The 142006-nt window shown below is 46.5% G+C and overlaps 4 protein-coding genes and 3 pseudogenes across 9 annotated transcripts in view; 5 read left to right on the top strand and 2 right to left on the bottom strand.

Moving 5' to 3' along the window:
- RPA1 (replication protein A1) overlaps positions 1-35937 on the top strand; it is a 52906-nt gene extending 16969 nt beyond the window's left edge. For both annotated transcript variants that reach the window (XM_011359867.2, XM_011359868.2), the window contains 13 exons: positions 10939-11027; positions 17147-17239; positions 20447-20579; positions 21871-21973; positions 23272-23340; positions 23486-23678; positions 23838-23977; positions 24367-24515; positions 26712-26844; positions 28850-29026; positions 31198-31305; positions 33310-33396; positions 34934-35937. In XM_011359867.2, the coding sequence (XP_011358169.1) occupies positions 10939-11027; positions 17147-17239; positions 20447-20579; positions 21871-21973; positions 23272-23340; positions 23486-23678; positions 23838-23977; positions 24367-24515; positions 26712-26844; positions 28850-29026; positions 31198-31305; positions 33310-33396; positions 34934-35038 (1579 nt within the window). In that variant the 3' untranslated portion in view covers positions 35039-35937. The remainder of the gene's footprint in view (positions 1-10938; positions 11028-17146; positions 17240-20446; positions 20580-21870; positions 21974-23271; positions 23341-23485; positions 23679-23837; positions 23978-24366; positions 24516-26711; positions 26845-28849; positions 29027-31197; positions 31306-33309; positions 33397-34933) is intronic.
- LOC111739493 lies at positions 6957-7078 on the bottom strand (annotated as a pseudogene).
- LOC111739559 lies at positions 9735-9853 on the top strand (annotated as a pseudogene).
- A 17169-nt stretch (positions 35938-53106) lies between the features above and the next one.
- LOC111739530 lies at positions 53107-53225 on the top strand (annotated as a pseudogene).
- Positions 53226-60495: 7270 nt separating this feature from the next.
- On the bottom strand, positions 60496-126660 carry RTN4RL1 (reticulon 4 receptor like 1). Its single transcript, XM_011359865.2, has 2 exons — positions 126161-126660; positions 60496-63588 (listed from the first exon to the last, which is right to left on the bottom strand). The coding sequence occupies exons 1-2, from the start codon at positions 126171-126173 to the stop codon at positions 62264-62266; spliced, it is 1338 nt and encodes a 445-aa protein (XP_011358167.1). The 5' UTR covers positions 126174-126660; the 3' UTR covers positions 60496-62263.
- A 3613-nt stretch (positions 126661-130273) lies between these two features.
- On the top strand, positions 130274-139472 carry DPH1 (diphthamide biosynthesis 1). 5 transcript variants are annotated; one of them, XM_011359862.2, is made up of 13 exons: positions 130274-130412; positions 132124-132276; positions 132398-132461; positions 133966-134087; positions 134452-134609; positions 134739-134860; positions 136374-136442; positions 136845-137001; positions 137119-137219; positions 137732-137810; positions 138093-138224; positions 138397-138504; positions 139199-139472. In XM_011359862.2, exons 1-12 carry the CDS (start codon positions 130337-130339, stop codon positions 138484-138486), a joined length of 1323 nt encoding a protein of 440 aa, XP_011358164.1. In that variant the 5' UTR covers positions 130274-130336; the 3' UTR covers positions 138487-138504; positions 139199-139472. The 5 variants fall into 5 exon arrangements, with proteins under 5 accessions (XP_011358164.1, XP_011358165.1, XP_023386267.1 ...); XM_023530499.1 differs by lacking the exon at positions 130274-130412 and adding an exon at positions 130426-131161; XM_023530501.1 differs by lacking the exon at positions 130274-130412 and adding an exon at positions 130583-130762.
- On the top strand, positions 138656-140051 carry OVCA2 (OVCA2, serine hydrolase domain containing). Its single transcript, XM_011359864.2, has 2 exons — positions 138656-138860; positions 139199-140051. Exons 1-2 carry the CDS (start codon positions 138677-138679, stop codon positions 139696-139698), a joined length of 684 nt encoding a protein of 227 aa, XP_011358166.1. The 5' UTR covers positions 138656-138676; the 3' UTR covers positions 139699-140051.
- The last annotated feature ends 1955 nt before the right edge of the window (positions 140052-142006 follow it).

Here is a 142006-nt window from a genome sequence, read left to right as displayed (position 1 = left end):
ATCTATATTTGAGTTAACAAATAATCCAAAATACATCAGTATTTTTACCATCCTCCCAAATAAAGTGAAGATCTTAAAATGATCTAGCTAATGTTCAGTGTTTTAGTTCAATTTTATTTTTAGTCTCTCCGATTGGTATATTCTCTTACATTATCAGTGCTTATTTATATTCACCCATAGTTTATTAGCTCACCTTTACCTCTTTTATCACACTCCTTCCTTTTTAGTTCAGTTTTCATTTTTCTGAAGAACATCTTTGAGCAGCTCATCTATGAAGAGCTTGCGAATGGTGAAAATTTCTATCACCCAAAAATATCTATACTTGACTCAGTTAAAGTAGTTTAACTGGGTATAGAAGTTAGGTTAACAGTTATTTATTTCTCTATATCATGTACTAGTATTTTCATCCTGATAGAATTTTGTGTTTTTGTTATTACATTTTGTAAAACAATTTTTATTATATAAGTAATATATACATAAGTTACAAAACTCACAAAACAGAGAAATAACTGTAATCTCACTGCCTAGAAACAACTATTATTAACATTTTGTTTTCTGTACTTCCAGGTTTTTCTGTGAATATAAATAATTACGAATATATAATAAATGGCTATGTTAGTGGTTTATCATACTAATTATTATTTTAGAGTGTACTCTTTCTACTTAGTAAAAAAAAAGTAGAACAGTATGCCGTGTTACACCAGGAGCAGCCTCATACATCTTGTGTGTACTGCATCTCTTGATTGCATCATTTTCTCTTATGCTTGACATTGTATCTCGTGTTGTTTTATTCATCATGACCCTTGAATGTACAAAATCCACTGCTCATGTTGCCAGGTAGAGGCTACATGGAATGATTGACCTGGAAATGAAATTAAAAGTGATTAAGGACTACGAAGGTAGAAAATCAGTGATGTTTAATGCTCACCGGTCATGCAAGTCCCATTCCACCATAGCTACAATCTTGAGGAACAAGAACAAAGCAATGGAAGCTGTTAAAGGATCTGCGTTATTAAAGGCAATGAAACTACTACAAATTTGAGAAGGGCCTATATGGAGAAACTTCTAATGACCTGGATTGAAGAACAGACACAGAAGTGTATACCTCTCAGCACCATGACAATCAGCCAAAGCAAAAAGTTTGTGATGTTGAAAGAAAAGGCTAGGCCTGACTACAGTATTGAATTTACTGTTACCACTGGGTGGTTTAAGTAATTCAAGAATCATTATTCATTACATAATGTGAATGTGAGTAATAAGTCTACAAGTGCTGATGTGAAGGCAGCCGAAGGATTTTTGGAAACTCAAGCTGATTATGGAGGAAAATTACTTAACAGAGCAAATATTCAGTACAGATAAAACCTTATTCTGGAAACATGCCTGAAAGGACACTCGGCCATAAGGAGGCCAAGTCAATACCAGCTAGATTTCAAGGTTTTTAAGGATAGGGTAACAATCTTGCTTATAGGCAGTATTGCAGGCTACAAATTGAAACCCTTTGTCATCTGGGGCAGTGAGAACCCCAGGGCTTTTGAGCATGTCAATAAGCACACCTGCCAGTATACTACAGAAGCAAGAAGCCATGGATGACCCAGCCTCTCTTCTAAGATGTCCTCATGAATTACTTCCCAGCAAAATCAAGAATTGTTTGGAGAATAATGTACCTTTCAAGATTTTGCTTTTTGTTGACAGTGCTTCCAAGTATGCTCCTTTTATTGGTGGTCTTTATCCCAATATCAAAGTGGTGTTTTTACCTCCAAATTCTACCTTTTTAATCCATCCAGTGGCTCAAGGAGTTATAGCAGCTTTTAAGGCCTACTACCTGATGTCCTTTGCCCAGGAAATCCCTGAGAAAACACTAATGCAGTTCTGGAAGGAAAGATTACAACATCTTATGACTGCATCAAAAATCTTGCTTGGACTTAGGATGATATCACCAAGGAGTGTACGAATGACATCTGGAAGAAGACACTGAAGAGGTTCGTCCATGACTTCAAAGAATTTGCCAAGGATGAAGAGGTTGCAAGAATTAACAAGACCGTGGTTAAGATGGCAAACAACTTTAACCTGGGTATGGGTGAGAATGACATTGAGGAGCTCCTAGAGGTGGTTCCTGAGGAATCGACTAATGAAGAGTTGTCGGAACTAGAATAGGAACACTTAGCTGAAGAAGAGGCAAGGGAAAGGAAACTTTAGGAGAAGAGAAAAAAAAAGAAGACCCTCCAAGAAAATTCACAGTGAAGGGTTAGCAGAAGCTTTTGCAGACTTCGAAAAGCTCTTTAAAAAGTTAGAAAACATGGATTCCAACACGAAAGGTTTTCATTAATAGAGCTGAATGTTCATGGTGCATTATCTGCTTATAGGCAAATAATCTGTGATGAAAAAAGAAGCAAACTGAGCAAACCACCGTGGGCATATTTCTGAAAAGAGTGACACCTCCTCTAGAAGAGCCTCAGGCAGGTCCTTCAGGAGGTATTCCAGAAGAAGGCATTGTTTTCCTAGGAGATGACAGCACCATACATGTCATTGCCCCTGAAGACCTCCCAGTGGGACAAGATTTGGAGGTGGAATACAGTGATACTGATGACCCTGACCCTGTGTAGGCCTAGGCTAATGTATGTGTTTGTGTCTTAGTTTTTTAACAAAAAGTTTAAAAGTAAAAAAATAAATAATTTTTAAAATAGAAAAAAGCTTATGGAATAAGGGTATAAAGAAAGAAGATATTTTTATACAGCTATTTATATGCAGAGTGTTACTACAAAATTGAGTTGAAAAGTTAAAAAAATTAAAATGTTTATAAACTAAAAAAGTTCCAGTAAGCTAAGGTTAATTTATGCATGAAGAAAATAAAAATTTTTTAATACATTTAGTGTAGCCTAAGTGTATAGTAGTTATAGTCTGCAGTAGTGCACAGTAATGTCCTGAGCTTTCACATTCACTCACCACTTGCTTACTAACTCAATAAGCACCCTCCTTTCCCCGACTCTCCTCAACAGAGCAACTTCCAGACCTGCAAGCTCCATTCATGTAAGTGCCCTATATAAGTGTGCCGTTTTTATTTTTTAAACTGTATTTTTACTGTACCTTTTCTGTGTTCAAATAAACAAATACTATTGTGTTAAAATTGCCTACTGTATTCAGTACAGTAAGTAACATGCTGTATAGATTCGTAGCCTAGGAGCAATAGGCTATGCCATATAGCCTAAGTGCATAGTAGGCTATATACTATCTAGGTTTGTGTAAGCGCACTTTGATGTTTGCACAACAATGAAATCACCTAACAACGCATTTCTCAAAATGTACCCTATAGATAAGTGACATATGACTGTACTATTCTTGCTCTCTTCCTTCCTGAATAATTCAATGCAAAAGCCATTAGGTAGGGCCAAGCAAAGTCGATATCTACAGGGGAGGGGTGGCGACCAGGTGTCAGAGCCTAAACAAGATGAGGAGGGTATCTTTGTGGGCTGGCACAGGGTGTTGGAGCATAAGTAGGCAAGGAGAACATGCATGGAGAGAAGATGGCTGCAGCCCAGTATGGGTTGTCAGAGTCTGAGTACGGTGAAGCAAGAGTCTGAATGGCTGTTGGATCTTGAGCAAGTGAAGAGGGCATCTGTGGGTGTGGGAGTGGAGAGACAGCAACAGATTGATGGAGACTGAATTGGGCGAGGCGGGAGTCCAAGCAGGATAAAGAAGATGTCTGTGCAGGGAGTGGCAACAGCCCAGCATAAGATGTTAACTGAAGTCGAGGAGAGGAGGGTGCTTATTTGTAATTGGGTGCTTGTTTGTATTCCAATATAGCTAGGTATTGGAACATGAGCATTGTGAGGAAGGTGTCCATGGGTACAGCATTGGGGGTAGCAACAGGAGATTGCTAACATATAGGGGGAATAGATAGGTAGGTAGGTAGAAAGAGATAAAAATGTATATGTGTATACATATATTATATGTATGCATGTTCCCTAGATCTGTCTTTGGAGGGCTTTGGAGCAGCAGTACTCCCATAGCTAAGAGCCCACTTAGCACCGAGATCATGGTTTCCGAATGCTGTTTTATACTGAAAGGGACCAAGGCTTCTCGGAAGGTGGTTTATTACAGGGTTGGAAATTACAGGATGAACTTGGGATATAGAATATATTATTGTGCCAGAAAATAATGAGGTATTCAAGGGGAAATGGGACCATGACAGAAGGACAGAGAAGCTGGCTCACGGGGACTTAGACTGTGCATGTCCCTGTGCAAATCTAGGACAATTTAAAAATCAAAATAAGTATTAACAGATTACAGCCTGTTGAATCAAATAGGAATTCATAAGTCCACATTGAATAAATGAATGGGGGAAACAGAAAGCTTTTCTAACAATAAAATACCATCTAACAAATATAGAAGGAATAATAGAATTAGAATATCACCATTTGGCAAACATAGGAAGAATTCATGCAAGAAACAGTAAGCTTCCTGTGGCTGCTGTGACAAATTACCACCAACTTGACAGCTTAAAAAACAGAAATTTATTCTCAAGGTCAGAAGTTGAAATCAGTCTCACTGGGTTGAAATCAGTGTTGGGGGGGCTGCGCACCCTCTGGAAGCTCTGTCAGAGAATCCATTTTTCCAGCTTCTGGTGGTTGCTGGCATTCCTTGGTTTATGGCTGCTGCATCACCCCAATCTCAGCTTCTGTGGTCATATTACCTCCTCTTTTTTTGTCTGTCAAGTCTGCTTCTGCCTCCCTCATAAGGATACATGTGATTGCTTTTAGTGTCCATTGGATAATCCAGGATCATCTCGCCATGCCAATCATTAACTTAATCATATCTGTAAAGTTCCTTTTTGCCATATAAGTAACATCACAAGTTCCAGAGATTAGGAGATGACTATCTTTTAGGTGGTCATTCAGCCTACCACAGATGCTGAAACAATGGGTGAAAGTTTAATGAGGAACAAGTTATATACAAGGTCACAGTACCTCTCCACAGCATAATTATGAATTGTAAAAGGAAAAGAGGCAACTTTACAATGGAGAAACCTGGCAAGATGGCACTTTATTCCAATGATTAACATTACCAGTAATAGGGCATATAGGAATTGCATATTACCTGATAGGATGCAATGAGAAAAACACAGCATCACTATTATATTCTTGCCAAAGATGCATAATCTGTATCAAATCGAGGAAGCCACAGGTAAATCAAGGGACATGGTACAGAATAACTGGCCTCTTGATCTTCAAAATTCAAGCATGAAAATAAAAGATGGAGGAACTTCCATGTTGAAGGAGTCTAAAGAGATGTTAATTAAATATAACAAGTGACTCTGGACTTGATCCTTTTGCTTTTAAGGACATCATCGAGACAATTGATGAAACTTGAATAGATGGAAGAATTCTTTGAAGTTCGATAAATTAATCAGTGTGTGCCTCGATGTCAGTTGCTTTTTTTCTTCTGGTACGTGATAATGCCCTTTCAGTCTGCAGATTCGTTTCTTTCTTTTTGATGAAATTTGTGTTATTCCTTAATGCTGTTTTCTGTTTCATTTGCATTCTAGTTTTTATTTATGTCATGGATAACTTTGTCCTCCATGAATGTTTTAAGTTCACTTTAGTTTTTTTCCCTACAGCATGCATTGGATAACCTCAAGATTTTCCAACATAATAGTAATTCATTTTTAGCTTTCTCTATTCAGTTCCTTGATATTTATAATTTAAATATTAGGCATGTAATGATATTACTTTTGTTCTGCGTTTTTTCCTTAACTTTTCAAGCTCCCCTTTTCCCCCAATCTCTTATCTCAACTTTTGACTTTTATTGATCTTATTTTATAAACTTCTCTTGGGAATTATTATTCCCTTTCTTGGCATTCTAGACTGAATTTTTTAATTGTCTCTGCCTCCTCTGTTCTTTTCGTTTTTATACATCGTAATGTGTTGCATTGTTGCTGTGTCATTTTTTTTTTTTATGCTATTCATGGTTAATGTGGACACTTCTGTCCGGACTTCATACTTGCTCTGACATGGTCTAGGCTAGGTACATCTTGCCAACCTTCCCACTTGGGACCTGTTATCTCCCACTCCAGGCTACCTTTGAGTGCTTGAGTATGCTTTCTGTTTACTTTTCTGGTCCTCTAGGGCACGATTGTGTGAAAAGTTGGAGAACTTTTCTGGGGTTGAATATAAAAACTCAGGCTTCATTCTCCAGTCAGGGATAGAATTCCACTCCCATGGGCATATCTTATTCTACCACTTCAGCATGTATTCTTTCCTACCTCTCCTGGGAACCTGTGTGCATACATCCAAGTTTATTTACTCCTTACCTTTGATAGTCATTTAGGTTTATTCTAGGTGGGGCTTTAGCAGTCATCCTTGTACATTACATGCTAATGCTATTATTTCTGAGTACATTACTAGAATTAGTATTGTGGGGCCAAAGAACATCTATTGTAGAAAGTATACCAATTAATATACTCATGAATATTGTGTAAGAGTACCGATTTCTTAATAGGCAAATTCGTAGACACAGAAGTTACATTAGTGTTTCCCAGGGGCAGGGAATGGAGAGTAACTGCCATTGAGCACAGAGTTTCTTTTCAGGATGATAAAAATGTTCCAAAGTTAAGTAGTGGTGATGCTTCTACAATCGAATATACTAAAAACCACTGAATTAGACTTTTAAAAGGTGAATTTTATCATGTGCAAATATCTTAAAAACTTATTAAAAATACCTATTTCTCCGTAACCTTCTACATAATGTGTATTACTAATTTAAAAAAATAATTGCTAATCTTTTTTTAAATTTAAATTTCCCTATTAATGAGATCAAGTATCTTTTCATATATTTATTGCCTATTTGTAGCTCCTCTCTGGATAGCTTTTTTTTTTTTTTTAGGCAAGGCTACCCATGGTTGACCTCACAGATTGCAAGGACCTTGTCAGCTAACAATCCCTTATTTTTTTTATTTATTACGCCTACAGCACCTGGTCTTCCCAGGTGGTCTCCCATCCAAGTACTAATAACCATGCCCGACCCTGCTTAGCTTCCGAGATCAGACGGGATTGGGCTTTTTTAGGGTAGCATGGTCGTACACTGGATAGCTTTTTATTATATACTTTGTCTATATTTTTTGTTTTTGTTTTGTGGGGTGGGGGGAAGAGCTCTTTTTAAACCTGGGATACTGATAAACTCTTTGTTAGCTGTTTCAGATATTTTGTCCCACTTTATGATTGTCTGTTTATGGTGTCTTGTGATGGAATTAAATAATTTTTTTTAATTTCATCAAAATTTTCAATTTTTTTCTTTCTTTATGGCTTCTGAATTTTGTATCTTAGGGAAAGTTCCTGACCAGGTTATAAAAATATCTTTTAGTTCTTCAGACACTTCTGCTGGTTTTTAAAGTAGACTTTAGCTCATCTGAGACTTATTTTTTTATGTAGGATATGATGGAAGAATTTAGCTCAATTTATTCCAAATGGATAACCCATATCATGGAGGGTTATTCTGAGTGTGATAGGAAGCCATGGGGTTTCAAGCAACAGAGTAGTGGTATGATCTGATTTAAGTTTTCAAAAGTTTCCAAAAGATTTTTCTGATAGCTTTGTGGAGAATTTATGGTTGGTGGCTAAACTAGATACAGAGCGCTTGGCTTTTCATTTACCTACTTTATTCTGAGTTTGTCATCTTTTCCATTGATCTCTTTGTGTATTCTGTTGTCAGTGCCATAGAGGTCCTCCTCCCTCCCTTTGGTAACAGCTTTATTGAGATATCATTCACAAAGCATACAGTTTGTCCATTTAAAGTGTAAATTGGTTTTTAGTATATTCATTTGTTCAGTCATTACCACAATTAACTTTAGACTCTGTTATCACCGCCCCCCCCAAATAAACCCTGAACCCTTTAGTTATCATCATCAAACTCCCCATCTTCCCCAGCCCTCAACATCAACTGATCTTCTTTCTGTCTCTATAGATTTGTTTATTCTGGATATTTCATGTAAATGAAATCATATAATATGTGGTCCCTTGTGACTGGCTTCTGCTTACGTAGTATAATGTTTTCAAGGTTCATCCATGTTGTATGTATCAGTACTTCATTCCAAGTAATCTTCCATTTTATGGGTATACCACATTTTCTTTATACATTTGTTTGGAGATTGGGTTGTTTCCACCTTTTTTCTCTCATAAATATAATGTCATAGACATTTGCATGCAAGTTTTTGTGTGGCCCTGTTTTCATTTTTTTATATACATTTTACTTAGGAGTAGAATTGTTCATCAAGTGGTAACTTTATGACTAAATTTTTGAGGAACTACTAGACTGTTTTCCAAAGTGGCTATACCAGTTTACATTCCCACTAGCAATGTACGAGGCTTCTAGTTTCTCAACATCCTCACCAACAGATAATTTCATCTGCCCTAGTATTTTCAGTTAAAGTGTCATCTGTAGAATATTTTATTAATATCTTCCTTTACTCTTCCCACCCCAGATTTTCTTGGCAATTCTATGTTTATTCTTCCATATGAATTTTAGAATTACATAGTCAAGTTCAAAAAGGACAAAAATCTTGGTGGAATGCAAATAATTGTATTAAATTTATATAGTATTTGATAGCAAATCTTTTTATTCAAGAATATGATATGTGACTACCCATCTAATATCTTGTTTTATCTATATCCCTATAATCCTCTGTAATCTTGAAACAAATCTCAGACATCATTTTTCATTCATAAATATCTTAGTATATATCTTCAAAAGATAAGAACTCTTTTTAAAATTTCCTTTTACAACTAAAATATCAAATATCAGTATTTGGTTTCCAACTACTCATGTGTGTGTGTTTGTGTGTGTAAACAATTTATTTAAATCAGGATCCAAAGTAAAGTTCACACTACAGTAGGTTAATAGGTTTTTTTAGTCTTTTTGAATCTGTGGGTTCCTTCTTTACAACTTTTTTTCTCCCTTACTGTTTATTTGTTGAAGAAGCCAGGTTATTTATTCTTTTCCTCATGCAATTTCCCACTGTCTGGATGTTGCTGAGTGTATCTCTATAAAATCATAGTGTGTTCTTGTCACCTTTGTTTTCTGTAAGTTGGGATTGATGTATTCTTTTGATATGCTGTTGGACTCATCTTGCTGATGTTTTATTTAGGCTGTATGTATATTATTTTTTTGAGTGTGTTTTCTCTTAGGTTTTGGTATTAGGATACTAAATGATTGATAAGCCTTCAATTTTTCTAGGTTCTGCAGTAGTTTGGATAATTTTGGAAGGTAGTTAAAATCTACCACTAAATATCAATTGGATAGTTTTTATAGGGAATGTCTATCTAATTTTCAGGAACAGATAGTTTCAAACTTGTTATATTGAAATAATATAACCTTGATATGAAAACCTGATAAAAGTAGCACAAACTGATCAGTTATATGTAAAAATCCAATGTACAGCCACTAGATCATTTAAAGAATGCACCATGATGAAGTTGGGTTTATTATTCCTTAAATATTGCTCCCACTCACTTTTTAAAAAATCTCTATTGACATTACTCTAATTCAGGCCACCATCAGTTCTCTTCTTTTGGTCTCCCTGCCTCTAATTGTGTTCCCCTAAAATTCCTCTTCGTGTCTTAGTTCTCTTTAAAGACAGACATGATCATGACATTCTTAATTCAAGTTTATATTGAGCAACAACTGTGGACCAGTTGTTGCATTAAGCACTGAAGGATACTTGCCCTCATTGAAAGTACAGTCTAGTCTACAGCCATGTCACCCTGAACAAGCCTGATCTTGTCTGATCTCAGAAGCTAAGCAGGGTCAGGCCTGGTTAGTACTTGGATAGGAGACCACCTAGGAAGACCAGGTGCTGTAGGCATAAGAAAATAAAAAAAAAACCAAGGGATTGTTAGCTGACAAGGTCCTTGCAAAGGGTTGCCTCACCTTAAAAAAAAAAAAAGAAAAAGAAAAAAAAGTACAGTCTAATAGGAGAAGTAGATAATCAAATAATAATGACTGTATGATTAAAATATATATGAATGGATAAATAGTGAACATAAACTATATAAATACGTATATGTTAATATATATTAATTAAACCTGAGAGAAGTGATCTGAAGGAAAGAAGTCATGGCGATAGAAAAGAGTATAACAAAAATCTCACCTAAGCTAAAGATTAGAGAAGTGTCTCAAAGAAGTGACATTTGAGATGAGAGCCAAAAAATGAGTATTAGATGAGGCAGAACCAGAGAAGGCAATCCCAGTCAAGGAGCAGCTTACACAGAGGCCTTCTGGCAGGAGAGAATGTAACATACCCCAGGAACAGAAAGAAAACAGTGTGGCCAGAGTGCAGAGAGCCTTGGGGAACTGGTGTGAGGTGAATTAGAGAGAGATTAGCAAAACCAGACTACAGAGCCTTGTGGGCCAAGTGAAAGGTTTTCATTTTTAGCCTAAGGTCCTTGGGAAGTTATTGCAAGGTTTTAATCAGTGTTTAAAATGGGTCAAAGAACTAAATTCTTAGATAATATGTTTTAAACATCTATAGTCATACTGGTTTTCACCTGGAAAAGGTAATTGTTTAGATAAGTGCTACATTTTTGAAACGATATCACCTTTTGTGCCATGTATTCTTGTGTTTAATAATCTAAATTCTTATCATGTATGTCATTTGCTCCTTGAAGATATGGTATGTAGTCAGGACACTGCATTTTAATTAAATGACTAGATGGGAAATGAAAACCCTGCGATTATAAAAAGCCTTAATAATGATGCAGTGAAAGATTAAGGGAAATATTTATGTAGGAATTGCTATCATATATTTCTCAAGTTATTCAGTATTGAAAACTGACAAAAGGAAATAGTTTTATCAAAATGATTACTGGGGAAAAGCTTTTTAAGTAGCTTATCATTTGAAGGGCTTCTGAGTTTATTTTTTCTAACTTATTTATTTCTTTTCTGTTGTAGGAGAGTAATTATTTTAATGGAGTTAAGCATTTTGAAATCAGCTGAAGCAGTTGGATTAAAGATTGGCAATCCAGTGCCCTATAATGAAGGTAAAATGCTTTTTATAGGTTGTAGCACTCAAATGAATACCTCTTTATAGAGCTGGAATTCTACCTTTTGGATTCAGTTTGATTGTTAGTCTTAATGAAACTAGTGATTTGGGAGTCTAGGAACCAGGTTCTTCTTTCAGTTTTTTTCAATACTGGAGAAATGATTGTACAAGTCCATAAAGGCAAAACCTCTCCTGTGTTTTTACTCAACACTCACACTTCTGGCACTTCTGTGACTAAATGTATAGGTTTTTTTTTTTCCCGATGCTAAGCAGTTCTTGAATTCTCTGTGGACACCAGCTGGGAGTCCTACAATTCAGTTCAGTTCTGATACTACCTACCTAGAGTTAACATCAGATCTCACAGGATAATGGCTCAGTCCCACAGGACTGCCTCCCCCCAAAATAGTTACAGCAGACAGATTCTGCCTGTGCAGTTCTAATCTACATTGGGAGATAGATTCCTGGTGCTTTCTATTCTGCCATTTTCCCCAAAATTCTCTCTAGAGTGATTATCTCTTGATAATGATTTGGATTTTCTTGTGAAAATATATAGAAAAGCACAATGAAATTAGAAAAAATCAATTACTTTAAACAAGAGACTAATAATTCTAGAAAAAGGCAAAGTGTCTTCAGTCACAGGCCCCATAAAAGGAAAAGGCTTGTCTTCTCCAAGTCAAATAAAATAGAGCCTCACTGGTCACCAAAATAAATTCCAGATTTATTTAAAAAGTTAGAAAATGAAACCATCAAAAATAATTTTTAAAAAGAGGGTGGGGCTGCATAAATTGATTGGAATAATTCACAATGAATATTTGATTATATTGAAAAAAATTTATGTTAAATAAAAATAGGAAGTATGTAAACTTTATTATCTAGGATAAAATAGTTTAAAAGGTAGGGCTGACAAAGGGTTAATACAGGCATACCTCGAAAGTATTGCAGGCTTGGTTCTGGACCACTTGGTTCTGGACAAAGGGTTAATACAGGCATACCTCGAAAGTATTGCAGGCTTGGTTCTGGACCATTACTTTATTACAATAAAGTAATGACTGCAGTAAAATGAGTCACGAATTTGGTTTCCTAGTACATATAAAAGTTATATTTACACTCTAATGTAGTCTATTAAATGTGCGGTAGCATTATGTCTAAAAAAATGTACGTACCTTAATTAAAAAATATTTTTTGCTAAAAAATGCTAACCTCATCTGAACCCTCAGCAAGTCATAATCTTCTTGCTGGTGGAGCATCTTGCCTTATTTTGATGATAACGCTGTATCTGTGAAGTACAATAAAGTGAAGTGCAATAAAATGAGGTATGCCTGTATCTTTACTCAATTTTTTACAAGAAAAAGTTATTAAATATATAGCTTATATTGGCTATTTTAATTATAAATGTGACATTTAAAAAATTAAAAATGACTTTCATCTGGTCAGTGTAAAGATGCCCAGAGTTTTATATGTGACTTAACTTATTTGAAGTCTTCCACTATGTATTTTCTTCTCTTAAATTATTTCCCAGTAGGAAATTAAGTAGGTTTTGTTTTTTAAACTCAAAGAAAATTAAATTCTCACTGTTGCTCCTAATAGAAAAAGGTGCTTAGGTGGTTTCCACTGAAGTACACTAAACACAGCCTTAAACTTATCAAATGTAGTTCTTCAATTTATTGTTAATTTTTGGTGTTAGTTGGGCTTTTGCGTAAGGATAACTTAAGTTAATCCCAATAATTCTTGTGCCGGAGGTAAACTACATTCTGTCTATTTTCCTATCTGGAGTTCAGTTCTAGCCTTTGCCTAAGTGGAGTAATGGAAAGGAAAATTTGAGAGGCTCAGGCCTGAACCCTAGGAGAGTATTCAGCACAATAACAGAATATTAGAAATACAAGGAGCTGTTTTAGAAATCAGTTGTTTTAACCATGAAGAAAAATGAAGGTGAATAAGATGATGAAGTAACTTGCCCAAGGTCTCACAGCAGATGAGCTGATTCAAGAAATGAGACTTATTTCTGATTTCCAGTCATTATCCCACTTTCTACTGTACCCAGACCTTCAGAGATTAGCCTTCATATAAAGTTCTTGCCTGTTATGAAAATTGTATTTACGCTAATAGATGTGTGAGTGAATCTATTGCAGGAATGTTATATATGTACATTTGTAGTTATGTGCCAATTAATGACAGGGATACATTCTGAGAAATATGTCGTGCGGTGATTTCGTCGTTGTGTGAACATCATAGTTACACAAACCTAGATGGTACAACCTAATACACACCTAGGCTATATGGTACAGCCTATTGCTCTAGGCTCTAAGCCTGGACAGCATGTCACTACAAAACAACCAAGATTAAATCAGACACATAGAAAATGATGCAATCAAGAGACGCAGTAAACAAGATGTATGGGCTGCTGCCAGTGTAACACAGCATACTGTTTTACAGCAAACTTTTTTCATAAGTAGAAGGAATATACTCTAAAATAACAATAAAAAGTATAGTATAGTAAATATATAAACTAGTAACATAGTCATTTATTAGCATTATGAAGTGTTACATACTGTATATAATGGTAAGTGCTCTACTTTTATATGACTGGCAGCACAGTAGATTTCTTTATACCAGCATCACCACAGACACATGAGTAATGCTGTTCTCTATGATATGACGTCACTAGGAGATAGGAATTTTTCAACTCCATTGTAATCTTATGGAACCATTGTTATATATGTGGATGTTGAGTGAAATGTTATGCAGTCCATAATGGTAAATAGAAATTATTTCTGTTTCATAGTATATTTGTCCTTTAAAACTTGTATAATTTTTTTTTCTTGTGAAAAAAAGTTTATTCTCGTCTCTCCTTTCCTTTTAACACACATGGACTTTCAAACTTTGTCATCACATTCAACAAACTATCAAATATAAATCCAGACCAGAATAGTGTTTTATTCTACTACTTGCGTGATTTTATATTTTACATTTAAATCATACATGCTGCTTTTGTCTTAACATTGTGGTTTCTTGATTTATGGTATTTGGGGCTTCACTTTCACATAATTTGGAATTTGTGGATTTTATCTGTCCTTTAGTTTCACTAAAGATATGTCTATATGTGGAATGTTTGTGTGTGGTATGGGTACTCTCTTTGTTGCTCTTCCAAAAATAGAACCTCCTAGATTCTAATTTGTACCTACACAAAACAGGAATTTGGTGCTTTAAATTAGAGAGAGAATGCTGGAACTTATTCAGGTAAAGTTCTAAAATATTAAATTGGAACATCACATTGTATTATAATAGTGAAGTTTTGTTAAAATGAGCTCATCGGTTTATCTTAATTAGCTTTTAGGAAGGAGAGAGCTAAGAAAGCAATACTTAGCATCTCTGTGAGATCTTTGGATATCTTAGAGGTGAGGGAGACATGATAGTGCCCAACTTTCTCACTTTTAGCTAGATTCTTAATGTTTTTATATGTGTTTAATGGGGTTGTTTGGGCATTTTGTGTTTCGGGGGCAAAGTATTTCAGATAAAGGTAGAGATAAAAAGGTTAAAAGGTAATTACCACTTGGGGTCAGATTACAGAACTATGGGAAAAACTCCTTTGTCTCACTATCCAGTTCCATTGGCTCTTCCCTTCAGCGTATGTTAAAGTGCAGGGGGATGAGAGAAGATTTTACTGTTCAAGGTTATTTGCTATTGAATTTCATTGTAACCAGATCAATAACATGTTGTTACTTGGACCACCATGGTAATAACTTTGTTACAATGACTAGTACTTTACAGGTGTATTTCACAGAAATGATTTCTAATTGTCCATTGTGATAGCAAGGAAACTGTTATTAGTGGGTAGAGAAATAAAGTTAGGTTTGTATCCTCCCAGCACCTAACCCAGAACCTGTTACATATCAGGTGACCAGTAAGATTAATTGACTAAATCTAGCCCAGAAATAGGCAGAGGAATTCTAAAATGTGCATTGAAATTGTCTTATGGTACTAGTACTACCTTAAATAAAGATACCTAAAGAATTTTCAAAATGTGAGAAATAAAACTTCAAACACAATTCATGTTTCATAAAATACTGGATTGGATGATTTTAAGCCTCCTATATTAACCACTATATATTTTTGTTAATATGTGTGCGTGTTCTATGTACCTACACTATTTCTAACCATAAATTTCATACATAATACCTAGTAGTAGTTCTCATTATTAGTTAGAATTTTTTTCTGCCTTACTCTGTTTATTTTCCACTAACAGGAAATTGTAACTATTCGATTGACTCATCTTTATATTATTTGTAGTTGTTAAGAAAGCATTTGCTAGTAGAAATTGAGTTTTTGTCATTTTGTGTACTCCGTCGTCTGCTAGCTAACTCCCCATTCCCCACTCCCCACAGCCCCTTGGTAACCACTAGTTTCTGTCTCTGTGAATTTGACTACTCTAGGTACCTCATAAAGGTACCTAGATGGAAATTAAATGTAAGAAATCAGCATGATACCATCACCATGTCCTGTCCAGCAAGATACTTAAAGAAGCAGGCATGGTAATGAGGAAGGGACTTGAGAATTCAGACATGTTTAAGACAGCGGCAGAGACCAAGAAACGAGAGTGGAGTATAGCAGGGAGTTGTGTATTTTTATGGTAACATCTTTGATGTTTAAATCTTTTCATTCTTTTGAATGTTTCATGAAGCAGGTAAAAATATATTTTTCTCAACCACTTAGCCCCTAATATTGTTTACTGAGCAATTCCTCTTTTCCCTTTTTTTTAAAAAAAGGTTCACTGTAGAATTTCAAAATGTTCCTTCACAAGACACATTATCAGAGCAAAAGCAGTTCTCTCAGTTTAAGATACTTTGTAAGTTTCAGCGATAGTAGAAAAGCTATAAAAAGTAAACAGATTCATTGTCAAGAATCTAGACTCTCTTTTTCTATATAAATAGGTCTCTCAATTTTTCTCTCCACAGGAAGAACTAAAGAATAAATAGTTCTGTTTAACCTTTTGAATTTTATACTAAATTAATTTTACTCTAATGGCATAGTTAACTCTCATTTAGTTGTACCAGTTAAGAGTAAGACATTGGTGTGTAATATGCCCATTTGAGTTATGGCCTTGGAAAACCCAGCAGGAATAAATCCAGTGATTGGAGAAGACAGAGACAGGATGGTAGAAGGCAAGCTTTTTCAGTAGTGCTCACTATTTGTGTTCTTAGGGCACTCTAGGAAATGTTTTTGAGCTGCACTTGTGTGCTGCACATACTCTTGGTGAGCAGCCCAGAATAGGTTGACTTCTACTCTTAGTGCCATTACAAAGGCAAAATCAAATTCTGTAACTCTTTTTTTCAATTAGATGTATTTTGCTATCTTAACATTTTTCAACTTCATAAACGTTTGTAGAAAGGATGAGGGGCAAATAAATACTCTAATGGTGTGACATTTCTTATTTTCTGCTTGAGAGACATGTTCATTTCCCCTCTTTTCCTTTTAATCTTCCTGTTTCCTTGACACACCTGCCTCTGAACTCCATTCTCATCTCTTCCTGCTGTGACAGTTCACTAGCACTTCAGGGTATCTAAGGCTCTTTCAACTCTTATTTTCCACCAACTGTCAGTTGCAAAATAAGGTTGCTTTGTTTGGGAAGGAAAGGGTAGAATCCTTTCTGAATGTCTCCTTTCCTTTGAAGCAGGGGCACTTCAGAGACAATTGAACTTCTTTTTAGGTTTTTCTTACCACCCAGCTTTTTCTTCTAATAGATCCTGCCGTGAACACACAGTTCTGTTGATGACATCGATTTGTTGCTATGGAAAAAGTGGTATTGTCACAGATTTAGCCCAGTGACTTTACTTCAGGTTCATGCAGGAGAAATGGGCAAGGCTTTAGGGGAGAACCTCATTAAAACTGAAAGGTGTCAATTATAAGCAGGTGAAAGGTAAATGGAGCCAACCTTTTATGTAATGAAAACAAAAGTGAACCCCTAGCAAATTCACTGCATGCCGTTGACTGCCCCAGCAAGACTTCTGACCCACGCGAGTCTTTGAGAAAATAAAAAATTCATACTTTCTCATGTATTTCTTCTACTTAAGTTTAAATCTTTTAACCCATATTATTCGTACCTTTCTCTTTGATTCTCAGGACATGGACAACAGCAGGTAGTTCCTTCTCCAGTCTCAGCAGCCAGTCCACCAACCAGCAGGCCCCAGCAACAGAATGGGAGCTCAGGAGTGGGTAAGACTGTCACATGAGGACTTGTGCTGATTATATGTGTCAAGCTTTGGAATAATATTTTGAAATTTAATCAGACTAAATGGAGTTTTCAGAATGCCATTCATGACAGTTGCTTCTTGCAAAGAATAACACCAATTCTTACTGCAAAGTATGTGATTGAAAAAAATAGATTAAAGATAGTCTTTTAAAGGTGCTTAATATGCCTCTTTTTTTTTTTTTATCAGAATGATATACTGTTCTCTGTCAATAGTCTTTCTGGTAGTTTCTTGCATCTTAGGTATTACACCCTCTTGAGTTTGCGAATTTATATACCTTTTTAATTCTAGCCTTTTACCTAAGATCTACTTATTAAATTCGGCTTGCCTCTCCAGATTTCCCATTTGGGGCTCTCATGGCTATTCATCTTAGCTTAAAGACGGTATCATTTATATCAGTCATTTATATCGGTTTGCTTCTCAGTCTCATGGATGAGAAATAGTTTCTTTTTTTAACTTTTATCTGCAGCAGGTCCTGAGAAACTGTCATGGAATAATTTTGTTTTTTTCCTGGCTTTTACTTTAGAACTACCATTGAAAATTATGATATGTAGAATTTGGTTGGATTTATCTTTAGAGGTTCTTTTTTTTCTGTTACAGCTTCACATATACCACCTCCTCTCCTCCCCTCAGCTATTAGTTCTATTTCTCAATGCTAAGATTCTCCAAAAAAAGCAAGGTTAAGGCATCACTAATGTTTCTGTGAAACTTTCAAGGCATATGACTTTTCTCCATTGGTCTTTGATGCTTTTATTTACCTTGCAAAATCTAACTACCTTCTATCTCTCTCCCTTTATAAGTGTAACATATTCATATATGTTGTTGAAGGGAGGTAGTGGAATAGAGTATCTAAAATGGTAAATAGATTACCTAAAATGGTAAGTCACTTCTTTAGACTAAAATACAAATAGTCTAACAAGTAGTGTGTTGTTCCTCTCCCTCCTCGCAACAGATTTGTTTTCTCAGTTTTCTGTCTTTGGCTTATATTAATATTTAATTTTAAAAATTAAAATTAGTTAATGATCAGTTAATGCTGATTATTAATTGATCAGTTAATTGATAGAGCAGCTATGGCAAACAGTATGGAGGTTCCTCAGAAACCTAAGAATAGAATGACTATATGACACGGCAATCCCTCTTCTTGGTTTTTACCTAGAAAACTTGAAAATATTTATCTGCAGAGGTATATGTACCCATTGTTCATAGCAGCATTGTTCAGAGGCCAAGGCATAGAAACAACTAAAGTGTCCATCGATAGATGATTGGATAAAGAAGATGTGGTACATATATACAATGGAATATTACTCAGCCTTAAGAGGAAATACTCCTATTTGCAACAACATGGATAAAACTTGAGATTATTATGCTAAATGAAATAAGTCAGACAAAAAGTTGAGAACCATATGATTTCACTCATATATGGGATATAAAATTGAAAGCAACTAACGAACAAGACAAACAGAGACCCATGGCCACAGAAAACAGTTTAGTGGTTACCAGAGGAAGAAGGGTGGGGAGGTAGTTAGAGGTAAAGGGAGTCAAATATTTGGTGACGGGAGGAAATTTAACTGTGGGTGGCGAACACACAGTGCATTATACATATGACATATTCTTGAATTGTACACTTGAAACCTATTTGATTTTATTAACCAATGTTACCCCAATAATTTTAATAAAAATAATAATCGACTTAGATAATATATACTATAACGAAGAGAAAGAAGATTTATCTTAATGAGCAGAATTTAAGGGGATTATTGGGCAGAGGTGGAATTTGAGGATAGGACTTAACAAGTTGGTAAGACTGTAATAGGTAGAGAAGACATTAGAATAGGTCAGGACAAAAGGGAGCATGGTGTGTGATAAGGACATTGAGGGATGGGCCTGGCTAGAGCAGGAGAGAACAAGATAAAAGAGTTGCAGCTGTAAATCAAGAGGAGATATCCATGATCTTGAGTTTGCTATATGTTAACTTTGTTATTATCAGCAGTGGAAACTGTAAAAAAAAAAAAGAGTCAATGTTCCTTAAACATGCGTCAGTTGAGTAGTGAAAAAAAGGCTGGGTATGTGTTGAGGGGAAGCTACCCGGCATGAAAACTGGCTGTGTGTGTTTTATATATTAAGTATGTATACACACACATCTTCTATACATTACATGTGCTTCTTTGCATAATCTTGAGGTAATTATTACTGTTGTGTGTGTAGATGTCTCTCTTGACTCCCCATTTTGAATAGGAAATTTTAAGATCTGGGACGGTCTATGTATTTTTTTACTAAGTGCCATAAATACCTAGAATAGTGTAGTAAATGCTGTGGAAACTCAATAAATAAATGCTGAATGGTAGATTTACATTTCTAGCCAAATTCCATTCTGAAGAAATGTTTTGATATAGAAGATATGAATTCATTGGACTAAATTATATTTTCTTAATTAGGAGGTTGAAGCTTTACAGAAACAAAGTGCATACAGAGGAATTCATGTGCTTATAGGCTTTAATTTTCTATTCTTTCCAAGTGCAAGGCAGCTGCTTAGGCTGGATCGAGGAAGTGGAAGGAATCCTGGTGGCCAGCCATCTATTTGTCTTGCCCTTTGCTCCCAATTAAACCCAGTTCCATAGACCTCATTCTGGACTTTTCAGTCCTGTTAGACCAGTCGAGGACTGGAAGTTCTCTGGGGATGTTTTGAGGTGACATATTTGTAACGAGTATCTTTGACCTTGGATGGTTCATCCACTATGTCCCTTACTTAGCCTTTCTTTTTGCTTTTTTTCTTATGCAACTAGTGACTTGCCATCAGTTTTACCAGTCAGGGAGGTTGATTTTCTTTCTCTGACTCATTATCTTGCCCATTGATAGAAGAGAAAAATTTAAGAAGGGTGGATCTTCGAAGAAGCAGTGTCTGGTTTCATTACCATTATTTTCTTGACCTCGGGGCTTAAGTCAGCAAATAGTGAACTTCTTTGTGCCCAGCCTTCATTCTAGATCACTTTTCTAGCCTCCTGTTTCAGTCTCTATTTGATCTCCATATCTCTTACGTACTAAAAAGGAAAAACTTTGCCTCTCGTTTCGTATGATTTCACCAGTGACACCTCAGTAATGGAGAGTTATTTCAAAACTTACTATAAAATTTAAATAGAATGGTGATTGTCTGTCTTTGTGTTTGTTGTTAAAGGTTCCACTGTATCTAAGGCTTATGGAGCCTCAAAGACATTTGGAAGAGCTGGAGGTACCAGCCTAGTGAACAGTTCTGGAGGAACACAAGCCAAAGTAGTACCTATTGCCAGCCTCACCCCTTACCAATCCAAGTGAGTTATTCCATAGAATAAGTTTAGAACGTTCTCACAAAATAGTATAATGAGTTATTATGGGCTCTTGTCTTAATTATGTTTGAACCGTTACCACACATAAAATAGGTTTCCTCTTTTTTTTCCCAAGAGAGGAGGGAACAAATTGTGGCAACCTTGAACTCTCTTATCAGAAGAGAATGACAAAGAGAGCAATCTGCCCTAGCCTTTGGTGTTTCATTCATTTTGAAATCTAAAATATGTAATGCCTAAAGAATGAGTTGATAGTCTTATGAGTAAAACTAAATATTTATTCTAATTCAGAAGGTATTTCATCGTCTTGTCATGTAAATAGGTGATCTTTAGTCTAAAAAACTGTTACTCTGATTTAATTGGCTAAAAGAACCAGTGCTATTTGTATTATACCACATTAATATACTTGAACAGATATTTCTTTTATGACTTTTTTCTATTAAAAATTAATTTTAGCAGTTGCAAATGAATAAGTTCTCATCTCAGAATTCTTTCAGATATGCTTTTATTTATTCTTCAGTTCTTCGCTATTTAGGGAAGGTACGTTCCCCTGTGAAATTATAAGTAAAGTAACTAACATAACAATGCCTATGTTCAGTATGGGCACCAAGACTGGATGTCAGGTCTTGTGCCTATTAATTTATTCTTCAGTTCTTCGCAATGTAGGGAAGGTATGTTCACCTGTGAAATTATAAGTAAAGTAACTAACATAACAATGCCTACGTTCAGTATGGGCACCAGGACTGGATGTCGGGTCTTGTGCCTCTTTTTTTTTAGTGGCTTCTGTCTGAGATCATACCACTTGAGTGTGTTTTCCTTTGGAGGCTCACCAACGCCATGTTCCATAACCTTGTGTTTCTATTCAATATGTGTTAGGAATGAGACGGAAGTTTGACCCCAGTTACATTAGTTCCCATAATGAAAATAGTAGGCAAATCATAATTGCTGGTATTACCACATTTTCTATCTTCAAACCTTTCATTAAGGGGATGTTGTTGCCTTGGTGATGCTGTTTCGGAAAAGGAAAATAGTTTATAAATTTACTTATTTGACAGAAGAATGAGTGTTAAATTACCTTGTATGTTTTACTATTTGCTTATTCTATAAACTGTCAAAATTGTATGTCATCTTGGGGTTTTAATTAGGTGGATTAAAATATAGCTTACCTTGAAAAATGAAGTATGCAGAAGGTAAGAAAGGCTATAGGAAGATGTTATGTAACCTTTTAAATCTTTCCCGAGTAAGACTCTGAACTGTAATGTGTCAATTTGGTTTTTAGGTGGACTATTTGTGCTCGTGTTACCAACAAAAGTCAGATCCGTACCTGGAGCAATTCTCGAGGGGAAGGGAAGCTTTTCTCTATAGAACTAGTTGATGAAAGTGTGAGTATTTGTCAAGTGGGGAAATAGGGGTAGTCAACTCTGAGAAACAGAAGGCTCATCTCTGTATAGGCCAATGAGATGGAAAACAATAATAAACCTAAAGGAAACATAATTGTCTTTGTTGTTTTTCCACTACTGCAGTGTTTTTATTATGTCTGGAGGCAAAGGGTTAAAATAAAGGTCATAAATAAAACCCTTAACCTTAAACAAAAGCATTTGTAGCAGCAGAAATTAGTTTTCTAAGTGTATAAGTAGCCTCATGGTCATAAGAAACCAGAGATGCTCTGTCTGACTTGCTGGCAGACTTAGTTAGTTGAAGCTATAGGAGGTGATGTCTGCTTATGAGCAAACTGGAGCTTTGAGCCACAGCAGAAGGCACATAGCATCCACCTTCATAAGTGAATGGTTTTGTGGGAGATGGAGTCTGACTGGGCAGACTCTCTACCTGCTTTACTTAAAACAAAATTGTGAGGAGACACAAAATCCAAGTTGTGCAATCTCTAGTCTTGTTAGCTGTTTCTCTTCTGTCCATTAGTTTTATTTATAATTCCTAACATGTACTTCTAGCATCCTTTTCAAATTGCCGCGTATTTCCTATTTGTTCAAACCTTGAAGAGGGCAGAAAAAGATAGGTGGTTTGTTTTTGGAAGGTGGAATAACACCCCAAATGTATTCACTATGTAATACTGAATCAATGTCAGACCTAATTTTTTTTTTTTTTTTTTTTTTTTACCAAATTATTGGCCTATTCTGTAAGTTGGCTAAATTTTAAGCCATTTATTTAAGTTTCTTATCCATCTGTAGCATTTTGACTGACAAAAAGTAGAAGCGAAAATCAGATCACAAGTGACTTGGAAACATGACTTGTTATAACATTTTTTGGCAATGACTCCTGAATATGAAGTAATTCCTTGCTTAATGCAAATGCGAGGGAAGCTGGTGAATCACTATGCTTCAGCACATTTCCCTGTGGGCTTTATTCGTGTCACTCAGTGTTCAAAGTTGTTTTATTTTTGTTGTCAGAATATTAAACTCACTGTTGGGTTTGTTTTGTTTTTTTTAGGTTGCTAAAGGTTGAAAAATCATGATTATACTTAGGTTGTTTCATGGGATTAATAATTTGAATATGTGACTATAAAATGTATGTTTCTGGGGTGTCTGTAGCCCTTTCACAGATCTCATTTGTGCTATGCTACTACTGCTTTAAAGATGTCATTTGACACTAAAATGTCCTGTTTTTCACTTGCAAAACTTGATGAACACTACAATTCTAACCTGCTCTTGCAATGCTTCCGCAGGGTGAAATCAGAGCTACTGCTTTCAATGAGCAAGTGGACAAGTTCTTTCCCCTTATTGATGTGAACAAGGTATGGGAGTGTCGAGTCTAGAACTGAAACAGTTGAATGGTGGTATGAGGATGAAGGGACTCTCCACCGGAGAGCGGTGTGGAGGTAAAGGATATGTCCACTTTAATGGACTACCCCATAGTCCATGGTTTGGCCTCTTTTGCAGGTCTATTATTTCTCTAAAGGTACTCTGAAGATTGCTAACAAACAATTCACAGCTGTTAAAAATGACTATGAGATGACCTTCAATAATGAGACTTCTGTCATACCCTGTGAAGATGGTCATCATTTACCCACAGTTCAGTTTGATTTCACGGGGATTGGTGACCTAGAGAGCAAATCTAAGGATTCACTTGTAGGTAAGTCTGCATCTGAGAGCAAAGAGAGTGGCGATTATCAGTTTTGTTGGCAACACATAAGGGAAGTATAAGACTTAACCTGCTTACTCTACAACCCTTGGTCATGCTATAATGGGAGCCTTAACCATCTCCTGCTAAAACATTGTACCTGTGTTTTAGACATAATTGGGATCTGCAAGAGCTATGAAGATGCCACTAAAATCACGGTGAAGTCTAACAACAGAGAAGTTTCTAAGAGAAATATCTATTTGATGGACATGTCAGGGAAAGTGGTATCTGCAACTCTGTGGGGAGAAGATGTAAGTACTTGTACTAACATAACAGCATGTGCAGAAAGGTGGTGACTTGTCCTGTGAGTTGTGGACCTTTGGCCATGGAAGCCATGTAGATCTTTCCTAACAAAGGATTGGGCTGTCCGGGGAATATATGAAATCCTTTATTTGATTTACTTCTGTGAGATTTGTTTTAAGTTTCACATAATGAAATGCTATTTCTTCTAATTCTATATTAGTTTTGATATATCTCTGAGCAAATTCTTGTGTATGAGGTTATCTTGTATAGATTCCATATACCATTTATTGCATTCACTCTAGTCACTATTTTCTTTGTTTTCTGTAAAAATGTTCCATGTATTCTTCCTGCCAGTGACACTTGTTTGTATTTGTTTGGTATTTTTGTTGTTATGCAGGCTGATAAATTTGATGGTTCTAGACAACCTGTGATGGCTATCAAAGGAGCCAGGGTTTCTGATTTTGGTGGACGGAGCCTGTCTATACTGTCTTCAAGCACAATCATTGTGAATCCTGACATCCCAGAGGCCTATAAGCTTCGTGGATGGTAGGTGTTATGGGGCTAAACAAAGGAGCTATTTCAGCCGTGGAAGAGCTGGTTCTTTCGGTTCTTAAGATCAGTGTGTGAGCTGTCTACCAAGCGGAGGGCTTCGTTACTGAATGGATCAGTTCCTCTATTTCTTGGCGGCATTATCCCTTCTGAGAGGATGTCTTTAAAGCCCTTAAACTGACAAACCTGTAATCCCATGACAAACCTGGAGAGTTGGAGGAGGAGGCAATTAGAATGGAAGTGCTGCATGCTGACCTCAATCCTACCAAAGCAGGATGAGGCCAGGCTTTAGCGGCTGTGTGCTGAAGGCATTTCTCTTTCCTAGATTTAAAGCTGTGGGCTACTATAACATGGGGGGAGAAAGTGCTTTCTTGTTCTGTCCAGTCTTTGGTGCCGATTGCATCTTCTAGTATGTGTTCACAGGACTCTGATAAAGTGCGGCGAGAACAATGGGCTTTTGTTGGCACTTTATTGTTATTCCCAAAGCACTCGGGGTGAGGAGAGCCTATTAAAATCTCGCTATATCTAGCTTTTTAGGGTGTGAAAACTCTGCCTCAGAAGAGCACTTTAAACTGAAACATGGTATGCAAGAATTGATGTGGTCAGGGAGAACACTTCAGCTTAAATAATTTGTATAGCTGTAGTCACACGAGGGGAGTGCGTTGGTTTCCGGCTATGTCTTAGGGTTTAAGCGACTAGAAAATTAGTTCACATTACATACTCCCCACATTTGTTTAGAGTCTGATGTGAACCAATACCACTAGTATTTGAATAGTTTCATGAAACATCTACTGGAGTGTTCAATGTCACTTAAGCCAGCCTCATGTATCTATATTTAACTATCTGGTAGTTGGCTTTGCATTATAAGGCAGGGGGGCCTGTTAGTAGTCTGACCAGAAATAACCACAGCTTTGGGTCCTTATTGCTTGATTTTCTTTCAGGCTCTGGGGCTTGATCCCAGATTAATTGCATGCCTGCCTTAAGGTCTTTATATTTTACTTGTCAATAACCATGATCCTGGTCAACATAAAAAGACACAGCTGTCTCCAAAATAAAATAACTGGGTATTGATCAAAGAGTGGTTCAGTGCACATACTCCACCTAGGCAAGAATTGGAGATGTTTAGATCTTGGTTATAACAATGCAGAATTTTTATTGTAAGAAGGGCTCCCTCTCTTCTTGCTCTGTTGACTCCTGATGAGCTCTCTTGGTGACAAATGTCTCCTTGAAGTTTTTGAAACCGTAAACTTGTGTAGCAAGTATTGGCGAAATAGATTTATGGACCTTGCCGTGCCTCTGTGACGGATTTAGCTGCTTCCCTGACAGAATGAGAAGGCAGCTGTCTGCAGTATAGAACAGCATTCATTCCATTAGATGGTCTCTTTTTAAGGAGCCTGTTCTGTGTGTGGTTAGCTTTTAGTTACCTTCCTTATGGATGACATTGGCATGTTTTTAATCTCAGACTTGCTCTTTCCTGCCACAAATGCATCTGAGCCACTTTTTCCCTGGTTTTCTTTCCTTTATATTGGCTGATATTCGATCAAGAGAGTATACTCAATTTTAATAATAATTTAATACAAATTAATTTTAGTATTGGCATAAGTAAAACTCCCACTAAGAAGGTAAATCTGCAAGAAAACAGATAGTACCTTCTAATAAATTACTTTGGGTTATATAATCTTTTAGATTCTATATCAGGTTTAAAAGATCTTTTTCACCGTGGGAACATTTTCTTGCCACCCTGTTATAATATGATGACTGTCACTTTCTGTACTGACACATTTCAGTGATGATAAAAATGCAGCTGCTGATGGAGAAGGAGCATTAGTAGCCTCAAGAACTAAACGGAAGCTCTACATTACTGCTTTTTTGTTGTTGACTTTCAAGGTTACTCTTTTTAGGCCTTAGGCCCTCAGGCCCGTGTTGATACGCAGGGCTAATTTAAGAAAAGGTTCAGTGGTACTTCAGCATTGTCTTTCTTAACCACTGGGGGGCATCAAAGCAATTGAGATAGAAAGAGGTCATTCAGTTTCTTCAGCAGGCTTAAGATACAATGAGGAAGACACTAACTGCAGCCCATGTGACCATGACCTGTGAAAATTGGGTGGGAGGTAAGTAGCCTATATCTGGCATAAATAAATAAGTAGCATGTTCAGTAAGTATATAAAGTACCTGTCATACTTTATTTCTCAGGTTTGACTCAGAAGGACAAGCCTTAGATGGTGTTTCCATCTCGGATCTAAAGAGTGGAGGAATAGCAGGGAGCAACACCAACTGGAAAACTTTGTATGAGGCTAAATCAGAGAACCTGGGCCAAGGCGACAAGGTATCCTACATTCCTAACTTTCTTTAGAAAAGCATGTAAAGTTTGCAAAAGGATGTGTTTTCAAGCCTCATTTCTGGTACCAGCTGCCAGAAAGCTGATCCTTAACTGGGGCTCTGACCAGAGCTTGGCTTGATGGTTGGGAATCACTGCCAGGATGAAGGAGCCATGCTTCCTAATAGGAGTATGTTGTATCCCTTCGCTATGTGGGGCAGAAAAATGTTAAGAACTCTGACTTAGAGAATTGTTTTAATTCTCAGAGGGATCTTAATGAAGTGGTCATAACCAAGTTGTGTATTATAATGTAAACTGCCTTTGGGTCCATATTCAATTGTTCCTGCAGATTGAAATGCCCACATTCCAAGAAGACAGTTTTTGAGGTTATATATATAGCTCACACAGCATTAGTCAGGCCCAGTATCAGACATCAGGTGGTTCACGTGTACTTTCACTGGCTGTAGAATATTAACCCCTCCTGCGCTGAGAGTTGTCAGTACTCTCTGACAAGAATTGGCTCTGGTATTTGAGTTTAGTCTCAGCTTCTCTTTCCATGTTTGTATGTAGTGACTCTGCTCTCATCTTGATCTAAACCTGTACTCTGCCAGCAGTTTAATATTTAAATTATTTATTTATACTTTATGCTGTCCTAGAATAACAATTCCTGCTTTATTTTCATATTGTACAATATGGTTTTTATTCCTTACTGCCTCATTTTGCTGTACTCCCTTATCCATCATTGTCATCAGCTGCAACTTACAATGCTGTTATATAGCACTTTCAGAGCTAAGCATTGGACAGATCTTTGTTGTCCTGTCATAGGAACAGCCACTCTTCGGATCCTCTTATCATTCAGTTTCTCTCTTAGATCTAAAGGTAGACAGTATATAATAAGAAATCGGGCCTAGAAAGTACCTATTTGTACGCAAACTTTCAAGTCGTGCTTTGAATCTGGACCTTACCTGGAAATACAGAAAAACTCTTTAGGCATTCTAGGAGACTTACTTTCTGTAGTGCCCTTTGGATTAAGGGCTCATCCAAGCTCTTTAAACATCCACATGATTGTTTTGCCTCTTTTGGTCTGAGACACTGGAAATTCCCAGAAGTTGCTGACCTGGCTCTGAATTCAGAGTATACACAGAGGAAATTGTTCACCCCCAAAAAGGATCCAGCTCATTTCCTTTCAGTGAGAATTGAAAATCAAAACAAAGAGCAACAGCATAAAGCCCCAGCACGTGAACTAGCCTTTGCTGCATTTACTTATCAGTGATTTCTTTACTTTGAATGCCCTTTGTTCAGTTACTTTTCCTTTCTACTGAATTTGATGGCTTAGACAAGGGCTTGACAAGGCCACAGGCCAGATCCAGCCTGCTGCCTGTTGTAACTAACGTTTCGTTGGAACACAGCCACATGTTTTTATTTACGTATTGTCTGTGAATGCTTTGCTCACACGGCAGAGTTGAGTAGCTCCAACAGAGGCTACTCAAATGACCGAATGGCTTGTAAAGCCTGAAATATTTACTGTTTGGCTTCTTACAGAAAAAAGTCCGCTGACCCCTGGCCTAGACGAAGATAAAGGTGAATCTAGGCCCTAGAAATCACTGCTGTTGTTTTCAGTGTGGGAGGATGTTTGAACATAGCTGCATTAGATTTTACTGCATTCGTCTGTACTTCCTAGATCTGTTATCTTTGGAGGGTCAGAGGAATAAGAATAAGTCTTTGTCTCTTGAAGTCTTTGTCTTTACACTATTCAGTTTTAATTAATTAATTAAGTCTAATTTAGAATTAACTTTTATTGTTAAGGACTTATATGCTGTAGAACTTACCTTCATGAGTTTTATGGTTAGCACAAGTGATTTCTAAAACTATAGAATGATTTGCTCCCTGTAATCACGTTGTGATTAGAATATATAAATATTTATGTGTAAGGGCATGCTTTGGGCTGCCTCTAAGTCCAGTTCTGAAGGTAGGCCTGGTGCTCAGTGTCTCATATCACTGTTTTCTCCTGAAGGCAGACTATTTTAGCTCTGTGGCAACAGTGGTGTATCTTCGCAAAGAGAACTCTATGTATCAGGCCTGCCCAACTCAGGACTGCAATAAGAAAGTGATTGATCAACAGAATGGATTGTACCGCTGTGAGAAGTGTGACCGTGAATTTCCAAATTTCAAGTACCGCATGATCCTGTCAGTAAGTAGAATGGGTAGATGCAAACTGCTGTGGTGTTTGAGTCCCTAGCAAGTGCCAAGCACTATAGAAACAGTAAAAACAAGACCACTTGTGGCAGGAAGCCTGCAGAGGAGTAAGTGCTAAAGAGCTTGTTATTGTTTTATAAATACAAAAGTAAGGAGCCTTTCAATTGAATAGCAGTCTTTTTGTTCCTGCTAAAAGCTTTTTTTCATACCAGAAAGTTGCATTTAGATACCCAGCTGATGTCAGTCTGCTGCGCATGTAGTACAGTTATAGCATTGGTGGCACTTGCCTGCTAACTGTTATGAAGATTAATTAATTTGAAATAGCATTTCTGGAGAGTAGTAATTATATAGCTGATGCCTATATTTAGTTATTTTTCTTGTGGATAATCTGTTCCTCTAGCCTTAGTAAAGCTGGCTTCAGAGGTACGTGACTGCATGCTGATGTGGGATTGTAGCTTGTTTGCATTGTAAGAATTGCTTCTTTAAAGGTTTTACAAACCTTTAAGATGAAGGGTGTATGTTTTTAAAAAGTTATAATACCGAATGATAATAAAGGTACAAGGAAATAGGCACTCATATTTTTCTAGAAGATGATTTGGCAGTAGTATTTCGGAAGCCTTAACAATATTTATATTTTCTTACACAGTAAACACGTGGAAGGAATTTCATCTAAAAAAGTAGAGATGTTACATCTCTATAAAATTGTCTTTTACCTTGTTTATTTTGAAAACTTGGATACAACTTAAACATCCTTAATAGTCTACTGGTTAATTCTTTTATTAAATATCTGTAGAGTCGAATACCATGAAGGCATTAGAATTTGCTGTTTGATAGTTTCCACAGTTAAAATATTTGGAAACCATTGTTAATGAAGACTATTAAATGACATAAACAAATGTTCAGTCATTATTAATTGAAAATAGCAGATTTAAAATGGTATGTTTTATATAGTCTTGTGGTATGTATACAGACCAAAAAAAAAAACTAGAGGGATAAATACTAAACTATGGATAATGGTTATTTCTGGTTGATTTTTCTTCTTTATATTTTCCTGCAGTGAATACTTTTGTAATAGGAAATTTTTAAGAAATCTTTTCAGATAAAAAAGTAAGATAAGAAAGTACTCTTTCTACATTCTGATTGCCCCCTTAAAATGTTAGTTCAGCAGGAAAGTTATATATTTGAGCTTCTTCTTTTCTGTGAACTATAAACTCGATTGAACTAAAATGAAGAAAATGGTTTCAGGTAGTTTTATTTCATCAGCCTTTCTGTTAAACTTCTAAGTGGAATCTCCGGCACACCGGTTCCATGTAACGCTTACCCGCGTGTCTATCGTTGCTGTTTTCACCCTGGAAAGTGGGTGCCCTTTGCCTCTAGGAGGATACCATGGGCTGAACTGTTGGTATAAGCCCCAGTATGCGATATGCTCCCTTTTTTTGTGAGTGTTTTAACTTCTCTTGTCCCCTTATTTTTTATCATAGCTTTGTATAAAAAAGCCCTATGTATATGCAAAGTGAATATGTGAAATCATCAAAATGATACATTAAAAAAAAACAAATCTCTGCACTCTTATTTCTACTAAACATTTTACTTTTCCCTTTTAGTAACTGGATTCTTTGTGATCCACTTTTTTCCTTGACTTCCCTATTTTACACCACAGCCCTATTGGAGATACTATTGATCATTGCTAGGTAAATTTAGTGTCCAGCTCAGGCTTTTAAATCATCTGGGATGTAGCAGTGACTGAGGGCTATTCCATGGAGCTCCTCTTAGTGACTGAAGTATGTACAATTTAAAATGAGAGACCCTGCTGTGACTCATTGAAGGCACACATTCAAACCTTTAGTCCAAAGGCCATTGGAGGAACACTAATCTGGTGTACCTGGATTCTTCATCTGAAGGAGAGTTTAGTTGGGCTGTATCTCCATTGAGATCTGAATTCATAATTCCACAGTATATTGTTTTCCTGCTGTGATCCAGACTTACCTTAAAATTTTTTTTCTGTACTTTTTTCACATTCTTTGGAAAGAATATAGTATATATGGTGGTAATGGTTTTTTCCCTGGTGAATATTTTAATGAGTGGAAAAGTTACTCTCCCCATCTCCTGAGTGTATCTTCCTTTTATTATTTCTTTGCTGAAATAACGTAGAGTTATGTTTTTTAGGTAAATATTGCCGATTTTCAAGAAAATCAGTGGGTGACTTGTTTCCAGGAATCTGCAGAGGCTATCCTCGGACAAAGCACTGCTTATGTTGGGGAGTTAAAAGAGAAGGTCGGCCACATCTTCCATTATTACTGTAATAGTTCTCGTGCTATAACACTGCTCTTTAATATTTTTTGGTTTGTTTCTTTTAGACGTTGTGTATAGTTTCTCAATCTCATGATTATTCGAGGTACTTATCTGATTTTGTCTAATTTTGTCTGCCTTGTGCTAACAATGAGATATGAAGTAATTAGATCCAAGTGCCTTAAAAACAGCACTATTTCTCTTATTACCATTAGCATAGCAAAGTTGGTCTGCCTACGATGACTTGAGATATGGAAGGTATCTTCTGAAATAACCTGAAGTACAAGTGTGCCTTTTTAACATCGTAAATACCTTCTTTAATAGTTGAGTCAAATCCTTATTTAAATTCACATATTAAGTACATGCTATTTCAGGTGGTCAGAGGCAATTCTTATGATGTAACTTTCTTTCATGAATTAACTTTATTTCATTTTTATAAATTTATATTTTTACATTTTAGATTTATCTAATGTGGAGAATGGATGACTAATTGTGCTAAATTTAGGAAAGATAGTTGCTCAAAATGTATAAAGACCAATAAAAGCTGTATTTTCTGGGCTGCACAAATTGGCATTTGTCTATAGATTTTTTCCCCCCATTTCCTCCAAATTGGTTAGAATACTTATAAAACCATTAGAAAAAGGGAACTGACATTTGTTTTGGTATATTTTTCTTACTTTTTTTGTCTTTAGTTCTGGCCCATTCCTCCACCTCTTTTCTAAATTGTGTGATCTCTGGAAATGATCCCAACAGGTGCTTTTATAAAAATAACTGGAATTGACTTTAAAGTATGATGATATCTTCTATCTGTTTTGCGTGGTCCTCTATTTTCATATCAGATTTTAAGGCTCAAGGCAGCCTTTCAGGGTTTTTTATGAGCTTATTACATTTGACTGTTTTTACTGCTAGTGAATGAGGACATATAGAAACTCTTCCCTCAGGAACCATGATATTCTTGGAGTATGTGTTCCATGTTTTCCCTAATCTTGGAAGAATAATGGCAGCTGGTATAATTTTCTGAAGGTTTAACAAATTGTTTTATTTACATATCTGAAAGCCCAGAAGACTTGTTTTGTGTATGTGTGAAATAACCTTTACACAAAAGAGTTTTCTGTAATAAAGCCATTTTCATGTTCCATGTGGCTTGCAAAGATAACACTTAGCTGATATGAACTATTAATTTTACATAGTTATTGTAAATTTACTTTATGCTTATTTATATAAAATGTTTTCTCTAATCCTGCTGTTTACCAGACTTCGTTTTAACAAAGAAGCTTAATCAAATAGTATTTGAGACGTGAGAGAAAGAGAGAACTATGTTTTTTAAACTCTCTAATCTTGCCCACTTTACCTGCTGTGTTCACGTGCTCACCAAATTAGTAGTCGTAAATACTGAGGCCAAAATAATGTATATGACAACTTGAACTTTTTTCTGAGTGGTTTTCGTAATTTTTAATTTATAATGAAGATGCCGGGCCTCAGATTTTGTCCATCACAAACTTTTAAAGTTTAGAAATGTTGTTTCCTAGAAGTGTTTTCAGTTTTTTTATTGTGATAGAATATTCATAACATAAAATTTATCATTTTAACCATTTTTAAGTATAAGTTCAGTGACAATAAGTATATTCATATTACTGTACAACCATCACCACCATCCATCTCCGGAACTTTTTCATCCCTTCAAACTGAAACTCTGTACCCGTTAAATACAAACTCCCCTCTCCCAAGCCCCACCCTCGCCCATGTCAATCACCATTCTTTCTATCTCTCTGAATTTGACTACTCCACGTAGAGTGTTTTCATTTTTAATAAAATTCTACTTAAACAGTTTTATGTGATGAAATGTCACCTGTAGATTAGTCATTCTTGAGTAACTTCAAACCACTTGGGTGATCATTTTCTCAGAGAGATTTTTCTCAAAATCTTTTTAAAAGGCTAATAGATGTTTTCAGTATTATTTAACCTAAAGTTTTATATTTCTTTTTGCAGAATGAACAGGCATTTGAAGAAATTTTCCAGAATGCCAACTTTCGATCTTTCATATTCAAGATCAGGGTCAAACTAGAGACCTTCAATGTAAGTAAGGTCACCAAGGCTGCCGAAGGGTTAACAGTGGCAAACTGCTGTGTGCCACCCACAAGGACATTAATTACAACAGCTAATTATAATATTATCTGTCAATGAATTGCTTACTGTGTGCCAGATCCAGTGCCAAGCACCCTGTGTGTATTCATTGAATCTTCCCAACACTGAGATACCATTATTATCCTTGCTTTCAGATGAAGAAATGGACTTAGACGTTAAGTGTTTTGTCCAGTGTCAGGCATCTACAGGGGAAAATGCTGTATGGCCTTTTGAGTTAAAACCTGGGGTTTTCTGTTTGTGTACTGACAAAGAATGGTAGGTAATGTGTCTAGTGGACTCACATCTTCCACAAGGTTTGGCTTCTGAAGTCAGTATATGAAACAAAAACCACATGTAGTTACAACTACCTTGAAAATTCCTTATATTGCCCACAACATCAACAGTTGTATAGTCATAATAAACGGTATTCATTGAGTACTTACCATCTGCCCGATACTGTTTTGCATCCTTTACTTTCCATATATCATCTCATTTGATCCTGACAATAAACCTATATGTAGGAACCGTTGTTATCACCACCATTTTACCATTGAAAAATGTTGGCATACAGAGAATAAGTAACTTGCCTAAAGTCATATGCTAGCAAGTGACAGAGCTAAGTTAAGAGCTTTATTTGTTTAACCATGCTTAGAAATATGACCATGCTGAGTAATTACTGAGCACGCTAAAGTGTGTGAGCCCCAGAGCTGGACTCTGCAACCTTTCTGGGCATCACCCCATTGTGCCCCTAAAGACACTGTTCAATTGTAATGAATGAGTGAGGAGGGAGAATTCTGAGAGCGTCTCTACTTGTTTCAAGGTTAACTCGTTCTGTTTCATATTAGACTTTAATCTTCATACCTGGTGATAGATGTGTTTATTTTTGTAAGCATTAAATGAGATAGGAAGTCACATATCTGTAATACAATATCTGAGTGCTGTGGAGTTCGGGAGGGATTTGAAGGGTCATTCAGTCCCCTCGTGATATGGACAAGGAAAGTGAAGTGCAGAGGTTGCCTCCGGCAGACCTGAGATGGAATCCAGACCAGGTCTTCCTCCTTTGCCACAGGTGCTTTTGTCTTTCACACCACACTCTGTTTTTAGCTCTAGCTGTGTGGCTTTAGGCAAGTCACTTATCTTCTCTGGGTTCCTATTTCCCCTCTGTAAAGAGAATAAATTGAGCTTGATAAGCCATCAAATGTCCATCCCATTTGGAATTCTAGGTTTCTGAATATTTGGGAACACTGGGAAAGGATGAAAGGGGCCTATGTCGAAGGAGGCTTCCGTTCACTCTCCCAGCCCCAGAAATTCTGGACTTGGCTCTTACTCACAACTTTTCCTTTATTGCAATTACTGAACTCTGAATCCAGTATGTGTTTGTGTTTTCTCCTGCTGGGATCATTGAAGCCACTGAAGCAAAGGGGGTTGTAACCACTGCTCCATGCCACGGGCCTGCCTTCATTCACAAACTGTTTTTCTCTTCTCAAAGGATGAGTCTCGAATTAAGGCCGTTGTGATGGATGTGAAGCCTGTGGACTTCAGAGAATATGGCAGAAGGCTGATCATGAACATCAGGAAAAATGCACTAATATGAGAGGATTAATGGTGATTGGGCAGAAGTTTGAAAATAAAGAGCTGAAATGAAATCGACTTCTCCTCACCTCTATGTGACAGTTTCACATTAACTACATAATGCTTAGTGCCTCTTTATGTTGGACTAAACAATTTCCTCTTACATGCGACCTGGAACCCATTGGTAGGCAAAGGACAATATGCTCAGATGGCTGTGGTGTAAACTCTCAGACCTAAGGGGTCAGCTGGCCAGTAGTATGGTGCCAATCACTCCCTCTGTCTTCAGGCTTTTGTCAGTTATATTGAGATTTTATTATCTTCAAGCAGAAATTATGTCACAAGTAATTGACCCTAAATCTACAGACAGTAAAATAAATTATGTAGCTAGTGTTTCTCTTCTCCAGTGTGACACCTTCATAACTTGGGTTTCTTCTCAGGAGGGAGAGCCGAGACGTGGCTATGTGGAACCTGGGTATTTTAGTAAGCGTGTCTTCCTGGAATTCAAAGGCTCTGTCTTCCTAGAGGTGCCATATAGTTGTTAATGCTTGGAATGGCAATAGGGTAGAATTATTAATCAAAAACATATCTTTTATATCTGAAGACTATCCTTCCTTCAGGGTTTAATAGACCGAGTCAGATGAGTCTGATATTAATCAAAATTGTTTCTTCTGAAGCAGGCCGATAAGCATTGACTTGCTGTCCCCTAGGGACTTCCAGGCAACTACAAAGCATTGCTTTAGTTTTTCACTTCAATTAATGTTGCATTTTGGTTGGTGAATGCATACTTTTTCTACCTGTACATATTTTTTGCATGTGTGTTTCATTTCTTGATTGATGCTGTATTAAATAGGGATTTTGAAGGGAGAAGCCCTTTGTTTCCCTTGCTTTGTTTTAATAAACAGTATTTTCTTTGCTTATGAATGCTTTCTTTGAATGCAGAGAGTTCTTGTAACTGGAAAGCAATTAATTAGCCTCCATAATAAATGTTCACTTGGGGGAGATGTTAACTCATTACAAACTCAAAGATTATTAGTCCAAGGCGCAGAGATCATTCTTCCTAATGTTTGCAACCCTGAAATGCCCTGAACTGCATCTTTAAAAGAATGAAAACACTAAAAACAAAAAGCCATTGTGCCCAAGAATGCTGATGATCTGGCACTTTGGGATTTTATTGATGTTTACACAGCAGTATAACACCAACCAGGCTTTGAAATGTATACAGACAGTGAGCTGGTAAGAAAACAGTAATTATGCTACTGGGCTTTTCAGTCAGCACGAGCATGCTTGTTCTGTGTGTTCCTAATCATATTAATTAACTATCTGGTCAATGCAACCCACCACTTGGCGTTTGCTGCACACTCCTCTCCAAGTATCCAGGCGTTGCAGTCAGCCTACAGCAGTAGGACCTGGTTTTTGATTTGGGGAAGGGCAGCATGTGGAGGCCCTTTGTGGAACTGTAGAGTAATGATATCCTGTCTGTTTCATTCTTAGCTGCCCTCTTGGGAGGAACCAGCCGGCTCTAGGCAGGATGGCCCCTACTGCTCAGAACAGACATAGAGGGTCTTTTTCTCAGGCCCACTAATTGGACACTTTCTCATCTCAGAAGATGGTCACTGGGCTGCACTAGATTCTCTGGCCAAGGCCTCAGTGATTTTATGGAAGTTCTTTACTGTCTGACCTTGCTTATAAAGCACTGACTAGAAAATTACAGTCTTCAGCACTATTCTGGACTGACAAATTGTGGGTTGGAAGTGGTAATCTAGCTTTCAGTCCAGTAACCAGTCTTTTATATCTACCACTCACAGCATTCCCTGTCTCCCCACATGTCTTGTATATACCCCATGAAGAGAACTGACTAGCAGTGTTACTGTGACACATCTCAAGAGATTATCAGTCACCTTGTGTTCTCAATGACCGTGTGATAAAGCCACATCTACATGGATGCGGTTAGATATCTATCTACAGGGTGGTGAAGGCGCCGTGTCCTGGTGGAGGCAGCTCCCGCTAAGGAGGCTGTTTAGCAGGTTTCCCTACTAATAATCGGATCACCAGTAGAGGAACGTCAGAAATTGGCTCCACTATTATGCTTTTAAGAGATTTAGGTCCCTGAGGATTGCCTAAATAGATTCTGGCCCACAGTTCTTAGAATTCTCTTGGACATAGTTTACCTCAAAAGGCAGTTCATGTTGTTCTATTTCTCATCTTTCACTTAGAGATCAATGTTTATTTTATGTACACCATGACATCAGCATTAAGCAATTAAGAAAAAATCTCATCATTTTGCCCTTATTTTAAATGGTTCTTGGATTCCCTCCAGTCTCATTGTGAAGAAGGCAAGAAAAATAAAGGTAATAATCTGATTTCTGTCCATATTTTTAGTGTTTTATGCTTTCCATTAAAGCCTTGCTAATCTCTAGTGTGCTGTTCTGACTTTTTTGAACTGTAGGGTCAAAAATTTTTCCCTCCCCCACTTTTTTTTTCCCTGAGTGGCCTATCTTCGAAAAGGATAAATAATATTGATCGTGGTATTTAATACACTAATGAAACCCATGGTTATTGACTACATAATTAATATACTGTCTAAAAGTGAAGTTTGGCAGCCCCGTATATAAAGGTTTATATTGGCTTCTGTTTTTGGCAATATGCCTTCCAAGTTTTTATTTATAGCAAATGAAACAGGTTATTGGGTCTCCTTTTCACTTGTTAGAAGGCCACTACCCCCCGCATCCCCCCAGTAAATTGATTGTTTCCTTATTTCAAAGAGAAGATTTCTTCCTTACCCTCACCCTCCACACCTTTTTATGTGGTTTGTTAGCTCTTGGATTTTTAATCCGCTCTGTTGGTAGAGTTCTGGCTTTTATAAACATTTTATGAGTGAGTATATTATTAAGCTGATGTTAAATATTGTTAATGTCTGTTAAAGAGGAAAAGGAAAGGAATGGAGACCATTTGGACCACTAATTATTTCTTATACAAGTAATCTATGTTCATGGTAGAAAAATAACTAGCGGATAAGAAAAAAATTACCCATAATCCTACTAGTCAGCAAGAACCACTTGTGTAGCTGACTGCTTTTTTATATGCATATATGCATGTAAGTATAGTTTTAATAAAAAATGGGATTATACCATGCATACTTTTCTCCTAGCATGGACGTCTCTTCCATTCCAATAAAAATAGATCTGCATAATTTTAATTGGTATTTGGCTATATGGATGTGTAAATTTATTGAGCCAATTCACTTTCGCTGGATGCTTATACTTTCTAATTGTTATCCTAAGCTCAGTTTTTGATGGGCCCAAAGCATTTATCCTTTGTGGCACTGTGAAAACGTACGCCTCCTTTCTTGTTCTCTTAGGTTCTCTGATTACTTTTCCTTTGCCTTAGTCTAGTGATAACTCCTGTAACCCTGTATACTATTAAGGGCTGGCAGGTAATTTGAGCAGGCCCTCGAATCCTCTGGAGCAAAAGCAGGTAGACTGATGTAGGGGAGATGGGACAAAAAGGCTTTAGAGCCATATGTAGGTGATTCATCCCACCTACCACACACGATGGGGTTGTGCCTATGAAGAGGCCTAAACTCTTGTTTTCTGCTAGTGCGGCAGAAATGGCCTTGAGAACACATTTGACTTGCTTTAGAAACCTAATTCTTTATCTGAATCTATGAGTTAGTGATTATTAAATCTTTTAATTACATTTGTGTTGGTTTTAATTTGTTGAGAAAAGTGGGTAGCAGTTGTCTTCATTGATTACCTGTTCTATCCTCTTTCTAGGTGACTTTAATCTAGATACCTTGTCCCCAAGAACTGTGGTCTATTTGGAGCAAGGATTGGAGCTAAGTAGTAATATCACAAGTCAGATTAAAATTCAGTAGTTGGGGAGATCACCAGAGACTGGAACCATCAAGAAAAATTTCTCAAAGAATTGGGTGATTTAAGATACAAATTGTAGCCTTCATTTAGGTCAAGGGCTGTCTGATCTATGTGGAAAAATGTGTGCACTACCTGATAATATTCATTCCATATTTACCGCTGACGGATGAAGCTATGTGGATGCCATGGAAGTTAGGTAAACAGCACCAAAAGAAACTGGGTTCCTTGTGTGAATAATGTTTGGCCATGGGTGATATAAGAGGTCTTGTATTCACTATTGCCAGACCCCTAACTCTTGCATTGGGGTTTGTCATAAGAGTTTGTGACTTGCCGGTAAACTTATGGGTGTACTCGAGACTTTGAACCAACCACCTGGCCATGTTTACAGCCTTCCAGCTTTGCCAGGCTCTTAGTGTCTATCGCCTTGCATCCTCTACCTCTAAGCTGTTGATAAATCTCAAAATGCATAATTTTCAAGAAAACAAATTTTTTCAGCCTCGAATATATACCACCTTGATCCCACCTGCCTCATAAGAAATATTTATACCCAAAAGTAATCATGTAAACTTTTAATAATTGTGAGCCAGTCTTACAAAATCATCCCTGCTCCCTGGTGTATTACCCAGTTGGTAATTGGAAGTTTGTGCTGTCATTAAAAATGACAGCTTCCTCAGATAGCATTCTTGGTGCTTGTAAAATGCAGATAATTCAGCCTATATTTAACTCGTGTGTGGTGCAGCTTCCTCTCACTGGTTAGGTAACCTAGAAGCTGGTGCCTGGTTAAGCAGGAGGCTCGCTGCAGGGAGCAGCAGCTTTGTCCTCATGAATGCCCTCCCCTGAAAGAGAGTCGGAACAACCTGGACTTTTAAAAAATAAGCCCCAATTGGACTCTCATCTCTCCTCTCACAGTTGACACTGCTGTTCATGTTGAAGTTTATTTATATCTTCAGTCAGCCATGGTCCAGAGGTCATTCTATTGGCCTAAAATTTTAGAGGCTTCTACGTTTGCCTAGGAAAGCTGATCTCTCCAGCACCCAGCTTTGAATGCAAAGCTTGTCTTTTGTAGAAGCTTTTCTGCCTCCATAGCACCCCTACTCCCACCTCCACCACCAATTTCCTTCCCCACTATTTATTTAAAATTCGAATAGCTTTAGAAGGTGTATCTCTGTAAATGAGCTCTCTTCCTGTAATGGGTTCTCTCCAGGCAGCAAACCTTCCATAAAGGAGCCACTAATTAAGCAGAAAACAGTTTGTCTTGCTTAGCCACGTTCCATGAATCTAGCAGTCAATTTAGAAGATGGTAACATCCTTCTTTCCAGCTATGATTTTAATAATATTCTTTTGTCTTTCAGCCAGCGGGTAGGGTGTGTTTGTGTGTGTGTGTGTGTGTGTGTGTGTGTTTCTGTTCCCGTCTTCCTCTCCATCTTTAAGAGGAAAATTCATTTCCGTGGACTTTTATTTTTACCAAAACCTTATTAAAGTTACTCTTTAAGGATCAAACCCACACCGAGGCTTCCTGGTTGGAGAGCAGGGCTATGGGAAAAGTGTGTCGATTTGCAATAGAGGCACGCACAGGCGTTCGGGGAAGATGCCTGTCAGTCAGATGGGCCTCGTGTTGTGAGAGGCCTAAACGGCTCTCTTGTAGTCTGAGGGAGAATTGAAGGGGTTAGCAGGCTTACCGGGGCAGTATCACTCACGGGTGGATGTGCATGCCACAGCTGCTTGCTACACATGCCTCCTAATAGAACCTTTAGCTCCCAGAGCCAGGTCTCATTTTGTGTGTGTTATTAAAGTGCGGGTGGCTAGGAAAAGCAAGCCCTCTTAATTAGAGAGCGACATTCTTGCATAGTAGTAGTATTCTGTTCGTGGCATAATTGTCACAGCAAATTACCAGTTAGGTTAAATATTGAGCTGGTAGTTCTCAGAGCTTCAATTATTTGCTCCACCCCGCCCTCCCCACCCCCTCCTACCCTCACCATCACCTGCTACCCTGCACTTCTAACTTGATCTTCTGCCAAATGGTAGCTTTTAAGTGAGGCTTAGAGAAGATACACTTTACAGCGGGAGCAATAAATCTGGCTTTGGGCAAGTTATAGGATGCCTGGAACATTTGAATGAGGGGTGCAATTTTTGCCCGGCATGTGGGGGTGTGCTGGGTCATTTATGGATCTTCTAACTCCAGCTATAAAACTGCTAGGTCAGTCAGTATGTCTAACATGGATGTCTTTAATGTGAAAAACCTACTTGAGATGCCACAAGAAATGCAAAGGAAATATAAGACTTAGTTCCTTTTCTAAATTTTAATCCTAGAGGGAAAGGCTCGCAAGATGCAAGAACACTTCATAAACAAGCAAAGTGATATAGAGCAGATTGAGTATGTGACGTGGAGAAGGAGTTGGGTGGGAAGGAAGGGACAGAATCTGGCAGAGGCAGCACAAATCTTGTGAGTTGTAACAGTAAGAAAAATGGGTTGGCAAAGAGAAAAGAGAGGTCCATTTCAAGCCAAAGGAATGGCACACACTGTAGGCACGGGAGTGGAAGAAGCAAACCCAGTGCAGGTGATACCAAGGGAATTAGCTGAGTTCAAGTGGTAGATTTTTGCAGAGAAATAAATGAGGTTACTGGACCTCAGGAGAACAGCCTGGACCTTGCTTTTCTTGGGGCTTAATACTTAAGCCCTTAGGAATGTAGTCTCAGCGAGTGTCCTTTGTCTTTAATTGACCTTTCAGTTGCTCCTAGAACTGGCATTCCAGCAAGCCAAGTACGGGAAAGATTGGTCCAGTGCAGCTGCTCTGCTTAGCCAACTAAATCGCTGAGGAAATCCTGCAGGGAATGTTATTGGAGTGTTGTACGCTCAATTCCTCACAAGCTTCATGCTGCGCTACTCATTTTCTTTGGACAAAGATAGACTGGCTCCCTCTCTTGTTGATGGAATGAAAATTCTCTCTTGCATTATGGCTCATGTGATAACTTTGGTGGCAGTGGTGTGGGGATAATGAAGAGTCTCTTAATGGCTCTAGTTAAACCCAATAATATCACTCTATCAGCCTTCAGCCAGCTGTGGGAGTCTAACCCAGTTTTCTATTCCTTTCTAAACGTCTAAAACCTGCCTGCCCCTGGCATCTTCAAGGAGTTAATAAGGAGCCAGCCATCACTCCTTTGTTTCCCAGAGTACATTTATAAGCCACTGCTAATTTCTTGACTCTAGAATTGTGTCTCTTGCAATTCCAGCTCCCCAGCCTGGGGTCAGTGTCCTTGGATAAACAGAACATTGAAGTTATTTTGGCCATAGCATCACCCTTCTCTGTCTCTTAACTACTGGCACACTGGTTTAGTACTCCCAAAGGAAGAGAACTCATTTTATTCTGGAAAATGGGGAAATGAATTTGCTTCGGGATCTGCCTATGTCTACTGAGTCCAGTCTGTAAGCAGGGTTTGCTCTGTGTATGAGGGTCATGTGCACGTGTATGGCATGTGCATATGTATGCCCGTGGCTATAATAAAATGTTCAGCAATGGCTACTATTCATTCCGTTTGGCCCATCTCAATCTTACTCTCAAGAGAGCTGGTGGGTGTGACCACCCTACAACCCCGAAAATATCCCATATTCACCCCCAGATAGAGAAGTAGCCAGGTGATATGTGAACATGAAGGCACCTTTTGATGTGCCTGAATGAATTAGGAAATGGAGGCCACATACTGAGACAGAGGAAGGGGAAATGGGGCCCTCCCTAGGGGGAAAAGCACAGGTGAGGAGAGAGGTCATTATAACCTAAATTAAATAATGGAACTGACAATTATGAACAGCTATGAGAGGAATCATTCGACTGCCAGGACTACATGACCATGACAAATGGCTCTTCTGGGAAATGAGGTGCAGCCACCTCTCCTGCACGTCGGGGAAAGGGGTCTCTCCACCAACCAAAGGTAGGAGGCAGGGCCTGAGGCTGCCTGATTTAGCCTGGAAGTTAAAATCGCTGGAGCAGTTTATAGAAACACCAGAGTGAGCCGTGGTACACAATCTGTAGGCAGGATCCAGAGATGATGGCATAAATGTTTCAAATGTGCTCAGGGTAATTAGTTTTGAATTACCATGTGCATATTTTAAACATTTAAATGATCATCCCAGGTTTTCGAAAACAGTTTCACACGGCTTCTTGTCACTCCCCCTCCCAGTGCTTCCCCATGGGAAAGCAGCCGGTGTGGCTGCTCTGGATGGAGCCAGGTGGAGCATAGCTGTTCTGTGGCTTCAGCGAAGAGAGAGGAGCGGCGGGAGCCGAACTAAACCCTCAGATAAAGGAGGATTAGGCTCTAGCCCTGGGTCCTGGCAAAGCCAGCACACCCAGGACTTTCCTTCCTCCAAGCCAATGTCGACTCTGCCAGTTTTTCAGAACGATTTGTTCAGCTTGTAAATTTTCCATTGTGCAAGAAAATGCAATTCCATTTGGGTAGGGGTTTTATTATTATTATTATTTTTTTTTTTTTTAAATGAAGACCTGGACCCTGGGAAACTTGAAGCATGATTAGCCAGGTGTTTTAAACGTAGTGTTTTAAACCATCGACCATGTTCCCCCATCATTCAGGGCGAGTTGCCTTTCAGCAACTTCCAGCAACTTTAGTTTCCCTAATGTTTGGCCCAGAATGCAAACAGCAATTTCTAAGATCTCTAATTCAGTAAACAGTGTAAAAGGCAAAGGTTTTCATGTTCTACCCCGTGGAGCCTTCCTGCCTCCTACAGGAGTTGTTAAAGTGCCCTCCTGTATCTTACAGAGGAACTTTGGGTTGATGGTGGTGGGGAAGGAAGGATGTATGTAGAGCCAGGTCTCTAACTTTATGGACCTAAATTTAGAGTAGTGCCTTGGAAAAGCTGCCCTGCATCCTTTTATCCCTATTAAGTGCTGTTTCTCCAGCAGGGGGAGCTGGGAGAATGAAAACTGAGCCAGTGCCTAGGACCCTTGAGTGAGAGCTATCTGTGCTGAGATCGTGATTGAGTGAAAATTGTTCATTATGCAAACTGTCTGGTTCAATACACAGAGGCAGCCCCCAGGCACAAACCCCAAACAGTTTCTGTTTCTCTCCCCAGATTAAAACATATGAATTGCTTTGATGTAATCTTATAACAAAGCCTAATAGAAATTTTATTTCTTCTGAAGTTGCTTGTCATTTCTTATTGCCCCCCCTTCTTCTGTCCTATTAATACCCATACAGTCAGGAATATGCTGCTCAGTTTCCACTGTATTTGAGGAAAGGAACAGTGCGTTTTCCTCAGCAGTGGTCTGGGTTATTTAAATACAGTTACACTGCTTTCAGTATGTTTAATCTCTTGTTTTCCACCCCCACCCCCACCGCTATTTATCATTTTAATGGAATGCTACAGAATATCACATTATGCAATCTGTTTAAATTGATAAATTATATTAGAAAAATATAAGATAGGATTTTTTAATGGTGAGTGGGTTTTTATAGGAATATTTTCTCATTAGTAGATCAGTTGCTTGCAGGGTAGAAATTGTAAGGATTTGGGAATATGCTATATTTATGACCTATTTGACTAATTAAAATTAAAGTATAATTTTAGCCTGAAGCTCCTGTAAGACTTTGCAGAAAGGGTGGAGGAAGAAACTTGCCCAAATCCAGTTACTTTTAAATGTCAGTTGCCATAACAACTTAACATGAGCCATATTTTTACTTGAAAATTCCTTTTAGGATTCGGTTGCTATAAAAATTTGCCTTGGCTCTTTTTAGGAGGCATATTTTCCTATTTTCTTTTGTGATCATTTCGAGGTTATTATTGTAACAAAAATGACCACGTAAAGCTCAGCTCTTTCTTCTTCCATGTGCAGGAGCTGAGTGGCCCCTCAAAAACAGAAGTGTGGGTCATAGGGAATTCTGCAAGAAGGGCTCTCCTTGGCCACGGTGGGGAAGGGCCAAGTTCTAGACATTCACTGCTACAGAAGCCAGTGCCTTACTGGGTGGGAATTATTAAGCCAACAGAATTTTTTGAAGTGCAACTGTTCAGCTTTTCTGTGTCCTGGGGTTTTGCATAAGGCAAAGACCAATCTGACCCCCTGAAGGAAGCACATGTCCACTCAGGTATTCTGAAGATCTTCAGTTTGGTTACTGGAACTACTGGCATTTGAAACTGAGTGAGGCAATCCCCAAAGTATTTACTTAGAAGCTAAGAGATAGCAGAGTAAAGTTCAATGCCCTTCTTTCTCTGTTTGGCTCTTAACCTTAATTCATTAGATAATATGACCTCAAAGAAGCCACCTGCATCTAAGATCATCTCTTCTGGTCACAGGCACAACAGTGGGGACATGTTGCTGCCAGTCTCTCTGGAGCTGACATTGTCATTGTCGAGAACAAGCTCATGGTCCCAAGGAAAAGCTCTTGCAAGTGGGAAGGACATTTAATTTCAAAAGACTTCTGGTCCTATCTCCTTGAAGGAGCTTGGGCATTCTTGCTCATTTCCGTGTCCCTGGCAGAAGCTGTAACGGAGTCTCCAACTTGACCCCACCACGGCTTTAGTGACCACGACTCCTCTTCCTGGGTGTCACCATGGTCCTTCCCCTCCCTCTCCCAGCTTTCCTCCTCCCACCCCAATTCTGGTGGGATCTCGAATTGTTATATCTTTCCCAGGACTCTGAAGCTCGCAAAGGGACAGTGGGGCTCCTGCAAGGAGGGTAGTAAAGAAAGAGGGGAGCTGATTGCTGTCCTGCTCCCCGCCGCCCCGGGGAATCCCACTGGGCAACCCACTTCACCTCCTGATGTCTTTACCTTTGCAGTGAGGGTAACATCCGTCCCCCACTTTATAGGGAGGAAGTGAGGAGCAAATGCAATGATATGTGGGAAAGAGAAAGCATACAACATTCCATAAGTGAGCAAGGGATAATTATGTTTTCTCCTCTGGGTGAACCAGACTTTGGAGGTACAGCACTTATACTCCAGAAAAATCAGCTGGGCTGGCAACATGAGCTGCTCTTTTCAAATCTCGGTGATGCGCCTCTGGAAGAGACTGCGGTAAAGGTTTGCATCTGTTTGGGGATGTTCAACATTTTGATTGTTCTGTACACGTCCGCTGAAATGTAATACTTGACATTTCTCAAGCACCAGTTGTGCTTTTTTCTTTTTTAAACCGAGTATAACTGAACTATATGTTCAGGGAAATTGAAATAAAACATTATTGCTTGGTTTAGATGTGAAACTGGAGCTTCTGCTTCATCCTCACCCTCCTTTGAGGACTTCCATTCTTTCTCCACTTTCCTGCCCTCAGGCACAGGAAGCAGACTACTCCTTCACCCATGAGAGAGGCAGTGAGGAGGGGAGACAGTATGAGGACTCTGGTCAGACAGATTTGAGTTCAAATCCCACATCTTCCACTTACCTGACCTCAGAATTCACTCCTTCATATATGAAGCACAGATGATAATAACACATGCCTTTCAGGCCTGTTGTGAGAATTAGAAATAATATACATGAAGCATAATATACATAGCATATGGTGGGCTAAATTCAAAAATTTCAGTGATGGTTGCTATCCATGGAAGGACTAAAATTCCTGTGGTCTGGCTCAGCTGCCAGTGCCCTGTGACCTCTGTGGGGATATTTTTATCCCCTCTACTGATTAGAATGAGGCAGCTTCTGGGAGCCTGGTCGTGATCTTCATTTCTAGAACTCCCAAAGACCAGCTTGGGACAGTGAGTGGCTGACATTACAAGTAGGTCAGTTTTGACTCAAAGAAAGTGTTTTCTAATTATCAGAATGACCAATAACATAATAGGTCACTTTAGAATACAATGAGCTTCCATCCCTTTCTTATTAAGAAAAGGCTGGTAAATATTTGCAAAACCCCTAAAGGAGAGGAGCCCTGTGCTTCGCTGTGGCAACTCAGAGCTTTGGATGAAGACAGATCTGAGGAACAAAGTTCCGCATCAGTGTTTGGCTTAACACTTTACTTTTGAATACCTAGGATGCCTTGTGGGCAAGATGCTCTGCTGTTGCCTGCCATCTTAGAAACCACCTCAGAGAGAAGGCTCTCAGGGCCAAGTGACATTCTGAGGTGGGGAAATATTTTTGAAAGGTGTGAGCCTTGCTTTGAGGACAGATTCAGTGTCCCTGTGGGTTTGTTACAGAGCCAAAATCATAGGTGCCTCCTGGGCAGGCAGAGAATCCAATGGGAGAAGGTTTTGCGCTGGGAGCAGTTATTCAGATTCTTTGGGCGTCCTAGTGAGTTGAATGGTGACTCCCCAAAAGATACGTCTAATAGAACCTGTAAATGTGAGCTTATTTGGAAAGAAGGGCTTTGCAGATGTAATTATGTTAAGGATCTTGAGAGGAGATCATCCTGAGTTAGGGTGGACCTGAAATCCAATGACAAGAGTCCCTAGAAGAGAAGGAGAGAGGATACATAGAGGAAAAGGTGATGTGAAGATAGAAGCAGAGATTGGAATGACGCTTCTACAAGCAAAGGGATGTGAAGGATTGCTGGCAGCTACCAGAAACCAAGAGAGAGGCATGGAACAGATCCTCCTCAGCACCTCCGGAAGAAAACAACCTTATCAATGCCTTGATTTCAGACTTCTGGCCTCCAGAACCGGAAAGAATGAATTTCTGTTGTTGTCAGCCACCCAGTTTATGGTCATTTGTTTCGGCAGCCCTGAGAAACTAATACAGCTGTTGTTCTGCCATCGTGAATTCTCTCATGCTCTTTCAGCCGGGTCAGTGAGAGGAGCCATGGGCTTACCCAAATTTCCACTGTGTTCCATGAACGACTAGGATCCTTCATTCCTGGGTTGTTCTGTTAGGCTCCCCAGCTCAGTGCTCACTCTTCTCCATCTCTAAATGCTTCCTGGTGTCTGCTTTCTCCCACATCAGGTACAATTGTGTCATATTCTTAGTGGCTGGGGTTTTATAGCTTAATGACGTCGAGCCACAGCACAAAAGAACGCAGGTCCTTCGGCACAAGGCCCATGCCCCACATGAAAAGGGCACATCACCCATAGGAAGAACATTTTCAAAAATCACCTAAAAAGAAAAAGTAGCACCAAGCATGCAATAAACAGCTTTCAGCCATAGTCTGCGAGCCGTAAATTTACTCCGTTTGGACCTGGCCACAGCTGTTTTCCTCTCCTTTCTTCCGCATCTTATTCTGAACTGGCAGCAACCAAGTGCCCATTGTTTTTGGCAGTGAATTTTCATGTTGAAAAACACTTTAGTGAGAGAGTTGGCACCACCTCCTGCATCTTGGTGGGTATTGTTCCCTTGGCAAAGTAGTTAAGGAGTTTAGGGGTTTTGATCTCAAAAGCACTTAGGAAGACAAGCCGGAAGGTCCTGCAGTGACATCCTTTAGAGACAAGCATTTGGCAACACTGTTTTCCAAAAGTTGCAGATCGACCTGCCAGGGGTCTGGAGGCAAACCATGCAGGAGGGGTGTGAAGGCGGGGTAATTCCGGCCCACCCAACACAGCCCCCAGCCCGGCCCCATGCTCTCTCCTGGGAGAACCCCTGAACCCTTGGGTGTCCTTCTTTGAGCTGTGGGGGCCCATCCAACTTTTGAGAAAGACACGTTTCTTTTCTGCATAGCCCAGGATTAGCATGGAAATAGAGATATCATTCTTTAGGGGACCTCTGTTGACATCTCCCTCACGCATCAGTATTGGGGAATTGGTCCCTGGGCTGTGCTCTGAGGAGAGAGGATACATCCATCCTGCCTCCTGGCAGGTGGCACCAAGGAGCTCTCACATCGTACTCTGTTGCTACAGTGTCAAATATTCTGGCCATTGCGATTCCCCCAGCCAGGCTTGGATGTCTGAGGAGCAGCAGCCTTTCTAATTCTCGGGATTAATAAAAACCTTTCAAACCTTTTTCTCTCTTCTTTTTTTCCCCTCCTTTTGATATTCTTTACTGTCTGTGTGAAAGTACCACGCACTAAATGCTACTGCAAATAAAGGGAGTTGTCAAAAGTGAAAAAGGAAGGGGAAAATCCAATGTTACCCCAATAGCAATAGCTGAAAGGTGGGTCATGACCCACCCCACTCCTCGGTGGATGGAGCACCTGTGCAAGCCTGACTGCCACCAGTCTGTTGCTCTGCGTGGTCACAAGGAACTCACACACCAGGGTATTCTTCAAATGACACCATATTTAAACCACATCCGTTTACCTTTCACGTACCTCTGCTTTTCTTCTTAATTATCAGCAGAGTTTGACTTCCAAGGAAGCCTCCTTTGCCCACGGAATCCATTTCCTCATTCTCCCATGGAGATGCTGTGGTCTCATGTGTACAGTGGGGCAGTGCATTTTGTGGCAACAGATTGTAACCTGGGGGAGAAGGTTGTGATCCGTGAGGCAGGAGAGCTGCGGGGAGAGGGAGGGTCCCTTCTGCAGGAAGGCAGCGTCTTTAATGGAGTCCTTAGTGGTAGCAGAGGGAGGGGCGCTGGAGGGAGATGCAGGAAGCGGCAGCATGAAGTGTAAATATGATGATTGTTGTCTCTTTCACGGGAAATAAATAAATCAGCTCCATGTAGATTTGAGAGGTAGCTGGTGAGGCTGTGTACTTACACGGCGTCCTGAACCCGGCCTCTTCAGAGCGCTTCAGACGTTGATTCATTACGCCTTCCACCAGCCCACTGAGGGCGGGAGGTGGAATTATCTCTTCTCTAAAACAAGCGACTGAAAGAGGTTAAGAGGCAGTAAGTTGAGAGTAGAAGGCGCCAGTCGCAGCAGCCCATCATCCAGTGCTTCTGCCACTAGACCATGCTCCACTTAGAAGCAAGTAATTGTCAGGTAACCTATTTTTCGGGGGCTAATTTCAGCATACGAGGGCTTTGTTTCCTCAGTATATTTCTTTACCTGAAAAATGTATGAGTTTATGGAGCGGGAAAGAATGACTTTAATTGTGTGCTACGCTCATCTGTGGGCCAGGGGGCCAAGCAAGAGAGAGGAGGAGGATCTGACCCACTTCAGCCCCCAGCTCCATCTAAATGGAGTCCCTTTGGCACATGGATGAAAACTTGGAAGGGGAAATGTGTTATGTTTGTGGAGTCATGAGGCTTGTGGCCTTAGGTTTCATGACAATGTGGATCTGGAATTATTTTCTCATTAGGAATCTGTTGACCAAGTGTCACGAGGAGTGGCTCAGTCAGGGAGAAGTAGCCTGATGCTTCGGCTGTGGATTCTTCTCAGCAGCCATGCTGAGGCAGCGGAGCTGCAGCTGGGGTTTTGCAAAGAGGTAGAAAGTGCATGAGTCTTTGTCATCCCCGGCCTGGAATTCAACCCTAACTGCAGGATGGGAAAGCCAGGCAGTGAAGAAGAGATGAATTTCAGAACCTGAAAGACCAGCACCTTGGAAAAATTCTCTGTGGTTCAGAGAATTCTCAGACTGTCCAGGGTCTCCTCCTTCCAAACCCTGCAGGTCTCCTGGGGTGCCTGAGAATGAGAGGTGAGAGCAGGCGACTTCTTTGTCGTGTGCGTTACCAAGGAGCAGGTGAACAGAGGAAACTGCCTTCCACATCCCCAAAGGCCAATTTCCTCCAGCCCTAGCAAGTGTGCAAAGCCTGCACCAAGTCCCACACGGCAGGGTGGCCAGCTTGGCATCTCATCGATGGCATAGCGATGGCTGCAAACCCAACACCTCCAGGCACCAGGGAGAGTGTGTGGCTCCTCCCAAGGAATGCACATTTGGGCATGCCTACCTGGGCATCACCTTCACCTGTTACCTGTCCCCAGATGGAGAGAGGAAGCTATAGGAAGACTGGTCCTTGTTTACTCAACCCGAAGCTGCAAGGCCCTGACTGATTCCAGCTATATCGGGCAGGCCTATGGGAACGGAATAGTATGTGGTTAGTTTAGCACTGTTGCAGGTACCTGTACCATTATAGCTATCTGACGTGCTCTTGTCCCCCCTTCCATCCCTCCCCTTCCTTCTCCCCCTTCTCTTTTTTTCTCACTCAGCCTCTCTGCTGAATTCTGCATTGACATCAGCACTTCCAAAAACAACAACAAAGGAAAGTAGGTCACTGGCAGTTCCAGGTTGGAGCTGGGCCCTGGTGCCAGCTGAGCTGGAGGTGCAGCCCATCTCACAGAGAGCAGAAGGACGCCCCAAATTCTGTTTCTGCCGCCTTACAAATGGAGCTTGTCTCCCCTCTGTATTCTTAGCAGGCAGGGTATGTGCACATGTATTGTGTGTTTCGCACTGGCTCACGGGCAGGGTTCCTGCCATGGTACACCGAGGGCAACACTTCGCATGTCTGCTCTGGTTCTGGTCCTGGTCTGGTGCTGGGTTTCCGGGGACCTGGGTGACAGACACCCAGTCTCATGAGTGGGAAGTCAACCTGCAAATACATGTTTATGCACACACATGTGCGCACAGGCCGGATGGCGCTGCCTGCTCTGCCCTGTTCCTCGGGGGCTTCTCATGTACTATTTCCTCGGCTCTCTACGGTCATGGAACTCCCAGTTCTCCTTGAAAGATACCCAACACGCTAATTGGGACTCCTGCTATGATTAAAAAGAAATTTCAGATTAGAACCACCATGCCATAGAGCTCAGGAAGAAAACAGCTCTTTATAAACCCAGCAGGAACAGACTCTCGGGGTTTATTTTTTTTCTAACTTTGATAGAAACTGCATCTAGCTGTTATTTTGCCCACGACGAGTCAAGTACAAATAGCCACCAGGTAGGGCCAAACCATAAAGAGAGGGGCATTTGTGAGGAGATAAAATTGTAGCTTTCTCCTCTTTTTAATACAACCGCAGTAAGGGAGCTTTGTCTATAAGCCTAGATCCTGCCTTGGGCAGCACCTCTGGCCTCCTGACTCGTGAGATGCCTCTATTCATTCTGGGTCAGCCTTTGCCCAGGATAAAGCTTTTATGAACAGCCGAGGGTGAGGAACACATTTCAATCAAGCTCCCTGAAGCGATTAGCTCTGGAGGTCCCCAGAGGTGGCTAGGAGGAGAGATTGAAGCTGTGGTCAGTAAGAGGCTGGCACAGCAACGAGGGCAGCACTTCTGAATAACTTTACTTGCAGGGCTGAGCTCATCACATTGATACTTTTAGATCTCATTAGCTTGGGGAGGGCCGGCACACATTGTTCCAGGCCCCCTGGGCATCTTACCTTTTAAAGCATCTCCTCTTTTTTCAAGGCGGAAAATGTCTTCCCAACTCTTTTTCTACCCTGACCGCCAGCCCCAAGCACCAGCCCCTTAGCTAAGATTTTAAAACTTTAACGTTGAATCCAAACCCTCCTCAAAAGGAACCATTTGGCTTTATGTAAATAAAGTATCTCCTTAAAACTGGCTTCATCAAAAGACCTAAGAAAAGAACATCAATGTTTGCTGATGGAAGAATATAATTGTCTTTAAGAATCATTGGCTAATTATTACAAATAATTGTCTGCAAATAACAGAGAGGCAGGTTATAAAGAGGAAGGAGGCTGTGTGAAGGGACTGGCACAGGTAAGCAGGCCCCTTGGCCTGTGTAGGGTAGGGGTGGGGATGGGAGGATGTAAGGCAAGGACTGCTCTGCCCAAGTCCTCCAAAACCGTCATTCCCAGAGTTTTGGGATTCCCCAGAGCATTAAAATGCCGGAAAAAATTTTGAGGGCCTACCCGTTTGGCCAGCTAGAGACATTGAGAAACAACAAGCTGCTATGCACCCATACCATCAGTTCATTAAAAAAAGATCTTTTTAAGACACGCTTCTCCCTCTCCCAACCAAAAATAGGGACATGGTTTCGGAATAAAGGATTATCTTTACATTGAATAAATTTGGCTTAATGAAAAGCTCCCTACGTTAATGTTTCATTGCAAATCGGTAAAATCTCAATTACAGTCTCCCCTGGTCTTCGCAATGGCATTTGGAAACTGCTGTTCCCGGAAAGCTTTGCTTCCGCCAGTGGCCACAGCTTTTGGAATGAAAAGGAAGCAGAGAGCCTAGGTATAAAATGCCGGTGCTGTCTTCTTCAGGTCCTTTTTTTGACTCCCATTTCCTTTGTGTGAGTGAGGAAGGAGACATTTGGTCACAGCCAAATTGGTCAAGAATGCTTATTTCCACCACAGACTTTGTAAATTTTCTTGCCCATGTTGCCCTTACAGTCAATGGTGTCAGCTCAAAGGCAGAGCGCCACCTATGGGGAGGTACAACAATGCCTAGGATTACCTGAACGTTTAATGTTCTTAACCTTTTTGAGGATTGGAGGCAAAGTTCTCTGTAGAAACCTACAGTCTACGGCCATGCCACCCTGAAGGTGCCTAATCTCGTCTGATCTTGGAAGCTAAGCAGGGTCGGGCCTGGTTAGTACTTAGATGGGAGACCACCTTGGAATAGCAGGTGCTGTAGGCGTTAAAAAATAAAAAAAAGAAAGAAACCTACACATTCCCAGAAAGCCTTGCGTCAAATTCGGGATGTGTGGACACACTCCTTCCTCATTCCCCCAACTCTGGCATGGACCCTGGTTACAAAACCTGATTCGGGCTACTATTTCTCATCTTTCATTTCTCAGTCCAATGATAAAATTTACACTAAAAATCCTAATGTTTCATTCAGAAATATTCAAGCAAAAGTGTGACCATTCATATCTTTGTCCCTATTGGAAGTTTTATTATTTTTTTAATCAAAGTTGTTTAAATATAAGAAAACTCTACCTAAATAGGTTAAGAAAATATCAGTAACTGAAAATAAATTTAGAATTGAAAAGGTAAAATGAAGTTATGAAAGATGTTACCACTGGGGAAAACTGGGGGAAAGGTATATGGAATCTCTCTGTACCTTTTTTGAGGGGGAAAGGGCAACTTCATTTGAACCTATATTATTTCCAAATAGAAAAATTTCTTTAAATGGAAAAAACTTTACTAAGACAAATTGCAGAAAGTTATAATACCTCCTAGGATAAATTAATACCTGAAGTAGTGATTGCCTGTTCATTTTTTAAAGCCAATTTGCTATTAGACAATTTAAAATTGGAAATAAAATGTAAAAATTCATGAAAATATTTCAAACAAGCAAAGCAGATATATTCGACTGAAAATTATTACGACCATTTTAAGTAAATTTTCCAAATGAACAAAAAGAAAATATAAATTCCCAGCTTAATCTCAAGGTTCACAAAAAGCTCTGAGGCAAGACCAAAAATCAATGACGGGAAATGCTTGAAGCATGAACAATTGTAAAAAATGCAGCAACTTGAGGGGGGCAGCTAGGAAGGTACCCAAGTCGTTATGTCTGTACATAGGAACCCCCACGTGGTTCTTGCAGGCCTGATTGTCACCTTTGACTCACCCTTTGCCCACTGTCTTCCTTTTACATGGTGGGAAGAATGGTCCTCATGGTGCCATGCAGGAGGAAGGATCATGGGGCTAGGTCTTCTTTCTACGCCTCACTGTTGAGTCTACTGCACTTTATGTGAGGTCTTTTCAGAAACAGGAACCCAGGTACAGCTGTCAAGAAACTGGAAAACACCCCTGGCCAGCTGGGAGTTTCTTGCTACTGCATACCCGTTCTTGGTGAGAAGGAAGGCAGAGAGCAGGACATCTGCCAGCAACTTCAGTCACCAGGTTGGTGACTACAGTGACCTAGTTTGGGAAAGCTTAAAGGGTCAAGAGAGCAGAGACACCCTCTAGAAAAAGCTCCAAGTTCTTCTCCATGGCTTTTGCAGATTAGTTCTTCTAAGCCTGAAATCCCTGGGGGTGGGAAGGAAGAGCTGGGTCCCCTGAGGTGGTTGCACTCTTAGCCACGGGTTGCATGGTATGGGGGTCTCCACTAGTGGCAGCTGGGCCTGAGAGTGTCCAAAGCATTTGGATCCCTTCTCCTTAAGGGAAGGAAGCATAGGGCTGTGCTGGGGAAAAGCCTCATCTTAGACTTAATAGCTTGGGTTTGAATAACCAGGAGGCCCATTTCTTCAACTGTATAAAGGGAATTATAATCAGATCTCAGAGATGACCCTTCCCAGTTTGGTTGTAGAGGTTATGTCTACGAGAGGACCTTAAAAACCTGAAATACTACCCAATTCTAAGTTGCTTTTTCATTTTCACTCATCACTGACCTTAGCAGAGGAAATGGATGAGGAGGGAAGATCTGTAAGGAGATAGGGCGGTGGCCTGGCTGAAGCCTGTCCCCGGGGCTGAAGTGGGTCAGTGATTCTGAGAGATAAAGCTGATATGGAGCAAGAAGGCCAAGAAGGGGGCGAGAGGAGAAGCTCCTGCAGCTCCTAATGGTGGGAACTGGGGATGCTGAGGCCAATGCTGGACCCAGTGTGAGGTTGGTGGGCTTGGCGAGAGGAGCTCATAAGGCAGCAGGAGTGATTGCAGGGAGAACTTCCCCTGCAGGCATCACCTGTGAAATTCAGAGGGAAAGGACATCGGTCTGTGGGGTGGTGGGGAGGAGATGGGGAAGAACGCATCAGAACAGGCCTGGAATTGGAGTTTCTGTGCCTATAGAAACTTCCAGCCAAAACACCCAGTCTCTGCCTTGTCTCCCCTCTGTGGGCATGGAACTGAGAGCAAAATAGGACCCACCAATGTGAGTCTGCCCCTTTTTCCTGATGGACACTGTTGAAAGCTGGCAGAGGTGCAGGCAAGGAAGTGAGCCTGGTGCAGCGGGGGAGTGGCTCCGGGAAAGGGGGCTGCTGTGGTAATTCAGAAAATCCTGCACCTTAGACTTGCGAAGTGCCAGACGCCTGATGGCACTTTAAATGCCACAGATAAAACAGTGAGAGACTCTCTGGGTAGCAGGCAAGACAGGGAGTCAGGGACCTCGGGGCCTCTGAGGCTCAGACACTGGGATAAAGAATAAAAACACTTCAGAGACCCCTGTGACCCAGAGCACAGAGGGGTTGTAGGGGAGAATGACAATGTGGCCCAGCTGGCCCAGAGCTCAGAGCTAAGAGGCACATGCCCAACAGGCATAGTGTCGGGGGATTAAGGGCTCGAGGCCTCTTGGAGCCTCCATTGCACTGGGAGCTGGACAAACGCTTTCAGGGTCAAGGCTTAGGGGGAAATGCCAAGGCAAGGGCTCAGACCAGAATCTGCCCCTCATCACGCACAGGTGTCCCTGATGGATGGTCACCAGAATGTGAGGAAGGCAGGACTTGTCCCACCCCACTGCCCGCCTCCTGACCACATCCCTTGTAATCAAATAAAGGGGCTGCTCTCGACTGGAAGGCACGCTTCTCACGAATGGGCACTCTTGTTCACTGTGGCATCTTAGGGCCTGGCCAGGGCCACGCACGCGGTGGGCAATCGAATCTGTGGACTGTGTGGATGTCCCACACTTGACCCCACAAGGGACAATGTCAGGAAGTGGTGCTTGAGTGATGTGTGTGCACATGTGTGCAAAATGGCTCTTTCTCGCTATTGCGCCCTCTTGTCTATCTGCATCGTTCCCTGCCTCTCGCTCTCTGGCTATGTAGCTGCCCTATAGGGATGAGCTTCCTCTCTCTGAATGACACTATATGGGTGTCCTCTGGGATTTCACTCAGATTCCACCTTCCTTTGACCCTCCAGTCCACTACTAACCCCGCCCCTCACAGTTCTTCCTTTGTGGGTTTGTCTTGCTGGCTCCTCATCACTGAGAAAGTCTTATTTGGTGATTATATCTTGAATCTCTGCTTGGAGCAGTGAGCAGCCAGCTGGACATCTCAGTCTCCAGTCAGCTGCCATCCAGAGTGCACCACTGTCCTGCCCCTGATGGTCCCTGAAGCTGGGGGAGGGGGTTAATATGGTGCTGGTCGTCTTGGAGGCCTCCCACCTGTTTAGGCCCTGAGCACTTGCATTTCCTTCTTCCTTAGAGTTTGTCTCCTGGGAAATGGTACTTACAGAGATTGAAGAGTTTAATACATTTCTCACTTCCTCTCCCTTTTCTGAGGCACTGAGGGGGAGCAGCAGAAGCTGTCACTGGCACGCCCCCCCACCCCGAGATGCCTGGGTGAAGGAGGGGGTGGCTTGGAGCCTCAGCCAATTTGGAAAGCACTGTGACCCAAGCACATTTTGTAGCAGCAATGTCAAATTCTGCTGTTCAGGCATGCCATTAGTGTGCACGCTGCCACACAGAAATCGGTGACACAAAAGGCACAGCCTTCCCCACCCTCCCGGTGCTTAGAAACTAACGGCTCTAATGAGAGATGAGAGCTGAAAGGAGAGAGATGGGGGGCAGGCCACATCAGTGCAGGCTGGTACCGGATCTTAGAAGAGGCTGACCCATTTCTTTTGGAGGTAAGGGGCCTTGCAGACCAGCCCACTGAAATGTCGCTCGAATTAGCCACTGCTCCCTGCACAGTGGTCCCCTCTGTCCTCACTCCTCCCTTGTCGCTCTCAGAGGAAGCTCGTCAACACAGCACTATAGTTACTCTCTTTTCCCTTTCCCCCCTGGGGCATCCTTGGTCCCTTCACCCAATGGACTTTTTAGAGCCATAAACTACCCTGAGTCTAGCAATCCTCTTCAAAGAGACAAGCGAGGACAGGCTGAGTGAGAGTGCAGGTGGGCGTGCATTGCGCCAAGCCTTCCTTTTCCCCCTAGCTTTTTGATTATGCTGTGAGTTATTTAGCCAACAATAGATGTTTATGTATATTTTTTAGAGCTTATATTTATTAACAACCTGCAAAGTGAGAGACTGAGAGATTTATCCTGAAAGTGCAGTGAGTTAAAAGAGACAATTTGAGGAGCAGAAAGAGATATTGAGCATAGAATTATAAAGGGTATTTTAATGCATAATCAAAGGTCCTCGAAATATCTTCCAAGTAGACAGAAAGTAAAAGAAAACTGGCCCTTTATGAGCTGAGAGTGGTGAATTGGTGACAGGGGATGGAGTCATGGCTGATGGACTAAACTTCTACTTAAACGAAGGTGAGGCCAGAGAGCCAGGCTGGGAGGAGATAAACCAAAAGGCAACCACGGCCAGGTCAGGAGGCTCAACAGTGGACGTTGGCTGGAACCCTGTCAGAGCAACACTCGCTCCTGGTCAATCAAAGAATGTGCACAGAGAAAGGCACATTCTCTAGGTCAGTGTCAAATAAGGGCACGAGAAGCTGGGTCCCAGAGGTGGGGAGAGCCTGGGGGGATAGTGACAATGCCAGGAAGGATTTGCTGGGAGCTTCTGAGGCACCAAGGCTCCCAGCCAACTCCAGGGAGCCCTCCCAGCAAATCGTTCTCTCTGACACTGGGGCCTGTAGCTTGTCCTCCAAGAAACCTTCCTGCCCCGCTCCCGCCTGCCAACAGGCCTTCTGGAACCCAATTCATCATGGTGGCAGAGTGCTGGGTGATTAGTTAGGTGATGAGTAAACATTTACTAAATGGGATTCTTGGCTCCCTGGTAATAAACAGCCCTAGCAGGAGAGAAAAAGGGCGAGATGCAGTTTGAGGGGTTCTGGGGATCACTGATAGCCAGAGCTGGCACATGTAGAGGTCGCTGAGGGGGTGTCTGGGCAGTTGTGCTTGGAAGCAAGGAGATGGGCTGAGGGCTGAGCCCTGTGCGGATGGAAAAGGAGGGAGCGCAGGAAACAAAACGGCTATGGGATATATTCTGAGCTTGGAAGCAGCAGGTGTCTGGGAATGGGACTCTGGCCCAGAGAGTGCGCCAGCTTGCTGGCACGAGGAAAGGGTCTGGCTGAGCAGAAGCGGCAAGTTGCGATGATGAAACCCACTGTTGAGGAACATTGGCAACTGGTAGGGACCACGTGCTTGGAGGGGTTCTCAGGGTGCGGGGTAGGGCAGAGGACCCCAAGTGTGAGGGGCATATCTCCTCTTTTGAAGTAGAATCCAAGTCCCTCAGAAGGATCCCTGAGCCCTCCCCTTGCCAGACTCTCTCTCTACGCCTCCACAAATGGCATTCCCAGCCCTCAACTCACAGCTCTTTGCCGATACCCCAAAGGCGATGCTATTGTATGCCTCCAGCCCTCTGCCTGGGATGCTCCCAACACTCTTCTCTGGCCACCTCATTCTCTGAGAGCCATGGACTAGCATCTCCCGATGGAAGCCCTCCCTGACTGCCCTCCCCCCAGGTGAGTGTCTCACTGTGGGGGGTGGGGTGAGTCCTAACAGAGACACCAATTCCACTCTAGTTTCACCAATCCCATCCTTGTTTCCACATTTAGGTTCTGAGCTCCTTAAGGAGAGCCATGTCTTCTCATTTATATGTCCCCAGAGCCTGGACCAATGGCTGGCACACATAGGCCCTTGATCAGCAATTGTCGAATGAAGGGTAGGGAACCAGCCAAGTTCTGGAATCATGGCAAGAACTTGTATGGACTCAGACCACCAGTGGCCACCAAGCACCCCTTGTAGGCCTCCTAGAGTGAAGGGCTGTGTGGCCAGAGGGGAGAGAGGCAGAAGAGGTGATGCCTCCCTCCCTGGGGAAAGTGCTGACTGAAGATGGCAAAAGGACTGGCCCCGTCAGGAGCAAAGGAATGGCCTCAGCCCCTACAAGGACAGCAGGATTTCGGGGGCAGAAACCCACACCTCCCTGCCCTGAACCACCCAGGAGGTGAATAAAGGTGCCTCCCCTTACCCCCTGACTTGTCAACTTGCTCTGACGTTTTGGGTAATGGTGTCATCGTAATGGTAGTATGTGAGCTGCTGAGTGACAAGTGATGTCATCCACAGGAGAACTGCTTTTTCACCCCTCTACCTCTTAAAGAAAGCTGCTAAAAATAAACTTGGCGTCCTGGGCCCCTCTGCCTTGCCTCTAATAACTGTCAGCAACCAGAGACTCCTCTGCACTTGACAGAAGAGGATCATTTATAAAACATTAGCATTTCTCGTTCTGACATTTCACTTCCATATTACAGGACTTACTAAGTGTTTTTAAAAAAATTTAATAAAGTGCTTGGACTCTTAATTTTCCCACTGAGGGCTTTGCTGTCTAAAGTTGGAAATGAAATCAACAACCCAACAACATCCTTGGGCTCTAAGGGACAGCCAGCCCTGGCACTGGCCTGGGTAAGAGCAGGTGGACCATCAGGGAGCGACTGCAGGCCAAAGATGATTTGTTCTACCCTCACCAGATTCCCTTTAGTGCCCATTTCAAGCCTTGTACAGAGGAGGAGCTGTCCATACCGGAAAACATAGCCCTCCTCCCTTCATCTGGGAACTCTTTCCTTTTTATGAGGCTGGAGAGGTAGGTACAGTCTCCAGATCCCATTTATTGCTGTCTGAATCGGTCCCTGGACTCCTGGAAACTCCTCTGGGCCCAAGGAACTAACAGGTCCTTTCCAGCCACCCCGAAGCCCCCTAAAAATCAAAAGCTCAGCAGCTATTGGTGAGGCCCTGGGAACAGACAGGGAAGGATCCAGCTAGCCTGCTCTGGGGAGAGCCACAGGGATGGTGCCGACCCAGCGCAGCCAGAGTGTGGGAAGTGAGTCATGTTCTGTGCAGGCGAGGGAAGAACCATGGAACAGAGAACAAGTGTGTGTGTGTGTGTGTGTGTGTGTGTGTGTGTGTGTGTCTGTACGCATGTGCACATGCACCCCAGTGAGTCAGCATGCCTCTGCCCCATAAGGCTCATCCTGCCAACAAACATGCTGTGTTCTCAGAGCTGTGCCTGGCCAGGCTCGCCCACCCCACAAAAGCCTGGGATCTGCCACCCCTTCAGGAATGCAGGGTTAGGAAATGAGAAACAGGGTTCTTGTCCAAGAGAAAAATTTTTTTTATTATTATTTCCCTCTCTTAATTAGATTCAGTGTTTCTTGCTCCTCACACACATCCCCTCTGGTGGGAAATTCAGGTTTGTGCAAAGCGCAAAGGAGATTGTGCCCACCCGGGCCCCAGCCAGCAGCATGGCCAAACTTGACCAGAGCCCCTGTCTCCTGTCTGGGCTTGCCTGCTCCATTCCCTGCACATCCCCGCTCCCGACCCCTGAGTCTGGCCCCCCGACATCTGCCCATCCCTGGGCATCCTCAGAAGGGTCAGGAAGGATGGGGCCTCTGTAATGCAGAAGTGCCTGAGATGGTTCTTGAAATGCCCTCACTGTTACCCTTCTGCTAAAGCTACCTGATGCTTTCCCTCCTGCCACCCTACAGAGGGCCCGTGCTAGGACACCCATCAAAGAGCTTCAAGGAAAAATTCAGCAACTGAGCCGTACTGGAGGCATGAGCTCGTGCCCAGAGTCTCCCTGGCCTGTCCAGACTATCGCTGGCAACATGCTAGGCTGACGACACTGTTGAACTAACACTGTGAAGGCTGCCTCACCCAATGGCCTAAGAAACCCAAAGCTCCTTCCTTCTACTTCTCTGTCCATCCAGTCCCCAGGATCTGGCTCCCTGATGTCCGACAAGCTGCTTCTTGCTTCTCACCCTGATACAAACAGCTACTATAGTGGGGGCGATGGTACTTTGGGGCAGCAGATGGGTTTGTGTTGCATATAAAAACAAGGTGATGCTCTAAATATCTAAGTATATTGGTCCCCTGAAGTGATTCTTGCTGCCCCCCTTTTTCCATGACCTTCCTCACTGACCATATACCTCAGGCACCTGGCAAGCCCAAGTTACATGGGGACTGTTGTTGCAGGGATAAAAATCCTATAACTCTTTTCTTGCTAGAAATCACCAATACAATCCTTAGTTCAGCAGATATAGTTTTCCATATAGTTTATAAACATAAGACATACAGTTTGGTAAGGGAGTGGGGTGGGGGACCTGTGCCTTTGTGTCTCTCTCTCTCTCTCTATGTATGTAAAGTGTGTATATATAAGTGGACATAGTTATAAAACTGCACCTCCTGTGAGAACCTCATTATACATGATGAAGTTCTGAATTTCAGCCTGTGATGATCTTTCCTTTGGTAGTTGGTTCATGGAGCCCAAGGTCTGGGCTGGGTCTGCCAGGGTTTCCTGAGACATCAGGAATGAGAGGCATCACCTCCGAGGGAGGGGCTGAAGGTGGCACACTGTTAGATTCAGGGCAAGTTGACGAAGTGGCGTCAGGCAAAAGCCAACATGCCACCTGCACGTGTGCTCCGAGATGGCTGGTCATCCCAGACTCTTGGGTGAGCCTCATCTGTTCCTCTGAGTCCTGCTTCCTCCGAGAATGGCAGGGGGTCTTCAGACCTCTCCAAATGACTAGGATTTCACAGAGCCAAGCTCCCATGGGGCACTGTTCAATTGTTGCTAATGAAGGATTCGCTTTGAGCACGTTAACCGCCTGGCTGGGTGGATGCTGTCCGTGGCTGCTCGGAAGGGGCTGGCTGGGACAGCTGGGTGAGGTGTGCTAATCCCCTCCAGCTTGGGTCTGTACACTTTGGGTTTATAATTTACGGGGCATGGCCCAGACAGCAGCCGAAACCTTTATCAGCCTCTGCCTGAACCCCAGCAGATCCTCCACTTATAAAAAAAGAAAAGAAATTCTGTTCCTTGGTGGACATGTGGCAGTGCTGGGTGCTGGTGCCCTGGGCCCTCAGCGGAGAGTGACCGCCAGCCCCAGTATCCAGGCCAGGATCGAGGCTCCCAGAGAACTGCCCGAGGAGGCCTGCTGCACCCCACTAGGGGCACGAATGGGGGTCCTGCGGGCACACTTGCCCTTCCTCTTCGGGCGAGCGGTGGGCATGATGTCAAAGCTGAACTTGTGCTGGTAGTCGGGGGCGTAGTCCTGCAGCTCATGGGCCTGTTTCCCAGCGCCCACCTTCGAGACCTGATTGCGATTCCGGTGGCTGGTGCAGTTCTTGCCTGGCTTCCTGTAGCCTGTCCGGGAGCCAGGCAGATGGCCATGTGGGTGGCCCTTGTCCCTGGCGGAGCCACGGGGTGGGTGGTGTTCCTTGCGGGCGGCCCTGTCGGTGGTGGTGAGCGTGTGTGACTTGATCTGGTGCGGGGATGCTGGCCCCGTGCAGTTCCGGAAGTCCTCGGCACTCAGCAGCTTCAGGTCCTGCCCCTGCCGTGGCCGGGGCGACACGCAGGGGACAGCAGAGCTGGAGCCACGGAACCTCCGAAGCCATTCCCACAGGGAGCGTGCCCTGCAGCCACAATCCCAGGCATTCCCGTTGAGGCGGAGGAATTCCAGGGCCCCCAGGGGTGCCAGGCAGTCGCCCTGCAGCTCGGAGAGGCTGTTGTTGAAGAGGAAGAGGGTGGTGAGCCGGCGGAGGTCGTGGAAAGCCCTGTGGTGGACCCACTGCAGCTGGTTCTCATGTAGCAGCAGCCGGTCCAGGTTCACCAGCCCCCGGAAGGTGTCCTGGCCCAGGCTCCACAACTTGTTGCCATGGAGAAACAGGTGGCTGAGGTTGACCAGGTCCACAAAGATGTCGTCCTGCAGGTATTCGATGTGGTTGTCCTGCAGGTAGAGGTACTGCAGGCTGTGCAGGCCGCTGAAGATGCCCTCAGGCAGGGCACTGAGCCCGCACTTGTAGAGGTAGAGGGCGTGGAGCTTCACCAGGCCTTGGAAGGTCTCAGGTGCTAGCGTCCGCAGCTGCCGGTTGTCACCAAGGTCCAGCTCCTCCAAGTGCACGAAGCCCTCGAAAGTGTTGGGGTCGATAAAGGTGATGTTGTTGGAGTAGATCCACAGGGTGACCATAGCGGGGCTGAAGTGGCCCTGCTGGAGGAGAGTTATGCGGTTGTTTTGCAGGAAGATACGCTCGCTGTCCTCCGGGATGCCCTCGGGGATGGCGGCAAAGTTGTGAGCCTGGCAGCTGACTGTCATGGGTGCCGGATAACACACGCAGTCCCGCGGGCAGCCGCTTCCCAGGGGCAGCTCCCCGGCCATGAGCAGCAGCAGCAATTCCACACAGCACCCTGTGGGGAGAGAGCACAGCCAGGTCAGAGCTTGCTTGCCGGGAAGCTGGAGGTAGGAGGGGGCGGGGCCGGACATGTGACCCTTCTTGCCCCGTTGGGGCTCTGTCCTGTCTGCTGCGTTCAGTTGTCTGGGACAGTGGTCCTCTGAGGGACTGGTTTCTGATGAGAGGAAGGCAGGGGTTAGACCTAAGCCAGGACCCCATCTAGCTCCCCACACCTTGTCCCACCTCTACTGGGGGTTCTATCCCCAGTCTGAGATGTGAGGTAAGGTTGGAGCGAAGGCTCTGATTCCCCTACATACGCCCAGCCTCCAATCCCCTACCCCCACCCCCTCAGGCTCTGTCAGCCCTGCTGGGGTCGGGGGTCGGCCAGCTCTGGTTCCTGTCTCAGCTCTGCCACTTACTCACAGTTATCCGTGTGAACAGACAGCAGTGCAGACTCCTAACCAAATAAGTATCTCATATGGAGTCCTGAGGAGTCTCTTTATTGAAATTATTCCCCAAAACAAGTGAAGCATGCATGCGTGACACCAAAGTTCATCTCAAAAGATGTCTCATTTACAGTGCCTCTCATGTTCTCTAACGTGTGACACCCCTCGTGCCTGTTTCCTCATTTCTAAATAGTAATAGTTGTCCCTCGCTGAGCTATGAGGATGTACTGAGAGGGCACAGGTGTTAGAAGGGCTGGGGGAGGCACCAGGGCTGATGAGCTCTGGGGTCCATGAAGCTGCGAGGTGTTGTCTGCCCACCATTCAGGTCCACCTCTGGCCCCTCCCCTCTCCCTACCATGCTCTGGCTCCCTGGCTGCGGCGGCAAAGCAGGCCTTGCCTCGTGACTGTCCGGAGCGTTTCCTCTGTCGTTTCCCTCTAATTGGGCATTAATTAGGCATTCGTTAATGGATCCTTAAAATAATTTATTTTCGGATGTGTCCAGCCTGTGGTCGGATAATAGCCCCGTGCTCATTATCGGAGCAGCCTCATTATGGACGATAGTCATTACCTGCCTTTTTCCAGGGTCGCGGCTGCCCCTGGTGGCCCAGCAGGCGCGCCAGTGTTGGGGGGACAGGCTCCAGGCTCATCACTGCCCGAGTTGGCCTTCTGCCATTCCCTTCCAGCATGGCCGGCTGGGCCTCTCAGGAGAGCCGGGGGCCTGGGACAGCTCGGCCAGTCCTTCCAGCTGTGCCCAGAGTGTGCAGGATGAGAGAACAAACCCTTTCAGCCTCTCCCGCCAGCCCTACTCCCAGCCTCACTTCCGCGGCCCAGCCAGGCCCCCAGACCTGCTGCTGCCCCAGCTGCCTGCCCAGGATTAGGTGGGCCTCCCCACCACTGCTACCCCCTCAATTCTGGTAGAAATGACATCGTAAATAAATGACAGCTCCCAGCTACTGGGAGTTATGGGCTCCCAGAGAGTGGCAGCTGCTTTTCATCCTCCTGTAATCACCCGGATTCGACCTAATGTTTCCAACACATAAAAAGCATCATACATAATTTGGTTTTTGCATAATTGGGTTCAGTTGCGATTTTGGAGCAACTGTGACCTTGGTGGTGGTGGTGGTGGTGGTGGTGGTGGCAGTGCAGCTGTGGAGACCCTTTCTGGGCCAGGTCATGTTCTATTCAGCCCCTGTAGTACCTTTGGTCATCGTGACCGCTGGATGGCCTGCGGCCTGCAGGCCAGGCCCAAGGCTGGTGCCTCCTCAGCCTGTTCCCCCTCTGTAACATGAGTAGGAGATGGTCTCCATGCCACTCCTTCTTCCCTTGTGGAGGCTTGGGTCTGTCCTCCAGCTCCCCTCTGCCCACCTCAGTCTGGCCAGGGGACCCCAGCCCTACAGGGATGGCAGGAATGTAACAGGATAGGAGCCTGGACCCCAAACCCCAGCTGACTCTTGGGGAGGCTGCCCACTGCCTTGAGCCTCCAACACTCAGGCCTGGGAAGAGGGCCCAACCCACACTGGCTGCACCTTCTAGAGCCTGACACTCCCTTTCCCCATTCAGCTCTGCTCCTCACCCCTGCCCATGCTGCTGTCTTCCAGGAACCCTGCCCCAGGGAGGGGTCCTCCTGCCACTCTGAGGGAGCCCAGGGTCTCCTCCTTGCTCAAGGGAGTTTGTAATTCTCACTGTACTGACGGGACAGGGCCATGGCCATAAACTGTACCTGTGGGATACACAGTGCCATACCAACCACCCTACCTCTAGGGTCCTACAAAGACAAAGGTATTTCCTTTCCTTAAGTCTGGCAGCAGAGAGCTGCTCACGGCTCATGCGAAGCGGGGCGGGATGAGCTGGGGCAGGCTCAGCACTAATACCACTTGACATTTGTACAGTTTATGGAGTTGACAAAGTGCTTCTGTTCTCATTCCTCTGATCCTTAGAACTACCCTATGGGTGGGAGGGAGAGAGGTTCTCCTGCCCCCTGACCTAGGATGGGGACAGACAGCACTTCTGCCTGTAATTGTGGCTCTGTCTCCTTAGGGCTCCAGGATGAGTTTCTCTGAAATGATCCCTAGAGAAGCTGGGGGGGCCCAAGGAGAGCCACATCTCTCCCTTAAACAGGTGCTCCCAGGGGATGTTGGGGCACTGGGGAAACCAGGTGAAGATCTCAGTTTGGGTGAAAAAGCCGACTGCCCAAAAATCTAGCTGTGAGCTTAGCAGCTGGCAAGTTAACACATTTTGGCAGGTGGGAGGGGTCAGAAAGTAGGGCCTGGGGTGAAGGCAGGACCCAGGGCAGGAGCCCAGCCAATGCTTGGAGCTGCTTTCCATCCTTCAGTACTACCTAGATGACAGGGGACCCATGACAGGGAAGCAGTGCCCCCAGCTGCACTGGGGGTGGGTCTCAGCTGAGTCTGCTTCTTCACCCTGGAAGCTGGTCCCATCTCCAAAGCCTTGGATCCACCCTCCCAGCCAACCCCACCTGCCTCTGGCACCCCCTGCCTGAGCTAGTGGGTGCTCTGGCCCTGGACTGTCGCCCTGCCCGGTTCCTTCCCAGGGAGGCTGGCACTGCATTGCCAAGCCTTCTCACGTGCTCCCTCCATGAGGCCCATGGGAACCCCGACCCACTGATTGCTTATTAATGCACTAACAAGGAGGTTGGTGCCTTTGCTATGCATTTTAAGATTGCAAGTTAGCAGGGATCCCAGTCTCCATGTAGGAGCCTTGCACCACCTCCCATCAGTCTCCTTGGCCCCCTCCTGGGTGGGGCAGGGGTTGCTCTGACTGAGGGGGCTGAAGAAAGCAAGGCTGGGTCTCCGTCACTCTCTGGTCTTCCTCAGGCTCTCCTTCCTCCTCCTCCTCCTCCTCCTCCCTCTCCTCCTCCTCCCTCTCCTCCTCCTCCTCCTCGTCCTCCTCCAGGGGCATGCACCAGACTAACTGCTCTGCTTGGCTACTCTCGAACTTCTCGGCCTCACACACATCTGAGTTCCCCTGTGTCTCTGCAGCCTCATTCATTCTTCCTCCACCCAACATTTGCTGCCAGAGTCCTGGAGTGTCCGGGATCCCAGGGTAGGGAGGGGCCCAGGATGAACTGGGAGGGTCCTTATGGACTAGCAGATTGGCAGGATGGGGTGGATGTCTCATAATACTACACAGTCTGGGCAGGTGCTGGGCCCAAAGTAGGCATCTGGGGGTGGGGGGGGAAGGGGGTAAGGCTTCTGCTGCCCCATGCCACCTCCTCCATGAAGCCCTCTGCTCCCCTGCCAGCACAGAGGATGTGCAGAAATGGAGAGCCAGTATTGTTTTCATGTCCTCCTTCCTGCAAATCCCAAAACTCCTCATCTGCTGGGCAGGGACCTGTGGGGGCAGGGGTAAGTGACCTGAGCATGGGCAGGCACCTAACCAGTCCACTCAGCAGCCCACTTATTAGATGTGTTTCTGAATAGTCCCATGGGGGCTGAACCTGGCAGGATGGGTGGGAAGAGCATTCAAGGTAGTGAGCACAGGATGTGCAAAGGTACTAAGGTGGGAGAGCAGATGGCAGGCCCTCATCTTAACCCAGCCCCTCTCTCAGCCTCTAAGTAGCCAGAGATCTCAAAGAGGCTATACAATACCAGCTCAGTTGGGCAGGGAGAACCCAGGGCTGGCAAGACCAGAAAGCTTCTCACTGGGACCAGCACTGACAGGGCCCCTGCCCAGTCCCAGGGTAGAGCACCAATGTGGAAGGGGCCCTACACCTTCCTCACCCCTGGCAGCAGGAAGGGAGCTGAGCAAGGAGAACCAAGCCCTCAGTCTGTGCCAGTTTCTTTACATGGAATCCTTACACCATCCCCACCCGCCATGGGTGCCATACCATTTGATGGAGTAGGACACAAGGCACACAGAGGGAAGTGGTTGGCCAAGGCCGCACAGCTGGGGAGCCAGGCAGTGGAGCAGCCTCATCTGAGGCTGGTCAACCCTCCCTGGCCCCAAGGTCTCGGGCCTCATCTGGACCTGAGTCTTGACATCAGGAAGTCCCTAAAGGGGGTCCCCCTCCCTACATCTGCACAGGGACAGCCTGATGGACTGGCATCCCCATGGGCCCCTGGGAAGGTCTGTGGGGCTCCCTGAGGCTTGGAGACTGGTCAGCCATGTGGTCAATTCTGGCTCTGCAGCCTGCCCTCCCCCTGAGCAGGGCAGAGCTCCCCTCTGCCCCAGACTTGCCAGATGCTCCTCTCTAAGCCAATCAATGCTAACTGAATGGCTCTGCTGGTCAGATAATGGCCTCAGGCCAGGCTGTGCTCATAGAGCTACTGGCGCCTCAGGCCACTTGGCACCATTCCTCTGTGTTGCACCCAAGCGCAAGCCACTTCCTAGTGAGCTTTCTCCCTTCCTCAGCCTGACCCAGCCCCAGAGACAAGGAAACCTGCCAGGGCAGAGCTGGGCTACCTGCCTTGGCCCCCACTGCTGGACATGGGGGAATTGGGCAGAGCAGCCGATATCTCCCTGTCCCATGGCACAAGGCAGTGGCTTGAGCACAGGCTTTGAAGCCAGAAATCTGAGTCCCAGCTCCTCAGATTAGTAAGCCTGTTCCCTTGCTGGTGTGAGCCTCATTTTCATCACCTATAAAATGGGTATGATCCTTTAAAATTGCAGCCTGGCCCTCTGTCTGCAGACACCTGTATCTATCTGCTTCCTTCATATCTCCACCTGTAAAACACAATCTGTCCAAAGCTGAGCTGCTGTTATCCCCTGCCCCACGAGCCTCCTCCATCTCAGAGGAAGGCAGCTCAGCTCCTTCATTCTAGCTGCTCAGGCCAAGAACCTCAGTCATATTGACTCCTTTCTCTCTCACGTCACACCCAATCCGTCAGAAATCCTGTCAGCTCAACCTCAGGATGTATCTAGAATCCATCTGCTTCTCCCAACCATCATCCTGGTCTGGGACACCATCGTAGTTCCCCCGGACTATCACAATAGCCTCTGAGTGGTCCCTGTGCTCGCACCCTTACCCCAACATCTCTGCTGGCACAGCGGGAAAAGGGTGAGTCAGAGCATGTGGCTCCTCTGCTCAGCCGCTCCATGTGGCTTCCATCACACTCAGTCAGTCCTTACCTTACCCCTAAGGCCTTATCGTGGCCCAGAGGCTGCCTGCCCTGGGCCCGCTTCCTCTCCTTCTCTCCCCCTCACTCCCTCCCCCAGCCTCACCTTTCTCTCACAAGCTAGGCACTCCAGCCTCTAGCCCTGTGCATATGCTGTTCCTTCTACCTGGGGCACCTCCCAGGATATATCTGCAGGGCTCCTCCCCTTACCATTCTGGTCTCTCCCTGCGTCCCCTTCTCAGTGAGGCCTTCCTCAGCAGCTGATTTTAAATAGGTCCCTTCTGGTTGTTTTTCCCCATTACATTCATCTTCTCCTAATAAATGATATCATTTACTTATGTATCTTGTTTATTTTCTGTCTCCTCCTAGGAGGACAGTGATTTTTCTGGTGTGTTTCCTGCTGTACCTCCAGGGCCTAGAACAGTGCCTGGCACACAGTAGGTGCTCAAGAAGAAAACCTTTGGGCCCGCTTCACAGTAGGTGTTCAATGAACATAATGGTCCTTATTAGTACTGAGGCCTCCAAGGTAAGAGCAACTCAGCCTTGGCATCCTCCCAAGAGCCCTTTGGCCATCGCAGAGATGACAGACAGTGAAGAGAATTCTGAAAGGGAGGATGTTCACCAGACCTGCCTGAGGCAGGAGCGAGGGATAGTTAGGGGGGCAAGATGACCAGCACAGGTTTGCCTGGGACTCAGGGGTTTCCCTAAGACTCAGGACTTTCAGGATTAAAACTGGAATGCCCTAAACAAACTAGGACAAGTTAGTCACCCTACCTGGGAGCGAGGACTGTACCCTCAACCCCCATTCCCCCCAAAAAAATCTCTGTACGTAGGAGGAGGGGACAAACAGACAGGCATGAAGCATGAGTTTTCTCCAGACACCTACACCTCAGGCCCAGTGCCTGCAGCCCAGATGCAGTCCTGGGCCCAGATGGAGCCTGCGTGTGTGAGTGTGTGTACCTATGTGCACGTGCACCTCTGTGTTTATGTATGTACATGCTGTGCACATGTGTATGCATAGATCTGAGTATACATGTGTGCATATGAATACACATGTCTGTCTCTGGAGACCATCAAGGGGGCCAGCAGCCAGGCCCTTTGATCCTGCAGCATCCCTGAGCTCCATTCCCGAGCGTGCTGCATTATGTACCCACTCCAGGTCCCTCCAGTACACCAGGATCACTCTTAGCTAGCAAATGGGCAGCCCCTTATTGAAATAACCTATTAGCTTTCATGTGCTGCACCCAGTTCCTTGAGCAGCCTGGCCAGGAAAGCCATGCTAATTGGGATGCCAGATCCCAGGAGGTCTTGTTGAAGAAACCTCAGGCTCCCCTATTTTCTGCCTATCTGCGTCTACTGCCTCCTTGCTGTGGGGGTCCTTGCATGGGAGTGGGATACTGTCTGGGATGGGACCAGCCCCAGAGGGGGCACTTTTTAGCTGGGCCACTTCTGGCAGGTCACTAAACCTCCGAGGCCTCAGTTTCTTATTCTGGAACTGGGGTCAGGGCATCTGCTTTACTGGGTACTGGAAACATGCAGTGAGGCCGTGCCTCTAAAATACTAGGGGGGGCAGGGCTGCAGGGAGGAGCTCCCCAAGGGCGATGCTTTGTTTTTCTGCTATTATTAAAAGGGAGCTGCCGCCCATCCCCTTAGGGCTCTCCCTAACCCCCAGGGAACTCTGGCTTTCACCCCTCCCATTGTGGTTCTCCTAGACCCAAGAGGCTTGGCAGAGGGACCTAAGAGATCAGATTCTGAGTCAGGGCTCAACCCCAAGTTCAAGTTTCCTGCTAGGCCTTGGCTGCCCCCAAGGCACAGCAGGTGGGGACATTGTCTTGACCTCTCTACTTTGTCCATCCCCAACTGGAGCTGCCGGCTCTCTGCAGGAAGCCCTGACCATGTGGGCTCTACCTTCCTTCACCTTGTGTAGCCACCCATGGGGCTCATAAAATGTGTCACGTGTTATTCAAATTTGCTCCTGGGTTTGGGGACTCCAGAACCTGGGCTGTGGCAGCCCAGTCTCCAAGGCTGAGGGCCAAGGGCCTCTGAGAGCCAGCTCTTCCTGGGAGGTTTCAAGAAGGCTCTGGGCCCCACTTCCTCCCTCCAAACCGTGTGGAGCCAACTGTCTGTCCCTCCAAACCACAGCAAACAATGGACCCACCAGCAACCAGACAGGCCCTCTGAAACCAGAGTGGTATCTTAGGTGTGTTGAGTGGGGCAGAGAAACCTCTGTGGAGATGGAACAGTCCTCAGGGGCAAGTGTCTATTGAAATCCCTGCCTGGGGGCTCCTCAGGAAGTGTGAGGGGAGGGAGTGGGGTAAAAGCCTACCAAATCCTGAAGGCCCTGGCACTGGGCAATATAAAACAGAAGTTGAAAACCAGCTTGTGAGAAGAATACACAGAAGTGTCTGCAAGAAGCCCTCGTTTCTGGTCCCCAGGACAGCCACCCCTTCCTTGGTGTCAGTGAAAGATATTCGGAACTCACATCTGGGTATCGATCACCCCATTCTGAACCTGTCCCCCAGCTCCTTCATTCATGCAAGAAACAGCTCTGTGCTTGGTGTTCCTTCCTACACACAGCCTATATTCTAGGGGGTAAAGGATTAAACAAAAAGAACCAGAGAAGCCCAGATTGACAGAGGGTAGGTAGGGACACAAGAAGGAGGTAAGACTGAGATGAATGGAGGGACTGACGTTAGCTTGCGTGCTCATGGAGGGCCTTTCTGAGCAGTGACACCTGAGTTGAAACCTAAAGGATAAGACAGAACCAAGGAACAGCCTTCCAGACAGAGGGAACAGCAGGTGGAAAGGCCCTGGCACGGGACTGAACTTGGTGTGGAAGAGGGAAGAGGGGCAGGAGACGCAGTCAGAAATGCAGCAGGCAGGACTTCCAGGGCCTTAAAAGCCTTGCTAAAGAGTTTGGCTTTAATTCTGGATGTGGCAGGAAGCCACTGAAGAGCTTGAAGTAGAAGCGACATGATTGGATTGGGGGAGCTGTTTCTGGAGCATGGATTGAGGGGGAGAAGATCAAGGTAGAGAGGGCTGTGGCTATTATCTGTGAGAGATGTGGATGACCTGGAGGGAGTAGGGGCTATGGAAACAGACGTGGGGCAGTGGACAGATTGAGAAATGTCTGAGATATAGAACTGACAGGACATACAGATAAACTAGTGTGAGGGAGAGGGGTGGGAGGTCCACAGTGTGACTCTGAGAGGATGAGGGACAGTGAGACTGGAGGAGCTAGGAAAAAAGCATAGGGGCCAATAAGAGCTTAGTTTAGGACATTTAAAGTCTGGAAAGCCTTACAGAGATATTTACTTGGTGGAGGCTGGGTGTGCAAAACCAGCGCCCAGAGGCAAGCCACACACTGGGGAGTCATAAGCATAGAGATGGTATTTCAATACGTGGGAATGGATGAGGTCATACATGAGGGTCAAGAGAGAAGATACAGGATTGAGGCCTCTGGCAACACAACAATTCTGAAGGATTGTAATGGAGAAGGAATGGCCATTGAGGTCAGAAGAAAGCCAGGAAGTGTGATGTGACCCAAACCAAAGGTGTTTCTAGAAGGAAGGAGGAATCCACAGTAGTGAGGGCTGCTGAGAGATTACGTGAGGACAGAGACGTGTCCAGCTGATCTGGCGTCGTGAAGGTAATTGGTGATGCTGGAAAATCTGTTTCTGTTAGAAAGGTGGGGGCGGAAAGCATACTGAGTGGGATGAAGAGTGAATGGGAGAAGGTATTATGCTAAGTGAAATAAGTCAGAGAAAGACAAACACCATATGATCTCACTTATATGTGAAATCAAAAAGACAAAATAAATGAACAAACAAAACAAACAAACTCTTAGATACAGAGAACAAACTGATGGTTGCCAGATGGAAGTGGGGGTTGCAGGGATGGGTGGAAAAGGTGAAGAGATTAAGAAGTACAAATTGCCAGTTATAAAAACAGTTGCAGGAATGTAGAGTACAGCACAGGGAATACAGTCAATAATATTATAATAACTGTATGATGCCAGATGGGTACTAGACATATCATGAGGTATATAAATGTCTGATCACTATGTTGTACACTTGAAACTAATATAATATTATATGTCAACTATAATTGAAAAATAAATTTTTTTAATGTAAAAAAAAAAGTAAATGGGATATGTGGAAGGGGAGACATCACTGTTATCAGTCAGAACAGACTAGGGTATGCTAATGTAACAAGTGACTCCAGAATCTGAATGGCTCTCAACAAAGGCTGGTTTCCCCCTGAGGCAGGACAATTTAGGCTGTCCTCAGGGATCTGGGTGGAGAGTGCATCCTTCACCAAGAACGCTGCCAGTCTCCTGGCAGAGGGAACAGATGACATCGCCAACTCCTTATTGGTTCTCACAGCTTTTGTTTCAAGTAATACTAGTCACTTCTGCTCATGTTTCATTGGTCAAAGTCAGTCACATGGCCCAGCTCGTCCTCAATGGGATAGGGAAGAATACTCCCAGGGGAGTCAAGGAGCAGCATATGTGAGCATCCTGAGGCCACTCTTCCAGGAAGTTTTGCTGTGAAGGGGAAAGAAAAACAGGGCTGGACCTGGAGGGGGCATAGGGTCCAGGGAGGTTGTTTTTTAAGATGGCACAAACTATGAGTCTGTTTGCGTGCTCATGAGCATGATTCAGGCAGAGAGAGAAAAAATGCAGTCGGAGCGAGAGGGCCAGAGACAACGTGATCCAGAGCTCCAAAGAACACCTCCTGTGCTGTAACAGAAGGGGATGTGGTACACACAGATGAGATGATGGAGTTAGCCTCCAAGCACTCGTGTTTCTCCGTGAAGTAAGGGGGGGTCATCAGCTGAGAGTGAAGGTAGGGAAGAGGGTGGGAGTTTGAGGAGAAAGAAGACAGACTGAAGCAGGCATTCCATGTGCTGGGAAATCAAACTACCCTTGTCACAGGGTTTGTGAAGACAAGGAAGTAGATGTTTGAAAATACAGGTTTCCAATGCCCACTGCCCCAGCCTCTGCCCAAACTCTCTTCCCCTCTTGCTGGGTGGCTGGGGCTATCTGGCTCCTCCAATTAAGTCTGCTCATGTCAATCCCTCATTGACAGGGCATTGGCTCAGCAAATATTTACTCCGCCCCTTCCTCTGGGCCAGGCACCATGCCAGGAGGGCTCTGAGGACAGAAGATCCAGTTCTTGGCTCCCACAAGCTGACAGTCTTCCCCAAATGCCTTCAGAACAATATGTTGTGGACATTTGTCGCTTTTTTTTTTTTCCGCCACCCAGCTACTAAAGCCTCTTCCTGTATTTTGGGAAATCTCCTAGTTAATGTAAATGAGCCCTTCCCTCCCTATGAAACCTAAAGAGGTCAAGCTCTTACTTCTGAAGCCTCCCCTGCAGCTTGGACAAGTCCTATGGCCTGGATTCAGCCATTCAACACACCTACCCCAGACTCAGAACTACGAGTTAGTGATGCAAGCAAACAGGGACCAAGCAAGACCCATGCTTACAAGGCTGGAAGCAGTGGCAAAGCCAACAGGGGTAGTAGTTATGGTGGGAACATTGCGGGTGCAAGCTTGGAGGTGTCTGCCTTTATTTGGAACATTGCTCCTGGGGAGCCCCTTCTGGAGATTCTATGAATTACCCAATATCTTATAAATAAATCTGCTTTTTATTTAAATTAGTCAAGGGTGGTATCTGTGGCTTGCAAATAAGAATCCTCATTAGTGTGAGGTCCCTCAAGCTTACAAGCCCATCTATGGTCTGGCCCTGCTCCCTTCATTTCTGCTTTCTCCAATTCATCTCAGATCAGGGGCTTCTCACTCCCTTCACCCTGCCTTCTTGAGGACACAGCTCCCCAAGTCCTCTTGGGGGACTATTCCTCCCCTATGACAGGTGATTCAAGAGGCAGGGCTATCAATCAGTGGCCAGACTCGGACAATGAGATCCTCCCCCAGCATGTGAACCTGAACCTGAAGCAGAGTGACTCAGTTGGAGCTGTTTCACCCTTGTTGGCCGTTCTGAGGACAATGCCCCAGTAGTTGTCTCCACCAAGACAACCCAGAGCCTCCCTGGTTCCTGCGCTCCCCAGTGTTTTGAGATGTTCAGTTTCTCTTTTGGGTCCCATTTTCTTTCTGAAGAGGTCCACCCGACACCCCTTATCTTGGCTATCAGGATCCAAATTTCCTTCATCTATCAGGTAGCCATATGCTCTAGTGCAGGTGTCCCCAACCCCGGGGCCATGGACCAGTACTGGTCCATACTCTGTTAGGAACTGGGCTACACAGCAGGAAGTGAGCGGTTGGCAAGCAATCAAAGCCTTATCTGTAGCCACTCCTGAGCATTAGCATCACCTCCTCAGCTCCATCCCAAATGATCAGGAATTAGGTTCACATAGGGGCACAGGTCCCTGGTGCCAAAAAGGTCGGGAAGCACTACTTTAGAGGAGCTGGACTTCCACCCAGCCCAGGAAATGAGTCTTCATTCCATTGTCTATGATTGGTTTAGACAGGAGCATGTGATTCCATTCTGACCAAACAGACACAAAGACAGTCTGCTGAGGCACCATCTTTCGACCTCGAGGGGACCAGGCTAAAGGCCAAAGCCAGCTTGGCAAGAACTACAGGGTAAAAAGATGGAGAGAACCTGAGTCCATATGACCTTATTGAGCCAATCAATCCTGAGATCTGAAAACTTTTTTGTATACGACATAATAAATCCTCTTCTTGTTTTAGCCATTTAGAGTTGAGTTTTCAATTACTTACAGCCCAAGTTGTCCTAACTAACACATCTTCCAATGAGTTTCTTTTTTGCTTAGTAAGCCCAACTAGATTTCTCTCATTTATGACCAAAGAAGTCTAACTTACGTTACACGGTAACTGCCATGACTCAGCTCAGACAGGACCTGCTTCAGGAGGCCTCTCCAGACCCTTCCTTCTGTGTCAGACCCTCCACCCTTCTCGGTGCTCCCTCCTCTCACAGCACTCACCATTCTCTTAAAGTCACCTGCCTCCACCACAGGTGCAGAACTGCTGGGGTATCCTGTCAGTGCCTGATACATTAGAGCTCATCCATGCATATCTGGTGAGCGAGTGAGTGAGTGAGTGAATGAATGAATGAATGAATGAATGATTTGGCTGATGTAATTTTAGCCAAAAGCAAAGAAACTTGGTGCTTTAGTTAGGCAGGTGAGCTGGCCTTATTGTGGGTAAATGTAATTATACAATAAGTTTTAGCCACCGAAGACCCCAGGGTAGGAACTTCATACCTAAGAGAACAGATGAGTTTAACAGGCATTTCAGGCCTCACCTCCCAATCCTCTCTTTGACCCCTCTGTAGAATCTCTCCTGACTGGCCACTTAAGACATCCTATAGGGAATGTATCTCTGGTGTTCTGTGTTTTAAACCGAGCAGTGGGCTCAGGAATGTCAATTTTCTTATTCTATCTTATACATACATACATACATTTTGATGTATGCATTTATTACTATTTAATACAAGAAATAAATCAGCAAAGGAAAAAAAAATACCCTGCAGAGTTTAGCTGAGGACCTCAGGTCCCAGGCCTTGAATTGCTTCCTCCTCCCTGTCGGCCTGAGTTCTGCACTCTCTCCGGGGGCCCACTTCTGGCCAGCCAGCAGCACATAACAGCCTCTGGCCCCAAGCCAGGCTGCTGTGGCCCAGATAGCACTCAGCACAGGCTTGCCGGTGTGGTCCCCAAACCCTATTTTCCCCCATAAGGTTTTTTCTTTAAAGTTGCTCTTCATCATTTGTTTTAATTTTTAAATAATACATGCCAATTGTGAAAAAAGTATAGAAGTAAAAAGGAAGAAAAATCACCACAATCCCATTACCCTTGACAGCCATAGATAATGCCATGCTGTACTTCTTTTAACACTTCTTTCATTTATGTATGAATATATGAAATTAAATAAAAATTTTATTTAAAGCAATAAAATTAGGAGCATGATATATATGCAGCTTCATGTCTTGCAGTTTTCTGCTTAACTTAGGCCATTCATTCATTCAGCAGCTCTCCAGGTGCCTACATCTAAAGGCTCTACACTAAGGCAGCCATGGGGAGCCCAGCAGGCAGAGTGACCCCACCCACCAGGAGAGCACAGTCTGATGGGGAAACAGACACTCATCAAATGGTCACAGTCATATATAATCGCGCCCCATGAGGAGGAGTACAGGGAGACAGATCCAGGTAGCTGTGAGAAATGGGGGGGCCTTCTGGCCAGCGGGGGTGGGAAGGTTGGGTGTTTGAAGTCTGAAAAGGACTCCACTGGGGTGGGTGGGGATTCCAGGCCAAGGGAATAGGCCAAGGGCAACACAGAGTTAAGTAATAAAAGAAGGCATGATTTTGAGAGACTGTAGAGTATCTTACTGTACAAACAGACCATAATTTATCTGCGAAACATTTAGATTTTCTCATTTTTTATGTTATAAATTATCTTGGCAAAACTGGTCATTTAGTTGCTTCCTAGGAGGGCGACTAGAAGCTCAGGGATAAGCGGAACTTCTCCGTAGACCTGTCGGGAACTTTTGATTTAGTACTATGCGAATGTACCTATCTATCCTTTTATTCTTTTAAGAGTCAATTAAATTAAAACTAAATAAAGTTGGAATGAACATCTTTATGCATAAAGCTTTGTACAAATTTCTCCTTCTCCAAATTGGAGATTCATTGAGTCAAATTCCTCTTGATGTAGAAAGAGAAGTCACCTTCTGCAAAGTTTAGCCCATAAAGCCTTAAGTTTGACACCCAGTAGATCACCAACCATGGACGTTTTCTGCTTGCCTTCCCAACTAGACTCTAAACTACTCAAAAGAGACTGAAGGCATGGGCCTGGTATGAAGAGGCAATCTCTGAGGTGGGGAAGTGAAGGAGATCAATGCGTGTCGAATCTATCCTGAGTTTTAGACCTACTCATCTGGGGGCATCCACGTACAGTCAATGAATGCTCCCAAAACATTATTACAAAGGAGTTCGCATCACTATTTTTCAGTTTTGAAAAGTAAGGCTCAACAAAGTGTGATTTGCCCAAGATGGTAGAGCCAGGATTCAAACCAAGACTGATCTGGTATCCAATGATTGGTGGAGAGTTCTCTGTCCTTTTGAGGCCCCTGCCACCTTGGAGACCCTCTTCCAGCCTTTCCCCCTCCAGCATTCAACAGGCAGCTTTCCCACCTCCCATGAACTGTGTGTGTCCTCGCTCCCTTATGGATAACTTCATTCTTCCCTCTGTCTTCATTATTTATTTCCTCTTCTTGTGCTTCACACTCATGAAGCCAGAGAAATGGACAAGACAGAAAGGAAGGAAGTGGAAATTCTGTGTAATACCATCGTCTGTATCACAAAACTTGTCTTAAGTGCCAGCCCCAGGGATTTGCTGGAGTTGGTGCGACAGAGGTGGGGCTGAAGGTCAGATTAAATTGGACTAGTAACCCCAGGGGGATACTTGAAAGAGGTTGCTAAAGAAAGCTTTTCCGGCAGGAATGGTAGGCAGCTGAGGCAGGCTGCGGGCAGCACACAGGCCAGCGGCTAGGTCAAGTCTGCTTAGCGGGGCTTGGTGGTGACAGGTCTGGGTTCACACATCCTCCCCCAGAAACTTGAAATCTTGCCTTTTTCCCCCAATAATGAGTTGGTATAAAAATGGATCTTGAATAAAATCGTCTGCAGTTTTCAAATTTCAAACTGCATTAGTCAAAATATATCAAATTTCCATGTACTTACTTACCACCTGCTCAAAATCTGATACTTTTTCAGCTGGAATATATTGAAATATGAATCACCTCCTGAGAGGAAAAAGGGAAAAGAAACAGAGGGAAAGCCATCTCAAAATGTGCCGGTGGGCAAACTGGAATCTTGTGCTCCTCTGGGCTATGCAGCCACCCCTAGTCTCTCCCTGCCTCCCTCTGCAAAGGCTCCTAGGTGCCACTTCCTCCCGATACCCAGTTTCTAGCTCAGACCCTTATGCTCTGGGCAGTTTATGCCACACAGTGCAGAACGTGATCATCTCAAGTACACCAACCTTTTCATGAGCAACTACTATGTGCTGGGTGTTCAATAGGACCTTTAATCATGTTGCCAAATCTGATAGTTACTCCTTTATCCTCATCTACTCACCGTCTTAGCAGCACTGGACACAGTTGTCCGTCCCTTTTGGAAACACTTTCTTCACTTCCAAGACAGGGCTCTGCTGTGTTTTCTCCTGTCTTGCTGGCTGCTCTTCCTCTGCTTGATGTCTATATGCCTGATTCCCCAGGGCTCAGCCCTTGGGCCTTCCCTCTTCCACAGCCACACCAATCCTCAGGGCAGTTCACTCAGGCACACATTTTAAACACCATCTCGACAGGGAGGAACACTGGATGTGTGTCTCGGTCCTGAACTCTGAACCAGCCCACCCAACTGACCACTTGACATAGTCACATGAATATCTAATTAGAAGCTCAAACTCAATGTATCCTAAAAGTGTTTCCCACACAGGCTTCCCCGTCTCAGTAAACAACAATTCCATCCTTTTGGCTGCTCAAGCTTTTCTGAAAATGTAATTGGCATTCTCCATTCCTCCCTTCCCTCTATTCTCTTTCCCTTTAATCAATTAAGTCTCATTGGTTTTACCTTCAAAACAGATCCCAGATCTGGCCATGTCACTTCATCCCCACTGCCTGCGCCCTGTCCCAGCCGCCATCGTTTTCCCCTGGACCGTTGCGATGGCCTGCTTACCTGGTCTCCCTGCTTTTATGTCAACCTTGTCACCACTATGGCCCACAGCACAGCCACAGGATCTTCGAAAACAGTAAGTGCTGTCATGTAGCTTTCCTGCTTGAAACTTTCCAGCGGCTTCCCGTTGCACCAGAATGAAATGCAAACTCCTTACCAACCCGCGACATCCTCATGACCAGACCCCGCCACCTCTCCAGCCCTGTCTTCCACCATTAGTCATCAGCTGCATGAGCCTTTCTGTTCCTAGGCCACGGCAAGCTCATTCTTGCCTTGGCAATTCTTTGTTTTATGGCAAAATACACATAACATAAAATGTACCATTTTAATCATTTTAAAGCATACAATTCAGTGGCATTTAGTACATTTATGATGCTGTGCAGCCATCACCACCTTCTAGTTCTAGAACATTTTCATCATCCCAACAGAAAATCCCATTGCCATTAGCAAGAAAAGCCCATTCTTCCCACACTACCCGCTGGCCCTGACAACCATTAATCTGTTTTCTGTATCCGTGGATTTGCCTGTTCTGGATATTTTGTATAAATAGAATGATATGATAGGTTTGCACAGACTGTTCCAGCATGGACCGCTCTGCCCCAGGCCCCTGTAGGACCACCTCCTTTTTAGCATTCAGGCCTCAGCAGGAGCATCACCTCCCTATCTAAAAAGCAGAGGCTCCCGACCTGCCCCAGTCACTCTTGATTACATAAGCACTCTGCTCTATTTCCCTTTTAGCACTTAACACTCCCTGAGAGTATCTTGTTTAATTATTTGTTTACATGTTTATTGTCTTTCCTCTTTCTGCTTGTTCCCTGTGATGTCCCAGCCCTGAGGACAGTGCCAGGCACCTGGGAGGCACTTAACAATTATTTGCGGATTGAATAAGCAAGTACACTATCAGCTGCGATGGAACCAACAAAAATGCTATAGAAACATGAATGAGGGAGGAAGCAAGCAGCACTGCGGGAGAGTGAAGGAGTCACAGAGGGAAGGCAGCCCTGCCAAAGGTGAGTAGAAGGTCCCCTGGCATTCGGGGAGGAAGAGGGAGGACATTCCAGGTGGAAGGAACTGCATGGCCAAAGGTCTGGAGGCATTAGAGGACATGCGCTTTGGGGTCCTATGCTGTCTTCTCCTCTAGTTTGCAATTTGTCCCCTAATTGTTTCCTTAGAATCCTACTGAGGGGAGGCACAGTATATGTCTGGGGTTTGGGTATGCTACAAGACGTAAAGTACTAAAAGGAAAGAAAGGCCAGAGTCTTTTTCCTTTGTTTTTTTCCCCCCATCCCGGTCCTAGCATGTGCCAGACATCCCCACAGACACAAAGGAAAACAGGCTGGTTCCAAGTTTTCTGATTTTGAGTCATCCTGCAACCAATTTTAAGAGAGATGGGACGCTGGCCTCATAGTGGCTGTGCTTCCCAGAGGGTGTGTGTTGAGGGGTGGGGCCGCTCCTGCTGCGCACATGCCCATTTCTGAGCGGTGAGAGTGGGGGAGCACTTTGCCGGGTAGTAGAGTGCTACTGGTGAAGACTGGTGACCCAGTGGCAGAGGGTGGAGGAAGGGAGGAAGAAGCCCTTGCGTGGTGGGGACTTTCTGAGGCTAGGAGGACCGTGCCCTTAACGCACGCTTCCTTCGGGGGAAGAAGCTCCTCACCTTGGGCTGCCTCCTTTCTTGGCCCTTGAGCTCTCTTTTGGGGGAACAGTAATAGAAGATGATGGTGTGAAGATTTTGACCTTTTGGTTTGCGATCAACAGCCTATCACGAATCAAAGACTTTCCTCTGGACCCTCCCTGCATAACCAAAAGTGCAGCCGCGCCATTCCGTACCTAGATGTTGATGCCCAAGAAAAAGAGGATCGCCATTTATGAACTCCTTTTTAAGGAGGGAATTAATGGTAGCCAAGAAGGATGTTCACATGTCTGAACATCCCGAGCTGGTGGACAAGAATGTACCTAATCTTCACGTTGCCTCTTGATCGCGAGGCCATGTGAAGAAACGGTTTGCCTGGAGACATTTCTATTGGTATCCTACCAATGAGGGATCTCCATGATTACCTCCGTTTGCCCCTCCCCATCGTGCCAGCCACCCTGCACCACAGCTGGCCTGAGACTGGCAGGCCAAGGCCCAAAGGTCTGGAGAGTGAGCAGTGGGCAAGATTCACATGAGGGGAAGCTGACAGATACCCACAAAGAGCTCTGTGCTTCCCGGTGCCAATAAGAAAGCCGAGGCCCCACTGGACCAGCAAGTGAATTCCAGTTTAAAAGTGAATTTTGGTCATGGACGTGGTCAACCACCTCAGTAAAGCTGGAGGTTCTATTTTGTGTTGAATAAACTTGTAGCCAGAAAAAAATAGAGATGGGAAAGTAAGAGCAGATAATGATGTATATTATAGATAATTGTCAACTGTGTTTTGAGGCTGGGGTGCTCGCAGGAGGGAGGCAGAGCTAGGATGAACCTGCGGCCTCCACATGGGCCCTCCCTGGCCTTATCTTTCTGGCCTGAGCCACCGGCCCCTCTGGGCACTAGGCTGCCTACAACCCTGAGTCCTTCATTTCTCCTGACAGAATCAGGCCTGGCTGACCCAGGCCCTGTGGCTCTGGATGTCCAGCTGAGCTCTCAGGAGGAGAGGCCCTTCCCCAAAGCTGGGAGGCTCAGAAAGGCAAATTCAATTGTGTGCAAGGCAGGAGCCATTAACCTGTCTGTGGACCTGTTCCCGCCCTCTCTCCCCTCTGCCAGCCTGGCCTGTCCCTGCTGCTCTTCCGAAACCTGGGCTCCCACCACCCCAAGGGCCCCCTGATGCTCCTGAGATCTATGCCCAGCCTCCCCCATCCCTCAGTGCCCATAGGTCACATCACCCGTGCCCCTAGATTAGAGTGCATTTTGAGCTAAGAATCCTAAGAAGGAAAGCTAAGAAAGAAAACATACCTGTGGAGAATTTGCTCCCTCCTTGGAAGCAAGCTTGGCTCTGGGCCCTTCCCACCCCTAGAGCTTCTGGGTGCAATAAGGAGTCCTAATGGGGACAAGGACCTGGAAGCAGGCTGGGGGCCATATGAGCAGAGAATTCTGAGGTCTCAAATACCTAGGGTGTGGTCTAGAGCTGTGCTGTCCATTGCAGTAGCTGCTACCTGCATGTGGCTTCTGAACACTTGAAATGTGGCTACTTCAAAAACTTAGTATGAAAATGAATGCTTGCTATATTTATTACATGTTGAAATGATAACAGTTTGAATACGTTGGATTAAATAGAAAATGAATTTCACCCGTTGCTTTTTACTTTTTTAATGTGGCTACTAGACGACTTAAAGTACATGTGGCTCACATTTCTGTTGGACAGAACTGGTCTGGAGTGATGGGCACGGGCTCCAGGTGGGGACATCTCTTTGGCCCCACGGACTCCTTGCCCTTTGAGAACAACAGGAAGAGAACCAGAGCAGGGCCTTCCACAGGGTGGTGCTGCTTGGAGGAAACCAGTCCCAACATCCCTCAAAGGGCTCTGCTAAATGACTGCAGCCGGAAAACCACTGAGTCTCATACAGAAGGATGTGCCCTGAAAGGTCCTGGACATAGCCCCCAGGAAGGGGTGTGGTCTGGAGCAAAATCAGAGGAAGGGCTTTGCTGTCATTCGCTCCTTCCTCCAGGACAGCACAACTGGAGCACCCACCTGGTGCCAGGTGCTGCACTGGACTGCAGACGCACCTGTGGACAGGACACACACTCTCATAGAAGCAGCAGGCCCACAGACAGCTCCCTGTGGCCCCTGGGGAGAAGGGGCAGTGGCAGGAGTTTACCCAGGAATTTGAGAGCCCCAGGAGGCAACTCCGAGTAGAGAGCAAACAGAACTCTCTGGGAGAGTTGGTGTAGCAGATCGCCAACCTGAAATGCCACAGACCTGAGAAGGGAAAGAGAAGAGGAGAAGAGAAAAAGGAAGAAGAAATAAAGGAAGACAGAATAAAGGAGAGAGGAGAGAGAAGGAAGCAAGGTGCCTATGTGGAATGTGGGCTCTGGTGCCAAGAACTGATGGGGTTCCACTAGGGGAAGGGTCTGAGTGGCTGGTGAAAGGGTGCCCAGAACGGGGCTGCAGAAGCTGATGGGAGGCCTCTGCCTGGGAAAAGGAAGAGGGAAGTGGGTAGCAGGAGGCTGCCCAGGATAACATGCCATCACTGGAACAGGGAGCCATGGGTAGCACCACATGGGACAAGCCAGGAGCTTGATGGAGAAGGAGGGGGCTGTAATGGGACTGCTAGGCAGGCTGGGTTGGGGCCACTCTTACCTCTTTTCTAATATCTCCCAGGAGCCACCTGAAAGGATATCCAGCGCATTTACCATGGAGGAGGAGGACGGGTTGGGGGCACCTCTGAGTGGTTCTGGCTGACTGTAAAGGGTGCTCAGGGCAGAGTTGGCCTGGGGCCTCTCCCAGTTGGCTCTCCTTGTGAAGACCCCTGGCCACTCAGCCCCCACCCCAGGCCTCAGGGACACATGCCACTGTGGAGGACCATGGCTTCTGTCTTCCCCCGACTCCGGAAAGGGACAACTTGTTCGGTTTCCTGCTTCGAAACCCAGAACACCCTTTTAGGCTCTCCACTAAAGCTCCCACTTCTGGGCCAGCTCATAGCTGCAGCCAGGATGAGAAACAAATCAGGAGCTCCTCCAGAGCTAACAACTGATCCGAGGCTTTGGCTCAGGTCAGCAGCCCCCACCAGTTTCCTCAGTCCTTGTGATGGCTCATTATTCCAGTATTCCCAGGAGACAGGTGGATTTTTTTTTCCCCCAACATCGCCTAATTACATTCCAGCTCTACTAATACAGTGACATGTGTCCAAGCCACACTATTTCCCGTAAGACCAAGAGGAAAGCAGTTCCACGTGAGGTGAGGAGGGGAAGTTTTAATCTTGAAGTGTACCTGGAGAGCTGTTACCTGGATGAGAACCCTGTCATAAGTAAACTCCACCCTGGGAGACAGACAAAACTAGCCCTAAGGCCACACAGGGGCAGAGGGAGGAGTCTTCAGGGGGAGGACAGTTGGGCGGAGGGGTGTGTGGGAAAGTGTGCTTCCTGAGGGTCTACAACAAGGGGCAGGAGATGGAATCTCAGGAGCTTGTAAACTTCACGCAGGGCTCCCTGGACTGATTCTTTCCCTGTGCCAAGTGGAGGTTCTCAGCACGTTCCCAGGCTGGGAGAATCTGTGGGATGGGGGAGGGCAGCTCTACTTTCTGGGTCCCTGTCTGTGTAGCCCTGAGTTTCAGGGACTGCACACAACCACTAACAGAGCTAAGGAACATTGAGTTGGATATGGAAGCTTCTGGAGGACAGAGCAGGCTCCTTCGCCCCCTCCTCTCCCTCTAGCCCTTGTTCCATTCACCAAGTGATGTGAATTGGAGCCCCTGCAGGTCCCTGGCTCACAGTTTTAGCTGTTCGCAGCAACGCAGGTGCCCCAACATTATTCTATTCAGCCTTCACAGTTCCAGTGGCCATTCCGAACCTTCTCCTTTCTCCTTAAATCCCTACCTTTCACCTCCAAACCTAACCCCTCACCTCTCAGCATCCTCACAAAGCCTTCTGCCAGAGGCTAGCTCTGGTCCTACCCTCAAGGTTTCAATTCAAATGCCTACAGGGGCCAAGCAGGAAACAGAAAAGGGTGAGATGGGCAGGTAGGATGGAGCAGGTGGCAACGCGGAAGCCAGGTTCATCCTGACAGCCTCAAGCTCCAGCCACCACTGCTGCTCTGCTGAAAGGGAATCAGGCTTTTAGATTTTGCCAGAGGCTGGGAATCAGGATTTCTATGTGCAATTGGTTGGCAGCAAAGCTGACGAAAAAAAAAAAAAAATCACTGTATGTGGGCCAACACAGCTCCACCTGCAGTCTGATTTTGCCCAAGGCCGAGGTTTCTGAAAGTTGCCTACTTTGCTGCTGTGCCCTGTCTCCCAGCATCTTCAGTTCCCCGTCCCTGCTCCCTCTCTGCCTATAGACTTGTTCAAGTCTCTCATAGGACAACAAACCTTGCCTAACCAAAATCTCCTTGCAGCTACCTCCTCTCTCCTCCCTCCATATGCAAACGGCTTGAAAGTTCAGTCTCTCTGCACTTTCTCTCCCTTCTCACTCTCTTCGAGCTCCTGCACCTGGATTCCACCCACTTCTCACTGACAAACTCCCTGCTTGTGCCCAAATCCAACACTTTCCAGTCCCTAGCGACTCAACTGCCCATGGGGGCAGAGCACCCCTTGAAATCTCCTCCTCCCTCAATTTCCTTGACATAACTTTCCTGGGAGGACTCCAGTGTGGGTCTATTCCACACTCCTTCTCAGCTCCTGTCACGGGCCCCTCTTCCTTTTTTCCCTTTACCCACAGTCCTTGAGGGCTGCCACGATCCACGAACACTCATCCTCCTCTCGGCGCTCTCCTAGCTCCGAATCTGAATCTCCAGTGGCTTCTCGCATGTGTTCCCTGGGGTCTCCTACTCAGGCTCTTCCTACTCAGCATTCCCGAAACAAATAGCACCCCCTCCAAATCCCCTCCCCTTCTCCTGGGTCACCTTCTCAGTGACCACCAACTCCCCAGTCCGCATAAATCTGAACTCTGCATTCTCCTCTTCCCTGGAGTCCAATTCACCATCCTAGAGTTTCTGCCTCTAAAACTCTCTCCTGGTGCTACAGCTGCCTCCTCACCAGTCTCCTGCCTTCACCCTTGCCCCCTCCATCTTCTCCATCTGAAGAGTTTTTCTTAAACTAGCTCTGATTATTTTACTCCAGATGTCTGTGATCCTTCTTTCAGAAAGATCTCCGACTCCGTCTAGTGCCCTGGGTCCTAAGCCAACACTCACTGCTTCTCAAGAGTCCAGCCAGGTCAGCTCGTTGCTGTCTTTCGCACATACGCTGCTCTCTTCCATCTCCGGGCCTTGAATCATGCTGTCCCCTCTGCCTGAGATGCCCCTCCTTCCTTCGTCTGTCTGTCAAGTCCCACCTGTCTTCCAACTTGGCACAGGGTAGGAGGGATCCTCCCCACTTTGGACCTACCTAGACCGCTCTGTTCATTCAAAGTGGCCTCATAATTGTCAGTTTACATGGAGCTGTCTATTGTTACATGAGAGACTGAGTGCATTACCAGACCACATATAAAAATAGAACTCTGACCCTCAGTCTGTAGTAACCAGCCGAGGAAACCATCCCATTAGCTACAGTAATTAGCCCAAGAAGCCAGCCCGCTTCTTGCAGAAAGTCAAACCTGTAGGAAATCAGACTACATCTCTAGCAAATAGTAACACCTTTGACAATCAGCCCCAAACGACCAGGACTTAATTAGCTTCCCTAATTTTGGTCCCCACATCCGACCTCGACCCCACCAGAGAAAACCAAATATGGTCCCATAACCAATCACACAGGACGCACGTGTGCATGCATGCGCCTGCGTGTTCTCCCTCCCTTCTAGTTAGCCCACCTCCCGCTTCCCCCTGCCAACAGCCTCCAAATCAGAGCAGACCTGAAGCCTTCCTTTTTTTTCCTACTATAAAACTTGCCCACTCCTCCACGTGCCTTTGAGCCTCTGCCAAAATGTAAATGATGATGACTGACTCCCTTGGAACAGCAAGCTCTGAATAAAAAGCCTTTACCTTTTCTCATTTGGTTACTCTCCACTTATTTCCACAAGGGTAACAATCCATTCCAAACTCGAGGGCTTAAAACAAACTCATTTCATGACCTCATAGCTCAGTGGGCTGAACGGGCTCTGAGGGATGATGGTTCATTTGTTGTTCTCACTTGGGGTTTCTCATGTGCTTGCAGTCAGACGGTGGCAGGCATTGGGGGTCATCCGAACTAAGATGCTGGAAGACTTGGCCCTCTCTCCCTCTCCATGTGGTCTCTGCATATGATCTCTCTAGCAGGGTAATCGGACTTCTTACACAGTGTCTCAGTTCTCCCAAAACCATAAAAGTGAGGCCACTGGCCATCTCCAGACTTGGGACTGGAATTGGCACAGCCTCACTTCTACTGCATCCCATTGATTAAATCAAGTTAAATCACAGGCCAGCCTGATTCCATGTTGGAAGAGACCCTCACAAGGACAAGAGAGCAGGACGTGCAGGGTCCATCTCTAGAGACCAGCTATGCACATCTTCCTTCCTGCCGACACTGCGCTTGGTCTCTGGGCCCTCAGCATCTAGCAGAGGGCCTGACTGAGTCAGTGCTCAGACAGCCTTGATGATCCAGGGAATGGACGGAAGGATGGTAGGCCCAACAGATGGACAGAAAGGCTCCACGCTGGCTTCCCTGCCCCCAGGCCCATATCACCATGTTTCCTTCCCATAAACACTGCTCTCAGCTGCTTAACAGGCCTCTATTTTTAAACCTCTCAAACAGTGAGTGGTGCTTAACATTTTTTGAATCAGGGACCCCTTGGGGAATCTCATGAAAGCTACAGGAGACCCTCTCTCTAGACAAGTGCGACTCTGTATAATCACTCACAATTCTGCAGCGTTTAACGACAGCTGCCCCTTACCAAGGTTTCTACTGTGTGCCAGTGACTATGCGGAGTATAGCACGTCCATTACCCGACTTATTATTCCAAACATGCTGCAAGGCAGACACTATCATTTAGTTTCATTTTATAGATGAGGAAGCTGAGGCTCAAAAAGGTTGAGGAATAACTAGAAAGTGACACTAGGACTCAGAACAGGTAGGTCTGACGGTATAGCCTATGTACTCCCAACCACTGCATCATACAATTTCAGGAGGTTCTGGAATACTCTGGAGTCTGCTTGTGAATCCCCAGCTTAAGAATTCCTTCTCTAATTGCTCCCAAAGTCCTGCTTTCTGATCTAAGTATTCCACCTGGCTTTAAGACTCTGAATAAGCCAGACCCACCCTATGCTCCCCTCCAGATGTCTGGCTACTCCCGGACCACATCTATCTCTCCCTTTGGCCTGGCCACCCCTGAACCTTCTCACCTCCTGGTTCCTCTCTTGCAATGCTCTCTCGACCCTCTGTCTTCACCCAAAGGTCAAGGCTCCTTCTCCCTGGAGTTTCCCTGACAGTCTGCCCCAGACCAGTATCTATTTATTCCCTCTCCCACTTGGGGCTCTCATCATTTCCTGAATAAGTGTTAGCTTCCCAACTTAGCTGTGATGCTCTTGGGAGCAGAGACCCATCCTCCACGTCTTTCTCACCTTCCTAGACAGGCACTCACATAAACACTAACGGTTCACAGAATTCTGCAGGCTCATTTTCTCTGCTATTCTTTTGGTTCCTAAATCCTCAAACCCAAAAACTGAATGAGACTCCAGAGCTGACCAGGCCAGAGAGGGGCTGGCTGGCACTGGATACATTTGCTTTATACAGAGAAGCAGCAGCTGAATTGGTTTCAGAACCAAGCCCAGGGTCCCATACCCCAGGCCATTCCACCTGGCATATCCAGCATCATCTGTTTCTTTTGCTTTCTCAGGGGACACTATATTGTGTGAAATTTGTGGTTGTTTTGTTTCTTGATAACAATAAAGACAAAAAAATGTGCAAGTATAGGTCGGGGATCACAGGACAAAAGAAATACCATTCTTGAGTCTCGTGAGATTCTGCTCTCCTGGTGCCAACATTCAGCAGTGTCTGCCTCATGGATGGAAAGCAGAAAGCAGGGTGTAAGGCTGCCACAGGCCTATAGACAGAGGTGACTGACCAGTCCCCCCCCACACAGTTTCTATCCCTGAGGGGTAAGGTTACTGTCCTCCAGGCACTGGATAAAGCACTTTGCACTCACCTTCAACCACACAAGCATACTGTTCAAAAGTAACATTTTGCAGGTGAGGGAACCAAAGCTTCAAGAGGTAAATGACTTGCTCAGGACCACTATGTCAGTCGGGAGTCATTAGGTAATATGAAGATAGTTTACTAAAGGGACAATTGACAAAGGAGTGGGCAGGGTCCAGGGAATACACAAAGATAGTAATTAACAGGCAAGAAACCACCAATGTCAATACCCCTCAGCTTGAAGGAGGAAGTAAGTGATGAAAAATCAGAACCGTAACAGAGGAGCTGTGTAGAGAGGACCCCTTGACAAGAGCTGAGACCTCGGTCGAGGATGGAGCCAACTGTAGGGAGGAGGATGCGTACCTAACAATCACTCTTCTTCTCCCTGATCACCTGTCAGTGTCTCCCGTTGGCTGAACTTAAAGCCAGATGGCAGGAACCCACAGGTGTTGACGACATCCAGGTCTACCTAAGGCACCGTGCTGGAGGTGTGTGTGGGAGGGGAATTCCCTAGCATTTTCACCAGCTGGAAAGTGGTGGAGCCTGCCATTAAAGTCAGGTTTCCCTGCCTCCGAAGGTAGGCATTCAGCCCTTCCATGACCATATTACCATGAATGGGAGCCAGAGAGGCCCAGAAAGGGTTGCACACAAGTTTGGGGTCTCCTACGGTCCTGAGTGTTGGCACCCCGTCAACTCTAAGCATTGCAGTCTAACCCCTACCTTGTTCACTACCCAGTACTGACTCCAAAAGAGATCCTCTAGTTCTTCGAGACGATATGGCATGAGAGGTTTGAGGAAGTTCCCAGTAAAGGAGAGCTGTGGTTCTACAATTAACCTAAAAGCTTCTTATTAGCATCTTAGACTAAGAGGTCCCAAACAACCACACAGAATTGGGTCTCCCCCATGTCACCTGGCTTCCAGCTTGGTGTAGAGGAAGGATTTCAGCAAAGATGTGGGTTGAGGCAGTTCAGAGCATCAACAGAGATCACAGCCCCTTTGGGGGCGGGGTTGGGTTGCACCCCTGTGACAGGAGGCTCAGGGCAAGATAACAACACATCATCTCACCAAACCGTGCTCCATTTGTGGATTTATTAAATCGAGATCCAATTCTGACACAGTTTCTTTCAAGCAGTTCTACCTTGCAGGTGTGCAAAATTTATTTGATATTTTAAAAAACATTACAGAGAGAGCACAATCTTCAAAGCCCACCTCTGAGACCAAAAAGAAATAAAAACACTAGCCCGTACAAATGTGCAATTAAGGTTCCAAATTCTTGAGAGCCTTGAGAAACGCCATTCCCGCAGAGAGCAAGTCTTTAAGGCAATTTTCTTGAACTCTATTCAGCATTCACTCAAAATGCCTTTTAAAAATAACATATGATTTTCCTTCCTCTCCAAAGGCTCCCCTATTCTTCCTCTCTCAGGTAAGAACTGAGCCAGCTCTGGAGAGAGAAATGCAGTCGCTCATTTTGATAGCAGATGACAGACTGTTTCCAGAAAGGCAGATAAGAAAGCGAAGTATCCTTGCCCACTGGTGCAGGAGTCCTGCTGAGGTGTGGGGGAGGCTCGGGGGTGGGGGAATGTCCCTGGAGGACCTCACCCACTCATAGAAGGCTACAATTCCGGAAGTGGGACTCAGCTCTGAGGAGGTGTCTATCCACAGCTGAGGCTGGGTTAGATAAATGTGCTCTTTCCCAGGTGGAGATTTGATTCCCTGTGAGAGGGAGAAGGCTTGTCCTGCTGCAAGGATTTCTAAGAATTAAAGATTCTTCTTTCTGCATGACTTTGAGGTAAAAGATAGAGTCAGCACTGCAGAGGGAGACAGGACACACATCCTAGCCCTACCACTCAGCAACAGTATGACTAGGCAGGTGGCTTGGCCTCACTGAGCTATAAAATGAGACATTTCACAGGGCTATTGGGAGAATGAGTGGCTTATCTGTAAGAACACCTAGAAGGTTATATTTCCTAGAGCCAGGCGGAGACTCAAATCACTACCCCAATCCTGGACAGGGCCACCACCCAGTCACCAGGGCAGGGAGTCAGAGGTGCCACCGTGAAGAGAGACAGCACAGGCTGTGGCTGAAAGCTTTGAATCTTAGCTCATCGTTTAGTGCCTATATACCACTTGGCCAAAGTCCTTAGCTTTTCTGAACCTCAGTTTTCCCATCCATGAGATGGAGATGTTAATAATACCGGATCCAATGAGCTAATTCATGTAAAGTGCTTAGCTAGTTCCTGGCACAGAGTAAGTGCTTAATAAGCAGTTATTTTGTTATTATGGGCCCTTCCAGATCAAACTTCATGTACTAAAATTTAAAAATATTTTGATCCTTTGTATTTATTTCTGCAGTTACCTTCTATTTATGGTGATACTGAGCCTCCATTTACAAAAAAAGTGTTATCAAGTTTCCTTTTAAAATACATTTATTTACGCTAAAGTGGGTCAATATGTAGAAGAAAAAAGTGAAGAAATAGTGCAGTGGCTCACGCTGGGAAAGTGTGAGGCAGAGACTGAATTTTGGGGAACACCAAGATAATAACCTGTGCGTAAAGCCAGAAGCCGGGCCCAAACCATGCTCCAAATCTACCCATGGCCATCCCAAAGCTGTTCGGAGGCCAGCGACCTTGGAGCCTGTCCTTCTCCACCTTCCGGGCCCTCCCTGGATCCCCCGTCTTGTCTCAGGCTGAAGTCCCCAGCTCCCCCGAGGATGACTTTCCCGAAATGAGGGCGCCTAGAAGAGCAGCCTGAGGCCTCTTGCTGCCTGCCTCCCTGGGAACCTGGGCCCCAGGAATGAACCACGGATCCCGAGGCCAGGGGCGGGTCTGGCGGGAGACTGCTGGGCTGGGGAGCTGGAGACTGGATGGGTTGGTAGTGTGTAGGGTGTGGTCCCTTTGAAAAGGGAAACCAAATCCCATCCGTCCACAACTTCTAAGGAGAGACAGAGCAGCCAGGAAATGAAAACACCATCCCGGCTATCGCCGCCGAGGTGTTACAACTCCGTCCCAGTTGCCCGGCAACCGTGCAGGTGTGTGATAGGGCGAAAGGCGTTCTCACGGAGCCAACCAGCGCCCACCGGGCCGGCTCAGGTGGGAGATGGAAGGAGGAGGGCCTGCAGCCCCAGCTGCACCACATCCCGCATCCGATAGTCAGTCCGCCACTCTCCTGCTGCCCCTCCTCCTGCCCCCTTCTGAGAGAGAGGAACCGCCATTGCCTCTGGGGGTCGAGGTTTGGGCGGCTGCCAGGCAATGGCACCCCTCCTCCTGCCTCCACTGCTGACTGTAGCTGGTGTTGGGTCACCGGCTTTGGAATCACAGGCCAAGAGCTCTGGCTTGGTGCAAGCCACCTCCTGCTCCCCGCTTTGCCCTCTTCACACACTCCACCCGAAACTCCGCGTTTTAGAGAAACTTAAGAATGGGGGACGAGTGGCACCTTCTTCTTTGGAATATGGGCTCTCCTTTGGCACAGAAATACACTTACTTCTGTCTCCAGAGAGGTGCTAACGGAGCAGAAGCCTTCGTAGGAGGGACTTGGTGGACTCCTGCAATAGCCATCCAAGTGGAAGCATTCAGCTGGGTTCTGCAGCCAAGAATAGTGGCTGAGAGGGCTGGCTTGGAATTAGGCCTGCATTTGGATTCTGGCTGTGACTGGCTGTGTAACCTTGAGCAAGTCAAGTAACCCACTCAGTTTGCACATCTGTAAAATGGGGAAAAAACAGGATCCACATTACAGGGCTAGTGTGCAAATTAACACACACAAGAACATTTAGCACGATGCTTAGCAAATTCTTAGTCTCCAATCCTACAAAAATAGTTTCATTAGGGCTTGGAAGCTGTTGCCATGAGGCACAAGTCACAGAGTTGCTGGGGAGACTCCTACCCCCAGCACACAGTGTTCCAAACCCCCTTGCAGTAACCTGTGCAGATGGAACTCTCAGAGGTGGGGCCCAGTGAAGGACGGTGGGCTACCCTGCTCCTCATGGGGTGACCATGCCCAGCCAGCAGAAGGTGCAGCCTCTGCATTCGCTGCCTTCCGGCACCATTTACAACTATCTTAAAGGAACAGAGTGAGGGGGAGGGCGGCAGGGGCACTCAAAGTTCACCCTCTCTTGGCCCTCACTGGCCCTGCCTTTTCTCTCTCCCACTAAGGTAGCATTCTGCATGGCGGTCCTCATCAGCCTGCACTAAGGACTCACATTCCTAGGACTATGGTTATTCATGTACAGTTCACCAGGGCTGGGCACTCCTCCCCTCCCCCGCACCTCCAAGAAAGAAAAAGGGGAAGCAGGCCAGCCTACTTCAGCCCTTTGCCCGATGGGGCAGCCCTTCTCTTTGGAGAGTGTCTTCCTCCACCCCATACCACTCCCTTCGTCCATCCTCTACCCTTCACTGCCTTCCATTTGCCACCAAGCAGGCGAGTAGGTGGGCCAAGTGTGAAAGCACTCCTGCCGCTCCTGCCAGGAAGTATGTAGAGAAGAAGATCTCTGTGACTGAGGCAAACCTCATCCAGACTCATCTGGGAGGCTCCTGGGAAGCCTTGCTGAAGCCCAGGGGCTTAAGACCCAGACTTTGTCCCACACTCCCAGGCTGGCTGGGGGACGCCTCCAAACCCCTGCATGCCGAATCCACTTGGCTCAGATGTGCTTTCTTAAAAAGATTAATTCCATGGAATCCCAGGCAGCCTTTGACATTGATGTTTACATGGAGTTTTTAAAAGCTTCTGCTTTTCAGTGGAAAGCCAACATATTAACGTGTAAACAGTTGTGCTTCACTCTGCCTTGGGTGTTTAAGCTACCCACCCCCCGTCCCCCCACCCTGCTTTTTTATAGTTTTCAATACTTTAAAAATTTTCCACAGATGGCATGTTTTACTTTTATAGTAAAAAAAAAATAAATAAACAAAAACAAAAGATTAATTAGTAGGCCTGCTTAGAAACCTGTATAAATCCTTATCAGAAATGTAGCAGGGTTTCCCTGGGGGCCAGAAATGGCCCTTGTCCCTGGCTCCAGGCTGATTCCTGGAGCCACAATGGGCAGAAAGGGCAGGGAGGCACTGCTGGGACAAAGTGCTACCGATGAGACCCTGTGACCCCTTCAGGGAATGGCTGCGGTCATAGTGGGCAGCAAGAGGCCAGCAGGCTTTCTGGTGTCACCTGCCCACAGCACCAGCCAGAAACTACCCTCTTATGAGACCTAGAAACAAAGCTGACTCCATCTTGATATATTCCTTTTGCTTAGCTCTATCTTTCCAGAGACATTAGGGAAACAGGCTAGGTGATTAGGGGTGAGATGGTTGTCCCTCCTTCATCTTTGCAGCTGCCTCATCTGCCCATCCTGACCCATCCCAGGACAAGTCATTGTCCCTGTCCAGCTTAGCCTGCCTCCAGCCTGATGTAGCGATGCTGCCCTATGCATTTCCTTGGGAGCTCTGTCCATGTCTCAGCCTTGACCACTCTGCTCCCAGGTAGCTCTAGGACCTAGCAGAAAAGGAGACTCATTAGGATGCTAGAGAGGAAAGAGTATAAACTCCAAAGGGCAATGCTAGTTCTTCCAAAATAATAACAGTAGGTGAGAATTTACAGGTGCTGACCACAGGGCAGATGCTGTGCTCAGCACTACATGTGTGAAATCCCTAACCTTCTCAACACCCCAGCAAGGTAGGTGTTATTATCCATTTTCTAGATGACAAACTTGGAACTCAAAGAGGTTCAGAGGCTGGCACAACACCCACAAGTAGAAAGTGACAGAGCAAAAGTCAAAGCCAGGTCCTCTGTGGTCAGCCTCTTGCTCACAGCAGCATCTTTCTCACCATCTGATCCCCAGCATTGTGCCTGGCACACAGTGGATACCCAACAAATACCAGTTGTATGACTGAGGCAGGGATGGAGGTAGACCACAGCTTCTACATCCCTGACCCTCCATCTTCCAATGAACCTGCCCAAAACCTGGGCCTGGACAAAGCATCATGCTCTGCTCATCTCAACAGAAACTAAGAGAAAGGGCAGTGCCACAAACACTGGATCCCCTCCTGGATGCACTGCAGGCAGTCCTTGCCTCTTCTTGCACAGAGACAGGCTACCAGGACTCCCTAGATCTTCAGCCTGCTGGCTACCTCTGAAAGCGGAGTTAGGGGGGCTAAGCTGAGGGGATGAAGAAGGGGGTGGCTCAGCAAAGAGCAAAGTGAAAATAGGTGAGGGGCAATGTGTAGCTTCAGGCTCTACAAAATTGGGATTCAGCTCAGAATGCCCAAACCTAGAAATTCCCTCCACCCCATTCCCAGCTGCCCTGATACATTTTTTCTCAGGAAAGGAGAGAGAACCAGGCTAGAATGGGAAGGATTAGCAGGGGCCCTGAGGCCAAGGAAACCCCAAGATCACAATCAGATCCTGATCAGGATTGAGGCCATATGTATACCGAATGCAGACAGGAGGGGTGGAAAGTACCCCTCCCTTCACACATACCCCCATTTAATCAAAATATCACAGAGTCCAGAAAAGTCTTAATCTTTGTGAATGAAGCAGGTGGGTCCTTTTAAGAATCTGTGAAAACCCCAGATTCATTAAATCGCCCTTATACACAAATAGTGCACATCATGTCAGGGGATTATGAATGCCTAAGGCCCTGATATCAGTTGGCCCTGTAGGAGACGGAGAGGCCCAGGTTGAGGCCCCTGCTATGGAGGCAGCGTGATGTGAAGATGTACAATGATGACAGTCAGGAGACTGGGTTCCATCCCAGCTTCTAAGCCTTTTCACTTCCCCAAACCTCCACTAGGCTTTGCATTAGGTGTTCTCTAAATTCCTTTAGAGATTCCTTTCTAAATTCTGATTATTTCTGTGACTTTCATCTTCTGCAGACCTGAGCACTGCCCCCAGGCCTTCAGAGAAAAAAACACCCATTACATGCAACAAGCATTTTTCATACTTTGTTCATTTAATCAATTACATGATGGAGCAAATATTCTTTGCTCCATTTTACAGATCAAGAGACCCCTCTGTCAGGATGGGGGGGGATGGGCGGCAAAGAAATACCCCAAAGGTATGGTAAGTGGTAGGGCTCAGATTTGATCCTGGGTCTGTTGGACTGCACCAAACCCTCAGCCCTCTTTCTCGACTGTCAGCTCTGCCTTGAAATATGGGTCTTTCCCACCAGCTCTTATAACTCTGGGCCTCAAGCCACCTGCCTCAAACTCTCTGCCCCCAGAGCCTGCCCATTCCCATCCAGCTGCATCAAATCCTACTGACTTTGACCCTCCTGAAGCCAAGGCTTCATTGGGGGACAATTAATGGCTGTGGCTGATTATTAGACACTTAGGCACGGAGCAGCATCAACCAAGTTTGCATTCCCAGCTTAAAAGCCCAGATTAATCGCTCTGGGCTGGTTCTGTCACACACAGGGATATATTTTCTTCTTGGAATTTACAAGTAGTTCCATCTGAGAAATAAACAACTAGAGATAAAAATTACATTGTCACAGTGCAGGTGTGATAGATGTAAGAAGCAAGTCATTGTGGTCGCCAAGGAGGTGCTCTGCCGACAGAATCCACCAAATGAGACCTGGAGGAGCCCAGGTAAACTGAATGAGATGCTGATGGGATCTCAGCTGAAATGAAAGCGTGGACTCTCCACAATTTACATTTCATCACCCTAAATCATAGGGTTCTGATGCCAGCCTCCTGGAGCCAGGGTGAGAGGCTGATTGGCAGGAGACCTCCTCAGGTCGCCCTGCCTCTCAGTGGCAGGCCTCAGGAACTGGGACTGCTGGGACAATAGGACAGGCACCAGCTGAGAAGCAAGCAGGAAGATGCTCAGCTATAACCTTGGCAGCTTTGTCTCCACTAAGACTTTGACTACCTGCCTTGTCTCTACTATTACTAGCTAAAGGGAGCTAAGCTTATCTGTGGAAGCCATACGAAGACCAGGCTGGATCTGGGGTCAGAATGATAATAATAACAACTAACATTTATTCAGCACTTACTAAGTGCCTGGCACTTCGTGAAGGACTCAGTGACGATTAAATCATTTTGTCATTTTCATGACAACTCTATGATGTAGACACTTTTATTATTCCCATTTTATAGATGACACACTGAGGTTCAGAGAGGTCAAGTGACTTGCCCAGGGTCCCTGGAGTGGATTGAATAGTGGCCCCCAAAAAGATATGTCCATGTCCAAATCCCTGAAACCTGTGAATGTGACCTTATTTGGAAAAAGGGGCTTTGTGAGTATAGTTAAGGACCTTGAAATAAGATCACTCTGGATTACTCAAGTGGACCCTAAACTTAATGACAAATGTCCTTATAAGAGACAGAAGATAAGGCAGAGAAGGGAGAAGCCTCATGAAGACAGCGGCAGAGATTGGAGTGATGCAGCCACATGCATGCCAACCATCATCAGAGCTGGGAGTGGCAAGAAACAGATTGTCCCCAGCGCCTTCGGAGGGAACATGGTCCTGCCAATACCATGATTTCAGATTTCTGGACTCATGAACTATGAGAATAAATTTCTACTGTATTAAGCCACTAAACATGTAGCACTTTGTTACAGCAACCCTAGAAGTAGGAAACAAATACAGCCCCACAGCTAACAAATGGTAGAGCCAGGATTCAGATTTGGCAGGCTGACCCCAGACTCAGGCTCTGCCCACCAGGTAATGCTTTCAGGCCCCAAGACCTGAGTGGTAGTCCTGACTCTACTGCACTTGAGCTGTGTGACTTTGAGAAAGTTGCTAAGCCTCAGCCTACTCATCTGCAAAATGAGGGGACTGGGAGAGAAAAGTAGGGTGTCTCAGGGGCTGCCACAGTGATGAGAACGACAAACAGAACTCTGAGTAACACAGGTGTGAAAAAGAAAAAAGCCTTAGCAAACCACCTGTAGACTACAATTTGTGTGGGTTTCTGGCCACCCACAATACATTCCCATCCTCCTAGACACAGTACACTGATTTTCTTTTGGGAGAACTGGTCCTTCCCAGCTCTGCTCCCATGCGCTTCGATGGAGATGACCTCAGCCTCCACCTTCAAGTGGACTTATACCCAATCAGCACATACTTCCAGGCCTCGGTGACTGGTTAAAGATAGAATCTGTGCCAGTAACATCAGGCTCACAACTTCTGTTCAAACTGTTGGAGGAAGAGAAGCTCTCTCTTTCTGAAGAGAGGGGAGATCTAAACCTGGAGCTTCTGGACCCTTCTGAGCATGATGCCAACTCAGGGGAAGCCACATTAAGAAACTGAGATGAAGAAGTCAAGTCCCAATGATGCTGTGACCAAGTTGCACCTGTAGATGAGTCTTTTCGTTTTAGGAGCCTGTGAGATTCCTTTCACATTCCAACAGTTAGGGTTTCTGTCAGTTATAACCACAGTGTCCCAACCCTCAGGTCACCAGGCACCGCCATTTCCAAGGATCCTTCTAGCTCTGAAGCAAATGATTTTGGGGTCAGAAAATCCACAGTGCATGAGCCTGCCTGCAATGCATGTGTGTATGTTCACAGACACTCCTGCACACGTGTACTTTCCTCACAGGACCCCTCCAACATCTCTGACAAGAGATCATTACACCTCCACTGCTTGATGCCTCCCTTAGGAAACTGCTGGTCCATTGGGAGTCCAGGTCAACCCTTACCAGACTCTTCCTGGTAACTCCCAGGTAACACCTTGGGGTCTCTGAGTCTAACTCCTTTATGCATCTGATGACACTTCACCCAAATCTCTTCCTCAGGTTCAGCCATCACATGGCTCTTTTATGAGTTCTTAGCATGACCCTATTTTTTAGCATTTTCACTACTTCATAGTTCACAATCATTCGATAGGCATTACTGAGTATTTAATATGTAACAGGCACGGGGTGAGAGCTGTGGATACAAAGTAAATAAGTGGACATAACGCAGTGTTCTCATGCAGCTCACAGTCCAGGGATGCGCTTGACTAATTACAACACTAAATAATTAATTAACACGGCCCTTTAACTCCTAGTTACCATCCTAGCCCAAGCAAGCCACACTTCTCTGGGGCACTGCAGTGACTCCTAACTTTTCTGTCCTCTTCCCCTCTTCTTCCCCAAAGTCTCTTCCCCGCATGGCAATCAGTGCCATCTTCCAAAAATAGGAATCTTTTAAAAATGTAATCTAATCCCTCCTATGGCTCACCATCACACCGAAATAAAATTCAGCAACCTCACCACGGTCTACAAGGCCCTGTGTGATCTGTTCACCCTGCCACCTCCTTTGCGCAATCCCCCACCCATCCCTAGGTCCCAGGCCGCTGGGGGCCATCTTGTTGTTCCCAGAATGCACCAAGCACAGTTCCTTTCAGAATCCTTGCACTGGCTATTTCCTCAGCCTAGCTCCTCTCTCGGCCCAGCATCCATGTTTCCACCACCATCATCTTACCCAGGTCTTTGATCTATGTCACCTCCTCAAGAAGATTCTTTGAGCATTCTACTCCAGACTGCCATACCTCACTTTCTACGCCCTCACCTCCCTAGCCCTTATCAGCCCCGCCATTAATTTCTTGTCTATGACCCCCCCCTCCCCCCAGAGTATGAGCTCCATGAGAGCTGGGCCACGCCCGCCTTGCTCACTATGTCAACAGCACCCAGGTGCTTGGCACCTAGCTGGTATCATTAGATGTTTGCTAAATGAATGAATGAATGCTGAATGCTGTAGGCACATGTAACTGGGGGACCAGATGTAGTCTGGGGGACTCAGGACTACTTCCTGAGAAAATGTCATTTGAGCTGAGCTCTAAAGGAGAAGGCATTATCCAGGTGAGGGGGATGACGTGGGGGCAACATCGCAGGCAACACAATCCACTTGTAGGAGGACCCTGAGATGGAGGGAGATTGGCACATGTGAGGAACAGAACATCAGCATGAGGAGCAAGCGGTGCGAGGTGAGGTTGGAGGAATAGGCAGTGGCCATTTCACATGAAGGCTTGAAGCCCCTATTAAAAACCAGGGCCTCTAATTCCAGAGCTGTGAAAAGTCACTGAAGGATATTAAGCAATCAAAGTGATATGATCAGACTGTGTGTCCTAACATCACCTGTCTGCAGTGTGGAGCCTAGAGACAAGAAGCTAGAGCAGCAATCAGGAGGCTACTGCAATAGTCCAAGCGAGAGATGTGGGACCCTGTTTTAAGATGGCAGAGGCAAGGGAAATGGAAAGAAGGGGATGAATTTAAACAACGTGCAGGCGACGGACTGGATTGGTGGAAGATGACGAGAGAGAGAGGATGACTCAGTGGGTGCTCAGCAGAGAGTGAAGCAGCTCCCTCGCCGTCCTAGATTTGGACACTTCTATTAATGTGGCCAAAGATTATAGATGCTTTTTTGGGGGAAAGGCACATCAAACTTTCTGACTCACTGCGCTTGCAGGCAAATGCTTCCTCATCATAATAACCCTTACAGAGACAAGAGTGTCTATTGTGAGAGAACTGGAGTGCCGGAGCCCATGGCAAGCTGCTGGATCACAGCCTTGAGAAAGGTGCCAGGGCATCACACACTGGCTGAGGCCAGAGAATCTCTGGGGGAATTTCATCTCAAGAAAGAAAGTGGTCATGGGCAAGGACCTTCCTCCAGGCTCCTGAATTTTTGAGACAAGAAAAAATAAATACTAGTAGAAATGTCACCACACTGTACTACCTACATCTGTTTCTAGAGGCTTCCAAGACTACCACCCATGTTCTTCTGGACTGCAAATGCCTGTGTATGATTTCAGAGACCAGAGAAGGACTCTACCTGGGTGGAGGCTCCGGAAGCTAGTGTCTAGAAGACGTAGGAGGAACGTAGACCAAGTCTGAGCAAGGATGCCCTCCTTGGGCAGAAATCAAGTGGTTATGGAGAGGCGTTCTCAGGCTTTCTCTACTTTTTAATTGTGCCAGTGGTACCATTTTAAAGGGTCACCATGGGTTGCACACCAGTGCGTCTGCAATGAATGCCATGGAACTATACACTTAAAATGATTAATTAAAATACTGTTATACATAACATAAAATAAATATTAAAAAATATACCTTATAGTCTATTGAAATAACCAACTAACTCATGCTTTAATTTCTCCCGCGAAATGCCTGCTAAAGTGTCTTCCAGCCTATGGTTGAACACATACAACGACAGGCAATTCGCGATCACACTTAGCAGAGAACTCCATATTCTATATTTCTATTAGAATGTTCTTAGAATAAAATCAAACCGACTAATTTTTTTTAAGTCATTATGGAGCTTTTGGAGTCAGAATCTTTCCAGAGGGGGCCTTCCTGTGTATCATACTGTTGTTCCGTCCTGCTTCTTAAAGTCACACTGCCTTATGTCTCCAGGAGGTGAGATGGTGTACACCAAGCTTCACACTCACCCTCCTTCCTTGTACATGCAGGCCCCCACTCCCTTGTAACATGTAGCCACATTAGAGCAGGGATCTAGACTGCATGCGAGGAAAGAGTCCCTCTCTGGGACTCAGAGAGCCAACCTGGGTAGGACTTGGTGTCTGACCTTGGCCAATTAGAACCTTGCTCGGTGTAACCAACCAAGTCACAGATTCAATTCAATTCAGCAAACATTTATTGAGCATCTCAGCGCCAGATGATTTCTATCTGTTCCATAAGTGCAACGAAGCTCAGCCTTCTCTCTAGTTTAGAGTTATTTATATTTCAAGCCAAAAAGTAGGTTTTAAGTATCTGTAAGAGGGAGTAATGGATGCCTTGGGGAGGGGTGGGCATGGGCTGGGGCCAAAGTAGAGGAGCTGCGAAGTGGCCTGTGAGTCAGGCAGCAGGAAGAAAAAGTAGACAGAGATGCCAAATAAAACCTGGGGGTTTGTTTTTTTTAAACCTCCCCCCATTTTCTTTTTAATAAAAAAGATAATGTATGCACATAATAAAAACACATTTTTTTCAAAGAACACAAAAGGGTATACAATGAAAAATAACTCTCCTTTCCTCTCTCAGACCTCTAGTCCCCAGTATCTTTCTTCAGAGGCATCCCACTGTTAACAGTTTCTTTTGTGTCTTTCCAAAAATTTTCTATTATGTACAAGCATATTTTTATTTTAAAAACCCAAATGGCAATGCGGTGTATTACCACTGCGTTTTCACTTAGCAATACATCTTGGCATCCATCCTATATACAGAACCGCCCATTCCTTGGAGTGCAGAATCCTACTGAATAGAGGTGTTGTAATCTACCCAATAGGACCCCTACTGATGGACGTTGAGGTTGTTTCCAGTTTCTGTGATTACAGGCAATGATAATATGTATGCTCCTGTATGTGCATTTCTGTCCACAAGTGCCAGGGTATCAGTCACATAAATTCTTGGAAATGGAACTGCTATATTTAGATAACTGTGACTCGGATTGTGGCTAAGTCCATTTGGAGCTGTGTCTCCAGGACAGGAGAAGGTGTGTGCCCAGCCTCAAACTGCCCTCCTTCCTTGTACACACAGGCCTCCAATTCCCTCACTGACATGTGGCCACATCAGAGCAAGGGTTGGGACTGTATGAAAGGAAAGAGGCCCCTCTGGATTCAGAGAGAGCTGACCTATGTGGTTGGGGACACGAGTGGAAGCTAAGAGTATGGAGACCCCCTCTAGCTGGGGGCTAAGAGTATGTAGAAGGATCAAAGCTTAATAGCACAATTCCTGGCACATAAGGAGTGCTCCATCAACATGAGCTTTATTGGTATTATTATTCTTATTACTATTATTATTATTATTCAAAGGGAGCCATGTCTTGCCAGTGGCCAGGAAAGATCCCAGTTGATCTGTCCAAGAATCCAGTTGATTCAAAAGCACCGAACTGGGAGGCTGCTCAGCATTCGGAGCTGGGCGGGAGCTGAGACAGGCAGTTCCCACTTATCACCACTTGGCATCTGGAGCTCCCGGGCCTTTGCCAGTACCTAATAAACACCATACTTCATGCCTTGCCATTGTCACCCACGCATCCCCTGATGCCTGCTGATGACGTCTGCCACCACACAGTCAGCATTTCGCCCTAGCACATGACTCCTTTATGACCTGCTTTCTTTTTTAGGTGGTGAATACAGCCCAAATGATGTCACCGTGACATAATGAAACTAAATTTGTGTGTTGTTGAGGACAAGGAGGAGTGGGGTAGACACAGTAGAACTTACAAAAAGAATCAGCTAAGTTTGGGGGCCAATCTTGGGTTCGAATCCTGACCCCAACAGTTACAAACTCTATGGCCTTGGGAATTTATTTAACCACCATGAGTCTAAATTTCCTCATCTATGAAATGGGCTAAGCACTTGTTCTAATAAGATTATTGTTAGGAGAAACAAGATAATAGATTATTTATGAATTGTTTTATAGACCGGCCTTATTCCAAAAATGGTTTCAGGCAGCTGAGATAATGTATGTAAGGTGTCTGACACATAGTAAAGGCTCAAAAGAGCATTGAATCCCTTCCCCTACCCTTCTGTCAAAGTGGTTACCATTGGAATCAAACTCTTCATTTCAAGGTGCCACCATCACTTGCAACGCTTTTGGAAGTTTCTTGTGAGAAAACTGGCTCAGTTCTTGAGTCCCATCTTGTTTTTAACCTAACAACAAAAAAATCGCAACAGCAAAACAAACCACATTCTCCAGATTGCTCATCTCCTTTATTCACAACACACAACTTCAAATTACTTTTGGCCTTTTCCAAAAAAATCAAACCCACCCTCAAAGGTCAAGGATTCGCCACTGGCCAAGGCTATTAAGAGGAAAATGCTGTGAGATCTGAAGCAATTTCCCAAGAACTCGTCAACTGTTTCGAGCTAGCACAGCACAACTGGAATAAGAGCACAGCCTGCCTGCCAGCCCCTGCCTCACCCCACCAGTTCAGACTCTGAACTGGCCCATTCCTTTAGATACTTATATTCAAAGCCTCTTTGCAGGAAGATCCACCTCCCTGCTCCCTGGTTCCATTCTGTGGATCACATTTCCCAATCTCTGGGGGAAAAGCAGATTTTGCTGCCTCTGAGAAGTGTGTGCTCGGGTAGAATTCTTGGACACTGGGTGTGAGGATAAGGTGTTGGGAGGAAAGTAGTGGGCAAGTTTGAGAGGCCATATGGAGTAGTTTTCCCTCCATCTTTTATGAGGACACTGAAAAGGAGACCAGAGACTCTGGGTCAGAGATGAGATGCCTCAGGGAGCAGAGAGCAGTGTCTCCCCTGTCTACACTGTGTTACAATGGACTCACCAATTCTCCCAACCAGAGGTGCACTTGGCCTTTCCTAGGGCAAAAGCAGGGCAAATGCTGCCCGCAGTCTGAACTTCCTCAGCCTAGTCCCCGGATAGTCTCGAGTCAGAAAATGCCAAAGGGCCCACTCCATTCTCTCCCTGCTAGCTCGTGAGCTAGTTCTTCCCAAACCCACAATTTGAAAGAAACCCCTGCCCCTACCTAACCTCATAGAAGGCTGTGGGCAGTGCTGACAAGTGAAAAGACCCTAGCCTCCAGATCAGCCAGGCCTGATTTCAAATCGTGCAGGCAGCACAGGCAGGCTCGGCCGCTTTCCGCTTCCAAGTCTCAGTTTCCTTGTCTAGGAAAGGGGATAATACCTACTTGGGTCGTCGGCAGGGGCTGTGTCAGGAAGGGGATTTGTAGAGGTGAAATGAGAGGATGTAGGTCCTCCATAGATGACAGCGAATATTCACAAAGCCCTCGGATGCAGAACCTTATCTGTGGAAGTCTGGGACCTTTCCCTGAGCCCACGTGGATGGAATGAGTCACTGAGGCCAAAGCAGCCCACTGAGCTTTCATTCTGTGGCTGTTGAAAGGGGGAAAGCAGATGGGAGCCTCCACAAGCAGGAAGGCCTAGAATGGCTCTGTGAGGACAAGACCTTAGATCTTCTCTTGATCTCCTCCTGTAGGCTCATCCCAGAAAGCAGGGGGCTGATTCTTGCTGTCAATGGAGGCACCATTGGCAAGAATGCGGTAGAGCACAGTGGTTATGCCTGGCACCAGGAGCTAAAAAAAATACCTCTTTATCATCCCTCTTAAATGGCTTGCTGTAAGATCTACAGTCAAAGATAAACAAGTCCTTATCCTCTTGCTAATTGGTTCAAATCGATTGACCTTAGAAGCGGGTCTAATGCACAACTGGTAAAAGATGGCATGTATGTCAAGCAACCCATGCACTTAACTAGCTGTCGCTCAGGCAACTGAACAAGGCGCATTAACTCAAATTTCTCAGAACACCTCCTGATAGGCTGCATAGCCAGCGTTTCCCCGCTGTTGGGCTAAAACAGGGGCCCCAATCCTCAGGCCGTGGACCAGTACCAGTCTGTGGCCTGTGAGGAACCAGGCTGCACAGCAGTAGGTGAGCGGCAGGCAAGCGAATGAAGCTTCATCTGTATTTGCAGCTGCTCCCCAGCGCTAGCATCACCGCCTCAGCTCCACCTCAGATCATCAGGCATTAGATTCTCATAGGAGCACTGGTCAGGCATTAGATTCTGATAGGAGCACTGGTCCCTGGTGCCAAAAAGGTTGGGGACCGCTGGGCTAAAACATTTGGTGGGTCAACAGGCCCACTTAAAGGCACTGGATCCTATTAGGTGGGTGGCAATAACACTAGTATAGATTCTTTGGGGAAGCAAAGGGAGCACTGAGCCTGTGACAAGAGTCCTTGGGCCCTGCCCTGCCCTGGCTCAGGTCACCTGGCAGAAGAGGCTGCATCCCAAGCACTGGTAGAGGAGGAGCAGGAAGGTGGTGTTCCTGGCACTCTCATGATCTTGCTTCCACTAGCCTTTTGATTTGTTTCCTCACTTGGCCTGTTCCCAGGAAAGCTTGGGTCTGTCTCACCGAACCCGTCTCCTGAGTTAGGCCACCGCTGCTTTCCAAGCGGGGCTGATGTTCAGTCTTCTATCGTGCTAGTGTCTGAAATGGTCTGGGAACTGAGAGACAACAGATACCAAGAGATGGCCTAGAAATCTTGGCAGACAGCAGCCCTCCCCTCCTTCTCTCCTCCCCAGTGTCCCCCTGTGGAGGGCTAGGTGCTGGCCAGAAGTGCCTCTCAGTCTGCCAGAGCCCCAGCCAGCCACCCCTAACTTCCCTCTGCTTTATTAATAAACCTCAGCTGAGATCCTTCTGAGCCCCCCTCCTCAGGGTTTGATCCTTGCTGCTTTACCTTATCAGCCTTGCTTTTCACAAGCACTTAAATCCTTGAGAAAAGGGAAAAAGTGAAATCAGATAGAAATGCAGGTCTGTTTGCTGTTTTCTCCAATGAAATGGTTCTGGGTAAACAGCAGACGCCTTTGATGAAATCCCAGCAGGCTTAAACAATAAAGCTAGTTACAAACTCAATCTGGCAGAGATATCAGATCTGAAATTGTTTCAAAAAACATGTCAACATTTTCTAATGCTCCTTAAAAAACTTCCTGGGCTGCCCACTGTGGAGTCTGGGTTGGGGAGATAGGACAGGGGTAACCCTAGGTCTCAGAGTGCCATGGGACTTTGTAAGCCAGGAGCCCAGGAGCCTGGCTGTTGTGGGGATGATGCCAGCTGTAGAAGTCTAAATGGCCACTTCACGGTCATTACCCACACCAGGCAGGGCACCAGCTTCCCTCTCATACACCACTGCAGCCCCCCAGCCCTCAAACCTGGCCTCTCTGCCTCTGCCCTTAATTCTCTACCTTCTATTCTTCATACTGCAGCCAGCAGAAGCTTTTAAAAATGTAAATCAGATCATGCCATTCCTTTGCTTAAAACCTCTAATGCCTTTGCACTTCACTTAGAATAAAATCCAACTTCCTCCCATGGCCTATAAAACCCTATGAGATTTGCCACTGCCTACTTCTCCCCCACTCACTACACTCCAGCCTCCTGTCCTAGACGGCCAATCTCGACTGTCTCTGGGCCTTTGCACTTACTGTAAACTGCCTGTGATGCTTTTGCTGCAACCCACTGCCATGGTTCATCTCCCTGACAATCCTTGCTGGCTTTGCTCCTCTCCTTGGCCACACACAATAATATCACATTACAGTTTATTCTCTACACTGAATTCAACCACTATCCGAAATCACTCTGTGTTTACTTATTAACTGTTTCCTCCTTTGGAATGTAATCTCCCTACAGGCCCAGACTTGGGTGTCTCCTTGCTGGCAGCCCATAACTGGCATGTAGTAGGTGCTCAATAACTATCTGCTGCATGAGTGAATGAACAGCAAGGATGTCATCACCTCTCTAGGTATCCTCCAGGGAAATACCCTGGAGGCCTGCAGTACAGCACCTTAGAAAAATACTTGCCAGCCTCTTTCTTGGCCTCCCTGGCTGTCTCTGCCCCACCAGGCCTTGGAGGTCAAGTCAAGCCTGGAGGCAGGAGCTCAGGCACCAGGGGGGACTCAGATGTGCCCCCCTTTCACTTCCCCCCTCCTCCGGGGCTGCCTCCTCCTCTCTACCCTCAGGCAATCCAAACTCACATGTAGCCCCTAAGATGTGGGTGGGCAGAGGCAGTCGGGGCAGCTGGGTCCAAGCGCTCTTCACGGGCCTTCTTGGTAAAGCACAGGCGCTGGTGTGCTGCAGCCTCCAGGGGCTGGGGCTGGGGGCTGACAGCGATGCCACCCGCGGCACAGGCCTCCCAGACCATCCCCACCCTGCCCCGGGCCTCGATCGATCTCTGCCGCTCAGGCCTCATTACCGAGGAGAGCTGCCGGGGCTGGCAGAGGAGCCAGACGGCTGCGGAGGGGGCAGGGAGGCCTCCTCGGCTCCCTGGCCCGGATTAAATATTTATTATGTTTTGTTTGGCCTTTGGGGGAAGGGCGGGGAGGGCTGTCGCATCGAACTTGAGCTGCGGGTAAGGCCAGGCCGGGCCCAGGGGCGAGGGCGGTGCCCAAGCCCAGTGACCCCTGGGCCTCCCCCGGCGGGCCGGGACCGAGCACCCTGGGGCCCGACCCCTCCTGGGGCGGGGACTGCTCGCTGCCGAACCTCTGGGCCGCGCTGACAGATCTAGGTTACCGCGGGGAGCCGCTGCCGCCCCGGAAATAACTCCCTCTCGTGGGCGCCGCGCTCTTTGTAATCCCGCTCCCTCCCGCCATCGGTCCCCCCCCATACCCGGAGCCCGAGCCCGGTCCCACGCGACTCCATCCCCTACCCCGCGCCCAGGCTGCGCTAGGCCGCGTCACTAGTGCCATCTCATCTGATCCCTACAGCAGCCCCGAGAAGGCTTCACGTTCCGTGAAATCAACAGGAGGCAGAGAAAGATAGATGCCGAGCCAGAGTGGGCACAGGTCTGCCCCCAAAGTCGGGGGTTTCCTCACCAGGCTCGCTGGCATGTTGCCAATGCCCTGGCCCATCCTGCCCACCCGCTCAGCCAGTTCCGAGAAAAAGTCAAGTGGAGTGGTCGCAGGCTCTCAGTGACCCAGTCTGGGAGTGCTCTAAAAAGCTGGATGGGCGGGTTTGACATGGTCTCCTGCAGCCAAAGAAGACTCTGTTATCCCTTTTACAGGGCATACACACAACTCCTAGCCATCCATCCCCCCCGACACACACACATAACAGGCGCTGTGGGGAGCAAAGGGCAGAAGAGACAGGGCCCGCCCTCACTGAGCATATAATCTGGTACACACACAGTCAGCTGCCATCCTCCCAAGTCCCTACTGAGATGTACACTGACACACACTCACACACTCACATGTAGCTCACATAAACTCACATGTAGCAGTGACTACTCTCCAACAATCCTTTTACGTGGCATACACTCACCCTAAAGAGCTGCTCACATCACATTCTACACGTGGAGATTCAAATACACTTGCCAAAACAAACAAACAAACAAAAAGCAAAAAAACAAACATACTTGTCCACCCCAACCCCATTTCTACATGTGCCCACATGCATATACACATCAACTAAGGAGTGGCTGCTGTCCCACCCACTGTCATGTGTGTGCCCACTAATATAAACACACACACATCCATAAAAAGAACTGCTCCATCCCTATATAAGCATGTGCATATGCTGGTACACACATATTCACACACAATACCCATCTGCACCTCTGTATCTGATGGTGTACACACATACACACACAGAGCTGATAATCCCCTCATCCCATCCTTGTACACGTGCATACATGCATTGGTGTCCATCCACATCCCATGCCTGTACATGTGTTTCCCTACACACACACACACACACACACACACGGGCATACATGTTTGCGCACTGACTACAAGCGGCTGGGGAAGAGCTGCAGCCTCCAGCCTTGCTCCTATTTAAAGAGAAGCATTGCTGGAAAAGGAACAAAAGCAAAGCTGGCTATAAATAGCCACCTCCCTCCTGCTTTTCCTGCCCTCCGGCCTCAGGGCCTTGCTTCAAGTCTCCTGCCTCAGGCCCAGGGCAGCCAGGGCAGGCCTGTCTCCAGGGGCAAACAGCAGGGCCCTAGAAGCCATGTAGCCAAGCAGTGACCACTGGGACAACCCAGTGTTTCAACTTTGAGCGTGGGTGGGTGCAGAGGCACAGTGCCGGCCACCTGCAGCCAGCCCTGCATGCATGTGTCCAGCTCAGAGGGAGGGAGGCCCACTTAGGCCAGGGCTGCTGTTTCAGCAGAACTGCAAAGCCTGGCAGCTAAAGCGGGGAGGAAGGCGGGGCTGCCAAGCAGCAGCCACTGATGCCCTGGGTGCTCCCTTCCCGGCTAGGCCAGCCATTCCCTCTGGTTTGTTTTGGTTCCTGGGCCCAGAGTTGGGGATATTGGGTGTCCTGTCAGGAAGCCCACGTGCGGTAGAGGACGAGAAGTGGGGGAGAAGATACAAGTCTTATTCTGAGTTCCAGTTCTATCACCTACTGGTCCACTAGCCCTAGGAAGGGCTTCTAAACACACTATCCAACACTCTTCACAGGGTGTTGGGAAAGCTGCATGAAAAACAGGTGTGCCTGGCAGGCCCTTCGGAACTGTGGACAGCCATAGGATGGGGGAGAATTGGATAAAAATAACAATTAATTATATTTATTTTATGTTTACCATATGCTAGGCACTGGACTATCTTTAGCTTATTTGATCCTCTATGGGGTAGGTACTATTTATATTCCCATTTTACAGATGGAAAAACTGAGATTCGGGTGCTTGCCCCAAGGTCACACAGGCCTCTGAGGCACAAAGCCAGGTTGCAAAGCTAAACTAAGACTGAGACCAAAGCCCTCCTCCCTACCTCTTGTACTGTGGGAGACTGAGGGCCCCTGGTTCTCAGGTTAGCCCTCTTCAGGGGCCAGTGGAGGACTGGGCTGGGCTGCCTCCCCCAGGCTAGCCCAGGACAAGAATTGGATGGGCTGGTCGGCTGGCCCTTGGCTCCTAAGGCCCTCCCCAAGGACTTGCTGCATCAGCCCACCCCCACCTACCCCTGTCCCTAGCTCCCCCAGGGGCCTCTCTCCAACAACACTGGGGAAGGGGAAGGGAGGGGGTGGGGGGAGAGCTTAGGCAGACCTACTTTCAAGGCTTTAATCCTTTTTGCTTAAAGGATTTTTTTTTTTTTGCTTGGGGAAGACTTGGGTCTGATCAGAGGAGAGACGCAGGGAGCTGACAAGCTGCAGAGGATGGGGGGAGTGAGGAGAGAGAAATACATATTTATTACCCTCAATTATTAAAAAATAGATAGTACTGGATCTTAGGTCCTGGCAGACACTGCAGCAGCATGTGTGCAAGAATTATTTTTTTTTCTTTCCCTTTTCTCCCTCTCTCTTTTTTGAAATTTTTATTTTCTTTTATGTATGTATGTATGTATGTATGTATGTATGTATGTATTTATTTATATTAATTCTGTTGAGATTATAATGTGGCTAGCTTGTTAGTAAAACCCCCCTGGCCAGTTCCCAGCAGGATGAAAGCGTTAGGCACTAGAGAGGTGAACAGAGCCTAACACCAGGGAGCTTCTGTACCCCATGTACAGGGAGGAGCCTGGACCCCATCTCAGTGGAGGGGGAGGTTGGGATGGGAAGGGTGTGTGACCCCATTTTGGGCTGCACAGTCTAGGCCTGTGGCAGACATGTATCCCAGCTGCTTCCTACCCCCCACCCCCATACTTTCTCAGAGCAAACCCTCCACCAATAACAGGCCTTCCCCATGATGGTGCTGTTTTCAAGCATGTGGCAAGAGAAAAATTGACCCTCTGTAGGAGAGGTGACAGCTTTCACCCCAGGCTTTTGAGGGCTTCACCCAGGGGCCAACATGGTCAGCTCCCGGGACACACCCTTCTCCCAGGATTGTATCAGCCTGTTGAAAAGGGGAAGCTTGTCCTCTTGGTACAAAGATGGGGACGCATCCTGCAAGGGTCCTGAGGCCTGCTGAGACTTGATGCCACAGGCAAGCAGGTGACACCCCCAGCCTCTTTTGTTATAGGTCCTAGAACAAAAAATAGATCTATAATGAGGAAAAAGTCTGGGGAGGCAGACCACTGGAAAGAGGACTGTGGCATTCATTTTGGTACCTGGAGTCCCCACAGAGCCCGGCACACAGTAGGCCTCAGCATATGGCTGTTGAAGAACAGATAAGGATGATGAAGACAGAACAAAAGCAATATTTCACAAAGGCCTTGCTATGTGCCAGGAAGGCACTTTATATCCATTTGTCAAAAATCTCAGAACCCCAAGAGATAGGTGGCATTAGTCCCACTTTTCAGATGACCAAACTGAGGCCTAAAGTATTAAAAACCTTTGCCTAAGGTCAGGCAGCTGGTAAGTAGCAGAGCAGGGCCCTGATTTCCTCCTGCCTAACTCCACAGCCCTTGCTCTCGGCTGCTTGACTCCATATATGGAGGCGGCACGAAAACCTGAGTAGACCAGAAATAAGTGCAGGAGGAACCAGGCAAGAAGCAGTGACCGTTTCCCAGGCCAAGAGCCCAAGGCATTGGGCTGGGGCTGAATTTTCTTTTCTGTTTAGGAAAGAAGGATCTCCGTTTTTCCTTTGTTTTGGAGAAGGAAGAAGAGGCGGCTGTGTAGAGGTCAGGGCTGCAGGCTGTGGGGTTGGTGGACGATGTACCAGTTTTCTGGGGAGGCCTTCAACCTCATCTCACTCTTCTAAGCTAATGAAAACCACTAGGGAATGCTCTCCACAGCTCCCCGTCCACTGCCTTAGGGGACTTCTCCCTGGCCCTCAGGGGAGGCGGACAGGATCGGTCCTCTCCAAACAGAGGCCTTTCCACCCAAGGTGACCCATCCCTGCTGGTCCTGTGTCAGTCTAACCACTCACATGGACTCAGCCTTGGACAAAAAGAGGCAAACTTTCAAAGAGCAGTCAGGCCAACCTGCAGGAAGGATGGCACGGGAAGTCACAACCACTGCTACTACTGAGGGCAACATGCATTGAGCTCCTTTTCTGAGTCACGGTAAAGTGCCAAGGACTTTATCAGTATCATCTCACTTAATCTCACAACCCTACAAGAGAGATAGTATTATTGACCCTATTTTACAGATGGAGTAACTCAAGTTCATAGAAATAAGGTCAATTCCAGGACTTGAACCTGGGTCTAGCCAGATTTTTCCATGCTAAACCACCCTATTCAGAGTATCTGACCCCTGGAATGAGCTTTCCCTACCAGACTCTCTCCTCCTGTGAGAGAAAGCTTCCACTGAGCAAGGACAGCCACTAGCATGGCCAGAGAGGCCACCAATATGTGCGCTGTTGAGATACAGGTTCAGGGAGAGTCTGGGGTCTTGAACAGATAAGGGGCATGTTACCAATGTTACCAGCCAGTGTGCCTTGGACATTTTATAAACACATCAGCCAACTGCTCCTAATGCTGTGTGATGTTGGGCAAACCACTCTGGGCTTCAATTTTCTTAGCTGAACTATAGGGTCCCCTTCCAGCACAGAAGACCCTATAAATCTGTCAAAATCACATAAATCCGAAGCAAGAAGCATACTCTTTCTCCTACTCCATCTACGGGAGTTTTGGGTGCTCAACCCCAAGGAAAACCAATGCCTCTGTACATGCCCCCGCTCTGTGCACCCACAGCCTGCTTCATGGAGACCTAGGCCACGTTCAAGGCCCCAACACACACATGCAATCGTGGGCCCTCCAGAGGCTGCAGGTCTGTCTGGCTGCTTCTTGGGGTAGTGTCAAGCCCACTTTCTAAAGCATATCACTGGCCTCCCACAATGGCTTCTACCCACCCGGCTCCCTATGAAGGCCTTGAATTCTCATCCTCCTCTCTTTCCCCTGTCCAGAAGCCCACACAGCACGTGGGCCAAGGCGTATACACAGATGTTGGCTGTGGTATGATCTCTGACAGCAAAACTCTGGAAACAGCCTCCATGCACAACCTGAGGGGACTGGCAGTCATACAATGAACATTTTGCAGTAATTAAAACAGGTTTAGAACCATCAGCCTCAAAAGGTGGTTGAGATATAGTTAATTTAACAAGACAGGGCACATTTGCATGAATATAGGTAAGAAGCATAGAAGAAAGGATGCACCAATGTACCAAATGCCCTGGGAGAGATAAGCTTTCTACTCCTTGGGTTGTGGGATTATAGCAATTTTCTTCTTTTTGCCAATCTGTGGTTTTCCAATGTTTTCTGCCATGTCTATGTATTATTTGAGAAGTTCAAAAAATTTACTCTGGGAAGAAAATGCTGACGTATAAATAAGGCAGCAACTAAAAAAGACAAGACCATATGCAGAACTAAGTTCTTTGGAAGAAAAGGAAAAGGCTTCAAGGAATTGATCTCTGACCTTGTACTCAGACTGTAGCCTGGGCCACATTAACAACCAGGAGGAGGGGGAATCCCCAGACCCGCCACTCCTTCCCCACTTCCTATCATAGCTATTGCTTGGTCTGTGCTTTCGCCTCTCCCTCTGGCCAAGTGGCAGATGGACTTGGGGCCGATTCCATACTCTAATCCTCCCCAAAGAAACTTGACTGTGGGCTACACTTCAGAACAGCTGCCTTGCCCATAACTGGGGCCCCAGAGGTAGCCAGGTATTATATCCTGCCTCAGGGCCTTTGCACTTGCTGTTGCCTCTGTCCGGAGAGCTCTTCCCAAGCAGAAGCAGCTGTTAGCTGCAGGGAGCCCTCCCTCATTTTACTTAAGCCTCTGTTCAAATGTCACCCTATCAGAAAGATTTCTCATGTCCTAATGTTTGGTCCAGGCAGTCTCTCTAAAATAATAGCTCTCTGGTAACCCCTTGTTCCTTAATCAACCCTCTGTTAATTTTCTTATAAGCACCTACCCCACCTGACAGAATATAGTTAGTCACTTATCATCTATTCTCCCCACTAGAATGTAAACTCCTTATGGGGACTTGATCTTTATTCATTGCTTCATCCTCAATGCCAAGCCAGCAGTAGGCAGGTACTCAATAGTGGTTCGATATTTGTCAAATGGAGAGGGTCTTCCTGTACTTGGCTAATAGGATGAAAGGTGGCCAGCTCATTCATGGATAGATAATCCATAGGTGACCATGATCCATAACAGTTCTGACATGAAAAAACATGACTCAATTGAGGTCTTCTTTTGGGGAAATAAAGCTGGGAATACCAGAATTGGGGCAATTAGCAGTGGGAGGAGGAGGTGAAAGGCCATCTTGAAGAGCAAGCAGTCCTGGTAGCCATATTGGGTCTCATGCAAGATGAAAATTCCTGGGTGCAGACAGTGGGGCAGAAGCAGGAGCAGCTGGGTTGGGCAGAAGGAAAGGCCATGAGAGGGACCACAGTGAGGCTGCCAGTTCCTAGAGTCACCCCCTATTCTGGAGGTTTCTGGAATCCAAGTCACACATCTCCTTGCCATAATCCTCCATTTCCCAACAAGCTTCCTCCAATCTCTGCAATCAGATTTGTCCATTAAGGCAAAAATACCAGCCCCCAGGAGGCAACGAGCCAATTACAGGAGGATGGTAACCTCTGCTACCTCAAAGCAGCCCCTGGGCCCATTGCCACCCCACACACATTAGTGGTAAAATTTCCCCTCTAACTGGTGCCTTCTCCTGAGTGTGGCCCTGTGAACTGCCCCAGCCTCTCTCCCTCTGCTCAGACTCTATTTCAACTGCAGGCCTGGGCAACAACCTGGGAGGGAGCCTTCCCTATGAGGAGAGGAAGCAGTTCAAAGTAACAAGTCATTTTCAGAGATGGGAGAGAAGACAAAAGAGGCAGAGTCTTCTCACCCCAGGCACCACCTGAGCTCAGCTTGGCCTTGCGATTTTATCTCCTCATGTTCCGTCCAGCCTCATTTAAACATCTCAGATCTCTGAAGCCTAGAGTGTCCATGCGAGGTTTTCATTTGCCACAGAATCAATAATGCAAATTTTGTTCCATAAAAATCTGCCAAATACAACCCTAAACTTTTCTGTGTAAGAATTCTGTTTCTTTTCCCAACACAGCTGCTGCTGCCCCGTTGGACATCCTTTGTGGCCCAGTCGGCCAGACTCTCTGTGCCAGCTAGCTTCATCGGCCACGGAAGAAGAGAGAAGGGCTGGGGTGAGAGGCAGCTGCTCTGGGGCCCAGATGAGCTTTGTAGTCTCTCTGAGCCTCAGAGTCCTCAAGTGTAAGTCAGGGCTAATAAGACCTGCCTTTACTGCTTTTAATGAATTGTTGCACAGAGAAAACTGTGAGACTCCTTTCTGCATCCTCCTCACTTAAAACAAACAAACAAACAAACAAACAAACAAACAAGTTTCTTCTTGGTTCTTGGCATTAAGATTTTTTTTTTCTTTTTTTAAGCTCTATATAGTCATGATTTTATTTTTCTTACTGTTACGGAACAATTTAAAATTTAGGTTTTGGTAACAAGTTCCTTGGGTTCCGACTTAAATGTACGATCATTCAATCAACATTTCCAATCAACTCGTAAAGACATGACATTAGTTACTGATTTAACAGTATCTACTCAATGTCACAATGTCCTTCATTTTATTTTGTGCAGGATGCTATTTTAGTTGGGCCCTGATACGAAAGACAGAGCAATCTCAGATTGAGTAATTTGATGAGTGGATATTAAAGGTGAGACTAGGAGTAGGGAAACCCTAAGAAATAATGTCATTTATTCTCCCCGCAACCAGGGCTAAGTGAGGGGAGGTGGCTCTTACTGAACCTGGAGACAGAGCTGTGGAGATGCACTGGCTGGAGCTGTGTAGCGGACACTGTGAGGGCCTGTTAGGTCCCTTGCCTTTACCATTTCAGCACATGCTGACTTCCAACTGCCAGAACCTGCATTTCTTTGCCTGAGGGCTTTGTCTAGCAGCAGAGTGGGCTTAGCTCACCCACAGAGCAGGCCAAAAGTGCCCTGAAATTAATCCCTCAACACGTACGGCACTCAGTCTATGACAGTGGGAGTTGTGTATAAATACCCCAGCTACCAGCCCTCTGGTGAGATAACTTTAAGGTGCATGTTCTAGACTGTGTCCCAATGTTCCCTAGTGGGATAAAGTTCTGATTGCCCATAACAGTAACTTGCCCAACGATGTGCCCATTATTGGCTTTTTCCCCTCTCTCTCTTAATTCCTCACTCGTTTTCTGGTATTTTCTAGAATGCCTCCTAAATAAACAACTTGCACTTGAATCCTTGTTTCAGGTTATACTTCTGGGGGAAACCGAGAGATGGTGGCGGCACACGGAGAGCTATACTGAGTCATCATTGGTTGAACCTAACTGGAGGCCAGAGGGCATGGGAGCCCACTGTCGTAGTTGGATGGGCCAACCTCTCAAGACAGACAGCAGGAGAAGGGCGGAAAGCGAGTCTGACAGGGCAAGGGGTAAAGTGTAACCAGTCTCCTCATGGAACGTGCCATCCAGTGGGGAGGGCAGATAATATAAAAGTAACTGCAATAAAATAGGTTGAGTACAATGACTGGGAAGTACAGGGTATTATGGGACCCCTCTCCTAGTCCAGGGAGTGCAGAAAGCTGTCCCAGAGGCAGTGATGTGTAAGCTGAGTCCCGAAGGATAGAAGTGAAGGGGAAGAGGCAGCAAGGAATGTTCTAGGCAGAATGAGCTGTTTGTACAAATCCTTAGACATGATAGAGCATGATTCAGTCGAGGAACTGAAAGTTCATTAGACCTGGGCCTGCCTCAGAATTCAAAGTGGGGAATGGGGAGAGGGGAGGGTGGAGCTGCAAGTGGAGCAGGGGGGAAGGACCTGACAGCCAAGCTGGGAAGTCTGAATTATCCCCTGAAGAAAAAGGAATCACTGAAGGTTTTTAAGCAAGGGAGGGATGAGATTGTGTAGCATTACAGAACCAGTGTAAAACCTGGACTGGGTGAAGGCAAGAGTAGAGGCAGGGAGGCTGTTAATATGGTCAGGGAAAAGCAGCCTGGGCTAAGGTAGAGGCAGGGAGAGGAGGAGGTGTGAAGGACATCGAGGGAGAACGGCAGCACTTCCCGATGAACTGATGGGGGTGGGGTAGGGTGAAGGGTTCATCTACAGGTCCAGTTCTTTGGCCGAGGGTACCTGCGAGGATGATGGTGCCAGATGCAGAGATGAGGGGGAATGGGGAAAGAGGAGGTTTGATGCGAGCTCAGGGAGCATCAGAGGTCAGCTGGAATGACAGCTCTGGACATCAGAAACAATATTTCGGCTGGACATAGGATATGGGGAGAGCCAGCAAATGGGCACTGCAACTGAAGTATACTGAAACCTCCCAGAACAGCATGTGGAGAGTGAGGGCCCAGGGCACTGCCCAGGGAGGCACCATATTTGAGGGATGGCAAGAGTTGGTGAAACCAGCATAGACCTGAATAGCAGGAGCCACGAAAGTAAGAGGAAGACCAGGAAGCTGCCAGCAGGGAAGCCAAGGGGGAACTGTGGTCGACAGAGTCAAATGCCATCAGAAGGTCAGGTGAGACAAGGAAAATGTCCAGTAGGGTCAGCATCAAGCCAGAGCAGTGACAGTGGAGTGATGGAAGAGACCGCCAGAATTCCAGGCTAAGGAGTGAGAGGGAGGGGAGGGCAAGGAGACCCCAAGTATGGACAACTCCTCCCAGAAAGCTAAGTAGTTAAAAAGGTCCAAAAGGAGAGAAGAAAGCCACCCACCCTGACTCAGGAGAAAGCTCAAACCTAAGCCCTGAGGACAGCGCAGTACCCTCTTTGTTAGCACACAACACACATCACACCCAGTAGCCTCCCTGAGTGTACTGTCTTGCTAGGAGGCTAGGCTGTAGGGGAGGCTGCCAGCGTGGCAGTGCGGCCAGAGGAGAAAGCCCCTTACCCCAGCTCTGACCAAGGCCATCTGCACTAATCTGTTTTATATTCTGGGCTCTGACACTGGATATTATTTGAAGAAAATCTACTACTGAAAAGCATTTGGAAAACCATCAATCTTGTCATATTACAGATGGGGAAACTGAGGCCCGGAGAGAAGGAAACATGCCCAGGGTCTAGTGAGTCATCCACAGCCCCAAGACTCCAAGTTTGGTGTTCTTTCCATAATTCCAGAGTATCCAGGAAGGAAAGGGCCATGGCCAGGCCAAAGCCAGGGTTGCACAGAGCTGCTGTTAGAGGCACAGCCTAGCAGCCAGTGAAGACAGAGACAGACAGGAGAGTAAACACCACTCAGCATGATGCCTGCACTACATGCCAACCAGAGGCAGCCAGTGGGTGACCGGCTGCCTTAGGTGCAGGAGCAGAGGTGCTTTCCCCTGGTGTCTGGCCTTGCCCAGGCTGCCCCCACACTGGCCACCGAGTGACCCACCTGGGCCCTGCTTCCCCTGAGGCCGGCCGGCCTCATCCCCAAAACCCACTATGCCACAGGCTCCTTCTTTCTCCCAGCCTGCTCAGACAAGCCCATGAATAGAACATTAAAGGCAAAACCTTATAAAAGAAAAGGCAGCTCCCTGGTAGGAGTCGCCCCACTAAATGTCAAATGCAGAGCAAGGCTTCCTACCTCATATGCTTCTTACTAATGGAGGCACCTTAGCCTCCATATCCCCATTATCCAATCGCCCTATAAATAAATCATCCTAAGACGAATGCCAACTTCCCCCCCTAGGGCCTCATGAATCTCTCTATAGAAGCATATGTAAAGGCCCCTTCAGTATGTGTTGGCTAAAGTACCCAGAAAGTGATAGCAAACTCTGCTAGGACAACTTTAGATAAAGGCAGAAGCAAACTTTCATGCCACTTTAGTGGACTGAGAGTTGAGAATCCAGCTTTTCTCCTGACCTAGAGAAGACTTTTGCTCCATTTCCTGTAGACCCACCCCAACTACAGTGCTATTGCCCTTTGGAATCAGCCCAGGAAGCTGCCCAGAGTCCTCATCTCCAGGGGCTGATATGGAATGAGTCATGTCCACCTACCCCTGCATGGGTGAGCCACACACCAGCTCACCAAGCTTTGTTCACGACATGTGGTGCACGCAGCGCTGGCCTGCCCACTCCTGGGGGCCCCGCACTGAGTGGCTCACCAGCACGCCCATGGCACCAGCGACACACTGGACCCAAGGCGTGAGTGCCGATGTGGGTTCCAGGGCCAGCAGGCCAGGCATGTGTACTTGAGGTACTCTTCTCTGCAACAGCAGACCTCTGGCATGCTCACTACTGGAGCCTGTTGCAAGCTCACCAGGTGTGCTTCTGCGCGCGCGCGCACACACACAGAGCGTTGTGCCAACCCCATTACTGTGCCAGCACTGAATCAGATAGCAGGGGCTATCTCCAGTTTCAGATCCCAACTTCACTGATTAGACAGCAATCAGGCTCAAAAGCACCCGCTGTATCTGTTTGACCAGATACCCTGCCTCACTGTGGTGAAGGGAGCTCCTCGCTCAGAGGTGGGGGTCTGCTCTTCTACACTCTGAGATCAGCTATATTCTCCCCGTTACTTCATTTTTCTTCTCCAAACGACAGGAAGCACTGGCTTCTCTGAAACTATACCATGGCTGGAAGGGGGCAGATGTTCCTTTTGGAGGATAGCTCTGAGTTCTGCAGTTATCATAGGCTAGGGCTGAGCCATGAGGACACCGCCCTGAAGTGAGGGAGCACTCCAGAGGAGGAGAGGCAGGTATAGGTAGGGGCTCTACTTCATCCGGCTTGCCACTGCTGCCCGCCTGGGCCAACATGTTCTGGAGCTGTTGCTCCCCAGACAACCACCAACCAGTCTGGGATATGGCTGTGTTAGCAAGTCCACCAGGTCAGCCTGGAAGGGGAAGCCAGGGAGAGCAATATATGAGGAGGTGCCAGCCCCTAAATAAACCATAACCCAAGCTTTCCCAAGCGCATGAAAGCAGGCAGGTTGGTGCTGGCCCGCTGTCCCATACCTGTGTGCAATGAAGAAACCAGAGCGGGAGACTGCAGGTGAGGGGCGTGTCTGCTCAGACATGAAAGGGGGCAGAGTAGAAGAGGAAATGCAAGACAGTGGCTCAGGGTCCCAGAAAGCCCCAGGTCTCAGCCAGAGACATTCCTAGAGGAAAACTAGGAAGGGAATGCATGAGAACTACCAAGGAACTCTGTAAGATACAAATGATTCAGCGGCGCCCAACATCCACAAAACAGATGTCCTAGAAATCAAGGCAGATGGGCACTTGAGACTGTAGAGCTAAGAGGTTAAGAAAGCAAGGGAGAGTGTGTGGTGGCAGACAAACCTGGGGTTGCATCCTGACTCAACAATGTGCTAGCTAGGTGACCCAGAGCAAGAGACTTCATTTGTTTGTGCCTCAGTTTCTCTACCTATATAGCAGGGACAAGCTAGACTTATCTCGACCCATCAGTAATTAAAAACAGCTATTGTTAGCACGTGGACAGGGATTGGCATAAGTGGATCCATGGCAGGTTGGGAAGAATAGTCTAGTCCCTGTTGCCCATTTCCAGCTAGCAATCAGACCTCCTCCCAACAGACTCAGCCAGGCATTCTGTGAGTCCCAAGGTGGCTTGGTGATGGACATCAAGTCAGCTGTGCCTCCTCTCCCAAGTCAATGACATCTAAGGAGGTCTCTGTTTCTGGGGTCTGCAGCCAGCTCCCAGGAGCTCTCACCCTGGGGTCCCCGCTCCACTTCTCTCTCTAACTCACTTCTACCCAGTGTACCCTGGCCAGAAGAAAGGGCTGCTTCCAGCAGTCTGCTTGGAGGTCCTGCCTGCTGCTGTCCCTGGAGGCTCTGTTCCCGTTTCACCAGCTATTTTGCTTCTTGGCCATCTGTTCCCTCCCTGTCATCTCCTCTCTGCTTTAACCTTAACCACTACTTCGCTGCAGATGGTACCAAACAGATCCTTTCTTGACATCCTTCATGATGCCTGCCCCCTCCTTCTCATCTCTAGCAAGTGAACTTCTGCTCTGTCCTTTTTCAGGCCCTGACTCCAAAGCCTGGAGTTGAATTCACCCCACAAGCCTCCCTCTTCAGTCCCATCTGCTGTCAATTCTGCCACAGTTCCGGGGGCAAACACCTACCCTTTCCTTTGCCTTTGCCTTTTCCTAATGAAACTTCCTCTTTCAAACTTGGCCAAGGAACCTCTCTTGGCACCAAGTCCATTGTCCGCTCTGGGTACCTACCTGGTCTACATAAATAGAGCCATTTAACCCTCCGGAGGACTCAGTGTTGGAGGACTGAGACAGAGACCAGAAACTCTGGGATTCATTCATTCCTACAGAGAAGGGACCAGCATACCCATGCTGGGAGTTTGGGTCCTGAGCAGTTTCTCTAGAAAATGGACCTGAGAACTACACTCAGGTGTTGGCATGACAGGAGCCAAACCAAAACATATTTTCTACATAGTTTGAGCTCACAAGTTTCTGCCCTGCTTTCCTTGCCTTTATTCTGGCTACTGGTGAGAAAATGCATACATGGACTTTAGTTAGCAACTAATTTTGACTCTCCTTTCTCTTGGGGTTAGCAATTAGTTAGCAACTAATTTTGACTCTCCTTTCCCTTAAAATTTCTCTTCTTGGCTTCTATTCTGGCATAATGACCAGGAGCTTTGAGGAAAGCAGCAGTTCAGAAGCTCCCAATTAAAGAAGCTGTTTTGGTGACATTGGTTCCACTAGGCAGCATTTCTTGAGTGGGACAGAATTGGTCTGAGAAGACTGAAATTCCACTTTTGCACATGGATTAGGGCTAAGAAACTTCGTATCTCAACCCTCTCAAGTAGGGCTCTTGTTATTTCCTCTCTACACTCCCTCTACAGCAGAAAGAGTGTCTTGGCTGTCATGCAACACTCCTCTCTTCCCCTTTCCACTGGGGTTAAAGTGGGTCATGTCATCAATAGTTCCAAGAGATGGAACCTGTTCACACCTGGTCACATGGAGACTCTCTGATCACCTAGGGAATCTCTGGATTCAGATCAACCAAGCATCTGAGACTCTCACGGTCCCTTCCTCCCTCTGCTTTCCTTTCTTTCCACGAGGGAGACCCCCAATCCAGCCACCAGGCCAGCCTCTCTGGCTATGGAAATCAAAAGGACAAAATGCAACTTACTGGGTTGCAGGCCTTAATCTAGCTCTTCCTGAATTATTCAGGGATGGCATTAACTTATAAATGAGTGTGTTTGACTGATTTTGTGGTTGATGTACAGATAAATTCTAATGAAAGACAGATAGAAGATTTTAAATTATTAATTAGACTGCCACTTAACAAAGCCTATTTGGCACTCTATTTCCTTGCTTAACAAGACAAAAACTTTAAGGTTCTGTATTAGCCCAGAGGCTGTTGATTTGCATTCTGTTTTTATAGCTCTAAAAATGAAAAACATAGATTCTGACCTTAAGCAGGCCACTTCTGGCAAAACAAAATCCTTAGCAGACTGCCCTTCCTTCTCGGATGGTACTGGGTGGCTTGGGGCCTCTTTTGCCCTGCCTGTCTCTCATCTCTGACCAGAGTCTTGCTTTTTATATCCCTGGTTCTGCCGGGGTAGGCTAGGAGATGGAAGAGCCAGCAGGGTGGCTGCAGAAGCCTTCAACTACCAGTACCATCAGCAAGCAGCAAGATCCACTGAGGACTCAGGGATGTTCTGGTTCACCAAAGTGGAGCTGAGGCCAGTAGAATCGTTCATTAAGAGATGGAAGGCAGCACTCCCAGTTCCTAAAATAGCCTGCCAAAGGATAGCACCTTGCTCAGTGTAATAGGACAATCAGAAATTAAAGAGATGGCCCTCATGGTCCAATGCCTACTTTCACCTTCTACCTGGGGCTTCAGAGCACAGAGCCATCTAACGCCACAAAGCTCTCATTGTCAAGACGATGGGCCCTACCCTTTGCAGAAAGGTAGCGTTTTTTTCTCTTCTCCCCTCCCCCCAGGATCCAGGGAAGGCTCCTCTTTTTTTATCCTTCAAATCGTTTTCCAGATCATAATTAAAATATTCAACTCCCTCAGGGCCAGGACCCCACGCAGGGCTCTGTATCTAATAGAGAAACTGCAACAACTATCTGAACCCATCCTATAACATTTTTGCTTGGAGCCTTTGAGAACAATTCGAGAAGCAGAAACTTCAGTGGCCACCTCCCTTGACATTAGCCTCAGGCACACCTTTGGCTTTGGGCACACAGTTAGACTCCACACAGAGAATCTGAGTGTCCTGAGTATGTGTAAAACAGACAAGTCCTAGGGATGAGATCTGGGGCCAAGATAGAAAATTGCCCAGGAAAGAACCAAAATATAAGTCCTTTGCCCACACAATGTCCCCATAGCAGGCTCCAGGTTGCGGAGCTGAGCCCAGCCCAGCAAAAGGCTTCTCTGCTTGGTTTCCCTCAGGCCAATCCAAGTGGAAATCTCTGTTGGAAGAACCTCTCCCACCAACCAAGCCCTTCAGGAAGGGAAAAATAGCCCCAGTGGCAAATGCACGTGACTGTCAGGCCTCCAGTGGCCAAGCCAGCAACCCCCAGGGAGAGGTCCCCAGAATGCACTGGGCTCATCCCGAAGCTTGGCCTCTGGCTAGCAAGTATGGGAGAGAAAGGCTCCTAGAGGCTGCTGAAGGCTCTCTGGGCACCTAAACCATATAAACAAATGTGTCGGCTGCTTTATGGCTCATTTTTAACTGTAAGCTGCCAGAAGACAAAAGACCAAAAGGAAAAAGAGATGTCAATTTCTCTCTACGATCTCCATCACAGACCTGCAGCCAGACATGGTGGCCTTTTAAAACTGCCTGGGAAACCTTCTCCACTAGGGCAAATTTGCATGCTCCAGGCCCAAGCTTCTCAGACTTGGGCCTGTGCTCAGCTCTGTAAAAAGCACCCTCTCTGTACAGAGACGCTCTAGCCAGCACTGGTGGTTGCTTAAAGGACTTTACTCCCTTTCTGCAGGGACAAGGAACTGGGGTGTATTAGTGAAGTGGTTTCTCCAACCAGGGGACTTTTGCCACACCACAGTGAACGGCAGTCAACTTCCCCCCACACCCACACCCACCCTGCACTTCACCAACCCACGTGGAGGGCACAAGTCATACACAAGTTTGTGACTACTGACACGACAGGGCAACCCAGGTTCCTGGGTGAGCCTGAGCGAGTGGGGACAGCACAGAGCCTTTACTGTTCCAAACGAAGGCGTGGTTTCTTCACTCCACTGCTTATGGGGTCTCGTACATCAATCCCATATCTGCTCCTCTCCGCCCATCTTGGAGCTTTGCTGGCCCCTCCTCCGCTACCTCCCCCTGCCCGTTTTCTCCTTCCCGATCCTACTGTGAGGTCAGAATCCTGTGCTTACGACACCTCGGTCTGTTGCCATGGAAACAGGGGCGGATTAAGGCTGGAGCGCCGAGCGCTGGGATCAGGCCCCTCCGCTACCTGAGCTCCCGCCTCAGCTGGTTCCCGCAGGGCCCCAGCTGCCTGTCGCAGGGCGCCACGGCTCGCCGGCCGCTCGGCCCGGCCCAGGGACAAGGAGGTCCGGGCGGGGCGCCCTAGCCCTTCCGAACCTGAGAGGGAAGAGAGGCCGACACAGAGGCCGGGTCAACGGGTAGTGGGGCCCGCGGGCTCAGGGCATGGTCACTTGCCCTCCCTGGGCCTCAGGGACTGCTCCCCGCGCGGCAGCCACGTGGGGGCGCGGCGGGACTTCCCCAGCGCCCGCGCCAACTTTGCAGCTCTCGGCAATGAGCCGGGCTGCTGGGAGGATCGTGGTGAGGTGGTCGCAGGGCCAGATCTCCTTAAGTTGAGCATGGCACCGGCAGCGCATGCTGCCGGTACGGCCTTTGCCTTCTCATCCCTCCGCTGGGGACATAGGGAAAGTTTGAGGAACCGGACATCAGGCGCTAGCCATTCCCCTCCGCCGCTGAATGCCCAGAGCCCGTCCCTGGAGACCAAAGCAGGGCAGCAGGGAAGGTGCCTGCGTCCCAGCCCCACCTGGGAAGCTAGGGCACGCAGTGAACGTCCCGGCCATGCGGTAACTGGAGCGCGGGTTGGACTCGGCCCCTACAAAGCAGCAGAAGCTAGCGGCGTATGCCCGCGCAGGGGATGGAGGCTGCGAGTGCAAAACTTTATAATGGCAAAGCAAGGGTCCCAGGAGGTCAGCTCCCCATCCATCACGCGAAGCTCACTGTGGTCTCGAAATGACCTCGCCAAGCCAGATCTCTCGGCCTGCTTGCTAGATCCATGGAGAAAATCCCGTGTCTCGCAGCCGGCCACCGACGGGAACTGAGCTCCAGCAGCAACCCCTCCGCGGGTGCGTCCCCGTAAAGCCCGCCAGCCGCCAGGGGCTGCTTCCCGGGCTGGAGATCTGGCGCCGGGCAGCTCTCGGGCGGCTCCCAAGCTCGCCGCTCTGCCCCGTGCGCATCCAACTACAACTTGCCCCTGCGGCTCCAACTCACCTTTGCGAAGCATGTTGGCCGCCACTCCGAGGTCGGCCTAGGCGCGCTCCCTCACGCGGTCTGTATTCAAATCCTTGGGCGCCGGCTGCAGCTAATCCGAGCGCGTCGAGGCGGGGGCAAGCCGGGGATCCGCTTGTGCCCGGCGGCCCGGCCCCGCAGGGGCATGGTGAGTACAAGCCCCGCGCGGAGGGCACCGGAGCCCACTGGCGACCGTGGCGCTGCCGGGCAGCCCCGCGCGCTCGGGCAGCCCCGGGGCAAGCGCGAAGCCGGCGGCCTGCTTCTGAAGCTCAGAGCACTTTGCAGGCGGTTTTGAAAGGGGACGCCGCCCCCCGGCCGCTTGGCCGCTGCCCCCTCCTTTCCGCCCCCTCGGGCCGCCGCCACCTCGGTTGCTGCAAAAGGGCGCTCGCACGCACCGCCGAGCTCCGGGAAAAGCGCCCGGCGCGCGTTTGCAGGACCGAGCGATCCGCGGAGTGGGGCGCCTCCCTTCCTCCCCCTAGGCTTCCCCCACCTTTCCTCCCTCCCTCCCTCGCTCGCTCGCTAGCTCCCTCCCCCTTGCTTCGCTCCCCGCCCCCGCTCACCGAGCGCCTCCCATACAAAATTTATGAAAGTGCTCTCAGCTCGCGGTGCTGAGCGCCGTCCTATTCCCAGGGCAGCGGCGCTCAGCTGCACCGCGCCGCCTCCCAAGGTGTTTTCGCTGCGCTCGCCCCCTGGGATGATTTTCGACCCGCGTCAGTCCAAGTACCTGCCCTAGCCCTGGGGCCAGTGATCCGACCACTCGAAAGCCTTATGCGCCCCGTGGGCTTCCTGGAGCTCGCACCCGCAGCCCAAACCCCGCCCGCTCGCCCTTCGCGGATGGAGGTCACCCAGCCGGGCGGCTGGAAGCGTGCGCTCGCCGACCGACTGGGACGAGATTGCCTCCCAGAGCCCCCCGCCCCCACCATCACAAGTCCGCACCCCTGCCCATCTCCTCTTTGGCCTGCTCTGCTTCCTCTTTGGAGGCTCGACGGCTCCTCCCTGCCCAGGACAGCTCCGGCGGATCCAGCCCCCACGAATTCCGCGTCCCAGGACACTATACTTTTTGGAGAGAGGTGTGGCATGCCTAAACCCAGACTGGTTTAGACTTCGCAGCAAGCATTCGAGAAGGCCTAATTGCAAACCCTAGAGAGGGAAGAACAAATGTGTGGCTAAAATGGGCTTTCTCCGCCTAGGGGGCCTCTCTGATTTCCCTCGATCTACACAGACCCCGCCCGGGGCTTCGCAGAAAATGGAGGAGGCACCACCTAGAAAGCTGGTCCCGCAGGGGACAAGTTGGGCTGAGCTTAGAGAATGTTCAGGCTAGCCAAGATCCTGAGCGGAGGCCGGCACCCCCTACTGGCCCGGGATAAGAGGGGTCCTGGGAGAGGAAAAAGAGTGGTCTAAGTCACTCATTCAAGACACATTTATTGAGAGTCTATCATATGTTGGACACTACTATTCCTGAGGATTCAGCCAATGATAAAGACAAGATCCTTGCATTTGTGGAGTTCACAGTTTAATAGGGACCAAACCGGGAAAGTCTAGATAAGATACTGCTTTGAACAAAAGCAAACAGGCTGTTGCTCTGGAGCTGACATGAGGGGTCAGGGAATGCTACTCTTAGCAGATGACATCTAAGTAGAGATCTAATTTGAGAGAACGGGCTGTGTGATTCTTTGGAGAAAAATTTGGCATGATAGGAAGGTCAAAAAGAAGGCCAGTATCATTCATTCACTTACACAAGCATTCAATGTACTGAGGCTCAAGTGTGAGCTAACTATAGGCTTGGACTTCCAGGAGCTTATGTCATAGTTGGGGAAGAAAGACCCACAGTCTGTCTTAGAATGTGACAGGGGAAAATACAAAGTGTGGGAGGAGTGTCTGCTAGCTCTGGGGCGGGGGTAAAGGACCATCAGTGAAGGCTTCACAAGAAGAGGTGCCATTTGGGTTAGGTCTTGAGGGCTGAGTTCAACAGGCTGAGAAGGGAAAAGGCCATTCCAGGCAGTAGAGACCGTGCAAATGCTTGGAGGTGAGAAAGTTCTGAAGATTAGGAAGATGAGTCCATCTTGGGGTGGCAATAGAAGGTGAGGCATTCTTTCTCTTAGCCTTGACCAGCTGCAGGGCTGAGGTGACCCCACACCCTGCCTGAGCCCTGCCAGGTTGACACCAAAGCTGAACTCAATGACACTGAGAGCTTGCAGAGTCCTTCCATAAGTAAACTAAGGGCCCAGGGAGGTTGAACAACTTGCTCAAGTATCATACAGCAGATCAGTGCCAAAATGTGGGCCTGGATCAGGGTGTGTTACTCCTCCTGCCACCGCCTCAAGCTGCCTCCCCATGATCCCATACCCCACAAACTCCAGCATCTTAGGCAAAGTCGGCTGGAGCTGGGCGTGAGTGTGAGAAACAGAGTTATTTCAAGCCTCAGGAGATCTTGGTGCTGCTTTGGAGTCCAGCCAGGGGTGGGGGTGACTGTAGGCGGGTGTTGTGGTATAATGTGGGGGTGCACTGTGCCCGCCTTCTTGTCAGGCACTAATTACTCAGACTGCTGAGTAACTCAGGCAGGGAGACCCCCACAGACAGATGGAGGTGTTCTTGGATCAAGTTGAATGGCAGCCCCCAATGTTTTTGCACTGCAGTGTCTTGGGGGACATGCTCACATCTGTCCTTGATATCTAGTTCTCTTGGAAATCACCTGGTTTCCTAATGGCCAGGGCAACTCATTCAGCACAGAGGCTGTGGGGCAATGTTATAAGAGGATAGGGGGCCTTCCATCATCAATGGGCCCTACCTCTACCTAAGAAAAGATCTTAAGGGGTGAGGTGCCTGGTAAGGGAGCTGATCTTTCTCCCTTGGAACTTTCAGCTGCAACTGGAGCTAAAGCAGGGCCTCAGTGTCCTGAAAGGAGCTGGACTCAGGGGATTCTTAGAATTGATATCCTGCACCCTGGGTGTCCAGAGAACCTGGGGAATATGGGAAAGTCCTGGCTGGACTCTCATCAAGGTGAGAGGGGTATTCCTGGGACTCATGTTGGCCACATTCCTGTCCAAAGCTGTGATTGTCCTAAGAGGGGCTGAGGGGCAGAGCAATGACCCCTTCTGGTCCTCCCCTCTGCTGCTCACTCCCAGCCTGATCAGTCATCCCTCTTCTCTGGGCAGCCTCTCAGGCAAGGCCAGTCCCTGGCTGCTTGTTTTTCATTTCTCTCTGCACCTTAATTAGGAGTTTCCAAGCTGGGAGGGCCTCCAGGGGAGCCTGAGGCCACAGAGCTGCCTTAAAGGGCCAGCTGTGCTCACATCACCACCACAGAGAGAGGAAGATGGTGCCAGAGGGTTGGCTGGCCAAACGGTCCTCTGGACCATTTCTCTATGAGGCAAACCTTGCTGAAAGCCAGTCCTGCAGGTACTTTGCTCTTCCAAAGGTCAAGGTTGTCTCACTGGCTGTTCTGTCTCCCCTTTGAGATCCCTGGAGCTCAGTTCACAGATCAGGAGAAAGGCTATCTTTGGCCTGAGGGGCAGCCTAGGTAGGAAAACGTTGCCGGGGATCCAGAAGGTTTAGGCAATCTGAGTCCTTGGACTGCCACACCCTCACAGGAAAGCACCCTCAGACTCAGGGCCTTCTCCTAGCAATTTTTCACATGTGAACCTTCCATACACACAGTCGTTTCTAAAGATGGTGAGGGCACTTCCGCGCTCTGGAAAAACGGCACCAAGACTCAATTTGGAGCGGGGCTGGTGGATGAGGAGTTCTGTCCTGTAGTTTAGGGGCAGTGTGGTCCTCCAAGGACAGGAATGTGGCTCCACCCACAGGAGTCTACTGCTTACCAGGAGAGGAGAAAGGGAGGGTAGCCGAAGGAACCTGCTTCAAGACTCGGCCTGCAGAAGTCGGTAGGTAGGGGAACTCTGGTCTGGGAGTGCCGGATTCGGGCCGGCGGGGAGGAGGAAGAGAGGACACGGTCGCAGGGAGAGAGCAATCGTCGGGGACCACTAGAGGCTCCCGCGAGTCCCGACCTTGCGGGAGGAAAAGGGCCTACAATAGCCAAGCCCCTATCTTCTCTTTTACGGTCTCCGCCCAGCAAATCCCCGCCCCTCTCTGGCTGATCAGCGATCGATTGCAATGTCTGTGCTCTCCGGGTTCTTCTAGCACTGTCTTTTGGGTCCCCACATGGGCAGAGCCGTGATGGCGGCGCTCGTTGCATCCGAAGCGGCGGAGCCAGGCGGCCGGAACGGCCCTGGCAGAGGTGGGTTCTACAACGGTGCGATCTCGCATTTCGGGGTAGGACCCCCAAGTCAGTGACAGGACCAGCCCCCTTTCTCCGCCAGCCTTGGAAGGTCCCGCCGTCTCTCTCTCTGGGCGGCTGTCACCGGAGCCCAGGGGTACCGGTCTGTCTTTTGTAGCCCTAGGGCGCGATCGTGAGCAGCCCTAAGGAGCTTGTAGTCTTTAAGCCGGAAACGCTGCCCCCTGCCTTGGCCGGCAGACAGACGCCTGAAGACTCACGAAAAAGGTGGACCTGGTTGGGAGGGAAGGAGCCTGGCGCGTTGCAGAGGTCATTCCACAAATGGGCCCTCAAGAAATGCTTTCAGGAAAGAGGCACGTGGTTTCTTTGACCTGGCACTTACTGAACACCTTTTGAAAACCAGGCCTCTGCAAAGTTCAGGGACTGGACTACAGACCTTCCGTCAGGGATCTCACAGCCTTTTTTGGAATATTGACGGAAACAGAAGATTACAGCCACGTGATAAAGGAGGAGGCTCCTACTGGCCCTTGGAACAAATTGAGATTCTAAGACTAGCCGCTCCTACACATTAACTTGAGCCTGTTAGAGGAGCTTCTGTGGGGGGCCCAGGGACGCTGGGCTGGTTGTTCCAAGGCCTTTGAAACAACTGAACAAAACCAGAGCATTTAAATCCGTTCTCAGGGTCTCAGCTTGCCATGCTAGTTATCCACTGCACCATCACCACTACCACCTACCCACCTCCCCGCTATCAGGTCTGGGAAGAGCCTACCTATGTAGTAAGGAGTCTTAGTATAAGTTCTGGTACATAGTACAGGTTCAGTAAATATTCGTTGAATAAATTAATTTCTTGCCCTGTCACATTCTCAAACTGGCTCCTAAAGAAATATCTGGGGGTTGAGCTAAACTGAATTTTGGCAAACAGGATGCAGACAGAGGGCTGCAGCTTTGCTAAAGGGCTACAATGTTTTATCCTTAAATCGGGGATTGTAATTATTTGTATTTGCCCCCACTAGACTACTAGCCTTTAAAGGGCATGGTCACTTCTATCCTTACCTGTTTGCCCTCAGTCCTGACTAGAGTGTGTTCTGTCCACTCTTCCTGAGGGAACGATGGGACTAGGGAACTTGTTAAGTCAGTTAAATGTATGATGTTTACTTCTCTTTTAAATGAGGAAAGAGAAGAATGCAGGAATTAAGCAGTGTAGACATAATCAGTGGGACTCAAGTACAGAGGGCCATCTATTAAATTAGTACTTACAACAGTTTATATATAGATCTCTTATCTAGGACCTCAGAACTTCAAGGTGTTCTTATGCAGGGGAGAAGAGGGACATTTTCCCAGAATGCTTGGGCTGGCTTGGCTCCTGGGTTTTTCTCAGGCTCGTTCTCTGTCAAGGAGCAGTTATCTGGACTTTTTTCCTGTTTGCGCTTCAGTTCAGTCGCCTGATGTCACCTCTGCTCTCCTTAGATAAGGGGGTGAACGATTCTCCATTTATGGTCTTTCAAACCTTTGATTCTCAGTAATTTCACAACATGGAAATTAATTATGCAGATTTTCTCCTGGCTTAATGAGTTGTCTTTCCAGCTTCAGGATGAACTCAGTTGGGGAAGAAGGCTGGGATCTGGGATATGGGCCTGAAACTTGGGTGGAGTTAACAACTGAGTCTGGCTGTGGTTTTAGCCAGGTACTGACTCAGGCCTTACATTCATCCTAGGTCGAGCCCCTCGGGGCCGCTTGGCCAATCAGATCCCCACTGAGATCCTGAACAACCCCCAGCTGCAGGCAGCCATTCAAGTCCTGCCTTCCAACTATAACTTTGAAATCCCCAAGACCATCTGGAGGATCCAACAGGCCCAAGCCAAGAAGGGTGAGCCCCCAAAATTTCAGCTAAGTGGGGATGGAGAGGTTATCTGGCCCAGTTAGTGGCAGTGTCCCCATTCCAGACTTGCCCCAGCCCTCTTTTCTTATGTCTTTGCTCTGTCTTGCAGTGGCCTTGCAAATGCCTGAAGGCCTCCTCCTCTTTGCCTGCACCATTGTGGATATCTTGGAAAGGTGAGGCTTGAGGCACTGGAAAGGGAGATGGGTCAAGACTTTCCCCTTGCCCATTATAGCTCTGCCTGTTGGCATCATTTTGTCCGTTTGGACCTCTGCCTTACCCTGTCCCCTCCCACAACCATACACAAAGGAGAAAACCCCAAATTTAGAGCAGGTGGTGGGGTCTGAGGAGGAACCTATGAATCCTCAGAGCTGACCCTGTAATGGTGGAGTAATCAGTGTGGGGTCTGGCTAGGGGGAACCATTTTCTCTGGCTCATCTGGGGGAGTAGGACAAGGAGGGGTTTGGCAGGGAGAGAAGTGCCTAGGAGACAGTATTCAGTTCCTCTACCCCCTCTAAGTTTCTTCAATACAATGTGCCATCTTTGAGAGGGGGGGTTGAGTGCTCAGCCATCTGGAACAGGCACAGAAACAGGGAGGGGGAATGGGAAAAGGGGAGGTCATCCCGTGATGGGAGCCTCCCACTTCCTTGCCGCTGCCCTCCCCCCACCCTGCTCCTCATCCACCAGACTCACTTCCCTGCTCCCACCCTCTCGACCCTTGGGGATGCTCTCTGGGGCTTGGGCCAATTTGCATACATTTTAATCTATAAAAAATTAAGTGCTCAGGCTGACTCAGATGCCTGGGCTGCATTCTAAGGAGTTGAATAATCTGCTTCTGTGCACAGCCTGATTTGGGGAAGGAGGGGTGGAGATCGGGGCTGACTGGCAGCAGCTTAGCTTTCCCCACCACACTTCCAGGAAAAGAATGGAGAGACCCCAGTAACTGAGCCAGGATGTATGCTCCAAGGGTGGGTCTCCCAGGGAAGAGCTGGTCCTCCAGCTCTGTTCCTGTAGTAAGTTTAGGGGGTGCAGGGTCTTCCCCACCCACCCCCGTTCCACAATGATTCAGGCCTGGCAACAGATCCCATGGCATTGTGCTGGCCAGAGCCCACTCTTCCTGACGCATGAGGTGCGTGGGAGGTGCCATGTGCTGTGTAGAGCTGTGCATGGGTCCCTCAATCCTGGGCACAAAGGGCCCTGACTAAGGGTGAGGAAGTAGCAGGGAGTTTGGGAGTCAGGGAGGCTATATGTACCCACACATGCATGCCCACACACCTCATGGTACCAGAGCATAGGTGCAGGTGCCTTTGCACATGTGTACATGCTCACTGCTTCAGCACTCTGGGTGGGATGAGTTAGGGCATCAAAGGTCTGTGTTTGACCCTGTGTACTCAAGTTTGAGAGTTGGGGGTACCTCTTGCAATCTGAGCCTGGGCAGAGGAATCAGAGTGCTACAGAGACCATCCTCATACGGCTACAGTTCCAGGACCTGCTGCCAGGACTGGGGGAGGTGGCAGCTGGGCCCCTCCTACTCTTTGTTGGCAGAAATGGCAGCTGCCTACCCAAGGGATTGGAAGAGATAGGGAGAGAGGAACTGGGCCCTGAGATACCTCCACAGTGTTAGGTCTCTCTCCCACTTCATTCCTTGTTTCACCGTCTTATTGTTTCCCATCCCCACAGGTTCACAGAGGCTGAAGTGATGGTGATGGGTGATGTGACCTATGGGGCTTGCTGTGTGGATGACTTTACTGCAAGGGCCCTGGGAGCTGACTTCCTGGTGCACTATGGCCACAGCTGCCTGGGTATAGTAGACCAGGGAGGCAGGACTGTACGTTGATCTCCTTCACAGCACCTTCTTGTCCTGCTTGCAGGCATGAGGTCCCTCCTGGTTTCTGAGATGGCCTCAGCCTTCCTGCTCTGCAGGTGGATCTTTCCTTTGGATTTGGTTGCCTTGGAAACTATGCTGGTGTCCCAGATGAGGGTGTTTTAAAGGCTGTTGGTAGTAGAGTAGGCTGGGCCCCAGCTGAGTGACAGATAGGGAGCTTCTGAAGAACCTGTGACCCACCCCAACCCCCCTTCTACCTGCAGTCTGAAGCCACTGGCCCAGGCCAGGCTCTCTGCCCCTCTTGCCTTCCAAACAAAGCCTGAACTCTTCCCTCCTCCTAGTTCCCATGGACACCTCGGCCCAAGACTTCCGGGTGCTGTATGTCTTTGTGGACATCCGGATAGACACAACCCACCTACTGGACTCTATCCGCCTCACCTTTCCCCCAGCCAGTGCCCTTGCCCTGGTCAGCACCATTCAGTTTGTGTCAACCTTGCAGGTAAGTAGACAGACAGCAGCTAGTCTCCAGGCTATTCCTGGATCCCGCTGCCAGGCGCTGCAGGCTGGTCCTCTGGCTCTGGCTCCCCCTCTCCATCCTCTTGTTTCCTTTCTCTTGTTACCCCTACAGGCAGCTGCCCAGGAGCTGAAAGCTGAGTATCGTGTGAGTGTCCCACAGTGCAAACCCCTGTCCCCTGGGGAGATTCTGGGCTGCACATCTCCCTACCTATCCAAAGAGGTGGACGCTGTTGTGTAAGTGAAATGGGAGGAGGGGCAGTCATAGAGATGTAAGAAATGTACCTTAGGAGTCTAAAGCTCCTTAACCATTTGCTCAAGGTCACTCTGCAAGATGGGGACCAAATAGGGTTTCAGGTTTTCTGTCTCCCTCTCCAGTGCTCTGTCCACTATCCAGAAGGCTATGCCCAAGGTGGGACAGGAATCAGAAGGCCTGATGGGGCATGCAGGTGGGCTGGAAATGGTGGGAATATAATTGGAGAAGATGGATGGGCACACCCAGGCTGTAGCCCCATTAATTTAGCATCCGGACAGCTAACAAGCAGGAGCAGCGTGTCTCCTGCTGCCTAATTATTTTAGGTAATGGAAATGCTTAATGTTGTGTGAATGCAGCCAGCCTCAAAGCCGACAGCTCCCAGCTAGGGCTGAGGAGGGGAGCTCCATTCCCAGCTAATGACAGGGAATGAGGGAGCGGCAGTCCCCTGACTCAGCCCTACCTCTGGGGCTGCAGCTGCTGGTTTTACAGACCTTGCTACACCCACACAGACACCCCTGCCCATAGATGAGACCATATCAGGGCCTTCCCTAGCCCATACCTGGTAGCCCTGCTCCCTGAGGGACATTCCCAGTGCCTGTGCCTACATAACTTGAACTCACAGATACTTACCCTTGGAGGCTCTAAGGTGTGTGTGGGAGGGAGGAATACTCTGAGTGTTGGCCATTCATCAAAATTCAGTGTGGTCTCCCAGAGAAGAAGCTGCCATGGCAGATTATTTTCCATGCTCTGGCCTCTCCATGACCTGAGAAGGTACTGTTATAGGTAGCATCTTCTAGGACATGCTGGGTACAGCCTGGAGATCAAGCCTAGAGTCCAGTCCCAGATATACTGCTTAATAGCTGTGGACTTGAGAAAGTTTCTTAATATCCCTGAACCTCAGTGGTATCTTCTAAAATGGGGACACTATAGCTTGGAGGATTATTTGATAAGACTGAGTGAAGGCATACATGCCAGGTGCTTAGTCCAGGCCCAGTGCACAGAAGGCACAAGTCCCATAAACAGTAGCTATTGTTACAACTCAGCAACTGGACCGAAGAGCTAGTTTGTGTAGAGAATAGCCAGTGTATACCCTTAAACCTCATTTACAACATAGATGACATCCTGAACACTACTTCCCATGTCTGTATTGAACTTGGTAAGGGAGATTCTGTCCCCCACCTCCAAGTTAGGATCTCTAGAGCCCTGAGCAGCCTTGCCTTGCCTCTGCTGCCCCTTTATTCTTCTCCCAGAAGGCTGGGGGTGGGGGGTGTTTTTAGATTCTACATTATATAACTAAAGGGACTTTATGGTCATCAATTCAAACTCCTTATTCTACATGGAAGAAAACCAAGGCCTTGGGAGGTGAAATGACCTGTCCCAGTTCATACACACAGTCAGTAGCACAGCCAGCTAAGAGCTCAGTCCTTTGTATCCCCAAGCCAGTACCTGCTTCTGCCCATCCCACACTCACCACCCGTTTCTACTCCACTACAGATATCTTGGAGATGGCCGCTTCCATCTGGAATCTGTCATGATTGCCAACCCCAATGTCCCTGCTTACCGGTATGGGCTGAGCTGCGCTTACCAACTGGGGAGGGGGTGGAATTCTCTGCCACTGAGGCTCTCAATTGGTCAAAATCTTCTCATTCCCTTAACAGACCCCAGCCTTAAAGGTCTGAGGCACTTGGGTCCTGAATCCGGGTATCAAACCCAAGGCTACTGCTGCACAGTACCCCACCCATCCCCTGGAATTCACACCAAGATCTTAAAATCCTCTCTTACTCTTGCCTGCTTCAGCTGTGGGACTGATCTTCCCAATGACAATCTCTGTTCTTATCTCTATTCCTAATTACCTGCATAGAGTCTGCGGGTTCAGGAGACCAAGGGGCTGAGTCAGAGAGCCTTGTACAGCACAAGTCCCATGAGTGGCTGTTATGGTGACCCTGACAGCTTCTTCTTTTCCAGATATGATCCATACAGCAAAGTCCTGTCCAGAGAGCATTATGACCACCAGCGCATGCAGGTCAACCGCCAAGAAGCCATAACCACTGCCCGCTCAGCTAAATCCTGGGGCCTTATCCTGGGCACTTTGGGCCGTCAGGGTAGCCCCAAGATTCTGGAGGTCAGGGCTCAGGATGGCCTCTGGAGGAGGGGACTGACTGAGAAATCAGTAGGCTAAGGGATTTGGCCATGGCTACTTGATCATGGTGACCCCAGCTCTGTCTCCCTCTACCAACAGCACCTGGAATCTCGTCTCCAAGCCTTGAGACTTCCCTTTGTGAGGCTGCTGCTCTCTGAGGTCTTCCCCAGCAAGCTCAGCCTACTTCCTCAGGTGGATGTGTACGTTTTCCCTTGCCTGCCTACCTATGACTCTAGCTAAAGAGGCTTAGATTCTGATTTCTGCCCAGCACATACTGAAGACTGGAATAAATGAGGATTGCTTCCATGATCATGAAATTTTAACATTTACAGAGCACTCTTCCAACAGGGGCTACCCTTGGCTATGGGTCATACCTACTGTCTTCCTTGGGGGCTCACAGGCAACTGCAACATCATTAATAGTTCTGTGTGAGATAAGTTTGAGGGATGGTTGGCATCTGCACTGTACCAAACCCTAAATTTGACTCTGTTATACCATCACAAATGACCTTCCCAGGTCCTACCCTCAGAACGCTTGTAGTCAGTGGAGGAAACAGGAGAAGATAAGCAACACTACAGTGTTATTCTAAACAGTAGTAGATTACAGTCTTTAAAATTAATAGTAAGCATTCATTGGGGACATAGTCATATTCTTCAGCATGAGGAGAGGAAGAGGGACCTTTCCTTGGGTCTGACTTGACTTTTCTTCTTAGGTGGGTGCAAGTGGCATGTCCACGCCTTTCCATTGACTGGGGCACAGCCTTCCCCAAGCCGCTGCTGACACCCTATGAGGTAACACCAAGATGTGAAAATCCCTGGGAGAGAGTAGGCTTTGTACTTGATTCTCTTAAGGGAGGAATCTGAAGGGGAGTGGGGATGGGTGGGCAACACTTAGTTTCAGCTGAGCCACTTCATTGCTGGGTGACCTTGGGCAAGTCTCTTAACCTCTCTGAACCTCACATTTCCTGTGGTATAGGGATAATAAAACCTTCGTAGGCCATTGTGAGGACTGGGTTAAATAATCCTGTGCAGAAAAATTTTGGCAAATGTTATTGACTGGTTTTCCTCCCCTAGGCAGCAGTGGCCCTGAGGGACATTTCCTGGCAACAGCCCTACCCCATGGACTTTTACGCCGGAAGCTCCTTGGGGCCATGGACAGTGAACCACGGACGGGACCGGCCCGCCCTAGGCCGGCCTGCGGGGAAGGTAGGCAGGGACTGCAAGGAGACAGGAGTGACCGCTCCTGGTCGCGGCCTTGGCACTTTTCGCTCCCTAGCGACGCGAGCCGAGGCCGCCGCCTTGCGGCTGCAATGGGAGAAACATGGGAAAGGGGTGGAGGATGTAGAAGAGAGACCCTGACCAAAATGTGCGACTTCAGGTGCAGGAGGGGTCTACGCGCCCCTCTCCAGCCGCGACTTGCGAGGGTTGCAGCTGCAGAAACGAGAAGGCGGCGCCCCTCGTTTCATGAGACGCTCCTGGGTTTCAGGTATACGTCCAGCTCTGGCCGCGCTTCACCCCTCCGCGTTGTCATGGGCACGCCCGCTTGCTCTGAGGCCCGCCTTCAGGGTGGTGCCGGTATTTGGTCCCGCCCCTCACGTAATCCAACTTCCACTGGGGGAAGGGCCATTTCCGGTGCCTACGTCGCGCTTCCCTGCGGAATGGCGGCGAAGCCGCCTCTTCGGGTGTTGTGCTTGGCGGGCTTCCGGCAGAGCGAGCGGGGCTTCCGCGAGAAGACAGGAGCGCTGAGGAAGGCTCTGCGGGGCCGCGCTGAGCTTGTGTGCGTCAGCGGCCCGCACCCGGTCGTGGACAAAGCGGGCACGGAGAGTGTCGGGCCGGAGTCTGGTGAGACGAGCTCTGACCGGAAATGCGCTCCAAGTCTCTATTTCTCGTCCTCATAACACCCGTCAGCATACCCCAAACCTTGTATCATCCTTCATTCCTCCCACTTCATTTGCCCATAGCCTTCATTTTTTCCATCGCAGCCTCCCAGGCTTCCACCTTGATCTGTCTTTCCCCTCTCCATGCTACTCTATTCCCCACCTCATTTCCCCCCACACCGCCTTCTCTCATCCCTCAGCTGTCTCTCCCTGTCATTCCCAAACTCTCCCCTCCCTTTCCCATTACTTTTCCCTTGGATTCCCCCATGCCCTAACTTCATCCTCTCCTCCGTATCGCTGTAGGGCTCTTCACTCCAGAGGAGCAGCTTCGAGGCTGGTGGTTTTCAGAACAGGAGGCAGACGTTTTCTCCGCACTGAAAGAGTCCACAGTGTGCAGGGGTCTGGAGGAAGCCCTGGGAACGGTGGCACGGGCACTGAACGAGTCGGGACCTTTCAGCGGACTGCTTGGTTTCAGCCAGGGAGCTGCGCTAGCAGCCCTTGTGTGTGCCCTTGGTCAAGCTGGTGACCCCCGTTTTCCCTTGCCAAGATTTATCATCCTGATATCTGGTTTGTGTCCTCGGGGCCTTGGTCTTTGGGAATCCATCTTGCAGGGCCCCTTTTCACTACCTTCACTCCATGTTTTCGGAGACACTGACCGTGTCATCCCCTCTCAGGAAAGTGTGCAGCTGGCTAGCCGATTCACTGGAGCCATCACTCTCACCCACTCCGGTGGCCACTTCATTCCAGCAGCTGCACCGCAGCGTCAGGCCTACCTCAAATTCTTGGACCAGTTTGTAGAGTAAAAGATCAACAATGTCCCCGCTCCTACATCCCCTTCTCACTCCAGTGAGGACACATGACTGGGTTAGCCTCTATGATCCTCGCCCTCCCCTTTTCCCTACCCTTGGACCTCTTCTGCTATTAGGGCTCCTCAGCATCACTAATTAGACAAATAACAATTCTTAAAACCCAAATTATATAAGCCCAGCTCTGCACTCAAGAAAATGGGAAACAGGAGGCCTTAATGGATTTTGATCTTGGCATCTACACTCAAACATGAAAAAGGCCAGTGCAGCCCTGGGTGCGTGGAGGGTGACATGGGAAAAGCAGGTGCTGGTACCACTGTGACTGCCACACAATAAATTAGTGCTTTGGATTTTGAGCATCTTTTTATTTATACAGAAAAAAAAAAAAAAAACCACAGCATTTTATACCAGAAGTCTGCCATCGACACAGCCTCCAGGGCAGCACGAGGCAGGGAGATGTTCCAGTTATAAGCCCCCAAGAGAAGTTGATGTATGTGTACATATATGCTTACACATTTTTGGTGGAAGTCTTAAGCCCCAAGCAGAAATAAAGGAGACCTCAGTGGCTGATCGGGGAAGAATTTATATCTGAGAAGTTCTGGGAGGAGATCATCTGGCAAGACTGCGTAGGCCACACTGAGTTGAGGCTTCCTCCATTGTGATCCTTAGAGTTGTGTGCTGGCCTTATGTCAAACCCTGGCTTCTCGTGCTTTCTCCTCCATAACTGCCTTAGCCCCTCTGAACTATAAAGGGTGGGATGGTGCTAAAACCTTGAAGGCCAAAGACAACACCAAAGAAACTCTTCCAAACTTGCCCCCATTTGCGAAGTTTCTGAGATAGATGTTACTTTAGTGATTATAGCCAAGGCCTAAGCAGCCCTTCTGGTTTGGAAGTGCAGTTGGTTCTAGGCATTCTAAAGACTGCTCACTTTAGCCATTTCTTCTACTTCAGTGCCTCCGTGCTCTGCCGGAACTACTCTGACTTCAGCCCTGTCTCTGCAGGCTCACCAGCTTGTTCCTTTTCTGGGAGATCACAACAGACCCTATCACTCTCAAACATGGTTACTCTCAGGGACTTTAGTAATGGATCAGGAATTAGGATTAGGGGATGCAGCACAAATACTCCAGCCCATCATGAGACAACCAGACTAATATTCCTTAAATTACCCAAAATTCTGAGTTCTTCACTATAGATAGCAGCTGTTCAAGATTAAAAGGACAAAAAGCTGGCGTTACCCCACCCCGCTTCTCCCGCCAGATAGACCTAGTTTACTGGGTTTAAGACCTTCATAGCAGAAAGTGGGAGTGGGGAGAAAGACCTCCCTTGTTACAGCCCACCTCTGCCTTGCTCTTGGTGTTTTAAAGGGATCCGTTGGCAATAGGAGGAGTTGCTGAAATGGACTGAATAATTCCTATAGACCTGTTTGATTTGGTTTGTAGAATTTCAGAAAAGATTGGATTTATAGTATTTAAAACTTTAGGAATTTCACACAAAAATTCAGATCCTTGGCTTCTCTAGAAATAAGCAGTTCAGAATGGAATGCAGTGGCTCTGCAGTTCAGGACTCGTGCTCTCATGGCAATCATAGGCTGCTGCCTTTAGCAAGGTCCCAAGAGGTGAAATGATGACTTGTATACCACAGCTGCTGCTACTTGGGATTATTGTGAGGATTAAAGGAGAGAGGGGAAGATATATTGGGGAATAAATTTTAAGCCAGGACTTAAAGTTGGATGAAGGTGGAGCAGAGCAGTATTAGGCGGAGCTTAGGATGAGGAGAATTACCCCCGAGAATCATAAAATGTCCAAGCCAGAAAGAAACAGGTATGTGGTCCACTGGTTCCCAACAAGTGAGATATGTCATCTAGTATGCCCTCCAGGAACAGAGAATCTTACACATGCACATACACAGACTCTATGGACCATTTGCAACAGTATCCTGTTAAAACTTGGATTCCCAGAGCCAACTCCAGCCCCACTGAGTCAGTCACTAGTACCCAGGAATCTGCATTTTGACAAGCTATCCCTGGTCATTCTCATGCAACATAATATTTGAAAACCATTGCTAAGAAAGATAAGTCAGTTAATATGTATTATTTGAAAAAAGCCCCCATGTGATTTTCATGCACTCCATTATTAGATATTGATCTAATATTTTCAATTTATAACTAAGGAAAATGAGGTCCAGAGACTAGAAAGAGGAACACCATTTATTGAGTACTAACTATGCCAGACATTTTGATAAGCAAAAGCTTTAGTTACTTAATTTAATCTCATAACTTCATGAAGTAGATTCTACTATTAATCTA

Source organism: Pteropus vampyrus, unplaced genomic scaffold, assembly GCF_000151845.1.
Source record: "Pteropus vampyrus isolate Shadow unplaced genomic scaffold, Pvam_2.0 Scaffold50, whole genome shotgun sequence".
NCBI classification, from domain to species: domain Eukaryota; kingdom Metazoa; phylum Chordata; class Mammalia; order Chiroptera; family Pteropodidae; genus Pteropus; species Pteropus vampyrus.
Note: the sequence above shows the minus strand (reverse complement) of the source record. Positions and strands in the feature narration are given on the sequence as shown.

What these genes read in the sequence shown, in the direction of transcription:
- OVCA2 (XM_011359864.2), top strand. Translation starts at nt 138,677, where the DNA reads ATGGCGGCGAAGCCGCCTCTTCGGGTGTTGTGCTTGGCGGGCTTCCGG. An exon ending in GAGTGTCGGGCCGGAGTCTG is followed by an intron (nt 138,861 to 139,198) that starts GTGAGACGAGCT and finishes GTATCGCTGTAG; the next exon opens with GGCTCTTCACTCCAGAGGAG.
- DPH1 (XM_011359862.2), top strand. Translation starts at nt 130,337, where the DNA reads ATGGGCAGAGCCGTGATGGCGGCGCTCGTTGCATCCGAAGCGGCGGAG. An exon ending in CCGGAACGGCCCTGGCAGAG is followed by an intron (nt 130,413 to 132,123) that starts GTGGGTTCTACA and finishes CATTCATCCTAG; the next exon opens with GTCGAGCCCCTCGGGGCCGC. An exon ending in CTATGGCCACAGCTGCCTGG is followed by an intron (nt 134,088 to 134,451) that starts GTATAGTAGACC and finishes CCCTCCTCCTAG; the next exon opens with TTCCCATGGACACCTCGGCC.